This window comes from Sprattus sprattus (genome assembly GCF_963457725.1).
Source record: "Sprattus sprattus genome assembly, chromosome: 5".
NCBI classification, from domain to species: domain Eukaryota; kingdom Metazoa; phylum Chordata; class Actinopteri; order Clupeiformes; family Clupeidae; genus Sprattus; species Sprattus sprattus.
The window spans coordinates 25,123,019-25,267,197 of NC_137924.1; the positions used below are offsets into that span (position 1 = coordinate 25,123,019).

Below are 144,179 nucleotides of genomic sequence, written 5' to 3' on the forward strand. Positions count from 1 at the left end.
ACAGGCTCTAATTGTCATCATAAGGCTGCGCTCCCCGTCACAACTGGAGAACAGACTGCAGACCGACAACACACAGCCTGCTCCCGTCAGCCCCGAGGGGCCCCGGGGCCCTGCTCACCTGTCCCAGAGGCTCGGGGTCCCAGAGCTGGCGGGAACCCCCCGAGATTACAGACTGATAGTGTAACTAACAAGGGCAGACTGGGAAGGAGAAAGGGAAAGAGAGAGAGTGACTGTTATGTGTGTTTGTGTGTGTGTGTGTGTGTGTGTGTGGGGGGGGGTCTAAAACTAACAAGGCCAAACTGGGAATTGTTATGGGTGCTCATGAGAACTTGGCATAACAGTCTACTTGCCTAACAAGGTAAATATGGAAAAATAGGAAGTACACTATTATGTGCTCTACATTCCTGTCCCTCATTCAAATACATCACATTTACTAATGTACTGGGGCAAAACACCTACAGTGTATCTATATGGTCAATACCAAAACTATCTGAGAATATATTCATTCACTCATTCACTCATTCACTCATTCATTCATTCGTCCCCAACAATCGGGAAAGTAGCACAGAAAGACATACTCAGTGGTGCACAGACTGGTGCATCATTGTCTGTAAGGTATCGAGTACAATATTTAATCAAAAGTGTAGATCCTAATAGATTATCCTTTAAATACTACATACACATTCATGAACTTTCCTAATGTTTAGTCCAAAAGCTTCGCTCTCATTTCAACAAACCTGATGTAAATCTATACCAAATTTTAATAAAATAAATAATATTAGTGAAATGCAAAGGAAAAGAGGATCGAAAAAATAAAGGGGAGAGGGCAATGGCTTGATGAGGTCTGTTCCTAGTTGGATAGCTGGGTTTGTTTCTGACACTTTCTCCTCAAGGCTGTTAAAAGAGGGGAAGGGAAGATGAGACAGTGACCACAGAGCTGAAGGTTTAGCCTATGAGTGTAGGTTTCATTTATATATGGATGAATAAATAGCTGAATGCAGGCAAAACGTTTCCATATGCATCCGCTCCTGTTTTGTGTCTGTGGATACATCTGTGTGAACTGTGTGTGTGCACGTGTGTGTGTGTAAGTGCATGCACACGCTTGTGCACGGAGGGCACCAGTTTCTCGGGGCATGTGGCGGCCCCAGCGTGAGGCCGGGCTGGGCCTGCGCTCGGACAGCTGGAGGGCCAATCTGTCATGGCGTTTGGGGGCAGGCGGCAGAGGGAGCCCAGGCGAGTCGGCGGCGGAGCCCGCCGTTAGCCCTCTGCCCCGCAGCCTGGGACCAGGCGCTTGGCAGGCCGCAGCCGGAGGCTGACAGCTCGACACAGCCTGCACCGCATGGGGTCCGGCGCTGAGAGAGGGCGGGCGGGGGAGAGGAGGGGCAGGAGGTCTGGAGGTGGCGGTTACAGTAGTGTGCAAACTGACAGCCAGCCAGTAACCAGCTCACGAGCAGCCAGGCAGACTGCCAACAAATACATGGGAGAGACAGACAGAGGGTACAAGAGAGAGAGATAGAGAGAGAAGGGGGAGCACAGAGAGGGGGGTGGAGGGAGGGAGAGGTAATGAAAGAGCTGGAGAGAAACATAAGAACACAAGCCAAGTGTTAAAAAGTCACTAAATGCCACTTTGATGTGTCTGGCTGGAAACTGCTAAGGGTAAATGGCACACCCACCACTTCAGAGCAGGCAGTATTTACACATGCACTATTTACACATATGCTGCGTGTTTCTGACAGAAGTGACTTTAGGATGGCTTTCTTCCAATTATCATGCAATCGATAAATTACAAAACCCTTACTGTTGAGTGACGCCAGGGATGTAGGTGCTAACAATCACTGTGAATGATGGTCTCCATATATCTGTATGACTACAGTTATGGAACTAGGACAAATCTAGTTGTTATGTCTGCAGTAAAGTTAAGAGTCAAACTATGATATTCAGACACCAATGTAATTGACTGGTGAGTGACTGATCTGGTCTATCCTCGTACAGAAAAGGTGGAGTGCTCTGATTGATCGGACTTCTGTCTGAATAAGCAGCGGGGGCGTGACCCCACAAACCCTCCAAACTCTCTCGCTGTGTGTCCTTGTCGCAACCTTGTCTCTACGGCAACCGCATACGACCTGGGATGCTGATGTAAATGAGTAACCATTCCTTGAAATTTCTCATGGGGTGTGTGTGTGTGTGACCTACACGTCTACCATACACCCCACAGATGTTCTAATGCTGGGTGGCTAAATGCTTGTTAAAAAGTGTGAATGACTCATTTCCCAGTCTGGCCAAGAGCAACAGCTCAACAGAAAAGGCCATTTCAGTTCACTCAACCGTTGGATTGAGACCCATTTCTGTGTGGATCTCAAAGTGTTGGTGCATCTTCATATATGTTTTAGCCTCAGCCAGTATCTTCTCATCCAGTTTGTGTCATCGGTAGCCTGTCCCCTCCTCTCTGACAAGATGCGACAGTAAACTGACAAGTGCTGGGGTGATGCCAGGGCGTGTGATTTTTTGGCTGGCACAAACGTGCCTTCGGAGCGAGCTGGCACCATCTGTCTGTGGCACAGGGGAGGAGAGGGCACGGGACGGGGTGAGGAGGCGCCCTCTGCATCCCTGTCCCATACAGCGCCTCCGTGGCCCCCCGCCGGGTCACACACCCAGCGCACAGCCTTCAAGCAGATGTCCCTCAGACCCGCCGCCTCTTAATTAAACGGCCAACAGATACTGAGACGCTGACAGGGACCAGCAAGCCCACTCGGCCTAACACACACACACCTGCGCTTTGTTGGCTGCAGACGTACGTATGCACACACGGAAGCAGAGGGGGAGCATGTGTGTGTGTGAGAGAGAGAGCTAAAATGAAAATGCCCAAAAGAGTCTCCAGTGTGCCATGAAAACTGGAATACTTTGAAGGAATCAAAAAGCTAAGGCTACCTCAAAAACACGTGTAGATAAAAAATAGATCCCAAAGGGTGTGCTCTCCAAGGCCACCGGAGCTTGTAACCTTCATCTTTTCTTATCAGTTCTCCCTAAGCATAGGGCCGTGTGCATGGGAGATGGGTGACCTAACTATGGCTACACAATGATCGGCCCAAAGATTGCAAAGTGTGGTTTACACAGTCATTATGTGTGTGTGTGTGGTTCACAGTGTCATTGTGTGTGTGTGTGGTTTTATTATTAAAAGTGTGGATCCTAATACATTTTTTTGGCTGGCCTTTATGCATATAAAATACATATACCCTTTGTTGGGTAAAATTGCATACTGTCTGCTGTGTTTGTGTTCCTACGCAAAGCCATTGGCCCAATGGTTTTTCATACAAATTGACATGGCTGAGTCTGGACCAGCAACTGCCAGCCTTGCCAAATTGCAGGTGTTTTTAAACATTTTATGCCTTTCAATTTTATGAGCAAACAGATGCAATACAATTTCTGAAATGGACAGTGCTGGCGTATTACTATCGTAAGCATAGTAATAATATATATATATATTTTTATCATATCCTTTCAAAAACATTGTGGAGAGTTTTGGTGTTTTTACTTTAAACTAGTAAAAAGTACATGACCTACTGCATCTATAATGTCCAACAGGACTGACATTTTACTGCTCCAGTAACGTTATGTCTTGAGGCTCCACGGCTCATTATCCCTCAGCAAAGGTTACACAGCGTAGACCAGGCCTTCATTAAGCGGGTGAAGGAGAGCTGTGAGGCCTATGGAGTCAAGATTGGATTTGTTTTCATAGTGTTATGTCTGACCCTCACTGATGCACTGGTTGGCCGCTAGAAACAAATATAAAATGGTCACATAAGTCAGCATGGCAACCTTTGGGTCAGCCTCCCCATACTGATCCATGACGTGATTAGTTTAGAACGCAGAACACATAGCTAGGCTACGGTAGTCTGGCATGGCATCATGGTATCTCCTTGACGTAAGGTTATTAAGCCCATTACTGAATGTTTGATGGTAACCTGCTAAAAAAATGGGTTTGTGTTAATGGCAGCGAACGTTAAGATATTCATTACATTCCGTCTAGAAATGATACTACATTTATATTTAACACTTAGTAGCCTAGGTAATGATGACTCCCCCAAACCCATGAATGAAACAGAGGAAAATAATCTGGAATGAAAATAACATGAAAATAAATCCTACACGATGCTCGTGTAACTGACAGAAACAATAGGGACAAGCTAATTATTTAAAATAATTTCAAATTAAAGGGTAGGGAACTAGCATTTGAGTCAAAAGTGACTTTTAAAACTTCTTTCTTAGAATTATTCTAGTTGTGAAGGGAAGCAGACTAGCCAGCCAAGGAGAGTCCCAACAAAGTCCATCAGTGCCCCCTCTTGGCAATAAAAGAAAATACAACTAGTCATGTTTCTTTTTCATCATGGAAAAAGGGAATAATGAAAAATGTGCTGTGTCTTCAGTAACCGTATTCTTGGCAATTTCAGCCTCTCATGCCAGAGCGCAATTGCAATTTCCACTGGACCTTGGCTTTGGGTGAGGTCATTAAACACCTTGTGAAATTGAAACCAAGTGCATCACTACCATAAAATTATAATTTTTTAATGAGGAAAATATGTCAGATGGGGAAATCCTAGTCACGGCAAGCCTCTAAGTGAAGCTGAAATCTTGATTTCCATAGTCTCAATAGTTTCATAGTCTCTATAGTCTCACAGTCGCTTTCCCTCCAGCATCTGCAGCCAAGGTATTTTCATGCCAGCCACCTCCATGGCTGGTCTGGCACTTCAGTTATTTAAATCACAGGTCACACTAACGTGACCCTGATCAAGGAAGGACTGGCATGACAATATTTTGGCCACAGCAGACGCCTCAGGTGTGGGACACTGGTTGTCTCGGTGTTGCCATCACTTTCCGCTGAGCTTCAGGACGTCCTTCACCATGGCTCCGATTCCATCAAAGATCAGGTGCAGCTTTGTCTCACACATGAAGGCTGGTGAAGTCACCACCTTGTTCTTCAGGTCAACATGGGTCTCGTAAAACACTGAGGTTAAGGGTGAATCCGACAGCGTCAACTCAAGTCAGGTCCAACACATGCACTCACAAGATCATGTAAAATACACCTGCAAAAAGCTTACTGTTCTTATTCAATTTTGTTAAGGAGTTGTTTTGCATGCAATATGAGGAGAGGAGAATGCCCCAAAAGAATAACTCTGCTCATACAAAGCTCTTTGCCTCTATAAACTAATTTAACAACTACTGGGGTAGTCGGTTTGGTAATGCAGGTTTAGCATGTTGAAAAACTCAGAAGCAGCCAAGCCTATGCTCAGGACACATAAATCTCAAGGCAGGATATGGTGACGTCTTTGACGCAGTGCTTGGCACCAAGGGCTTTAATGGCCTGAGCCGTGCCAGCATAGGGCCATTTCCCGCCCTCCTCTTCCTCGTGGCCCACAGTCACTTCCACGCCAGGGAGAACCTTGGCTGCCAACACGGGGGAGATGCAGCACAACCTGGCAACCACAGACATCAACAATTCAATGAGAAAGGACTGAATAAGAAAGATATCAAAAGAGAATACACAAAGTACATTTTCCACACAACTTATTTGGAAGAAAAGTTAAAGGGTGAACATGCAATACCATGGTTACAAAAGTGCCGACCGAGTAGACCACTTCACCCATACACTCACCCAATAGGTTTTCCAGCTTTGTGGAAGTCTTTCAAAACACGTTCCACGTCAGCATTCACTTTGCAGTCCTTCCCATCCACAGCAAATGTGGACCTGCAAATCAAGGTGAAGTACTATACTCAGACAGAAAGAAGAACAATAAGGATGAACTCGGCATCGCCGTATTACACTTTCAATTTGAGCAATTTCAAGTCTTAACAAGTCTTTATTACCTCCGCCAAGGTTGTTATGTTTTCATCCCTGTTTGAATATACAAAAACTACTTTACGACCCTACTAATCCGGCCTGGGGCTCCGCCCATCTGTGCTACGCTGTTGCCTGTTTTGTCTCTCCAGCAGGGGTGGTGCCTAGGAGATAATGGGCCGGACTATATAAGAGCTGGGGTTTGCAATGGACGGTCTCCTCTCTTGTCTCTCGTCTGGCTGTCTGACACTTTGTTGCGTGTGTTGCTGCTCCGTCTCAGTCTGGTTTGTTCCAGTGGTGAGAGCCTGGGGAGAGCCTTCCTGACCGTCAAACTCCACTCTTCGCCGCGTTTTACACTTTTGTTTAATACCTTACTGACTCTTGGACACATTGCACGAAACGTTCCTTCTAATTCATTATACTGATTGGTTCTATTTATGTAAATAAACCTTTTATTACTAAATCACTACGGTGTGGTCTACCCATTCTATGTCCGGGCTGCCTTGAGCAAGGCAATCGTGACACATGAAACTTGGTGGAAAGATATAACAAGTAAACACTTATTACATTTTGGAGGCCATCCGACTCACAGGGTGCCTGCAAGAATGAAGTTTCGCTTTCGGTAATGTTGGAAGATAGGCTATTAGCGAGATACGGCAAGAAAGGGGGCTGTTGAACCTTGGCAGAGGTATGCGCTGTTTGAGAGCCATTCTAGTATTAACGGAGCATTGAAGTAGACACATTACAGGGTACTCTACTGTCAGTACAGTACTTACAAATTCTTGGCTGCACCGAAGCCCCCAGGGAAGATGATTGCGTCGTAGTTACTGGCACTCAGTTTGGCTACATCAACTATATTGCCACGGGCAATCCGTGCCGACTCCGATAACACATTCCTTATTTCCCAACACACACAAAAATGGAAGAGAAGTCACACACCCCACGGAGTTTGATGCAGTCTCATCTGACACGGTAATGTTCTTGACTACAAGTGCAGCCAACGTCAATAAGAGATGCCAACAGACCACCTGAATCAACTCTGTCAATTAAAGATCCAATTCCTACTCCTACCTAGACTCCTTCTCCATGGGCTGGCCTTTACCATGGTCAATGACATGCATCTGGGCGACATCTGGGGCATACATCTGCACTTCAGCCCCTCCTCTGCTAAGGTGCACCAGGATTCTGCACATCACACACCACACACATGTGCAGTAGTCAAAACATCAGTGTAACTCTCAAAGACCTAAGGAGGAAGAGTTTTACTGCAACGTTTGTGTTTGGCAGACAACCAGTACAGTAGAACAGGCCTGAAGGGCAACTCACGCTGACGCCTCATGGACCTCCGTGCCGTCGTACACGCCACATCCTGAGAGCACCTGCCAAATATTAAACTAATTATGTAACTTAACGTTGAACTCTAGGCATCTTCATTGAATATACCATTCCCAGATGTAAGCAATAGCTTCAGAAGACACACAACATTTGGGACTACATGAAATTTGACGCCCCCACTACGTTGGTCACAACAGCTACAAAATGCTGCAAGAATATGCTAATACGTAGCAGGCCAATGTCTGCGTTTTCTGTGTAACGTAAAGAACTTGGAGAAAGCAACATGACATTCACAAGAAAGTTAGCTAGCTGGCCAGCTAACGTTAATTTATCCGTGTGGTCGACAGTTGATGTTTAGCTAGATGTACTTACAACAGCAACTTTAGCTCCAGACAAGTTGGTGGTCGTGTGGATAAACCCTGCACCTGCAACTTGCGGTTTTAGCCAGAAGGGATATGATTTGCAGACAAAAGATCGTATGGCAAACATTTTGGGGTGAGAGCTGAAACCGCAGCTGTCCTCGCCGAAGTTTAGTGTCAGTGTGCTAAAGCAAGCGTGTTAGCGGCTGTCTTGGCAATAACAGCTTATCCACCAGCATGTAACTTGCAAGGTCAAGTCTTAAGTTCTGTTCATGCTCACAACAGAAATATATAGCAATATTGTATTATGTAAGCTATAACTTATGATGGTCACGTCTGATAATATCAATAACAATACATGGAAATAAATTCGCCAGAAGGAGGTTAATATAACCTGGAAGATATTTAAGGAGTCAGTGGCTTAACGTTACCGTAAGTATTAGTGAATATGGCGCAGAAAACAACATGATATTCATGTAGTTTCAAGGCGTTAGATATTCACTTTCTACATTATGTTGAATTATACAAAATTTCAAAATGTTTTCACATCATGTTTCTTGTTTCATTAAAAGCACACTTGTCTGCATTCCCTCTAGTGGTGTTCTTTAGCTGTTATGGTACAACAGGGTCACCTTGTGGCGAAATAATAAATCACACTCTTTTATTCACAATCACTCTTATTCACTGGCTACAAAACCTTCTGTCAGTTATAGATGTCGTAAAGCCCCTTTATCCTGGATTGACAGAGAAAGGCAAAAGACACTGGGTAAAGTTGTTTTCTGCGGTGTAAGAGAGGACTTTTTTAACCTAGATTGGTGAAATGTGTCCTTACTGGCAATATTACAGTATGAGATGTATGAATAATATATTAAACTATAGAACGGTATCTGTAGACATGATTTGCCTACATGATGGGAAACATGTTTTATTATGGCGATTGATTTAACTAATTAATTTAACTTGTACTAGTACGATGAATGTGTTCCGTCCGAGACAATTTCTCTTCAAATTATATTGTAATGTGTAGAATATTATGTGGGCAGAAGTTACCTAGAAATAGGTAAACTGAATATTGAGAGCAAAATTAGAATACCCGAATGAAAATGACTACCGAAAGTTATCTGATGTTTTAGGATATTTACGCAACTTGCTTTATTATCATTTTACCCAAATACATAATATGAAATTTCAAAATGTACATATCAGCATATATTTCAACATGATATAGGCATAATTAAGTAATTGTAATACAACTGCTCTTAATATTATGTAATCTACCAGTAGTACTCAATACCTCTTTCAATCATTTCAAAATTAAAATACATTTTCAACTATCACATTTGATCACGTTAAAACTTTCTTTATAGAACTTACATTATTAACCTTGACTTTTCTCTGCTGCATGAATATTCAGTAACTTATCAATGCTGCTTTTAACAACAGACCCCTGTCACTACAGAGAAAATGTAAAGTGAAATTGCAATAAATACAGAGTGTAACATCAACACTAATACTCCTCCTACTTCTAATACTTAACAAATATGCTCCTTTGCCGGCTTTCTAAGCAGAGGGCACAGACTTTGCCAGAACTTGTCGGGCCTTCCTCAGGCGTTCCATTCTCTTCAAAAGATACACTCTCTTCTTGGCTATATCAGACTTCTCTTGTATGAAGCTGCCTGCATCCTTGTGTCTTATCATGCCTAACATGGCTGTCTTCACATTAACAAGGTACTGCTCCAACATGTGATACAGCAAAATCAGGGGCACCTGATTGGCTAGGCGATCGGAGGTGATCTGAGGACACATAACCAAATTAGATGTAAATAATCACGAACGGGCAAAAGGAAAGTATAGGCAAGTACGCAATAAGACAAGGAAACTGGCACGTACTCTGAAATAGGCATTTAAATGATGTGTCATCTCACAAATGTCTGCGTTGATAATGTCCGGTCTCTTGGCAGCTCTTTTGGCAGCTTTTAACTGCCGCCTATAGATGCTATCTTGAGAGTAGACGATTTTCTCCATCTTAAACTGTGACCTCAGTCTCTCCTCAGCCCTCTCATACTCCTGCTCTCTTAAGTCCTCCAGTGGATCCTTAGCTGCCCTCATCAGGTTGGGATAAGCTTCAAAAAAGCTGCTGGTGGTTTTGTTCACATCAAAGCTAATAATTTCTATTTAAGATAAAAGAAGAAGATGAATGTAAGCTTAAGTCTGAGTCTTCCTGTTGGAATTAAAAGCAAGTAACCGACATGCCATAAAAGTAATCTAGTTCAGTGTTAATGTTGGGAACAATGAGTTCAAATTAAATGAAACTGACATTAAACTAGCCACACTCCTCCATCAATTGGAAGTCAGTGGAAAGTTACCAGTCCATAATGAAAGCAGTGAGTGAATAAGAACTTGAGTAATGAGGTTAGTTTCGTAAATGTAACACTGAACAATCATGACCTTTGTGAGATAAAGAAACAGACGGAGAATAGACACTTTTTAATGTATTTCTTTAACCTGTGGTAGTTTGTAGGAGGTTTATTGCCGGTTCTTCTAAATCCTCCACATGTCTTTTGACTATGTTTTGGAATGTCTTGTAGTTCACAAAGCCGGGTAGCTCTTTGCCTCTGTGAATTCTAGTGTATTCCTCCACCTCATCACGTAAATGCTCCTGTACTAAAGACAAAAGTATTTGAAAATCACGTATATAATCCGGTTGGTAAAAAGACAACAGTCCAATTTGAGAGATTTTGTTTCCTCATAGTTACACTTTACATTTACAGTTACATTTCTCAATTCTCCACCACATAGAAGAATGGACCAATTATGAATCAGGTTTGCAACGAACAAATGGTATGACACGAACTTACACTGGAAGGCTTTGTTTTCAAGTTCTGTCTTCCAATTACTGAATTCTCTTCGAATTTTTGTAAAAACTCGTGTGTCCGTGTCTCCTACATCCTCCTCTGCACTGACAATGTCTGTGAGAACCTGGTTGAATCTGCTTATTTTCTGTAACATACAACATTACAGTTTTCAAAAAAAATTCACTTGAAGAACTGCAGATTTTATTAACACACAACTTTCAATTTACCTCAATGAGGAAGTTGTCCCTTTCAGTTTCATCTTGAGGGACTCCATCTCCCAGCATTCCTAGCTCTGTAGAAGTCTTCTCCAGCTTTTCTTTAATCTGTTTTTCCAACTGGGGAAGGGATCTCTGACGTAATTTACAGAAACACACAATACTTGTTATTAAAACAAAACAGTACTATGCTATGAATGCTTTACAGACTAAATCTACTTTGCAAGAGTAAGTTATATTTATTATTATTATACTGTAATTATGCGCTATATTTTTTTTATTTTCTACAATGCTTTAAGTTCTGATTTCAAGATTTAAATTATTGATTCAAATCACTTGGGTGTGGTTGTAATCCTACCTTAAAAAATCATTTATTTTTAGACATCATTCCCAGACCTGTTTCAGTAGCCTATTATAACCAGAGCCAAACTGAGGTGGTAGCAATAGGTAGACGGAGCCATCCTGGTGTTTTAAAACTTGTATTACAAAACATTAAATGTGAACTAAACAGTTCGGAAAAGTTATTCGGTCGATTATTCCTCCCTTTTATAACACCGATTGGTATAGTATTTTATATATCGTTGGAAAGCCTGAGTAGTCACCTTTACAACAAGGTACATCTTGTAAGAATCGTGCATTCGTGGAATGAGCAACACAGCTAACCGTGTGGGTAGTGGCCTAAGAAAATGTGCCAAAATCACCTGCAATATTCTTCTGTTGGTGTGCACTCTCATTTTAAGTTGCTTGGTGGATCTGATGATTGCACTCTCCCACAGTAATAAGGTAAAAACAACACATATTGGCCATTTTTACACTTTATTTATTTAACACTGTTAAGGACCTCAGTAGCGTGTGGAAGACAACAGCCACAACAGCTTGGCATCTCCTCCTCATGCTGGTCACCAGCCTGGTCACACACTGTTGTGGGATGGCATCCCTTACCTCAACCAGGACTTGTCGCAAGACAGTTAACATGGTTAAGTTGGTCACTCTGGCACGTACAGCACGTCCAAGCTGATCCCACAAGTATTCAATTGGGTTGAGGTCTGAACTCACAGCAGGCCATTCCATCATCTCCACTCCCAAATTCTGGAGGTACTGATCCTACCTCTGTGGGGGCGAGCTTTGTCATCCTGGAGGCTGGAGTTAGGTCTCAGATTCTGGAGATATGGGATCGCCACTGGCTCCAGAATCTCATTCCGCTATCTCACTGCATTGAGATTGCCTTCAATGATGACAAGTTCCGTTTTGCCTGTGACAGAGATAGCGCCCCACACCATGACACTGCCCCCATTGAAAGGTGTCACGCGATCTATGCAGCAATCTGCATAGCGTTCTCCACGCCGTCTCCATACTTTGACCCTGCCATCAAGGTTCTGCAGACAGAACATTGATTCATCACTGAACATGATGTTGCCCCACATTCTAAAGTTCCATTGTCGGTGCTGTTGACACCACCGCAAACGGGCCTGACGGTGAAGGGCAGTCAATGCAGGCTTCCTGGCAGCCTTATGACCCACCTGTGATTGGCATACACCTGCCAGCACTTGAAGCTCAAAACGAGAGAGAATATTTCAGGGGATTTTGGCAAAAAAAATGTGGGCCGCTACCTACACGGTTAGCTGTGATGATCATTCCATGAATGCATGATCCTTACAAATTGTACCTCGTTGTAAAGTTGACTAATCAGGCTTTCCAACGACATAAAATACAATACCAATTAGTATTATTAAAGGGGAGGAATAATCGCTGAAAATACGAAATATTGAAATAACGCTTCCAAACTTTTTTTGAGGAGTTTATTAATGTTCCGTATTTACAAAAAACTGACTTATTGATTTCAGTGCAAACAACCAAAATGTACCCATGATTAGTGTCATAAGAACTCACGTTAATGTGGGATACCAGTTCTTTGGTTAGCCTTTCAGATAGGTGGGGAATAGAAGCTTTCCCTTCATCCAGAAAAATGCTACGGATGAGAAATGAAAACACAGGAAGAGATTCATGGTTATACTGATTTGTCCATTTAAGTCAGTCATTACCGGTAATGGCTTTACTGTCCTTACCGGAAGTGGGTGTGGTCTTTAAAAAACATCCTCTCCTTCTCCAGAGCTTTGGTCAGAGACAAGTTGTCATTGATGTCTAGCTGGCCTCGGCACTTCACCACCATGTAGCCTTTCTTGAGTGGGATGACCAGATTGTTGAGAGTACTGACAACATTGTCCTCCGCCCCTTTGTCCACTAGGTCAGGTTTCGTCAGGATGCCTGAAGGTGAGACAATGTGACCTGTGCATTGTGAGCTTGGACCATCAACAAGAGCATGGAAAATGCATTTGGTAAAGTAACTTATTAGACACCACTTTCTGGGTGGACGGTGAAGAGTCCAACCATGTGCTATCACTTCAAAGTCACTTTACAATATGAACAAGAACGTTCTGCAAAGGCATGCCAAACCACAAATGGCAAAATCGACACCTTCCTTTCTCTCTATATGAATGAAAAACCCTTACAAAATGTTTATAACTACATTACCCAGAGTCCTCTGCCCATCAGGATCCACTGTTTTAGCCATCTTCAGAGCCTCTGTGGTAGCTATGTCAACATTTGCAGGTACCACAACCAAATTGATGGTCTCTTGTTTTTTAATGAATGTCTCTATCAGTTTCTTAATCTGTAACACAAGGGTGTGTGCAGGATGAGGGCTGTGTCATGTACAAACTTAGTACAGCAACATTTTTTGTTGTTATTTACGAGTTATTATTATATGTTGCATAAAACATTGTTAAATATATGTGTCTTTCAGACATACTGTAATCAATCTATTTCCTGTCACCTGTTCTTCAATATCCTGGGACTGGTTGCCTGTGGCAACTCTAGCAATGCCTGGCAGATCAATAAGAGTAAGATCAGGTACATTGGTGGAACGGATCTCCAGGTTAATCATCTCGTGGCTGATGCCTTTCCCTTGACCAGCAAGAGCATTCTGAGCTGTAAGACAAGAAACTCATCAAGAAATGATCCGAATAGGTACAGTTAGGAAAACATTGATCACAGAACATTATGAAAGAAAATAAAGTCTATGGATGCTTTTAGTTCACAAAATAGTAAGCAGTTACAGACACTTCAGCCAGTGATTATTGCTGGGGCAAAACAAATCTGACACATTTCAAATGTAGGCCCATGTGTTAACCAAGAACTACACATATCTACTATAACAAACGGGCACAGAGACCTTTGGCAACAGCATCTCCCACTTCTGCTGGGTTTTTGAGCTCCACTTTGATGTGGCTCTGGTACGAAAGAATCGCATACCAGGGAGTGCCTTTTTTCACTCTCTTCAACTTGAGTACCAGTGGGCAGCGTGTAACAATGCCTGGACATTCAAAATGAACAAAAGGCAAACATCTTCATCAAGAGCGGAGCAGTATTCAAATACTAATAGGCAGCACAACTCAATATGACATTGTATGCACACACATCACATGGACACACTGCTGTCTAGACCTGAACTTCAAACTCTGTTCTTTATCTAGGACACAAACCGCAAAAAGCAGTCATGCCAAAGGTTTGACTAGACCAGGATATGCATACTCAGTTTTGTATGAAAGGTGCTATACAAATAAAGTGTATTGTTATTATTATTGTTATTATCTTACCAGTGCCTCTGGGCAGTGCCACTCCTGAGAGGGCTTCAAGCACAGAGCTCTTTCCTGAACTCTGGTCCCCGATGACAGCGATGGCAGGTAGGGCCAGGTCCTGCTCTACTCCCAGGGACCTCAGGGAGTCCACCAAGTCAATGCAGGGGCGCACTTTTTCTTCATAATGCTGGGAAAGATGGCTGATCTCTTCAAGCATTGTAGGCTTATTTGGCATCTTAGTTATTACAGATAATCACAGTCCTTCAAGATAGTATCTATCCCACGATTAACTGTAAAAATACTGAAAAGAAAAACCAGCTTCAAATCAGCCTAACACTAAATCACTCATCACTGTTGACGTACCCCATCCGTTATGCTTACATTCCAGTTGGTTTCAACACCATAGTTGAATCCAAGAGGAAAAATATGTTATAAAATAAAACTAAAACCAAATCGCACCAAAATCTAACATATTGAAAATATAAATACTTAACCTCCCCACTAACGCTTTCTGTCCACAAAGCACTTCTGCACTGAAAGGTGTGACTAGTTTCATATTAGAGAAAACGAAACTCTTCTTCATGTGGCGGATACAACCGTTTTCTCAAGGGTGGAGCACTTGCGCCCACTAGTGGAAGTAGTGCAAAACAGATGTTGGACATACAGCCGCGGAAAAAATTAAGAGACCACTTCAAAATGATCAGTTTCTCTGGTTTTACTATTTATTGGTATGTGTTAAAGTAAAATGTACATTTTAGTTTTATTCTATAACCTACTGGCAACATTCCTACCAAATTTCAAATAAAAATATTGTCATTTAGATCATTTATTTGCAGAAAAATGACAATTGGTCAAAATAGCAAAATTGATGCAGTGTCTTCAGATCTCGAATAATGCAAAGAAAACAAGCTCATATTCATTTTTAAACTACACAATACTAATGCTTACACTTAGGAAGAGTTCAGAAATCAATATTTGGTGGAAAAACCTTGATTTAAAATCACAACTTTCATGTGTCTTGGCATGCTCTCCACCAGTCTTTCACATTGCCGTTGGGTGACTTTATGCTACTCCTGGCGCAAGAATTCAAGCAGCTCGGCTTCTTTTCATGGCTTGTGACCATCCATCTTCCTCTTGATCACATTTCAGAGGTTTTTGATGGGATTCAGGTCTCGAAATTGGGCTGGCCATGACAGGGTCCTGATCTGGTGGTACTCCATCCACACCTTTACTGGCCTGGCTGTGTGGCATGGAGCATTGCCCTGCTGGAAAAAACACTTCTCAGAGTTGGGGAACATTGTCAGAGCAAAAGGAAGCAAGTTTTTCTTCCGGGACAACGTTGTACTTTGCCTGGCTGAGGTTTGTAAAAGACCATAAGGATTGAAAAAGCGGACTGGAGGTTCTTCTAAGTTCGTCTTCTCTGATGAGTCCGATTTCACAGTAGGTGCAAGACTCTCTGGCTTGTAGGCCTCTCCAGGTCTCCGTCTAACCATCAGACGACCATGTGTTGGGCAAAGCTGAAAATTGGACTCATCAGAGAAGACGAACTAGAAGACCCTCCAGTCCGCTTTTTTCAATCCTTATGGTCTTTTACAAACCTCAGCCAGGCAAAGTACAACGTTGTCCCGGAAGAAAAACTTGCTTCCTTTAGCTCTGACAATGTTTCCCAACTCTGAGAAATGTTTTTTCCAGCAGGGCAATGCTCCATGCCACACAGCCAGGCCAGTAAAGGTGTGGATGGAGTACCACCAGATCAGGACCCTGTCATGGCCAGCCCAATTTCGAGACCTGAATCCCATCAAAAACCTCTGAAATGTGATCAAGAGGAAGATGGATGGTCACAAGCCATGAAAAGAAGCCGAGCTGCTTGAATTCTTGCGCCAGGAGTAGCATAAAGTTACCCAACGGCAATGTGAAAGACTGGTGGAGAGCATGCCAAGACACATGAAAGTTGTGATTTTAAATCAAGGTTTTTCCACCAAATATTGATTTCTGAACTCTTCCTAAGTGTAAGCATTAGTATTGTGTAGTTTAAAAATGAATATGAACTTGTTTTCTTTGCATTATTCGAGATCTGAAGACACTGCATCTTTTTTGCTATTTTGACCAATTGTCATTTTTCTGCAAATAAATGATCTAAATGACAATATTTTTATTTGAAATTTGGTAGGAATGTTGCCAGTAGGTTATAGAATAAAACAAAAATATACATTTTATTTTAACACATACCAATAAATAGTAAAACCAGAGAAACTGATCATTTTTAAGTGGTCTCTTAATTTTTTCCGCGGCTGTATTTTGTCATCATGGACAGATTAAGAAACCACGGGCCCCTGGGCCTGGACATGTTAACGGCGCCCTCCTACCCACCTCGCGCACACGCACGCACACACAAACACCATAAGGCGTATATATATTTTACCAACAATTTGTTGGATTAACGGACAAATTAGATACTTTGTCTATTGTATTGGGAAAGTAAACAGGTAAAAGTTTCCACCTTCGGTGCACTGCTCTGCTATTGTTTTTGACATTACATGTGACAGGGCAACAGCCGAGTGATTATTTTCCAAATTGAAACTGATTAAGACCTACCTGAGCAGCATGGGGCAGGAGAGGATGAATGGGCTGGCTATCCAGATTCTGCGCTTAAACTAGCTATAGCGTACCGCCTCGTCACATGATCAAATAGAGACTTGCCATTGGCCAACAAGATACATATTACCCAGCAATCATCATTGCATATCTGTATATGGCAAAAATAACAAATTAAATTAGAAATTATTAATTTAATTGAATCGGCTTTGTAATAGTTTGTATAATGGAAAACCATGACAGAGACAGGTTTGCCATTTTAAGGGAATATATTTCATAAGGTATCTCGGTCATGAAAAAAAAATCACTGCCGCATTCAACTGGCGACACTTTTACAACCATATGTTCGAAGAAAAAAAATAGAAAGTACGGTCTGCTTTGCCTACGAACCTTCCGGGCTGGCTGCATTGTCTAGTTGCGCCCCTGGTGCACGTGCACATCTTCTAACACAGCACATGTACACTCAATTAAAGCCATTAGTGAATGAATAAAATGCACCTTTTTCAACCACAAATAAGAGGAACATAACAGCGACTTCTCACAGAGGCTCTGGCTTGGGGCCCCCCTGGGGCCCCCCGTTCGTTAATCCATCCTTGTGTGACATCACCATTGGGGAAGGTACAATAAAAGCATAGCTCTGCAAGCTTTCAATGACCTCACACTAGAAGAAGTTGAACCTCAGAAAGGCTACCCTAAAAAGAAATTAAATGTGTTGATTCCTAAAGTTGCAAGCGTTAAATATTTAGTAGTTGCTTGAGTTCAGACATATATGAGGCTGTACATTTTGTATTACTTTTTACTTGATGTTGAATTTGACCAAATTTCGAAATGATTTCAGCTAATTATTCATTTAAAGCACATTTGTCTGCAGTCCTCTTGAGGGGTGTTCTAGAGCTGTTATGTTTCAACAGGGCCACGTTGTGGCGAAATAATACATCACACTCTTTTATTCACACTCACTATAATTCACTGGGTCACTGCTGTTATGTAAAAATTCACTCAAGTTACCTCAGGACTCTCAGAGAGAGAGGGAGCCCGGGCTTAGCTCCAAATTTGTCAGCAGGGATAACCACGTGGTGGGTCTCTGACGTCCAAAGATATTTTTACTAAACATGCTCTTCTATCTGAAATGTGTCCTCGCTGGCAATATTACAGTATGAAATGTATGAATATATTAAATTATAGTACGGTATCTGTAGACATGATTTGCCTACAAGATGGGAAACGCTTTTGATAATGGCGATTGATTTAACTAATTGATTTAACTTGTACTAGTGAAATGAATGTGCTCATTGCAAGACAATTTCTCTTAAAATTATATTCTAATGTATAGAATATTATGTCGGCAGAAGTAGGTTAACTGAATATTAAAAGTAAAATAAGAATACCTATATGAAAATCAGGATATTTACGCAAATTTAAATTACGCTTTATTATCATTTTACCCAAATACATAATATGAAACATAAAAATGAAAACATCAGCATATAGTTCAACATGATTAAGGCCTAATTAAGTAACTGTAATAGAACTATTCTAAATATTATGTAATTTACAAGGAGGGCTGAACAAATCTTTCAATCATTTCATATCACATTTGAACATGTGTCTTCGTGTTTGTGACTTACATTATTGCCCTTGACTTTTCTCTGCTGTATGAATATTCAGTAACTTATCAATGCTGCTTTTTACAACAGACCCCTGTCACTTCACAAAAAATGTAAAGTGAAATTGCAATAAATACAGAGTGAAACATCAACACTAATACTCCTCCTACTCCTAATACTTAACAAATATTCTCCTTTGCCGGCTTTCTAAGCAGAGGGCACAGACTTGGCCAGAACTTGGCGGGCCTTCCTCAGGCGTTCCATTCTCTTCAAAAGATACTCTCTCTTCTTGGCTATATCAGACTTCTCTTGTATGAAGCTGCCTGCATCCTTGTGTCTTATCATGCCTAACATGGCTGTCTTCACATTTACAAGGTACTGCTCCATCATGTGATACAGCAAAATCAGGGGCACCTGATTGGCTAGGCGATCAGAGGTGATCTGAGGACACATAACCAAATCAGATGTAAATAAACACAAACAGGCATAGGGAAAATATAGACAAGCACTCAAGAAGACAAGTACTAACGCGACATACTGTGAAGTAGGCATTAAGATGATGAGCCGTCTCACGAACGTCTGCGTTGATAACCTTTGAGCTCCTCTTCCAGAATGTGTCAGAATATTCAGGTCTCGATTTGGCAGCTTCTAACTGGCGGCTATAGATGCCATCTTGAGAGTAGACGATTTTCTCCATCTTAAACTGTGACCTCAGTCTCTCCTCAGCCCTCTCATACTCCTGCTCTCTTAAGTCCTCCAGTGGATCCTTAGCTGCCCTCATCAGGTTGGGATAAGCTTCAAAAAAGCTGCTGGTGGTTTTGTTCACAGCAATGCGAATGATGTCTATTTAAGATAAAAGAAGAAAATGAATGTAAGCTTAGGTCTGAGTCTTCCTGTTGGACTTAAAAGCAAGTAACCGTCATGTCATAAAAGTAATATATATCAGTATTAATGTTGGGAACAATGAGTTCAAATCTGATTAAACTGACAATAAACTAGCCACACTCCTCCATCAATTGGAAGGCAGTGGAAAGTTACCAGACCATAATGAAAGCAGTGAGTGAATAAGAACTTGAGTAATGAGGTTAGTTTCGTAAATATAACACTGAACAATCATAAACTCTGTGAGATAAAGAGACAGAAGGAGAATAGACACTTTTTAATTTCTTTCTTCAACCTGTGGTAGTTTGTAGGAGGTTCATTGCTGGTTCTTCTAAATCCTCCACATGTCTTCTGACTATGTTTTGAAATGTCTTGTAGTTCACAAAGCCAGGTAGCTCTTTGCCTCTGTGAATTCTAGTGTATTCCTCCACCTCATCACGTAAATGCTCCTGTACTAAAGACAAAAGTATTTTTTCCTCAAAGTTACACTTTACATTTACATTTCCCAGATCTCCACCACATAGAAGAATGGACCAATTATGAATCAGGTTTGCATCAGCAAACCAACGGTATGACAAGAACTTACACTGGGTGGCTTTGTTGTTAAGTTCTGTCTTCCAATTACTGAATTCTCTACGAATTTTTGTAAAAACTCGTGTGTCGGTGTCTCCTACATCCTCCTCTGCACTGACAATGTCTGTGAGAACCTGGTTGAAGCTGCTTATTTTCTGTAACATACAACATTACAGTTTAAAAAAAAAATTCACTTGAAGAACAGCAGATTTTATTAACACACAACTTTCAATTTACCTCAATGAGGAAGTTGTCCCTTTCAGTTACATCTTGAGGGACTCCATCTCCCAGCATTCTCAGCTCTGTAGAAGTCTTCTCCAGCTTTTCTTTAATCTGTTTTTCCAACTGGGGAAGGGATCTCTGACGTAATGTACAGAAACACAGAATACTTGTTATTATAACAAAACAGTACAATACAATGAAGCGATGCTTTACAGACTAAATCTACTTTGCAACAGAAAGTAATATTATTAATTATTCTACTGTAATTATGTGCTAGTTTGAGAGTCAATTAGTCTTTTTTTTAATCTACAATGCAACTGCTTTAAATTCAGATTTTTTCGCGATTTAAATTATTGATTCAAATCACTTGGGTCTATTGTGTTGTTGTAATCCTGCCTTAAAAAAACATTAACATCATCCCAGACCTGTTTTAGTAGCCTAGTTTATCCAGAGACAAACTGAGGTGGAAGCAGTAGGTAGATGGAGCCATCTTGGTGTTTTAAAACTTGTATTACAAAATATTCAATTCAAATTCTGTACAAAACACGACTTAAATGTGAACTATTAATATTACAATATGTACAAAAAACTGACGTATTGATTTCAGTGCAAACAACCAAAATGTACCCATCATTAGAGTCATAAGAACTCACGTTAATGTGGGATACCAGTTCTTTGGTTAGCCTTTCAGATAGGTGGGGAATAGAAGCTTTCCCTTCATCCAGAAAAATGCTACGAACAAGAAATGAAAAGACAGGAAGAGATTCATGGTTATACTGATTTGTCCATTTTAGTCAGTCATTACCGGTAATGGCTTTACTGTCCTTACCGGAAGTGGGTGTGGTTTCCAAAAAACCTCCTCTCCTTCTCCAGAGCTTTGGTCAGAGACAAGTTGTCATTGATGTCTAGCTGGCCTCTGCACTTCACCATCATATAGCCTTTCTTGAGTGGGATGACCAGATTGTTGAGAGTACTGACAACATTGTCCTCCGCCCCTTTGTCCACTAGGTCAGGTTTCGTCAGGATGCCTGAAGGTGAGACAATGTGATCTGTTTATTGTGCACTTGGACCATCAACAAGAGCATGGAAAATGCATTTGGTAAAGTAACTAATTAGACACCACTTTCTGGGTGGACGGTGAAGAGTCCAACCATGTGCTATCACTTCAAAGTCACGTTACAAAATTAACAAGAACGTTCTGCAAAGGCATGCCAAACCACAAATGGCAAAATCGACACCTTCCTTTCTCTCTATATGAATGAAGAACCCTTAGAAAATGTTAATAACTACATTACCCAGAGTCCTCTGCCCGTTAGGATCCACGGTTTTAGCCATCTTCAGAGCCTCTGTGGTGGCTATGTCAACATTTGCAGGTACCACTACCAAATTGATGGTCTCTTGTTTTTTAATAAATGTCTCTATCAGTTTCTTAATCTGTAACACAAGGGTGTGAGCAGGATGAGGGCTGTGTCATGTACAAAGTACAACCACATTTATTGTTGTAGGAGTTATCATATGTTGCATAAAACATCTTTAACTATATGTGTCTTTCAGACATACTGTAATCAATCTATTTCCTGTCACCTGTTCTTCAATATCCTGGGACTGGTTGCCTGTGGCAACTCTAGCAATGCCTGGCAGATCAATAAGAGTAAGATCAGGTACATTGGTGGAACGGATCTCCAGGTTAATCATCTCGTGGCTGATGCCTTTCCCTTGACCAGCGAGAGCATTTTGAGCTGTAAGACAAGAAACTCATTAAAGAAATGATCCGAATATGTACAGTTGATCAGAGAACATTGTGAAAGAAAAGCAAGTGTTGGGATGCTTTTAGTTCGCGAAATAGTAAGCAATTACACCTCAGCCACAGATTATTATTGGGGCAAAACAAATCTGACACATTTCAAATTCAGGCCCATGTGTTAACCAAGAACTACACATATCTACTATAACAAACAGGCACAGAAACCTTTAGCAACAGCATCTCCCACTTCTGCTGGGTTTTTGAGCTCCACTTTGATGTGGCTCTGGTACGAAATAATCCCATACCAGGGAGTGCCTTTTTTCACTCTCTTCAACTTGAGTACCAGTGGGCAGCGTGTAACAATGCCTGGACATTCAAAATGAACAAAAGGCAAACATCTTCATTCAGAGCGGAGCAGTATTCAAATACTGGTTTAGGCAGCACAACTCAATATGACATCGTATGCACACACATCACATGGACACACTGCTGCCCAGACCTGAACTTCAAGTTTATTATATAAACTCTGTTCTTTATCCTCTATGGCACAAACTGCAAAAAGCATTCATGCCGAAGGTATGACTAGACCAGAAAGCATACACATACGCTGAGATTCAATGCAATGATGGTGTCAATTCTCTCCACGTAATTTCTTTGCTGTTAAGCACTTTGAGCTACTATGATTTGTATGAAAGGTGCTATACAATTAAACTTTATTATTATTATTATTATTATTATTTGTATTATCTTACCAGTGCCTCTGGGCAATGCCACTCCTGAAAGGGCTTCAAGCACGGAGCTCTTTCCTGAACTCTGGTCCCCGATGACAGCGATGGCAGGTAGGGCCAGGTCCTGCTCTACTCCCAGGGACCTCAGGGAGTCCACCAAGTCAATGCAGGGGCGCACTTTTTCTTCATAATGCTGGGAAAGATGGCTGATATCTTCAAGCATTGTAGGCTTCTTTGTCAACTTAGTTTTTACCGATTATCACAGTTTTCTCCAAAGTCCTTCAAGATAGTATCCCTGGATGAAGTATTTTCTGTGAAACTGAAAACAACAGCTTCAAATCAGCCTAACACTAAATCACTCATCACTGTTGTCTTACCCCATCCGTTATGGTTACATTCCAGTTGGTTTCAACACCATATTAGAATCCAAGAGGAAAATATGTTATAAGGAAATGTTATGTGCCATAATTTACAAACATAAATAAACAAAACTAAATTAATCCCAAATCTAAAACATTGAAAAGATAAAAACGTAACCTCCCCACTTACTCTTTCTGTCCACACTGCAGTCCTGCACTGAAAGGTGTGGCTAGATTCATATTACAGAAAACGAAACTTATCTCCTGCATGTTGCGGATACAACGGTTTTCTCAAGGGTGGAGCACTTGCGCCAGCTAGTGGAGGTAGTGCAAAACAGATGTTGGACATAGGCAGTGTTGGGGAAGTTACCATGAAAGAATAGCTTTGCAAGCTACCAATTACTTCACACTGGGAGAAGTTGAACTACAGCATAGCTACCCTTAACTAAAGCTGCTTAGAAAAAACTTAAACTACTTTTTAAAAAATGATCAAATTGACAATGTACACATGATACGAAATTATAAAAAAAGTCACATGCCAGCTAAATATTCCTCTCAAATTTGAGTATTGCAATCACCTACTAGGTCATACATAAACAAACAAACAAACAAAAAAAACTGTATTCATGGGCAAGAAGTGCAAGAAATGTCAGCTTTGGTTTTGTATAAAATGTCCTTGAGTCAGACACCAGTCTTCCAGAAACTAGAGAGGGCATATTGCACTGTATATGAGTTTTAGTCAAGTTCACTTGTTTTAACTCAAAAATGTATCTGTTTTTTTAATCTTATTCTTTCATTTTATTGCTTTTTCATGTCTTATCTGTTTTTATTATTTCTTTTAATCATTATTAATCGCTTGTATCCTTGTTTCTTTTTGATTTACTATGAACTGATACTCCTCGAATGGACGACACCTCGCTAGATCAGGCCAAAGGGACTTCTGAAAAATTGTAAGAGAACTTGACAGTTGAATCTATGAAGAGGTTTTCAACCCTGCTTTCACAATTTCCCAGGAAAATGCTTTGTGAATCCCCCCCCCCCCCCCCCCTGAAAACGAGGCTTTTACCATGCCCATCAACCTGTTTCAATCAAGTAAACATGGTCATCATTAGTAGAGATTTCTCTCTCTCTCTCTCTATGAATGATGCAACTTTAGCTAATGTATTCTGTGAGTCACAGGACACTAAGTGCAACCAGTGTTTACCCACATATGATCTGATCAAATAGAGGTATACCAATTGATCAGTGATCAAATAGAGTTATACCAATTGATCATTGATCAAATAGAGTTGTGCCACTAGGTCACATACGTAAGGCAGCAGTTTGGAGGTAGGCTTTTACTTTGTTATAGCACATATAATATATGATGTTTAAGACAATATAAGAAGATATGATGTTTATAACAACATAAACCACGATTTATGACGGTCACGTCTGATAATCTATATAACAAAAATAAATTCACCAGAAGGAGATTAAAATAACCTGGAAGATATTTTAAGGAGTGATAAATCACACTCTTTTATTCACAACCACATTTATTCACTGAGTCACTGTACAAAACCTTCTGTCAGCTATAGATGCCTTTAGCCTGGATTGACAGAGACTTAAAAATTGCTTTATTATCATTTTACCCAAATACATAATATGAAACATAAAGAATTACATATCAGAATACATTTCAACAGGATTTAGGCCTAATAAAGTAACTGTAATAAAAATCTATTCTAAATACACATAGAAACTGTGTCTTTATAGAACTTACATTATTTCCCTTGATTTTTTTCTGCTATATGAATATTCAGTAACTTATCAATGCTGCTTTTTACAACAGATCCCTGTCAATACACAGAAAATGTAAAGTGAAATTGCAATAAATACAGAGTGTAACAGCAAAACTAAAACTCCTCCTACTCGTAATACTAAACAAATATGCTCCTTTGCCGTCTTTCTAAGCAGAGGGCACAGACTTGGCCAGAACTTGGCGGGCCTTCCTCAGGCGTTCCATTCTCTTCAAAAGATACTCTCTCTTCTTGGCTATATCAGACTTCTCTTGTATGAAGCTGCCTGCATCCTTGTGTCTTATCATGCCTAACATGGCTGTCTTCACATTAACAAGGTACTGCTCCATCATGTGATACAGCAAAATCAGGGGCACCTGATTGGCTAGGCGATCAGAGGTAATCTGAGGACACATCACCAAATCAGATGTAAATCAACACAAACAGGCACAGGGAAAGTATATGCAAGTACACAAGAAGGCAAGGAAACGGGCACATACTGTGAAATAGGCTTTTAGATGATGAGTCATCTCACGAATGTCTGCGTTGATAGCCTTTCCAAACGGGTTGGCGTTAGGTGTCAATTTGGCAGCTTCTAACTGGCGGCTATAGAGGCCACCTTGAGAGTAGATTATTTTCTCCATCTTAAACTGTGACCTGAGTCTCTCCTCAGCCCTCTCATACTCCAGCTCTCTTAGGTCCTCCAGTGGATCCTTAGCTGCCCTCATCAGGTTGGGATAAGCTTCAAAAAAGCTGCTAGTGGTTTTGTTCACAGCAATGCTAATGATGTCTATTTAAGATAACAGAAGAAGATGAATGTAAGGTTAAGTCTGAGTCTTTCTGTTGGACTTAAAAGCAAGTAAAGGACATGTCATAAAAGCAGGGCCGGACCTAGCACATTTCCTGCCCTAGGCAAGTTTCGTAAATATAACACCGAGCAATCATGACCTTTGTGACAAAAAAATGAAACAGAGAAAAATACACTTCTCTTCAACCTGTGGTAGTTTGTAGGAGGTTCATTGCCGGTTCTTCTAAATCCTCCACATGTTTTCTGACAATGCTTTGAAATGTCCTGTAGCTCACAAAGCCAGGTAGCTCTTTGCCTCTGTGAATTCTAGTGTATTCCTCCACCTCATCACGCAAATGCTCCTGTACTAATAACAAAAGAATAACCACCAAGTCAATGCAGGGGCGCACTTTTTCTTCATAATGCTGGGAAAGATGGCTGATCTCTTCAAGCATTGTAGGCTTCTTTGGCATCTTAGTTTTTACTGATTATCACAGTTTTCTTCAAAGTCCTTCAAGATAGTATCCCTGGATGAAGTATTGTCTGTGAAACTGAAAACACTAAATCACTCATCACTGTTGTCTTACCCATATGTTATGGTTACATTCCAGTTGGCTTCAACACCATATTAGAATGCAAGAAGAAAATATGTTATAAGGAAATGTTATGTGCCATCATTTACAAACATAAAATAACCAAAACTAAATCAATCCAAAATCTAAAACATTGAAAAGATACAAACTTAACCTCCCAACTCACTCTTTCTGTCCACACTGCAGTCCTGCACTGAAAGGTGTGACTAGATTCATATTACAGAAAACGAAACTTATCACCTGCATGTTGCGGATACAACGGTTTTCTCAAGGGTGGAGCACTTGCGCCTACTAGTGGAGAAGTAGTGCAAAACAGATGTTTTGCATAGTAAGTCATCTTAGGCAGTGTTGGGGAAGTAACTACGAAATCATAGCTTTGCAAGCGACCAACTGCTTCACACTGGAAGAAGTTGAACTTAAGCAAAGCTACCCTTAACTCAAGCTGCTTAGAACAAAATATCTTAAAATTCTTTAATAATTTGATCAAATTGGCAATGTACACGGAATTTCATATTACAGAAAACGAAACTCATCTCCTGCATGCTGCGGACACAACGAATTTCTCAAGGCTGGAGCACTTGCGCCCCCTAGTGATATTAGTGCAAAACAGATATTGGACATAATTATTGGTCATCATAGGCAGTACAGTGTTACTAGGGAAGTTACCATAAAAGCATAGCTTTACAAGCAAGGAATTCTACACTGAAAAAGTTGAACTACAGCAAAGTTACCCTTAACTAAAGCTGCTTAGAAAAAAAAATTAAACTACTTTAGTAGTACAAATGTACACGTGATAAAAAAAAAGTCTCATGCACCTTCATGTTTACAGGTCATACATAAACAAACAAACAAAAAGACTGTATTCATGGGCAAGAAGTGCAAGAAATGTCAGCTTTGGTTTTGTATAAAATGTCTTTCAGTCAGACACCAGCCTTCCTGAAACTAGAGTTTAGTCAAGTTCACTTTTAACTCTAATTTGTTTGTTCTTTTACTGTATTGTGTTTTATTCTTTTGGTTTTATTCTGTTATTGTATTCTTATGTATCTGTTTATTTTTATATCTGTTTGCTTTTACACGTCTTATCTGTTTTTATTATATATTTTTATCATTTTGAATCTCTTAATCTCTAATTATTGAACTCTAAGGTTAAGCAACTGATCTTTGGTACCTAGCCTGCGTTGTTTTTACATTTGGGGAGAATTGACCCTCTCTTTTAAAAAAGACACGTTGATTTTCTAAAAATAAAATTAAAAAAACAATGAGTTACATCCAGAGACATTGTGCATAGCAAGTCATTATTCTGCACTTCCCTCAGCAGGTTTACAAAACCAAGAGGATACCAGTTTGACAGAGAAATCTGTGAGAAATACATTGGTTTAAACTATAGTGAGGATTAGGGTAAGGTTATTTGGTTGGTAAATGTTACATACCTAATTTGGTAGATGTCAACAACTGGACAAGCTGACAGACTTCCTTGTAAGTTAGTGTGAAATCTGATTGTTCTACTCAATGAAAACAGTTTGTGGCAAGGCAAATTAAATTGGGTCATTCAGGTTTAAAGGCATTGATAGTTTATTTTATTTTCAACCAGTTAACAAAATCAATAATTGTTGGAATGTTCAAAACTCAGTGAGCACAAACCACAATGACACGGAAAACATCTAATACTATCTCTGTGGTTGTGTAAGCATGTGTGTTGGTGGGAAGGTAGGGCCAGAGTAGTATAATCGGAGGTAGAAGTATACACATAAAGTTAAAGAGGGCATTAAGAGGAAACAGGAAATGCCACTATGTTAGACTGACTGGGGTCATGCATTTGGTCTGGGAGGCAGTGGATGGAGTTAGTTTCACATGTGCCACATGTTTTGTCTCTAGCTCCACAGCTCAGCCTCAGCCCACTCCAGATAACTCTTGGGCTCCCTCTAGTGGTCGCAGCCAAAGAGCTCCGTGGACACCCTCTTGGCTTCAGGGATGGATTTGGCAGCTTTCATGAGCATGAGGCTCTCAAAGTGGTAAAAATGGTTGCCAACAACAATCTTGACTCCATCAGGACCGCACATGGCAGCATCCACATACTTGAAGAGGGTGAAGAGGCCTTCCTTAGTAGGCACTCGAGGTGTTGCCTTTAGGTCGACTTCATAGAGGGTTTGATCTGGATGTACACAATTGAAAAGAGTTGAAAACATCTGTCATTGCAACATCCGCCATAAGAGAAAAGTCTCAGTCATGAGGTATAAGAGGTACCTTTAATAACATGAGCAATATGGTGATCTTGGCAAACAAATGCTGCGTCCACAGGTCCATCAATTCCAAGCTCCTCTTTCAGAGGTTTTGGGTAGCCTTCCAGGTGTGTGTGTGGCTCCCCAACCTTGTAGACATACACTTCACTGTCCTGCAAAAAATGATATTCATACATGTCAAAATCTGGCTGTTGTCCTTGTTTTATGCCTTATACTTTTCGTTTTTTTTTTTTTAAATGTTATTCTACTGTCAATCGGTCAAAATACTGAAGGGTAGTGTGAAGAAGTAGTGGCACCTTGATCATGTGCATGTGGCCTTCATAGGAGAAGACAGCATCCACCTCACTGTGCAGTTCCTTGAAGGCACTCTCAATGGTGTCTGAGTGCATTTTCTCTCCGTCCATACGCAGGAAGTGGTGGGCTTAGAGGGAGGAAAATTTTTTAAAAAAAGAGAGTCGTGTGTTGGACTAGAGGGTATTGGGCAGACAAAAAAATTAAAAGGTCACACCCCAAGTCGAGATTACATTTGGTGCACAGCTGGATCAAGCACACATACTTATCATACTTACCCCTGAATGCATAAACACTTCCAGCATCATCAGATGTGACTGCATCAAGGTGCACATGGCTGCACTGTTCTCTCTCCACGTGGCTACTGGCATCACCTGAGGAGGAGACAGAAAGTTAGAAGGAGCACTGACATGTTGCCTAAATGCTAATGTCACCTTGGACCCACTATTTGCTCGTCACATGACTCTATTGCATGAATACTTTCTGTAAGACCTGTTGTCTCACATTCTGTAATTTATTTACTTCTCAACAGTATAATTTGTTAAGCTCCATGAAATTCATGTGCAAACATTGAAACCCCAAAATCGTAATTTCTTTATTCTCCAAAATAAAGATTGGTCAAATCTTTTCACTCACCAAACTTTGGGCACCTCATGAAGTATTCACGGGCATCCTTGGGGTATCTGCCATGTACCTCTCCTGTCATTGGGTCAAACTTGGAGAACTGGTGACCATGGAAACAGTAATAGTGGCCAAGCCAGCGGAAGGCTGAAGTGCAGTTAGGCATACTCTTGAACTCCTCCTTCTCTACCATCTTCTGGGTTTTGACATCGTAGTGGTAGATATCATCACCTGGAGGAAAAATAAGATCACAAATGCAGAAGCTTCAAAAAGTTACAAAGAAATTATTTTTGACTGCTTGGTATACTCTGTTTTGAGTGATTGACTTTATCCCATTTACCTTTGAAGAAGAGAACCAGGTTGGACTTGCAGTCCTCCTCTGGACACTCCACAGCAGCATCTAGATGGTCGGGAACCCCAGGGAAGACTTCCTTGATGTCCTTAGGATAGCCTGGCTCCAGGGAATGGTTGAAGTAGCTGAACACTTTGGTGTCCTTTAAACAGCGGGTTAAACGAGTAAGTGGAGTATTTAGGGCATTATAGACACACCAGAAATATTTGATTGCCTTTTATAAGCTATACTCAAACCCTCAGATCAGATATGATACTGATGACTATGTTCCAATGAACAACAGTTCCAGGAAAAAGAAAATGTGATCAGATATGATACTGATGAGCAGGTTCCAATGAACAACAGTACCAGGAAGAAGAACATGTGATCGTGATGCTCAGGAGCATCGGGGATGTGCATGCGGAAAGCAGCGTCCACGTGCCCTAGGTGGTGATGGTCATCCAGCTCAGAAAAAGATTGATTGGAGAGTTCCGCCTTTCCGTGGAAGCCCTTGAAGAGGTGATCACCTAGCAGGAACATAATATGAATAACCTCCTGATATGACTAAGGCCTGAACATCTGTATCTTGCCACATTTACAGTGCAGTGTTAAGGTTTTAGCCATTTCTCTTTACACAGTTATTATTTTCTTCTGCATTAGCGTGTCAGCCATTTTTTTGTAGGCATTTTTGTATGTTGTTGATTGATAAATAAAAAAAACTATTTTGATTCAAACATGCCTTAAACTTTTTGCACACGACTTTATGTTCCTGATTGTTTGGGGATTGAGTACTTTTCCATAATCAAAGTTCATTCACCTTCGAAGAAGTATGGCACTCCTGTCTCTGTGACAGCCACAGCGTCCATCTCCATTCCAGCACAGCGGTCAAGCACAGCAGCGTGGTGCAGAGAGTGGTCATGCTTTGGCGCATCACCTGCTGGCTCATCTGCATTAAAAGAAGGTAAAATCGTGTGGTCACCTTGTTGTTATATAAGTGGAACCTCAGAATTCTCTCTCGATGCCTTACAGAAAGACCATTTTCAAAAGAAGCAGAGCTTTTATGATGAAATACGGCGTATGTCAAACAATTCTAATTAAATATTAAACAAATAAAGCACATAATATAAAAGCTGTTGATGGAGGACAATATTTTGGGCCAAAGCCAGATGTTTCATGGCCTTTGTAATGTATGAATAATCATAAAAAGAGCATTCCAAACCAGAAATCTTTTAAACTGAAACTTTCACTTACCCCCCTGTAAATGCCCCTCATGATGTCTGGAGAGAAAGGGAAAAAATGGACAATAGTGAAAACATTCAAACCACAAAGGCTGTCTTAAAAATAATAAGAAAAATGTGCTGGAGAAGATAAGTAAAAGATCATGCCAAATCGGACAGTCTGGCTGTTGGCGAGAAAACGATCAGGATCTTGCAATGCAATGCAATGCAAGGCAAGGCAAGGCAAGGCAAGGCAAGGCAAGGCAAGGCAAGGCAAGGCAAGGCAAGGCAAGGCAAGGCAAGGCAAGGCAAAAAGATGAAATTGCACAAAGGTTTGAAAATATTTTACTCACGAGGGTGTGGCAAGGCCCAGGGCCAGGCAGAGACACAGCGTCTGGAAGAGCAGCTTCATGGTGAGCAGGACCTCTGGTGCAACCTCTGGAGAGAGATCAGCTGGACAAGGTGCCCAACGTGCAAGTGAACTCGAACTTTTATAGCCCCATCAGGAGAGGGGGGAGGGGGGGGGGGGGATGAGAGAGCCTGGCACAAACTTACTAAGCGTAGGCAGGGGTGGACACATATCTGCCCCCACTCCCCAGGCCCCGTCCAAAACATGGCCAAGGGGCATGCGTTTCCAAGAAACAGACCAAAATCTTCCTCCCTCCCTCCCCAGGGATGAGGACAAATCAATACTTAATCAGAGTTACATAAGGCCTCAGGACACTCTAGGTATTATTAGCAATGTAGGTGGCCCACAAGAAGTGAAGAGAAAGAGACAGAACAATATTTTTAAATGAGAGAGAAGTTTGTGTCTATGACACTTCAGTGGCTGTGGTTTAGGCACCAGGTCATGTGAATCGCTGTGAGACCATGTTCATTTTTGATAGCTCCTGTGTTTTAAATAAACACAATTGAAATTAAAATGGAAAATGTAATGCAATACGATGATCTGTGAGTGAACAGATGTCCTTGATAAATTGTCAAGCATGGAGCAAAGAGTGGTTTCAGAAAGTGCCTTCTATGGCAATTACAGGATAGGGATTATGACCAGGAGAAATAAGTCAGGATGTAATGGGCATGGGCTGGGGTTCAGAATTAACCTCAGGGTAGAAGAAGTCATGTTCCTGTAATTCAACTGGTAGATGAGAACTGAGAACTGTAATTAAGATATGGGTATACTAAAGGAATGTTGGAATGCTGCAAATTGCCTTTTTGTCATGGGTCAGGGAGGTCTGTACTGGCCTACTGACAGATATATCCAGTCTATAATAAGACAAATGTCAAATAAGTTTCCAACAATAACTCAAATCAACACATGAACTGCATTACACATTCGCAAACAGAAAAATGCCCAGTCATCATGTTGCCACTCGTACTCAAAGGAATGGGATTGTGTGATGTTACCTAACAGGTCCTATGCACCTGGGATTATGTTCACAATTATGTTTACAACTATGAATATATAGACTGTCCTAAATCCAGAATAGTCTAGGAAGACTAGGAAATACTTTCTTGTTTTTACTACCACACTCTAAAATAACACACAGTAGCCACAAAAATAAACAACACACAGTATCCACAAAAATAAACCCAGGTCACCTCTGTCAGTCTGTCTCAAGGTAAATTTGGTGATCATTAACCAAACTCTCTCTCCCTCTCTCTCTCTCCCTATCTCTCTCTTTCTCTCATTTACACGTTAAATAAAGACAAATCTTTCTAAATGCAGCAGGAAAAAATTACTGTAAGCCAAGTTCATGAACTTAAATGAAAATGTAGGACAACAGTTTGCATCAAACCAGTTGGTTGTGGCTCCTGGCATAGAAGAGCATAGTGGGATTGAGCGCGTGGCTAGTGTTTACCAAAACACCAACATCTACAGAGGTCAAATGCAAGTTAAACACATTAGTTAGATAAGCAGTTTGCATGTTAAATAGTAAGTGAACTATGCAATGTTATTTGCTATCATTATTCAATCAACCACCCATGTGTACAATGCCTCATCTCTCTACACAGAAGGCAGACAGATTGACGCCTGAACAGACATGGGCCTCAGGATCTGTGTTATGATACGTTTAAATAATGCTCTCTTTCTGCTCTCAACACACCTCTGACTAGGGATGGGTATCGTTTGGGTTTTTTCCGATACCGGTACATAACCGATACTTTTAAAACGATACCGGTGCCTAAACGGTGCCAGAACCGATACTTTTTTTTTTTTTTTAATTAAAGACATTAGGCTTATTTTTTGCCAAGGCAAATAGTTTTCTTCAAATTTAACAATATATTAACTGTTTAAGGTATACTATAAATAAAAATAAATACAAAACACTTGGCTTCAAACCTTTTAACTTCAACTATGAACAATATATTAACTTATAACAACTGTTTACAGTATACTTAAATAAATATAAATAAATACATAACACACTCTGTACACACACTTCAGTAATACTTTTGCAGAAATATGAGCATGTTTGCCTTCAGAGTAAAAAAAATATTAATTAGTTTGCATTTATTTAAACCCACTGGTTTCGTGAATGTGTACTGCCCCTTTAAAAGTTTAGCTTCAGAGCCTCTTGAGTTTTACACGCAATTTTGTTGTTGCATATGCTGCACGTCGCGTTGTTTGAATCTTTTTGTGCGAAATACAGCCACACTTTTGATCGTTTACCTTTCGACATTTTCTCCGTTATATTGATGGCTAGCTCTGTTTGTGCTTGCTCTGTGCAAGGCTGCCTGCTCTTCGCTGTCAGACTGTTGCAATGTTATTGTAGCGTCCGAGTGCTCTCTTAAGAACTCACATTGAGAAGGAATATCTTTGGATGAGACGGTAGCTCTCCGTTTAATAAAGCGTATCCAACTTCTGCTTAGAACAACCACACTTATCTTGAAACCGAAACCACTCGCAAGTCAACCCATTACCATGGCAACTACTCAACACAAATCTCGTTTCCACTAGTCCCATACGGAATGCAGCGTGAGCGACACAGGCGAGAGTCTACATTGGGAGATGGAGCAGTTTTATATGTGCCCCACGAAATCTGTTAGCAACACAAAAAAGTATACAGATCGTACCCAGAAAGATCTACGCCATTAACGTTACATCTCGTTAGCTATCGCTAGTTTTGTTAAATTATAAAAATTTAAATTAAAAAAAAAAAAAAAAAAAAAATCTGCTCAGGCACCGAAAGGAAGCACCGAAATCTGCGTTGCATTTCGGTCCGGGTAGGTATCGGTTGTATGGAACCGGTGCCGTATTGGTACCGGTTCTCGGTACCCAACCCTACCTCTGACACTGAAGCTATGGTGGCTAATTATTTTGCCAGAGTGAAAAAAGGCTACACAACCTTAAAAAAAAGCATTAACGTATACAGTGGTGGCCAAAATTGTTAGAACACTAGGCATATTTAAGAAGTGTCAGTTGTTTTTGTTGAATTGGCCATTAAAATACCCTTAAAACTAATTAAATACTACAAAGTCATCATTATGCTCTATAAACCGTAGAATAGAGCCATCATAAGTAGATTCAGGTCAATTTACGTACAAAAACAAGCTAGGCCTATTTCACTGTCAATGTCACATAATCATGTTCCTTCACAGAAGAAGCCAAATGACTTGTGTAATCATTGTCAGGTGTGATCGTGGTTAAATTGATGGTGATGCAAGAGTCTTAGGACACAGCTCGGTGATTCTTTTGAATGTACAAGGCCTATCTTCCGCATTAAGTGATTGGTAGCATCAGTGTTTTGTCACTGAGGCCACACCACCAATTGATATAGATTCAAAGCCTCTAGAGGCAGTCTTGAAGCATATGTTGCTCTTTGAACATGGCTAAGGTGAAGAATGAGCTAATTTGTGAGCAACAGGTTCGAATAAAGGCCCTTTTTGATGCTGGCTGTAGTTACCAATGCATAGCCAAGGACTTGACATGCAGTCCAAGCACTGTAAAGTACACTTTAGACCGCCATGCCACCAGAACCGAGAGGGGAGAGGCTGAAAAAATTAACTTTTCAGACAGACAAGTGAAGCATCTCAGAATTCTCAGTCTTAAGGACCGAAGAAAGACTTTACGAGAACTGTGTGACGAGATTAACACCACAATAACTAATGGTTCAATAGTGTCCTCAAGAACTGTGCGTCGGAAGCTGTGAGAAAAAGGACTTTTTGGCAGAATAGCAGCACAGAAACATTACTGAAAGAGAAAAATAGAGTGAAACGCCTGATATTTGCAAAAGAACACAAGAAATGGACAAAGAAAGATTGGTATAAGTGTTGTGGACTGATGAGTCCAGGTTTGAATAGTTTGGCAACAAGCAAAGAGTGTATGTTCAACAAAGTGAGGGGGAGAGATATAAAATTGAGTGTCTCTTGCCAACAGTTAGACAAGGAGGGGGTAGTATTAGGTGTGGGGTACTTAATCCTCAGGAACAGGTGAATTTGGCGAAATTGATGGAATCATGAATAAGAAAGTATACCATAACATTCTGGTGAGGCACAGGGTACCTTCTGCGAGTCGTGTTAATGGGCCTGGATTTATTTTCCAAGAGGGCAATGACCCTAAACATTCTTCTAACTATTGCCGGTACGACCTGTGACATAAAGGAATCTGCTGGAATATTGAAAATGATGGACCGGCCCTCTCAAAGTCTGGACCTCAAACCCATCAAGCAAATTTGGGGCGAGTTTAAAATAAACTGGACAGATCTATTGTACATTCAAAGGAAAGCCTTTGGCTTGAGTTGCAGAAGGCATGGGATAACATTAGTGTTGAAGTTCTCAAGAAATATATTGACTCTATGCCAGAGAGATGTGCTGCTGTAATTGCTGCAAAAGGTGGGCGTACCAAATATTAAAGTTAAAAGTGGTTAAAAACACTAGGACTCACTTCATCTGTTATTTGTTGTGCTCAGAACAACCATCTGCATGTTTCATTTACATTATGAAATTAAATCATGTTTTGGAGTAAAAAAAAAGGTCAATATTCCCAGATCTGTCAGGTGTTCTAATAATTTTGGCCACCACTGTATATCAAACATAACATTGACAATATATCAAAAATTAAAAAAAATCCCAATATACAAGCTCCACTTAGTCCTTAACCATGGGTAGAAGGGAAAGAACAATGTGTATACAAACAAGTTGTAAACAAAAATAATTCTACTGCTTACCCACTAATGATCACATTTTTGGTTAAATTTGATTGAACATTTAACACTTGGATTACTAGCCAGTGGGTCAGCTGAAAAAAGAGCCGGAATTAAGGATCAGGATTTTCAGACATAAAAGCAAGAATCAAAGTTTATTACAAAGTCCTTGCTGAAGCTATATGCTTGCTGTATCCTAACAAAACCGTAAACTCATACCATTAGGCTTATAGCTTTGTAAAATGCTTTATTTTACATGGTCAGCACATGTATACATGTGTCTCGCTTTTTCAATATGACAACATCTGGGGTGTAGATGTTTACAGTTTGGGGTTGAAGGTCATCATTCACAGTATCCAAATTCAGCATCCAAAACAGATGCAATAATTCCTTCAGATAAAACCTAAATTAGCCATGAATCGACTCCCCCTGTTTCCTTAATGTTCACTAGCCATTCACTTACAACAGTATCATTCACCTGTAGCAATCAATGCTAATAATTAACACTGACCGTATAGACCGTATAGGACTGTACACGAAAGTCATCTCAACAAAGTCATCTGAGGCTAAGCCAACAGGCATTCGACATCTATGGCCCAGGACATGCTCACATCCAAGAAACATCCATCGATCACTACCATGGAATTGTAATAATATTTACATTACTTCTGTTTTTGCAAATGAGTAGCAATGAGATTGAGATCCCCCAAAGGGCACATGGTATAGATGTTATGTATAAAATATCAGACAAGTTACTATGATGGAGTTAACGCAAAAAAAAATTATAGGATAAAAAGATGGATAAATTAATTTGAAGTTTTTTGCAGTAGATCAGAGTGAAACATGATTAATTCCCACAATTCACATTTTCATAGTTAGCTGAATTTGATGCAGATGTAAAAGCAGATGATGTGCTCTGGTTGTGTTGTGTCTTGAAGCAGCTCAACCGGGGAGCCTGCAGCAGTCCTGGGGTGATTGTGTTCGCTAGCTCTCTGACGGTTCTAGCTCTCGGACAGCTCTAGCTCTCCCTGCTGAAGCCCTCTGGGTTAAAGTGGAGAGGATCCAGACAGACCTGCTAATACCTAACATGGTCTGACCAGACCCCTCACGTCCCTGGGTCACTGACCAGCTGGCCTTTTACACCCCAAGGCCACGCTGACTCTGCCCACAAAGGGTGTGATGCCAACATCAATGACCTCTGTACTCAGCACAGACCATGGTGCTGATGCCCACTTTGCTTAGAATGCTTTGCACTATAAAGACTTTTAGTCAGATTGATGTGCCTTCGCAAGTGTTTATTTTTTTTTTACGTACCTAATATCAAGACATGCAGTGGCCTAGTCAACACATTGCCTTATCCAAAAGTGACACTCAAAACACAAAGCATTTACCTCATAACCTATACCTGTGTATACCAGAACCAACCCGAACCAACCCGAACCTGTACGTAGCCTATATCTTTCACTGGCTTTCCTACCAATTCCAAACACATAAATCTTAAGAATGTGTTCTACAGGCTGATTGAAATACGTGCTGCATTGGATGGGCAGCAGAGTAGCTGTGTGCACTGGAAAAAATGCAGGCTAATGGAGAGGTAAGCAAGGACGGAGGGTTTAAAATGGAGCAATAACAACAGAAAACTCAAGATGGCGTGTTTTCAATCTATTTCACAATTTTTTAATTAGTTATGGCCAACACGGCTGCCTTTCTACTCATATATGGTCTCTATACTCAATTCTGACACGTTGTGACTTTCCTTGACATACTACCAGCTGGCTGAAAGATGCAGAAATTCCTGGCTAAACAGAAGTAATTAAGGCTTGGATAGAATTTGTTTTTAAAACATAGGCAAATCAGTGCCAGTTTCATTTACTGCTGCTGTGGAACTCAATTCGTAGAAAAGAAGCCTATTAATCAGGTACATCCATTGTCTGTAAAGCTCATTGAGACCATAGTTTATGACCACATTTAAATAAAGTATAGGCTATGTATTTACTGTTTCATATCTTTAACGTTGCAGTTTTAACCTTGTGTATGCAGGTTTTCATTTTTAAGTGTCAGTGATGTGTTTCAAGTAACACTATCTAATACTGAAATGTAAAAACATTTACTTAAAATATAAAATAAAACATTACCTCTACCTCTACCAATTGGGGGTAATTCACCCTAATTCATTTACAATGGAAAGCAATCAGGTACAAAACTCCTTATTGCTTTATTCATTTTTAAAATTCTCTTTATTGAAACCAGTGGGAGAACCATGTTTAATATTGTTTGAAACCAGTCTCATACAGTTTGGATTAAGACTCAAACAATGACTACTGCAGACTGCAGTGTCCTGAAAAGACAATGTAGAGACATAGCAGGTAGCAAAGTCGCATAATCATCAATACTAATGTGAAGACACATTGCAGTGCGTTTTTTCTTCTCACCCTTACAAATTAATTGAAATAAATGCCATTGGTCTGTTTGTATGCTCCCCACTTCCCCTCTATCTCTCACTCCCCCTCTCTATATATCACTCCCTCTCTCTATCTCTTACTCCCTCTCTCTATCTCTTGCTCTGGATATAACTGTCTGTGATTGCTGCTCCCCCTAGTGTTCACAGCCCAGAAATTCCCGAGAGATTTTGTGTGGCTCTGGGCGGATTCTGCTGAAGGCCAGGACTTGAGGCGTATCATAACGGTAGAAGTCCTCATCCACAAAGATCTTTACCCCATCTGTACCACACATGCCAGCATTCACCTTTTTAAAGGGTAGGGGTGCCTCTTTATCTATGACTCTGGGAGTCACTGTCAGATCGATATCATACATCTTATCATCTGTATGTGAAAGACAGAGAGACAGAGAGAGAGAGAGGGAGAGATAGAAAATAAACATGTCACTTAGTTTAGACTGAATGAGTCATTCAAGAGTGCTTAACTAGGGAGAAAAAAAGTCAGTTCATGGGGAACACCTGTCATGACCTAAAGATAGACTTAACACCTGTGCAGAACTGTGACAAATCAAAGTGAGAACAGCTTGTGTCTCCATGTATGTGTGTGTGTGTGTGTGTGTGTGTGTATGTGTACTGTGCAAATAACCTTTGATAACGTGTGCAATCTCATGCTCCCCACAGACGAAAGCTGCATCCACAGGTCCCTCGACCCCCAGCTCCTCTTGCAAGCTTTTGGGGTACCCTTCAATAAGTGCATAACCCGGACCCGATTTATAAATGTACACCTGATCTCCCTGTTGGGAAAATGCGAAAAACACAAAGGTTGGTCTCTCATGTGACATTCATTTCAATAGGCTCATCATTGCTGGATTCATGGGATTTAAAGCTCTTGACCAGAATAACTTAGTTCTTTACTTCAATGACAATTAGGTAGAGGTGTATTTTTGCATATACACCTCTGACCTCTGAACTCTGACCTCTGCCGATGACAGATGGACATGGCTGCTGTCCTGTCGGGAATGTAAACGGCCCGAGACATGGGTGAGAGCTGTTACCTTGATGATGTAGACTTTTCCAGTGTAGGTGAAAACAGCGTCCACATCCCCACTCACTTCCTTCCAAGTGTTGCTGATGGGGAAAGGATGCCAGCCATCCCGGTGTGTGTCCAGCCTCATGTAAAGATTACCTAAAGGGCAGAGAATGGGAGAGTTGTCTACCTCTTTATACTGTCCTATCTTTGCTCTGTATACTGTACAGAACAGGCCTACTGCACAGAGGCATACCCCCACGCACCTCTGAATGCATAAGCCTTGCCCAAGTCATCTGAGGTGATGGCATCCACTCGGGTGTTTTTGCAAAGATCTTGCGACGTGTCACCACTCCCGTGGCCTTCCAGATCAATAAAATAAACATTAATGAGGACCGTACTCAGACCACATAAAACAAACTTCACTGGGACAGAACACCATAAGGACAGTCATACCGTGATGTGCAGTAATGCCACTGTGGCGTGTGATTTTAAAGATATAAGTTAAAAGATATATTTATTTAGTACTCCATCCCACACACCAAAGTTGGGGCAGCGCATGAAGTACTTGCGGGCATCCTTTGGGTACTCGCCCACCACCGTGCCCGTGACCGGATGGAAGCGGGTGAACTCGTGCCCACTGAAACAGTAGTAATGCTCGAGCCAGCGGAGGGTGGAGGTGCAGTTGGGCAGGTGGGACCACACCTTGGTTTTCACTGTCTTGGTCCTGGTGTCGTAGTGGAACACCTGGTTTTCTGTACATCACGACCAAAAGATACATAGACACACACGAAGGAGGATAATGGAACAGTGTTAATGTTCATAACATCTTTTTTCTGTGCAGCTATTGGCTTCCGTTTTTTGTTATCTATTCACATCATCTCACCTTTAAAGAAGAGGACAGAGTCAGTCACGCATTCTCCTTTAGGGCACTCTGCTGCATCCAGATGACTCGGAACCCCAGGGAACACCTCTGAGATGTCTTTGGGAAAGCCCTTTTCCAGGGACTTCTGGTAATAACTGAAGACTTTGTCGTCCTAGAGGCAGAGTAGGGAGAGTGATAGTGGTCTATGAGTGTGAAAAAAGTTTATCATGACCACCGCTGCATACAGGAAGTCGGTCTTATAGTGTATGTAGCTTCTTCTTTTTCTTCTAGCTTTTTTCACAATTTTTTTGGATGGCAATACCATAAACTTAAACCTTGACAATTTGATATGGTTGTTGTTCCCCATGGCTGATACAGCATAGAAGGTTTGTGTCCCTAGGTGTGCATTTCCCTCGGTGCTAGCGCCCTCTGAAGTGGGGTTAGGGTCAAACCACTTGTTGGGCAATAGCTCAAAAACGTTTTGCCAGACATAATTAAATGTATATGCCAAGCTGGCCTCTAGGTGGCGTATTACCCTTGTTCATTAGGATTAATTTGTGGAGTGGCACCACCTAGTGAATAATGTTCAAATACATGTTTTAGCTCGTCACTAGTCAATATCTTATTATGTAAAGGTTCACACTTTACAAACTCTTTTGTAGACTCGTACATAATGGTGTTTAGAAGGTATTTACTCAATTTCAAACAAATCAGCCACAGGATGGCGCTACAACGTCTTTCTTCTATTCCTCTGACATGGTTTCATCTATCTATCTAATTTTGTCTTTAAATTCTTAGGTATCGTTAAAATAGTCCTCGTTCACCTGTTGAAGCATTCAAATCATTCAACCTTGGGGCAGTTCGCACATTCTTCATGGACCCTGATGATCGCTGCTTGCAGCTATATTTAAATGTGTTATTATTATTATATACAGTGTATATCGTTATTCTGTAATCAATGTTGTTTCTTGTAGGCCTATATGTGTCATTTCCCCAATATTAAGTATTGTTTTTAGGCATATTCACAGGTAGGCTACTGTTTCACACCCAATCAGCGTTCAACCGCAACATCCACAAACTACAGTTCCTTGATTTTTGACTAAGAACAAGATATACAGCAAACTTTCTATTGTTGCCATAAAAACGTAATCATTTGAGATAACATACTTTCCTTGGAACGGAAAGTATCTTGTTATTTCACCTAATTCTTTCTCATTCTCTCACTTTATGTTGTGGTCATACAGTATTCCACACCGCTAGGCGGTATGCCTAGTTATGGCTCTGTGCAACTAAGAATGGCTTCTTCTACTCAGGGAAAGGGTGGAGTTCTGTGCTGGACCTTACCAGAAAGAAGAACGTGTGATCGTGATGAACAGTGTCATCTGGATAGTGCATGCGGAAGGCAGCATCAACGTGGCCCAGGTGGTGATGGTCATCCAGCTCCTTAAACGAGGAGTTTATCAACTCAGGTTGCCCATGAAAGCCCTTCCACACATGGTCACCTGACAACCAGTAAGATTGGTTAAATGCAGCCCACCAGTCTAGGCAGGATTATTCTGATGTAGTGTGGTGTTTAACATCAGAAATAAAAGGTAAAATGACACTCTTTTCTCCAGTTTCGAGAGTCGATAGAGAAGATAGTTCTCAGTGGAAGCATGTTGTGTTGATTTACTTTCAGACTTGATACAGCCTGTCATCAACACAACTTCACAAGTCTGTCTTTCACCTACCCTTGAAGAAGAGCATGACTCCACTCTCATCTGGAGCAATGGCATCAAACTCCAGTCCCTCACAGCGATCCAGTTTAGCATCATGGTGGAGAGATCTAAAGAGAGACAGACAGAGAGAGAGAGAGAGAGAGAGAGAGAGAGAGAGAGAGAGATAGAGAGAGAGAGAGAGAGAGAGTCAGTCCAGTCAAACTAATTTTGACATCAGTGGCACTGTCCTTATTCTAGTTCTTTCTTTCATCTTTGTTTCATAATCTCTCATGAAACACTGCAAATTAAATCCCAAAAATATTAACACTTATTAAGAACTGAACCATGGACGGGAGCCAAACTCAGACACTTTTCAACATAATACAGCTGCTCTCCTGCAGTTAAAATGTGCTTCCCTGCAGCTAGATGCATTTCTCTTATTGCATGGCAAAATTGGTATTCCAAATTGGTGCACAGTAATGCTTTGTAAGCAAGGATCTCATACCAAAAAGGCCAAATCAATAGCCTTTCTAAACCACTGATATTGACTTAACTCCCAGGCAAACAGATCAGACAAAAGTCCACAGTTTTGCATAATCTTGCACTAAGTATGAACATGGCAAACAGTGAGTGACGGCCGGGAAGAGACGGAGAGAAAAAGAGAGAAGGAGAAAAAGGGAGAAGGGAGACAGAGAAATAAGAGGGAAGAAGACAAAATTCACAGAGGAAAGTAGAAATCAAACATATTTCACAAGGAGGTTACAGAGTCGAGGGGTGAAGCTCAGTGGAGACTGATTGCTGTAAGAATCTCTGGCTGGAACACTCACTCGGGTGGTGTATCAGGGACCCCTTGGCCGAGGCTCAGGCCCAGGGCCAGGCAGAGACACAGCGTCTGGAAGAGCAGCTTCATGGTGAGCAGGACCTCTGGTGCAACCTCTGGAGAGAGATCAGCTGGACAAGGTGCCCAACGTGCAAGTGGACTCAAACTTTTATAGCCCTATCGGGGGGGGGGGGGGGAGGGGTACACACACACATACACACACACACACACACACACACACACACACACACACACACACACACACACACACACACACACACACACAGACAACCTATGTCAAACTTGTGACCTCCCCTCTGCACACATGTGCAAACATACACAACATGCACATACATAGATATGGAACCAAGACCCCACTCCCCCACCAACCATAGTAAGCAACTTCACCACACAAGTACAGAAACTCAAATGTTTTTGATAAACACTGGGAGAGGAAGATTGTAAAATACAGCAATTTGAAATGGTATATTGAATACAGAGTTTAGTCATGATTACACAAAAATATGACTGGATGTTCAACATGATAATAAATAGGAAAAGAACAGGGAAAAAAGTACAGACAATGTGTACATGACATTCATTTGATTGCCTTGTGCTCTGGGATCTTTTTGAAGTTTGGATTTGGATTTGTGTATCGCATTACTTAGACACTGTATTAGGGAATGATACACTATGGAATTGTATGACATATAACCATGGTGATGGGGTCATTGTCTGGTGTGAATCTTAAAACAAAGGGAGAAGGGGGTCAAGGAAAACAGAGTTTCAACATCTACAAAGCAGAAATATGCTACAAAAAACGACACATACAACAGTGGTGTGTTACCTTATCTCACTATATTTATCCCTTTTAAGAAATTCAGTTTTCCCTGATATCGCTCGTTGTCATAGTTAGAATCATTAAATGTTTATTTTGTTTGTATAATTATTCATGTGGAGTCATTATTTATTCAAAGGTTTCACAAGTGTGCCCCCGCCTAAGGTGCCCTAGAAGAAATGCTTGGCAGAGTGCAGACATGTGATGCAATTGTATTCCTGGTAGGGCCTACGATTGCTGGATCTCACAATCTATCTGGTCCTGTCCTCACCTTTCGTTCTCTTAATGCCAGTGACTCACAACAAGACGGTCATCTTAATAACAAATAAATACTTGTGTTTGAATCAAGAATCCATCCCTCATCAGTCTCTGTTTACACTGTGGATCTGGCAGCATGGTGAAACAGCCAGTTGTTCCTGATCTACGGGAAAATGGCTGATGACGAGACAGATGTGTTTGTTTTGCTGAAAGAACCTCCTGTGCACAAAGAGACAAACATCGTCGTAAACAACTGAATTTCTTGTGTGTGTGGTCTTAACATAACGGCACTAAAAGCCAGATTTAGTTGTTGCGATTCAAACTCAACTAGAGTGGGACATTGATGTTTCGTCAAGTCTGTTTGTTTCTTTCCAGCATGCCAACGGTGATAGCGCCATCCTTTCATTACCAATCTATGCAATGTCTGTGGCATCATCTAGCTGCTCTACAGCTTTCCATCCACATGAAGGTCTTACCAGGACTTATGATTGTAAAACACAAAGCATTTGGCTTAGACAAACCAGAAGCAATCAATGAATATTGTCATAGTTGATAACCATTGGTACACAGATAGGGTTTTTCTCAGCTAACATGCTAACTAAGCTCACAGCTAGCTGGAAAGGATAGTGAGGGATTGCAACAAGGAGGGTAGTCTATAATTGCTTCATGCATCTGAATCACCTGTCTTATCTTTTCTACAACATTGAGTCATTCTGTTTGGACCCAGCTGTAGATTCCCAGTCAGCCAATTCAGAATGTACAATCTTCGCATGCTATATGACATATTGGTCAACATGATTTGATACTCAATCCCCTTTTTCTACTTGTTGTTTAAGTTTTTGTTTGATTGTTTTAGAAGGCAGTATCTCAGACTATATATACAATATTTGCCACCCAGACTTAGTGTTAAATTAATTTCCGTTATAATAGCTTCTTTCATCTTTGTAATGTGCTTTAAAAATGGCAACCAAGTCATGTGTTTTTATTCTATTTTATGAACCACACGAGAAAAAATAAACTGACTGTTCCACTTAACAATAATTAACTTTATGTGGTTGGTGGTATGTATTTGTCATGTGAATATCATGGCAAATACTAAATTATTACAAAGTCAACTTAATAACTTGTTTATTGATAACTTGACATCATGGCTGGAATAATACTCTGATCATTTAGGGGGTCTTATCTCCATCTTTGATGGTAACAGGATTATACAACGTAAAGAGGAGACCCCGTATCTTGTTGTGAGTCTGATATTTGAACCATGGATTGGTCTGATCAGCATTCGAGTCTTTTGCTTAAGACCTGTATAACAACCTTGACCTGATTGGTTAAAATCTGACATTCAGAAAGTGTAGTTGCACTTTATATAAATATTGTATGAAAATACTTTTGGATCATTGCATGTAAGATGTTATGATGTGGCTTCTCTGCTATAAATGCAGAGAAAGTAGCACATCGGCTTTGATCTATTACTATAGCAAAGAGGGATGAGGATTCAGGGGTTTGTGTGAAAGGATAGAAATGAAGATCTCTGTTTCTTCGCTAGTAAGCAAGGGCCGAAAGATACACATTTAAATAAGATGTGCAGAAACTGATTTGTGCCTTTATAACCAGACATTGTATTTTCTTGTGTTTCTGAAAGGAACACACAGCTACACCTCATCCAGACTGCTGGTGGTAGAATTCTAGCTAAGATTCTGAGAAAGATCAAAGAAATTGAGCACAAATCCTCCATTCTGTTATTTGCAGGTGCTGTTACAAATGTTATGCAGAATCTAAAAGAAGAAATACCCATTCCTTTTCAAGTATCTGACAGTACTTGCATGTTATATGCAATAATATGATGTAGACCACTCAGGTTGTGACATACCCATAATAGATAAGGATGGGAACAAGCAATTAGCTCTATCATACAAGTCTCAGCAAACACATGCCATCTCATAACTAATTCATTTGCCTCCTCTCTAAAGTGACCCAATAGGTAAGCGAGTCGATTGTGAAGTTTACAGTGTCAATGCAGGTGGCAGGAAGAGGGAGGCCGGATACTCCTCTTTTGATGACTTTCATCGCATTCAAGTTGGGGGCCCAGAATCCTGTTCTGTCAACAAGGCTGTTGGGAGAGGATTTCCTCAAATGACACAACCAACCCATTGTTAAACAACTTTGTGGAAGGAAATTGGTTTACCTACATGTGGCTACTTCAAAAGTCATTCAGAATTCCCCAAACGTGTGGACCAGCTTGGTCTCATACACACAGGACTGCTGCATAACTGAATTCTTACTCGCTATCCAAAGCACGTTAAACAGTACCATGTCGTTTTCCCGACAACTGTACATATGAGGGTCTAAATGTTTAAGCGAGTGTTTGTCAAATTTGCGACCTTCCGTGAATTGTCTTGACAACTTTAAAGACATGTTATATTTCCCCTGTATGTGTTAAATGGGGAGAGGTTTAACACTCACCATATCCACCGCTCATGTAAGATTTACACATTCTCTAGTGTAACATTGCGACGAATGCTATCTTACTTGCTTGTATTTGTAGGACAAACTTAATAGTCTAATGTATTGCGACTTATCTCCAATAGGAGGTGTTGTGCCTTTGCGTATCGGTGACGCGTGATGTAATATGAATGGGATTCATATTGACAGCAGGCAAAAGTATAGAGCCAGTAACTGTGCGTAATGGCTTGAGGATCTTTCTTGAGATGGAAAGGTCCGCTGTGCTGTGAAATAATATTACGTGCCATTTAAGCTGAATACACGTTGGTGAAAGATGTACTGTAGATGCCTTGAACTGTTTAGGTCTAATCGTCGGGGAAACAACATTTCACCGAGAAATCGGGCTTGTCGATGAAAAGGAGCAGCTTTATTCTCTACGCGGTAACGCCTGACGCAACCAAGGTTTGTGAGATCGGTATTATTTTCAGTAAATGTCTTTCAGATACGGGTATGTTGAATTTGGTCTTCGGAATGTGGACAGTGATTCCGATAACGAACATTGTTTAGCAGAAAGCGCTGTATGACCATCAGTCAGTGGCTTCCAGGTTGCAGGCAGCTAATGATGCGGCACCTGTAGCAACCTGGGGAAGTCAAGTTTCATTTAAAGCGCTTTCGTTGTGGCTGTTGTTACCCCGAAGCGGACTAACCCGCGAGGAAACGGCATGGAGTTTGGCCACACAGTGCACTCTCTGTGCCAAGTGGAAATGCCACCTTAAGTCTTTCCAATTGACTGATTGTGTACCTCCAATAGCCCTGTCAGCCTACTTCCCAATCTATACAGCAGAGCTCGTACTTTCTTTCCGCAAATGAGGGCACAGTATTGCTTTTGCAAGCAGCCGAGAGCGAGTGAGAGTTTCGTGTGACATGGTAGTTTTGTTGAATCATTGTCGACACCAATGTAATTGTAAACTGTAGATTGTGGATCATAATGTCAGGCGTAGGGAATAAAGTGCTGCGACAGTAATTGGAAAAATATCCATTTAAAGGGCGGGTTCACGCAAGGGTGAAGTATGGCTGTTGAGCTAATTGTATGGGAACACGCGAGTGTGTGTTTTTGTGCGTGTGTCTGTCAGGGATAAGATACACAGTCACGTTGCCGTTTGAAATGGTAACATTTGCAATTTTTCAGATGCTCGAATGGAAATATAGCTGCACAGGGCACAATGGAATTACAAGTTGGTTATGTTATGAATTTACGTACTCAGTTTCACTCAGACATACTTTCTGTTTTAGTTAGGATTAACAGGAAAAATTCCCTGTGGACTATCTGAAGTTTCTATATGATTTAGATTATCAGCAACAGTTTTTGGCATAACTCAAAGTGCCCAATCTGTTAAAAATATGTCACATTTTCTGAAGGAGAATAGTTTCATCATCCCGTTTTTCTGAACTGCAGAATGAGAAGGCTGGTAGTGTAGATGAGGCACAGCTGTTTTATTTCTCCTGATTAAGAACAACCATGTGAGCCATATTTAGATCAGAGATGAGGAACTGCTCCACCCCCCCTCCCATCCCTTCGGCCTCCACCCCCCCCCCCACCCCCCAAACGAGCTGTGAGACAGCTGAATTACGGCATGCTTCTGTGGGTGAACTCTGACCCCAAGCAGACCCTATCCTCTTTCCTCAAGTGTCTGCCGCTCTCTCGCTGTTTGCTGTTTCTCACTCCTCTTTTTTAGTTCCATTTCATGTGTGGACTCTTCCTTGGCAACATGTCCTGGCATGTCAGGAAACAGAGCAGGAGAAATGGGAGGACAAGTCAAACCGGTGAGCAGAGAGAGAGAGAGAGAGAGAGAGAGAGAGAGAGAGAAAGAGAAAGAGAGGTGAAAAGAGGAGGAGTTTTTATTTGCCAACCAAATGACTTATTTGGAAAGCAAGGCAGAGAAGTAGTCCAGCAGACAGGGACAAGACACACTTAGCAAAGGGCAACAGAAATTAAAGACACTGGGGAGCGTATAACCGGGCAGGGCGGGAGGAAAACAAAGGCATCAGTATGTGTCTGAGATCTCCTCTCTCTTTCTCTCTCTGTCTCTCTCTCTCTCTGTCTCTCGCTCTGTCTATCTGACAGGGAAGCTCAACACAGAGCTGTGTCTCCTGAGCTTTTTTTGTGTGTATTTGTATCTGTGTATGTGAGCGTGTGTGTGTGTGTGTGTGGAGAGCTGGTTTGTGGCAAGTGAGCCACCTGCTGAGAGCTGTGAATGTTTTCTGTAGATATTTGACCGACTTGTGCTCACCGCATGCTCTGTTGTGTGCGCGCACACACACACAAACAGCCTACACACGCGTACGGCATAGTAAAAGCATTCATCTTCTCTCTCCCAGTCACAGGGGAGCAGCTGTAAAGGATCACAGACTCGACAGTCATCCCAGGACGAGGAGTTGTGATAGGACTCGGGGGACCAAAAGAAGGAGGAAGAATTTTTCTGTTCAGCGAACAGGACCACCTCGTGGACTACAAAATCAGCAGCAGCAGGCCGACTCAATGCAACTCCTCTCTGAGTCACATAAGGACGTGGTGTAAAGTCATCTAAATATTTAACATTTGAATGTTAAACAAATCGGGGGCAAAGCTCTTTTTTTCTCTCAATAATACTGGAGTATTTTGAAGCACCGAAGGAGGACGCATCATCGGCATCATTAAATAGAGAGCCTTAGCAGCGCAGTAGAACATGGCCGTTGGGGCCCACACAGTGACTCTTGCCCCAGCTCTGAGGGCCCGATGAGGGGCCCCAGCCCAAGCCCTCTCAGGGGCCGGCACTTTCACTGCCGGGAATGGGCCCTGGAGAAGTTGCGACGATGCTTGGATGCCCGGGGAGACTGCGACGAGAGTCGTGCATCGGTGGGCGTGTTGATGACAGGGGGGCCCGGTGCGGGGAAGACGGCTCTGTGCACGGAGACGTTGTGGTCGCAGTCGGATGCGGGCAGAGCCTCGGGGCTGGCGCCACGCTGCCTGGCGTGGCACTTCTGCCAGCGGGAGGATGAGGGCAGCGTGGCGGTCTGGCGGTTCGTCCTGAGCCTGGTGGAGCAGATGAGGGCCAGCCCTCTCCTGCCCCCGGCGTATGGCCACATGCTGGGCAGCCCTGACATCGCACCCACGCTGGAACCTTTACACTGCCAGCGGGATCCAGATGACACTTTCAGAAGGTCTTCATATGTTCATTTTATGCTCCTCTCTTCTTAATCTTTTATAGCTCAGATTTATGGCATGCTCAAAAGGGTCTGGTGTCTTATCTGTAATACTCAAACACTAAGCATAACCTGCATGATCTGAATATTTCAATAGTGATGGAGGCTTTTGCACATACACAATTCCCGCTTCAGTGTCAAATCCGTTTTAAGTAAGCCAGCATAGAGTACATGCTACAGCATGATCAATGAGTTGATGTGTTAATCTTCACAGTGTACTTGGCAGTGGCAGCCAGGCCACCATTTTAAGTATTTTAATCCTCTTTACTCCTGGGTCAGTTTAAATGTGTGTGTGTGTGTGTGTGTGTGTGTGTGTGTGTGTGTGTGTGTGTGTGTGTGTGTGTGTGTGTGTGTAAGCTGAATATGCTCCGCTTGTCTTCTGTTTGTGTGGATTTGAGTCCTATTGCCAGTCACAGGGGAAGCTGTCTGCATATCTCTCTGTATGGAGGGGACAGGAAAGGCACAATTGTTCTTTTTCCCTAGCTTTTATATTTATGTATCCTCCCTCTGACCCAATAAAACACGCCATTCACTGCTTGCACAATAGGCCGCTAGTCTGAATGAATGAAAGAATGCTATTTACAACAGTTGAAAAGAGCAAGGGAGAGAAAGAAAAAAAAACTGAAAAAAATGTGGCAGGGAGTCGTAGCAGTCCGTGAGGTCTCCAGTCTCACGTGAGTGTGTCGCCCCTCCAGCCAATCACGATGACGTACACACACACACTCTCAAACACACACAAACACTCTCTCACACACTTACATGCCTTTTCTTCCTCCGTCTCCCTTCTTTTTCAGTGTTTTTAACTTCCACATTTTCTTCAGACTTTTGTTGGCATGGCTGGACATTTGCACTGGGCCTCCTGTATTTGCTCTGTGGATGGGGTGAACTATAGGCATACATTCCACATTGCCCTCACATACTGACAAACTGCTGAGAGAAGCTGTGTGTGTGTGTGTGTGTGTGTGTGTGTGTGTGTGTGTGTGTGTGTGTGTGTGTGTGTGTGTGTGTGTGTGTGTGTGTGTGTGTGTGTGTGTGTGTGTGTGTGTGTGTGTGTGTGTGTGTGTGTGTGTAACTGGAGGGTAAACATAAGGGAAAAGGTTTGACTCTCAGATGAAAACGTGGGTTACTAGCAGCTGTTCTCTCAGATGTCTGTTGTTTACAGACAGCATTAGTGGTTTGTTTAGCCCGTCATTAGCGCAGACTAACCACTGATTTGACCAAGGCAGGCAGGGACACTAACGTCAAATGGATTCACAGTCTGTCCAAGGCTAGTATAAAGCCCTGTACACACACACACACACACATTAGAACCCCTATGATTTGGTAAGAGAAGTGGCTCCAACAGTATGGTCAGCTGTTCGTTTGAACTGTGAGCGTGATATTTAACTGTCACTGTAAATCAGTTTGTCTGTCACTGACTAAGGTGATGAGCTGTGTGGTCTACAAGAGACTCAATCCTCAACCAGAAGGCTTAATCATAGGTCTGGTTCAGCCCAACCATGTCATCATCTCCCTTGGCTGGTCAGAGGGCTCAGGGTCAGTGTCTTTAAACATCCTCTTGACCACGACTCAATTATAGTGATCTGGGTGCTGCCTCGCTGGCATGCGTTCTCCATTGTTTTGGCCAGTTAGACCAGAGTGTCTTTGTTAACCACCAAAGCCACATTCTGCCCTCTGCACATGTGAGAGTGATAAGGCTGTTGCGTGTTGGACTACTAGGTGTAGAGGACAAGACAGGAAGTCAATTAAAAGATTGTTAACCTCACTTTGCTTTGCTGGAATGTGTGCCGAAAGGGTGTGTTCTCTGAAACCTCATTTCGAGATAAGGCCTTGGGGTTGATGTAAGTTTATGATTGATGTGCCTCTTCCTGGAATAATGTTGCTTTAGTTGGTGTAATTTGAAAGCGTAACAGTCTAATTTGTCAAAGCTACAAGTAAAGTTCGTTTCAGATAATTTCGGTTCTGCTTCAGGTCATGTTGTTTCGTCTGAATCATCTTATTTATTTATTTATTTTTTAGAAAACACCCAACTTTGTTGCTTACCAACACAGTATGAATGAATAGTTTAGCAAAACCAAGGAAACTGGAGGCTAATGTCCTGAATGGCTAAAGCAGAAATTGAATATAAAATGAACAGCCTGGGTGGAGAAAGGCTTTGGTTTGTCTGTGGGGATGTTTGCGGTTGAGGACTGCCAAGAGCAGAGGAATTTTAAAATGTTGGGATCACCAAAAAAGACATCTGACATAGGACACTCATTAGCCTTTGAAGTCATGCAGTCATTGCGATGATTCAAAATACTTCTGTGCCATTATTATGCTGATAAGACATGGTGGTTAGACCAGCCGTCTCAGGTTATATAGGTTTCACAGCTCGATGAAAATGAGGCTGATAAGAACGCAGCCACGCGTGCTGGAACAGTCCCCCCAGCAGTCCCCTCCTGTTCCAGTGTGCTCAGCCTGGGGAGGAACAGGAAATCCCACAGCTTCTTTAGGTCTGACTCACAGCATCACACCACACCAAGCTTCCCCCCGAGGGGGAGGGAGAGAGAAAATGCGGAGGAGTGGAAGGAAGGATGAGGAAGAATGCTAGCAGAGAGCAGCAGGTGGCTAAGAGGCTGAAGGGAAGGTTGCAACTGAATGGATATATAGAAGAAAAAAATCTTCATTCTCCATTCTGTATCATGGTCATAGGTACAGGCTGTGTCGTTAACCATGGCGGGTGGCTTTTGGTTTTGGTTTTCCAGTTCTTTCAGTTCTCTCATCTAGGTCATGCACATTTGTGAGCTTGCCTTCTGGTTTATTGTTCCTTATCACCAATAAAGACTTTGTAAGCACACTAGACACTTGCCAGGGAGCAATAATCTGATGTCTTGTAAGATAGTGAGATGTCAAGATGATAATGATTAACTGTTAAACTCAGTAGAGACAAACCTCCCTGCCACCCTTATCCCTTACCTCTCTCCATGTGTTTGTTAACTCTCTTTCTCTATACCCTCTCTCTTTCTCTGTTGCCTCTTTGTCACACTCTTCTTCTTAATGTAGGGCAGTCCTGGAGCCCCTGGCGGACCTACCCCATCCGGTTCAGAGTGTGTATGTGTTGGTCGACTCCCTGGACTCTGGGTTCGGGGCTGGGCTCAGGGACGGGGTGGCAGCTGCTCCCACGGCGGGTCAGAGTGGCTCCATCGCTGAGCTGCTCACCAGGCACCTCCACCTCCTGCCAAGCTGGCTCCTGCTGGTGTGCTCCGCACGGCGCCAGAACAAGACCATCTGCAAGATGTTCTCAGGTACGGTCCCAACACACAGTTACCCCGAAAAGCTTGCACGCACACATACCCGAACACACACTCACACACACAGATGAGGTGATGTATGAGAGAGTATGTACTGAAATAATTGGGGCTTACGGAAATAGAAAGTGGAGCAGACCTAGGCCTGGAGTAAATAAGATCATCAGTTTTCAAACTTTTCACTCACTTTTTTTTATAATAAAAAGAGGACATTTTCATTACATATTTGAAGGCATGTTGCAGAAAGCTTGATGTGCCACACAAATAAAGAATTTAAAACACAGAATCAGGGAAACCTACACAAGAACACAAGAAACACAGTGCCTCGCGTATGCAACTCTCCCTAAGAAGGGCTCTTTATCACTCTGGTAGAGGTACCTTTTCCAGAGGGCAGAATATCGCTATGCATACTGCTTCCTTAATTAGAAGCAGTGCAAATATTGAATGCCCTTTGATGTTAGACTCACAGGAATGTGAGGTTACCATCATCAAACCTAATTGGCCAGAGGTAGTCAGGCTTTTTGTAGTTGAGACTCAGGAAGACTGAGATGTTTGTAAGGACAATGTTGGCAAGCAAACTTGGGAAGTGATTACTGTTGGCTATGTCCCCCATACAGCCTTTGTGCTTCTCTGTCATCTCTTTTTTTTCTTTTCTTGTGAAGACGACACATCCCCCCAGTGTGGAAGCTGCTGTTGTCTTGCTGCCTACACTGGACCTAAATTAGTTCATCTGTATTTTTTCTTTGTTGGAAAATGAGAATCCTACCCACTCAGTGGGTGACGTCAGAAGACTAACTGGGTCCTGTTTTTTGAACCTTCCACCAGCCACTGGACTGTGTGTTATACTGGCACACTATGGGGTTTGTTCTCAGGAGAAACAAGCTGGATTTATTTTCTGTAATGCAGCTCTGCAGTGTCATTTCCCAGTTCACTATTCCTTCATTTTATATCCCTGTGTCCTTTCTCAAACCCCTCTTTTCTCTTTCCTACAGGGTTCAGAAGAATGTGCCTGGACGACCTTCGTAAGCCACTCATAGTCCGGGACATTCAGCAGTACATCCTGCGGCGCCTCGACCAGGAGGGGGCGCTGCGACGGCAGCTGACCCCTGACACAGCGGACATGCTGAACCTGCTGCACATCAAGAGCGGCGGCTGCTTCCTCTTCCTGCAACGTGTGTTGGATGGGGTGGCCGCCGGCCTGGTAGGGCTGCGTGAGATCCGGGACATTCCAGGGACCCTCAACGGGCTCTACCTGTGGCTCTGCCAGCGCCTCTTTCCAAGGAGGCTCTTTGCTCTCGTCCGGCCACTCCTCAATGCCCTGCTGGCCTCCCCCAGGCCCCTCACCCCGGCGCAACTCTATGCTGTGGTCTGGACTCACAACACCAGCCTCAGCCTGGTGGATTTCCAAACTCAGCTGAGTGCCCTTGACTCGCTCCTTATCGACGGACCTGGAGGAAGCAAGCTGTTGTTCCACAGCAGCTTTTCCGAATGGCTGACCGATGTCAAGTACTGCACACAGAAGTACCTGTGCAGTGTGCAGGAGGGCCATCTCATGCTGGCCATGGCCCTATCAGTCCAAGCTAAGAGACTGTCCACTGAGGAGACCTGCCTATTGGGTTACCACCTGGTTAGCTGTGGGATCCACTCCAATGAACCTGCTCTGCTGGCACTCTGGATGGTGTGGACTGAGGTACCATCCCTTGGCAGAACCATTGAGGACTGTTGTGATGGGAACACTGGAGGACACTTGCTTAACCCTCCATCGTCCGTGTCTCATACACCAGTTGTGATCCAACAGGATGTCTTTCAGCTTCTGATGAAAAGTGGGGTCTATCCCCCAACCTGTTCCCCTGACAACGGGCCCAGTGTTGGGGTGCACTGTGCCAACAGTGGTAGCGGGATCGTCCGGAGAGCACTCCAGAGAGAGGACTCTGTTCGGGTGCTGCTGGACACCGGGGTTAATGTGAACCGGACTGACCCATCTGACGGGCGCACTCTGCTTGCCACAGCAGCCCATGCTGGCTCAACTGACATAGCAGCTCTCCTGTTGTGTCGCGGGGCAGACCCACTCCTAAGAGACCACCAGGGCCAGACGCCACTCACTCTGGCTGCCAGGCAGGGACACGTGGGAGTCTTGCAGGTGCTGCTGGACTGGGCACAGGACCAGCACGGCCTGGAGGCAGCAGCGGTGCGGAACATGCTGGAGCACTCGGACACAGAGGGCTGGACCGCTCTCCGCTCCGCTGCGTGGGGGGGACACGTGGAGGCCGTGAGGCTCCTTCTGGAGGCCACGGTGGAGGTGGATGGCTACGATGCAGAAGGACGGACCGCCCTGCGAGCAGCAGCCTGGGGAGGCCACGAGGAGATTTTGCTTACTCTGCTTGACCACGGGGCGCAGGTGGACAAGGTTGACCGCGAGGGGCGCACACCTCTCATTGCTGCAACTTTCATGGGGCATAGGGAGGCTGTGGAGATCCTCCTGGACGCAGGGGCAGAGGTGGACCTTGCAGACGGGGATGGTCGGACGGCTCTGTCGGTGGCAGCACAATGCGTGCCGAGCGGAGGCAGGGGATATGGGGAGGTGGTGAGCCTCTTGCTGGAGCGAGGGAGCGACCCAGCACACAGGGACCGCGACGGGATGACACCGCTGCTTCTGGCTGCTTACGAGGGCCACGATGAGGTGCTGGAGCTTCTATTGGAGGCTGGAGCGGACGTGGATGAGACCGCCGGATCCCAGCCTTCTGCTGTTGCTGCCGTGACGCCTCTCCTGGCTGCCGCGTCCATGGGTCATGCCAGTGCAGTGAACCGTGTGTTGTTCTGGGGGGCTGCCGTGGACACGATCGATGGTGAGGGCCGCACCGCCCTGTGCCTGGCAGCTGCCCGCGGCAGTGTGGAAGTGGTTCGAGCCTTGCTGGACCGCGGTCTGGACGAGAACCACAAGGACGATCTCGGATGGACACCGCTGCACGCTGCTGCCTGCGAAGGCCACCGCACTGTGTGCGCTGCTCTCACTGAAAGAGGTAGCATGGCCCGCGTGGGAGAGCTGGACGTCGAAGGGCGGACGCCCCTCATCCTGGCTGCGCAGGAGGGCCACTGCAGCACCGTCAGGCTCCTGCTGGACCGCCGTTCCCCGATTGACCAGAGGGGCTACGATGGACACTCAGCCCTCAGCGCTGCCACCCTGCAGGGCCACGGGGAGGTGGTGGAGCTCCTGATGAGACGGGGGGCGGACACAGACGTCCGTGACGCAGAGGGGAGGCCCCTGCTTTATCTGCTGGTACTTGAGGGCCGTCTGGACATGGCTGCCCTGCTCATGGAGAAAGGGGGGGTGCCGCTGGAGTCACGGGACTCGGAGGGCCGCACGGCACTTCACGTGGCCGCTTGGCAGGGTAACGCTGGAGCCATGAACCTGCTGCTGGGACGCGGAGCTGACTCCAACGCTCAAGACTCAGAGGGACGACCGCCACTCCACTCAGTTGGGTGGAGGGGTCACGTAGAGGCTGGAAGGGTGCTTCTGGAGGCCAGAGGAATCATTGTGGACCTGGCCTGTCGCCAGCAGGGAGCCACAGCCCTGTCCATAGCAGCACAAGAGGGACACACTGAGGTTGTAGCCAAGCTACTGCAAAAGGGTGCCGACCCAGACCATGTAGATTCCTATGGACGCAGTCCAGTAAAAGTAGCAGGGAAAAGAGGTCACTTTGACATTGTCCGGCTGCTAGAAAGCTACGGGGCTAAGCCCTACCCCTGTCTTCTACCTGGAACAATCGGCAACCCTGGACTGTCCCAGACTTCCACAGTGAAGTCCTCTGCCAGCTCCGGGAGCACTGGGGAAGGGCGAGGTATGGCACACTCCTACCCAACAGCCTCCTCGGCCTCCTCAGCCTCAGCCTCGGCATCCTGCTCCCCCTCATCCACCACAGAACGCTTCCACTCCATCCAGAGCTCCCAGACGTCCTCGTCCACCGGCCACTCGCAGGCCACGGTGCAGACGGTGCCGGCGGACAGCCTGAGCTTCACACAGCAGATCCAGCAGCACTCGCTACCCCGCTGCCGCAGCCGCCACTCAACTCTGCCCCCACCAGGGTCGGCGGGCGCCAGTCTCCATGGCAGCACCAAGAGGAGCCAGATCAAGACCACTTGCAAGGCTGCTCCTGCTGGCACGCAGTACTTCCCCTCTGGGCTCTTTCTGGACTTGAATCAGCCTCTGAAGGGGCTCCTGGAGTCTCTGGGTGGTGACTTTTCGGCAAAGCCCAAAATGCAGACTCTTTTAGGGGAAGACTTGACCAAGGGCTCACCGAACTTTGTGGGAGGAGGGAAGTGGAATTCTGTCATGGCATCTCTAGGGGTGGCGCCAGGGCAGGATGGTGCCACCAGACCCGTGAAAAGCAGGGACAGCCCGCCCTTGGGGTATCCGCCGCCACATCAGAGGGAGGCATGGGATGTGTCCCAGAAGGCAGCATTCTCCCAAGACTTTAACTTTAACTCAGCAATTTCACCCAGTGCCTTAACTGACGATGCCATGGTCAACACTACGACAAATGACCCACATCTCAGTCGGAAACAGGCCATCAAACTCCAGTTTGAGGGGCCAACTAGCGCCGTGCTGTATAAGAGAGAGACCCCACTGTGAGGTAACTACCTATGTTTGAGCATGTGGGCTGGGGTGAAAAACATTACACAATAACATTCTTTTTCTAAGGGCTTACAAAACACATTTCCAGTTGGACTTGACTCGGCCAAGTTTCTTTTCCACAAGCTTAGAGTTGCTTTAAAGGAATACAGTTGTACTCAATGATGTACTCACAGATGTACTTATAATAGCACTGTACTTACAATTATATAATTTCCCCTCACAATGTATTATGACTATTGCCTTAGCAAATAACCTAACTCATGATTGTGATTGCAAAGTGAATTGTACTCAGAATAGCATACTCAGGGAGGTTGGAACCACATTTTTTAGGTGACGCAGAAGAAAATCCCAGGAATTTTAATGACAGTTGTCCTTCTCTCTCTCTCTCACACTCTCTGTCCTAGGTTGATGTGGCCAGCAAGTAGCTTGGAGCTTTGTGTAAACTGAAAGATGAGAGGAAAGTGTTTGTCACAACACCTTCTGACCTTCTTCCCGCTAGAGGAAAAGAGGGGGGAGCGAAAGCGTTTGAGTTGAAAGTCTACATTTAACCATTTCCCTTGTGCCTGGACAGTGTGGAAAGCAGCTGTCGCTGATATACACACACAAATGCAGGCTGTTGCCTTCAGACTCGCACATAACACCAACCCAACCCCCACCCATCCATGCAGACACTTGTAACATCACGTACCACTACAAGAACCTTTCTCCCCTCTCCACACATACACAGTTCCTCCAAAGTGGGTTCCCCCACTCAAGAACAATACCACTGTAAGTTGGTGTCGGGACTAAAGGGACAGGGATCTGCATGGGACTTCCGGAACATTCCCACTCCACCCACATGTTATGTCTAAAGCCAGCACAGTGAAATGGCTATAATCACCAGGGCTCTGACTAGACACATACCACAGAGACATCAGGCAAACAAAACAAGCTGTAACTGCCTAACTGGAGTTTTGGACTATAATTTGGGAGTTTGGGAATTTTTCCCTAAACCTTTTTCTCTTTATGTTCTGATTTCTTTCGTTTGAAATAATAACCCTGTCATAATTCACTGATGTCATATTTATAACGTATGTCCTGGGTGGGTGACTTTTTACCCAGAGGATTTGGTGCTTTCATCTTGAAAGGGTGGCACTGACCTCTCTAATTGCATCTGGAGTGCTGGCCGTCAGTGACTGACGGGGTTGAGGAGGACAGAACAAAGCACACAGCTGAGCGAGCAGACCTGCCAGCCGCAGGCCCTCGGGACCAAGAACTAGGACCAAGTCCAAACACAGATGGGGTTTATGACATGGAGCGAACAAGAAGGAAGGAGAGGATAAAGGATGAGGTCAACAGTGGTAAATTCCTCAGTTGCGTGCGCGCGAGAGAGAGGCTACATTCTACCTAATGTACTTATTTTTAATCTATATTCTAACTTACCAGGATGCTTAACTTAAAACATGACTGTGTTTAACATGACTGGTTTTGCACATTGTTACATAATTGTGTCTGAAATTCATAAAGGACGCTTTTGGTCAAGTGTGTCTGTATGTTCTTGTCTAAGAGGATGCATCAGTGTGACATTGAGCGTCAGACTTTGCAGTAAAATCACTGGAGCTGTTTATCAAGGCTCTGAGTTTGTGTTGAAGCCCAGGCCAGATTTGGTTAGCCCTGAAAGCATGTTAGCTTAGAAAAGACTATGTGTTAATTTCACAGTTTAGCTTAGAGAGACTATGTGTTACTCTCACAGTTTAGCTATGTGTTACTCTCACAGCTTAGCTTAGAGAGACAGCTTAGAGAGACTTAATATGTGTTACTCTCAGAGCTCTGTTTGGAAAACTGTTGTATGTACACACTAACCTCGGAGCAGTCAGGCATTGCACACTTGAGAAAGCGTAACAGTGGCTTTAGGATGAATTAGGAAGAAGGCCTATGAGTAAGTGGAGCGTAACAGTGGCTTTAAGATGATTTAGGAAGAAGGCCTATGAGCAAGTAGAGCGTAACAGTGGCTTTAAGATGATTTAGGAAGAAGGCCTACCAGCAAGTAGGGAGACATGTTGGCTGTGGGCCAGAGAATGCTGATGAGGAGTAATTTGAGTGAGAGTCTGAATGTCACGTAGTACTGAGCACTCTCACAGCTCCATGACAGCTGTGTACCACAGAGACACATCCAGCTGAGGTTCCCCATATGTGCCTTTTTCTCTTGCTTAGTTCAACCATAATATCCACCCCGTAGAACCCAAGCATATAAATAATCATTGAAAAAAATCATTTTGGCTTTTGTTGCATCTTTTTGGGTGGTAGTAAACCAATATTTTTGTAATTTTTGTAATCAGGCCATTTTTGAACATTTTAGGCAATGTTGCATATTTGCAACTGTGGGCTTTCCTGATTAATTTTGATCACAAAACCAAGTCATTCTCTGCAGATCTTTTGGCAAAAAGGTATAGTGAAAGCTCACCAGTAACTGCTGGTACCACAATAAAATGTATATAATAGACCTTTATTGAACATTCTGAACTGAATATAAAGTGCGGAACGCAACTATCGTAAACTTTGTTGTGAAAAAGAATATAAAATGCAAAAACGTACACATAAATTTACATAATATAATGTAAATAAAAAATGAAATAATGTAATGTAAATAAAAATGTAATGTAAATAAAACATGTGCACATGAAGCTAATAAAAAATGCAAGGTAATGTAAATAAAAATATAATGTAAATAAATAATGTAAATAAACACAAATGTATTGTAAAATAAATAATGTAAATAAATACAAATGTAATGTAAATGCAAAAAAACTGTGCAAACATGTTCAGGTTTACAGTATCACAATGAACTTGAAATGGTGTGACCCTTCACATTAGCTGTCCAAACAACTGTCCTATTCTATATTCTTTATCTAGATTACGATTACTGTACATGGTAGGCCCTGTAACAGTTACGCTTCTCATTGAAACATAATCGGACATCACACTTTTCGCAAGCTGTGTCAGTACACCCATCCTTGCAAAAGCTGCATCTGCCACGCTTCTGCAGTTTAGCCGGTAAGTGTCCAACACCATCATAGCGGACATCTCGTGGTGGACCAGCCCTTTGCATCCTAGGTGAATACACTCTGACAACTTCTCCGCTAGGCCTTCCTCTCTGCCGGACTGATGCATTTACCATGATTAAAGCACTGGCCAATTCAGCTTGGAATTTCCGGTGCGTCAGAATGTCCTTCTTGGGGACATCAAGTGCACTGCTGTGCTTGCGATACAGCAGCCATGCCTGTATGACAGCAATGGTGATGGTATGCCAAAAGAGGTAGGTGTACCATCGCCTGGCCTTCATTGGGAATCTGTACTTCGAAATCAGACTGTCCAAGAAGTCCACACCACCCATCAGATTGTTGTACACCTTCACCAGGCATGAGAATCACTCACCTTTCAGCGAAATTCGCCGTTTTGAAAACAAAATAGGTGACCTACGTGAATCGTGTAGATTCGATGAGTTTCTTTTTTTTTGGGGGGGGGGGGGGGGGTCATATTTAGTGAACTGCCAACAGCAGACCTGGCAACCTGCACGCATTTTGTCTACTGTCAGTGCTCGCACAAGAAGGCGGAACGTAAGTCTTAGATACCCTTTCCAAAACGTGTAAAGACATAATAACTAATTTGTGAAAGACCCAGAAACACTAATATCCGACGAGGCAAAATCCCGGACAATTTTGGAATCCCTGCTGGACGCATTTTTTTTCTTTGTGACCGTAATGTTAGCATATAAAATGTTAAAACATGTGTTCGGTAACTTAACGAGATGATTCATTTCAAGGGGTATAACCTTCAGATACATTTGTGTAAAAAAGTTAGCAAGCATATGATGTGATTAGCCTGGTTACGAGACGGCTACGGTGTGAATAACTGATGGAGTAAGATAATTTAGCTACATTAACTCAAACGCCACGGAGACTCCCTGTTCTAACTTTGAATCGCTCTGTTGGGGCAAAGTGAGCATGGCAAAGGTGTTTGACTACAGACTGTTAACGTAGCAAATAATTCCTACTAATGCAGCCAGTCAACCTACAAGCCTTGCAGGTATAAAACAAATCATGACGTCAGATGACCATTTTCAGTTCGTTACCATAAACAAGACCCAATACATCCATCTATCTACTTCCAGTGGCACTTGCTCTTGACTGCTTTGCCTCATAGCTTGGCCTTTTTGAGCAGAGGATCACTGAAGCCTTCCATGTGACAAGAGTCCCCTTTGCAGCCATGCTCACCTTTCTTGTCACCAAAGTGCTTATCATGTCAGCGCTCAGGGTTGCTCTCGAAGGGCCTTGCCAATAAAATGTATTGAAATCTGAATTACATAACATATTGGCTGTCAATCATGATGGAAGAGTAGACAAGTTAAGTTACGGCATCTCTCGTGGGGGCTATGCATTAAGCCATTTGTGGTGCCCTTACCACATTGTGCCTCATATACTGTAAATTATAGACCCAGTGACAGGCTGGCATGAAATGGCTTGCATAATTCTGTAAGGAGGCCAAAATAATTTTTGACTCATGGCTGAAGGTAAGTTTCTCCAGCTATCCCCAGTTTGGAAAAAAAGCATCTCAAACTGCATCAGATTGACGCTTTAAAATATGGAATATTTAAATTTTACTTACGGGCCCGTAAGCACGCCCCTGGACCCCCCTAGAGGGGTAATATCCTCCTCACCTTTTTCACCCCTGACCCGTTTTCATGCCTGCTTCACAACATGTGGTCGTGGAACGACAGTGTAGTCCTTCTTTGTCTTGTCCCAGCGACGAACATTCTCCACAGGCTCTGGACCGACATATGAAGAAGCAAGGAGTACAGCGCGGTTGTCGTACCACTTGACAGCGCTCACCCCATGCGTGGTTTCAACCCGGTAGTCAAAGCTTCCTCTACCATCCTTCTTGAGAACCTTCTCATCTGTCAACTGGCAACTCTTGAGTCTGTTCTCGCGTGCTGTCCCAAGGTACAGGATTCCTCGTTCTTTCAGAGCTAGGATTAGCGCCATACTCGTGAAGAAATTATCAGCAGTAGCTTTGTAGTTCTTCCCTGCTGGAAGTGTTTCACACAGTCGAACAACTACATCGCCAGAAAGACCAAGGCCCGCACCAGCCACATTACCACCACTACCCTGATAGACCTCAAAATCATAGAGTTGACCAGAAATACCACAGCGGCACCATATCTTGAAGCCCCACTTGTGCGGTTTATTTCGAAGATACTGCTTGATGCTGCTGAACCTTCCCTTGAAGGCAACCATCTGTTCATCAATTGAATTGTGCTCCTCAGGTACAAGCTTCAGACAATTTCCACGGAACATCTCGAGCCACGGCTTGATTTTCCACAATTTGTCCCTCTTGTCCTGCTCAGTCACAGCCATGTTGTCAACGAAGTGGAGACCAGCTAGGATGCTTTGAAACCTATTGCAGCTCATGACGTCAGCAACCGGTGGATATCTTGTGTCGGATTCCCAGTACATCCTGGTGGCAGGCATACGTACCAAGCCCATCTTGAAAAACATTCCAATGACCTGTTCAATCTCCTTTTGGTTAGTGTTCAGCTCCTTCCCATTTTTTTGCACTGTGTAAATATTCGTCTTACTGACCAGCAACTCAATCATATCATCATCAATGAACCTCTGGAAATATTCAAGAGGTGTACCAATCTGCAACGGAACATCCATTGGATCTCCAGTAAATTCAGAATCTGGGGCATCATACTGGCATTTCCTCCAAGTGTATTGTTTTGGACCCCCCCTCGCAGTTGCTGGAGCCTTTTTTTTCTGTTTGGCTGGCAACACATTGGCTTGAGGGGTGTCGTCCTCGGAATCCCCATCATCGGTGGCGCCATCATCTTGTTCGTTATCACTTTCCGACTCATCGTGCATGGTGCCAGGTTGGTAATCCTCATCATCATCATCATCATCATCGCTGTCTTCAGCAACAGCCTCTACTTCACTGTCATCACCATTATCAAGAAACTGGAGAACATCTTCAACGGTGAATTTCTTTCTTGACGATGCCATCGTGGCTGAAAAAAAGCTAATTATGAGCTATACTAGTATAGTTGAAATAAACAACAATAAGTCTAGGCCTTGCTTACTTGCCTTTTCTTACCAAGAAAATAAACTTTACGATCAACAGCAACTGCTAGGCGAACATGTAGCGCCTCTGCTTCAGTTGGGCCCAAAATCAATAAAATAAAAAATGTATGTTTTGATTTATTCTTCTAAATGATGAATGATAAGCAGAATCTTCAGCACAAACCGTACCCTATTATTTTGTGCAGTATGTACAGCATACACTATCTACATAATTGTATACCTGAAGTTGCATATTGTAATTGTGCTTCAGTTGGGCCCAAAATCAGTCAAAGAAATAAATATGTTTTGATTTATTCTTCTAAATCTAAATGATAAGCAGAATCTTCAGCACAAACCCATAAACACAGTGTAAGCTATCATTTTGTGCAGTAAGTACAGCATACACTATCTACGTAATTGTATACCTGAAAGGCCAGAGTTGCATATTTGCAACGCTATCAAAATAATAGTTCTAACGAAAATGTTGTTTCAGGAAAATTAAAACAAGTATAATGTATGATGTCTAGAGACATTGTTTTAACTAGATATATTCACTTTTACTTGATTACTTACCTTGAAGTATGTTTTTTTAAAGTCTCAAATGGTGAGCCAGGGCAAGCACATGCTTCTCAAGATGGAAGCCATGTTGAAATCTGTAGTTACAACATCATGTGACAAATGGAGGCAATTCCGTTGCGTATTCGCAACTACGGGATATACAGGTAATAAAGTATACCAAAAGAATTTGGAATGCCATTTTATTTATTTGGCCCTGCCCCTCAAAAAAGCGTGTTGCATATATGCGACAGTGGGTGCTACAGGGTTAAGTCTAAGAAATATCAATTATCTTTTAAGGACCACACTATAATGATTCAGATACATGCTGAAACGTCAAATGATATGTCTGAGTTTCATGGAAAGGTATAGATCATTTGACAACTGATTTCATTATAGATTATAGATTTAGTTATGATAAATTCCTTTTGCAATTGGTTGGGGACTTGCCACAGCTGCCAATCCTCTCACTGTCACATGCAAGTACTCATACCCTGGTCTAACTAATAGAACAACTGTCCATGCAACTGTCCTTGCAACTGTCCATGCACAGAATACAACAACGCACCACTAGCTGGTGACTTCCACAACAAGCACCACATGTAGCCAGGACCTGTAAAGGCCATCCCTCACAGTACAACACCCGCTGTCTGTAGCCCACAACTGCTTAACACAATGACATGACTGCCCAAACATAGAACCCAAGAAGCAGGATACAACAACAAATCTGTCTTCGTCAGCATTTCATTAATGTTTCCAAGCTGCTAGCTTCCATTAGTGTTTCGTTAAATTAGGCTCAACAGTGGTGTCTGGCATCTGCCACACATGCCACCACCAGAGACAACAACAGATACACCATAACAAGATTTTACAAATCTCAGTTTTAGTTGAGGTTATTTCCGAATCCAAAGTAGTCTGCGAGTGCCTCAGGCATAACCACTGGCTCGCTTTTTCAGCAGCCTCAGACAACTCCTTTAAAGCTCCTTTGAGTGTCAGCCCTCGAAAACCAAAATCCAACAGAAGCGTTGTGGATACTTTATCTACAAAGCTAAATAGCTAAGAATAAGACAATCTAAAACATTGGGCCTCATTTATAAAACGTACTTACGCACAGAATTGATCTTAGACTGTGCGTGCGATCAAATCCACGTCTAAGTACAGATTTATAAAAACCGTCTTAGACGTAGAAAAGGACGTATCTCTACGTCTGGTTTTAGTTCGTGTAAGTACATTTCCTTGTGGCAATACTGGAGTACTGCAGGAATTTAGAACTCAAAGCGCCGACACGCAGTTTCATTATCATCATCGTGCACCACCGTCACCATTAGGGCTAATGTTTCGCTCAATAAAATCAATTCAACTATTAGAACAATTCACACATGAATGAGATTCACGTCTAATAGGTATTCCGTTTTTATTTCACAAGTGTAAAACATTTCGCTCAATCTATAGCCTATAGAAAGTCTAATAGTGGCTTAGTTTTCATTAGGAGATATAGCTGCATTGGCGTTGTTAGAGGATATTGCCAACTGCGCAATAAGGAGAGAAAGGGTTTTTTCGTGATCGCGCACACTTTTTGACACAGGATGATGTATGGCTGATAAGCAGGTAGGCCTACAGCTTGTCGAGAGCGTTGTGCCCAAATAGCCTCTACAGAGGCGCACCAGATGCAACCAGGCCATACACGTTCAGGTTTTGTCTGTTCTTGGATTCCTGGCTACAGGAACGTTCCGATGAGAAATTGGAATTCATTTAGCAGAATTTCTTGTAGAACAGAATGTTCTTCGCAGTATTATCACTTTATATGCCCGTAATGTATTAGATTTCCATACAGTGCCCAGGAAAAGCTAAATGTGTAAGAGGATTTCCTGCGTAAAACAGGGTTCCCAATGTATTTTCATCCAGATTGCGCACACTCAAACAGCCTAGGAAGACCACTTTAATACAGCACATGCCCGTGCGCCAGGTAAGGCCAAGTCTGCGAATTGGTACATTTCGCATGTGCGAGAGTCGCCATTCGCTTCAGAATTGGTACAATTCGCATGTACAACTCGCATGTGCGAGAGTCGCCATTCGCTTCACGCGAATCAGGCACAATTCGAGTGGGCGAGAGTCGACACTTTGGGCGCATATGAGACATACAGTATGGCGCATATGAGACATACAGTATAGGCTACGTTGTTGACAATTCTCACAAAGACACGCGATCTGAATTGCACAGAGACGGGCGCATATGAGACATATACGTTGTTGACTCACAAAGACAAAACAAATAGCTACACGTAGCCTATAAACGTTGTTGAGACTCTTATTAAAGATTTTACTCATTCTCGTGGTTGAAAGTCGGTACAGAATTGCACAGAGACGGGCGCATATGAGACATATACGTTGTTGACTCACAAAGACAAAACTAATAGCTACACGTAGCCTATAAACGTTGTTGAGACTCTTATTAAAGATTTTACTCATTCTCGTGGTTGAAAGTCGGTAACAAAACAGAGACAAATAGCTACACAAAGACACGCGATCTGAATTGCACAGAGACGGGCGCATATGAGGCATATACGTTGTTGACTCACAAAGACAAAACAAATAGCTACACGTAGCCTATAAACGTTGTTGAGACTCTTATTAAAGATTTTACTCATTCTCGTGGTTGAAAGTCGGTACAGAATTGCACAGAGACGGGCGCATATGAGACATATACGTTGTTGACTCACAAAGACAAAACTAATAGCTACACGTAGCCTATAAACGTTGTTGAGACTCTTATTAAAGATTTTACTCATTCTCGTGGTTGAAAGTCGGTAACAAAACAGAGACAAATAGCTACACGTTCAAGCAATGTCATTTCATGTCATTTATTTCAAAAACAAACAATCAGAGTGTAAGAGCTCTGGTTCCAAGACACAAAAAAGCCAGGAACCAGGTCTGATGGCCCATCAACCTAAACAATAGGCCAGGAGCCGCCTTGATGGTTGTAACCTGGTGCTGTGTAAACTAGCTTGTGGGTGTTGAATTGGTATTTTTTTTGTTCAGCCACTTAACATTTTATAGTGTATTCATATCTATTTATGTCATATCATGCCTCATGACTCTTACCTCATATTCATTGTACTTAGGCCTATATATCTTATCATGTCTTACCTCATTCATAACCTCTATTGCTACCTTCACCTGTACCTGTATCATATCTGCACTAATGACCAACTATTGCTGCCAATGTTACTACTGCTCATACCCCATATATCTTGTACTGTCATATCATACTGTATACATCCCATCTATTTATTTTTATATTACCACTATGCAGAATACTCTGCACTCTTCTGCTATGGTTCCTTTGGTTAGATTCCGTTGCATTGTACTTATATCATATCAACATCAGCAATGATCTCACCTGGTCTGCCCACACTGACAAGGTGGTCAAAGCTGCCCGAAAACGCCTCTTCTTCCTGAGGAGACTCAGGAAGTTTGGCATGAATCCAGACATCCTCACCAACTTCTATAGATGCACTATAGAAAGCATCTTGACTATTAGCATCTCAGTGTGGTTTGGAAGCTGCACAGCCATGGACCGTAAGGCCCTACGCAGTGTGGTCAGATCCGTTGAGTTCATCATCGGCAGGAAACTCCCATCCCTTCAGGACATCTACCTTAAAAGATGCCTCCGAAGAGCTGGCAGGATCCTAAAAGACTGTCAACACCCATCCTTCAGACTGTTCACCCTGCTGCCTTCTGGTAGGCGGTTCCGAAGTGTCCGGTCTCGCACCCGCAGACTGGAGAACAGTTTCTACCCTAAGGCCATCAGACTCCTAAATGAACAATAATGCACTCCTCACTTTACACTTGCCACTTTACTCTTCACTGGCTCACTTTTACTGCTGTTTGCACTACTTTCTCAGTCCAGCTCATGTTCAGTTTAGCTCATGTAGATTGTTTATCTGTTTAGTATCTGTTTAATATGTGTATTTATGTTTAGTATCTATGGTAGTGTGGTATGGTGTCCTGTCTTAAGCATTCCAGTGCCCAGTCCAACTCTGTTGTTCTGTGTATCTGACAATAAAAGAGTTGACTTGACTTGACTTGACTTGACTTGTACCTGTATCATATCTGCGCTAATGACCAACTATTGCTGCCAATGTTACAACTACTCATACCCCATATATCTTGCGCTGTCATATCATACTGAATACAAATGCTATACAATACATTATCTGTAAGGTTGTGAGTGTGCAGTGGTAATGTAAGTTGATATTGATTATGTTTTTATTCAGTCACACACAGTAACAACAAACAAGTTCAACACAAATAATAATACATTCAAAGTGACTGAAAAGGCACAAGCTGAAGCATAATGCTTGTATTTAAGCCTGTCCTGTTTGACCAATTTAAGCTACCCATCAACATATGCATTTTTATTTTATTTTTTACAAGTAATACATGTAATGGAAATAAAAAACAAACAAAAGAATTGCCTCCAAAAAGTTAGTCACAAGAAGAGCAATGAAGCAAGATCCCAAATAAACAGCACAAAATCCTGCATACATTATGGACACTTGTAGCCCTCAAAAATTGCTTTAGCTACCATCCCTTTGAAAACAAAGAATGTCTTACACTTTCTTAAGATTATGTTAGCATCATTCCATAATGAAATTCCAACAACAGATATACATCTCCTTTTAATTAATTTTTTGGCATTTGGTACACTAAATTTACAGACATCTCTGAGATTATATTTTGTCTCTTGAAATGAGAAAAACCTTTGTATGCTGACTGGGAGTTGGTTTGATTTAGCTCGATACATTATTTGCATTATTTTATAATATACCAGATCATTAAATTTCATAACAAATGATTTCATAAACAATGGGTTAGTGGGTGCATAATAATCAACCTTATTTATTATCCTTATGGCTCGTTTTTGTAAAATAATGATTTCATTGACAGTTGTTTTATATGTCAATCCCCAGACTTCCACACAATATGATATGTACTAGGGAAGTATAAGTGAACAGTAAATAATATGTAAGGCCTTATCGTTTAACATGCTTCTTGATTTGTACAAAATTGCTATCATCTAAGAGATCTTTCCTTTGATATAATAAACATGTGGTTTCCATGTTAATTTATGGTCAATGACCACTCCTAGAAATGTTATCTCGGTCACTCGTTAAGCATCACTTATTTTTAATTGAATGTCCTTACCTATTTCCTTTTTCGATTTCCAAAGACCATGAATTAGAATCTATTAACATCAAACCAGGTTTTGAGGATTTCAAAATCTCTTTCAATAGAAGTCAAGAGTTGCTGTAGATTACTACCCGAACAGTAGGCCTAGGCTACATGTTTGTATCAGTTGGATTCGTAGAACGTAATAAATTACATTGCTTGACCGTGTGGCTATTTGTCTCTGTTTTGTTATTGTTATCTTTAATAAAAGTCTCAACAACGTTTATAGGTTACGTGTAGCTATTTGTTTGTAGTTCGCGTCCTAAGTGAAGCGCGCTTCATTCACAAAGTGGCGACTCTCGCGTGAAGCGAATTGTGCCAAGCGAATGGCGACTCTCGCACATGCGAAATGTACCAATTCGCAGACAAGACCTTAGCTCCGTGCGCGGTTGGTAGTGGAGCACAGCAAAGGCATGCCTAACGCCCGACTCACATTGTTGCGTTGGAAGGCGTTGATGCGTCAGGGTTAACGCATCTCCATTCACTTTGCATGGGGTGACATCATCCTTTACCGAACTGAATTGTGGCTCCGTTTGGTTCGCGTGCGTTGCGTTTCATGCTTTGCTCGCGACAAGAGTTGAAGAAGGTTCAACTTTTCAACAGGCAATGCATGCATCAGCCAATCATATTGCCTTTCATGCATAACTGACAGCACAGGCACTAGCCAATCATATCCCGTATATGCTCACGTCTACAGAGCGGCAAACTCAAAAAAAAAAAACATGGCTGCCAAACTCCGTAGATTGTCGTATTTGTACCTACAAGTTGGTTGTTTGACTTTTTTTTGGTTAGATTTTTTAAAAGTTACCGAGAAATAGACACTGTACAATGTAAAAACCCCTTTATTGTAACTGAAAAATACGTATCATAGGATTTGCGAGGTCTCTGAGCACCCTGTCTAATGATAGCATGCAACTACTCAAAGGGGAAAAGCTTGCTAGTGACTTGATTGGTTTGATAACCTGTCAATCTCACTATAACGTCTCCGGTATCAACAGAACCCCATGCGCCAGACTCCTCCTCTGCCTTCCGTTGGATCAACGCATCAATGTGAGTCGGGCGTAAGGGAAGGTGGCGATGGCCAGCGAGACTCCGATGCTGGAGCAGCAGTGCGACAGGTGCGGCCGCTGGTGCTTCGGAGACGTGCCTTCTACATGTCAAATACTTTGCTTTTGCCATTACTCCACCAGACAGGCTTTTCTAACGATGTTTTGGCCCGCATCTGCTGTTCCATCAGCAGAACGTCGATGTCAGCCTCACTTTAATTCTTCTGTTTACATGTTTCTTTCTTGCTTGCCACTGTCACAGAGAGTTTGTGCATTGAGGATGCGCTCTGTTTGTGCATTGATAATATGCTGATTAGATTAAATAGGGGCGATTTGAGGGCGGAGATTCAGTTGCGCACAATTTCACGACAATTTGTGATTTATAACCGAAGGATTGGCGTACACGTTTTTTTTGTGTGTACGTCTGTTTACTGTGGATCTCACTTACGCTCATTTCAGGAAATGTCTTAGACAAAATGTAGGATGGTTTCTACGCAACGTTTTATAAATGAGGCCCATTGACTTGTTGCAGAAGATAGATAAACATAGATGACATAAAAACCCATTATTAGCCTACTGCATATTGGAATTTTTTCAAGCAAATATTTTTGTTTGTAGCATACTACTCATTGCTACACACATTTTCTTTACTTGATGAGAATAAAAACCCATGGTCTTAAAACATTTGGTCAGTACTATGAAAACCCCAGAATGAATAAATATGTTTTCTGTTTTGTTGTGGCTTGCCATGAGGCTAGACCAAAAGAACATCTTCACCAGAGAGATGTGAACCACAGTGACATGATGTTGAAGAGGGGGAAGCACTGGGAGGTAACATTTGTCCACATGTTAGCCTCGTCCTCCTTGTGAAAATGTCATACGTGTCAATAACAAAGAGCACGCGCGTACACAAACAAAGGTGCACGGAGACCTCTGAGACCGCAAAGGCCCCTCTCATAACACCGTTGGAAACGCACACCATGTAGGAATTAAGGTGCTGCAGTTGAAGTGTGTTGCATTGCCCTTTTACAGCCAAATAGTCCACTCCCACAAATTCCCCCACGGCACACATAAGAAGCTCTCAGAACCAAGCCTCTAACTCAGTGGCGGCTCGTCCATAAGGGCGATTGGGCGACGCACTGCCTATGGGAAAAAGAAGAAGGGAAAAAAAACAAAAAAACAAAAAAAATTATAATAAAAAAAAAATTCCTGATGTATAAATTCAATTGCACGACTACATGTAAATGTAAATTTCATATATTTTTTCTGTCGGATTCTACCACTAGACCGTCTTATCTGCCTCTGTATGTCAATTCAGTCAGCCTAGAGCAGGGGTACTCAAGTAGAAATGATGAGGGGCCACAATTTTTGTTTTCAGTGACTCAAGGGGCCATTTATTGGGACCGTGTACGTCCGATAACGTATCATAACATAACGTATGTATAACATTTACAACATTTTATAACCTTTTTCCTTTTTATTAAAAACTAAAATATTTCCTAAAATAAAAATATAATTTTAATTTGGGCATATATTAAAATAAATAACTAAATAAAACCAAACATAACCCTGTTCAAGATGAAAAACAAAAAAAACAAATAGCCTTCAGACAGCCCATTTTTGTGCTTTGTTTACCAAACTATTTCACATTTCTCACATGTCTCCTTTAATGGGAGAATTGGCCTCTGCTTTCTTTGGCCAATGTTTCAAACCTGGGCTGATATGGTGTGATTGCAGTGCTATCTGTTTATCGTTGCAACCCCCAGCCTCGTATTGAAATCGCGGCGCCCGGTTTCAAAATAAGAGCGCCCATGCGATTTTTTTTTTTTTTTTCAATAATTAAAAAAACTTTTCAAAACAGCTCGAGGGCCATTAATAGACACCCCGCGGGCCACAAAAGGCCCGCGGGCCGCTACTGGAGTATGACTGGCCTAGAGTCAAGATTCAAATGGCCCCGCCCCTTCAGGGCGATCTGGGACGAAATGAAAATCGCCCCAGACCTCTCCCATTGACTCCCATGTTAAATGCGTTTTTTTCACAAAACAGAGCTCTCACTACTCTCAATGCATTCTCTATGGCTTCCGGGAGGGCTCGCCCCTCCAAGTCTAGTCATAAGTAAGCGACGCAAAAGGCTATGGTAAAAGCCAATGAGGACGTCACACAGCTTCGACAAAGGCATGTCAAGATGGCACCTGTTCAGCACAACAATTCCATCCGCTCTTTGACAGAAACTTCTTTTTAGTCAGCGTAATAATGAAGATAAATTGACCAAAAAAACAATTAGGACTTCCTAGACCAAAAGTATCCATTCAACAGTTTTCTACAAAGGGAGGGAAATTGGAACAAAAGAAAATCGCGGTCGTGAAGTGGCTAACGCGGTCTGTATTTCTATTTACCACTGTCACTTTTCATAGGTTTCACAGTGTGAACTATCTTTGAATAATTTTTTATGTGATGACTTATTTTGCTTTTGTAAGCCAATACTTTCAGTCAATAAATATCGTTGGTTTTGACGTATGTTGCCCCCTTCTTTATGTTGTTAGTGGACATATCATGTGTCCTGTTCAGCTATGTTACAACATACAACATTTGAGACGTGTGGATAACGAAAAAGTGGGATAATTTAATGTGGAGCCACATCATGTTTGCTTATGAAGGCTCCTGAATGTAACTTTCTTCCATAGCGTTCCACTTGTATCTTGCTACTCTAGTGTAAGATTCATGATCAAGCAGCTGCTGTGACCACCAGCAGAATATCCAAAAGGGTTATCTTATCATGGTCACAAAGGAATAGTCCCCACACTGGTATTGCTCAGACACCTGGGGTCAGGAAGCAAACTGAGGTGTGAGTGACTGCAATTAATCAAAGTATGGGAATGGGGGAGGCCATTGAGAACCATCTCAGACAGAGAAACCAGATTATCATATACCACAACAAAAGGTTGCCAGACCTGTTTGCATTACAAGCCTAGCTCATTTACATTAGAGGCCTAGGAGTGGTCTTAAAACAGTATATATGCCTAGAATTGTGAATGCTTGTTATTCAGTCCTACACAGCTGAATCCGGAGTAAGGCTGCTTCGTCACTGCACATTATTGGAATAAAGATTGCTGCATCAGAAACAAAGAAACCTCCTTCATTTCCTACAATTGGCGAGCCAGCCCATCTTGCAATTTAAAAAAAAAAAAAAAAGAAGAGGGGAATTGGTAAGTATTCTACTAAAAAAACTTTTTTTTCAGGAAATTTGCACGTTTAAAACAACCTAGAAAGGAGGTTTAAGTATAGAAATAATCTGTTTCATGTCTTTATTCCATTAATAAGCAGGAGGTGTCTGGCTGTGGGTTAGCTCTGTGCAGTTTTTCTAAAGATTCTAAAGTAACTGAAACAGCCCGAAGTAGTGTGGTAATAGAATTGTATCAGAAAACCTAAAGTAATTGAAACAAAGGCCAGACTGTGAAAACGTTTTTTTTTTTTAAGTAACTGAAACAAGTAGCTGAAAAGTAGTGTGGTTTAGGCACTAAGTCCTGTTGCCTAAGGCAATTTCAAGAACACATACTGTTGTGCCTGACGGACAGAGGCATAATTATTAACCGGTGTATTGGTGAGTGTGAGAAACTAGTGTAGTAGTCAGCCCGACGAATTGTGGCATAAATTGTCTGGATAATAGCCAGTAGTTGAACATGAAGCATCATAGACATACATTCAGATTTTACGGCACAAATCCATAAGCTTGTGATAGGATCCGACTTAACGGGAAAGATAAATCATTTGAATTTCAATTGTGCGGTTGACTGTTGAAAGGCGCTATTTCATTGTTGAGGACGGAAACGTCATAGCCTAGCCAATACGTGACATAAGAAGCATAATATCAAGATTGATTGACATAAAACGGAGATTGTTGTTGTTAGTTTTTTTTGTTTTAACTTTAGAATGGAAGATATTATTGTTCAATACATCAGGAAACACGGTTCGCATGGAATATTTGACGGAATAGAGAACGCAGAGGATAAACCCTACGAGTGGGCAGGGTCCCGGTTCGAAGATTATTCCAAGATACCAAAACACAAAAAAGGGAAAGTTGCAAATGCCCTTCAAGGACTTCTTGCCACATACAAAGTGACCAAGAAAAGATTAGACGACGTAGAAGCAAAGAGAGACCTACTGAAAGAAGAGAATAATTCACTCTTATCACGTCTTAATGACGGCTTTGCACACATAGAAAATCTTCAGATTACTGAAACGCTTTTGAAAAGAGAAAATGGGCAGTTGCAGAAAGAAATGGAAACTCTCATGCGCAAAAACAACTTGTTGAAATCATCAGTGGAAGTGTTGTCAGGTGAGTTAGATTTGGTGGTACATAGGGTTAGCCAGTTCTCCATTAGCACATCTGATATTGGCAGCAGCAATGCCGTCAATGAGGAATGTTGCAAGAAACAGTCAGGTTCACAGGATAGTCAGTGCCAATATTCAGGTGTCACGGTAAAGTACCCAATGGCACCAATTAACTCCACCATTGTGCGGAATGGAGCAAGTGAGGAGGTTATGTCACACACCATAAAATGGCTTAGCCCCTCAGAGTTAGCAGTAGTGGTACAGAGTGTGGGAATATTTGAACCTGGGACACAGGATCCTGTAGAATTTCTATCCAGTCTGGAGAACTGCGTGGACATATACAGATTGACAGATTTTGATGCTTGTGTTGTGTTGAGCCTGTGCCTTCCATCTACATTATCAAGAGCCTTGACAGATAAAGTGAAGAATAGGATGGGAAATAATCAGGACCGAAAAAAAGCACTACTGGAGGTTTTGGGGATTGCATCTGTCAATCCAGGAAAGTTAGCAGAGGTGGCAATGACAAAAGGAGAACATCCCGCAGCTTTTGCACATAGGTTACTGGAAGCTTTCACGACGTACAGTGGTAACCCTGACATCATGACTGAGGATATTGGCTATAAATATGCTTTGATCAACAAGAGTGATCCCCAGACTCGCTCTGCCATAGAAATGTTTGTGACTCATCTCTCAGGCTATGACGAAATTATTGCTAAAATGACACAATTTTACAACAATCAAGCCACTTCTAAGAAATCACACCCCGCTACAGTTGTAGGATGTAAGCTTGCCCAGCAGAACAGGAGACAAAGAGGGCCAGAAACCAGTTCGTCTAGTTGGCAACACAGAGGTAATGGCTTCAGGAGAAGCAATCCAGTGGGTGTTATATGCTATTCATGTGGAGAAGATGGGCACATTGCAAGACACTGCCCTGGTAGTGGGGGAAGGTATGAACACTATGTTTGTTATGCATGTGGAGAACAGGGTCACATTGCAAGACATTGCCAAGACAGAGTGGGAAGACATCAAGGCATTGACTGTCATTCATGTGGAAAAGAGGGACACATAGCAAGGAACTGCAGAAATCAGAACAGATCAGAAAAACGGAATGTTGTTTGTTTTTCTTGTGGAAAGAGTGGACACATAGCCAGAAGTTGTAACTCTTCACAGACAACAAGGGACAACTATCAAGAACTATTTCACAAAGTACATAGTCTACAGAGTCAACTGACATTGCATCAAGACAATAGACCACAAGAGGAACCTATTAACACCTGGCCAGACAAATCACTGCTTGAAGAGAATGGCTGTAACTCAGACACAAGTAGCCAAAACATTGGGATTCCAAATGATGCTGATAGTAGCACACTTTGAAAATGTGTGCTGTATCAAAAAGGGGGGAGTTTATATTTGTAATCCTGTTTTAATGTTGTGTTTTGATTAAGTTTGTGTTGTAATGCGGTGTTTTGATTATGTTTGTGTTGTTGATACCTGTTGAATGTGTGGACATTCTTGTGGGGAAAGGGGGGGGGGGCAACGTTATTTCTTTTCTTTTATATAAAATTTCAGACACCAGATGACCAATCAAATGCAAAGGGATACCACATGTGGAAATGAAACCTGTGGGGCCGGAGTCCACTTGGGTGACCAGAGCGCCAAGGGTCAAGAGGCTTGAGGTGTGGAAAAGGGCCACCACAAAGCAGAACTGGGACCAACAAGAAAAATCCAGACGGCCACCACACAACAGATTTCTACAGACCAGGAATCCAAAGGACCTGAGACCATACATGGATCTGAGATCCACAAGCCCAGAGATTCACCTTAAGATATTGACTGATGGAACGAAATGGACCACAACTGATGAAGACAATAAAGAAAGCAACCCAATGAACAATCAAAGATCTCGACACTTTTCAGAGCTTCATCTGCTGAAAGGTGAAAGGCACACTCAATAGAGTGCATGGACAAGAAAGACAAGGAGAGAATCAGAGAGCGTCTTCTCTGAAATTTGATAAAGTGATTTCCCCAGGACAAATGTGCATATCCACCACTGGTGTGCATATCCTTACCCGAACGAACCCACAAAACACAGACACACACACACACACACACGAACAAACACGAAAAGATGAAAAGAAGATGTATGCTTTGATGTTTGATAACAATTGGGACCATTTACATTTATATTTACTTGTGTTTAGGATGTCAGATGCCTTTGTGTTTTGCTCAATTATCTTAGACTGTCTCCTTGGCTGTGGTGGTTCTCAAATGCTTCTCCAAACCCGATATTTATCTTATAGTATCAAATTACAGAATGACCCCCTGATAAGTTACCTATTGGGGCTGGGAGATGACCAGTGTATGCGAGGGTGATGAGTCCAATGACGGGTAAGACTCCCTAATGGCCACAGAGGGGGCAACCTAAGGCAGGACATCACCCGCCACTGGACAACTCTGTGAAAGATGTGACTCTGAGAAAGAAAGTTGATTTGATGCTATGTATGGCTTCATAGCATCAAGGGGTGGACTGTAAGATTCATGATCAAGCAGCTGCTGTGACCACCAGCAGAATATCCAAAAGGGTTATCTTATCATGGTCACAAAGGAATAGTCCCCACACTGGTATTGCTCAGACACCTGGGGTCAGGAAGCAAACTGAGGTGTGAGTGACTGCAATTAATCAAAGTATGGGAATGGGGGAGGCCATTGAGAACCATCTCAGACAGAGAAACCAGATTATCATATACCACAACAAAAGGTTGCCAGACCTGTTTGCATTACAAGCCTAGCTCATTTACATTAGAGGCCTAGGAGTGGTCTTAAAACAGTATATATGCCTAGAATTGTGAATGCTTGTTATTCAGTGCTACCATGCTGAATCCGGAGTAAGGCTGCTTCGTCACTGCACATTACTGGAATAAAGATTGCTGCATCGGAAACAAAGAAACCTCCTTCATTTCTTACACTAGCTATGTAGAAAGAGGGGAGATATTACTGTTGGTTGCTGCCAATAGTGGAAAAAAAGGTATTGCTGCATGAGTAAATCGGATAACTTAATGTACCTACTGAATAGGTCGCCTTAATCATAAAAAAAAAAAATTGCCCCCCCTGAGAATTTTTTCAGGAGCCGCCACTGCTCTAACTGCCACCCACACACTCACACACACATCATTTTCTCACAAAACATTTAAAAATGCAGATTCATGCATATGCCACGTCAATGCATTAAAACTCAATTATTACACACTTCACACATGCATTTCAGTACAATGCAATTCAGTGTAGCAATTGATGTTAACGCCAGCTTCATGCTGCAAACATTAATCCCTCCTCTCTCCTGTGTTGCATTAGAACTCTGTATGCCTTACATGGAGACAGGGCCCTCATCTGTAAACTCTCTCACCCCTAATCATGTATTTTTTATGAGCAGCATGGCAATGGAGAATTAGAGTGTGGGGTTGTTATTACAGGTTTAGACAAATCAGCAGTTCTACTGGAAGTGTTACGTGGGGGGGTGTAGTTTAACCATTGCTTCTCCATAACATACAGGCATATATTGTGATTTGAAGAAAATGGTACTTTTAAAAGGCACAAACTACCCTCAGTAAAAGGGTAAAAACTTAAAGTTTCCTAGAACTTAGGAATTCTCAGACTTATCCTGATTTATATTTTGTTTCTTGCTTCAATAATGTAAATGGGGTGCTCCTCAAGACCTGCATCAACAGAAACATGCATTCCGGTAACACAGATAATGGCCTCCTCTGCAATTTAATTTTTATGGGGGAGGGGGGAATTCCCACAGAGGGCTTGATTATACTAAATTTGATAGCTGTCTGGAATGTGTCGGTGCCATTTCCCCCATTATTTGGATTCCATCTAAACCAACACCATCCTCAGATATCAAGCAATTAAAGGGCATCAAAACAGCAAGCTCTATTATATACAGTATCATTAGAACAGTAAGGAGAGCATGGCTTGGCTGTGAGGAATTTAAATTGACCCTTTGGGCAAGTATGATCATAGAGCAGATGCTGACTCGTTTATGAGATAAAGATATGAGATTGCCATGTCATGGTTAATTCACACTGCAGGAAAACCTTTTTTTTTCAAAACGAGGCTTGGCATTCTGGATTATTCTTAAGACTTGATTGAGACCAAGTAAGGTGTGTTGGTCTTGTCATGTTCCATGCTAGACTGAAGTAGGGAGGAGCTGTTACAGGTGGAACCGGTTTGAGTGGTGTGGCTCCTGCATGATACGTGACTCATGGGGGAAAGTTCATTTGGATCCAGCTCGTAGTTTCTCACGCTTTCTTGCTTCTTGCTTGGAGAGGAACTGTGGGATCTGACCTTTACTTGCTGAATGGTGGGACTCAAGCTTAAAGTTTAAAGTCAGCTTAAAGTGGAAAGAGCACTGTTTTTCAAAAGGCCAATCCACTTGTGAAAACTTGTGTTGACTTGAGCTTAAAACTGTAGCTTTTTTTAAGATGGAGAGAGAGAGAGATATCAAACACATTTTAAAGATGCCAACACACGCGCACACAAATTCACACGTGCTCGCAAACAAACACACACACACACACACATACCAACAAAACCTTGGGTTACAATTGTAAAAACCTCCTGACAAACAGACATGTTCTCCTCCCATAAAACCAAAGGCTAAAAATTGCTCTGCCATCTGCAAGGCAAAATAAGACTGACAGTATGTAGTGAAAGCTTTCGCGGCTCTGATGGGAGTTTGTGTACTGTTTTTCTTTCAAGGTGATGCAAATTGTCATAAAAATTCTTTCCAGGTAATCCTTCTAAAAACAGGATTTGTACAATGACAACCAGATGCTTGTGTGTGTGTGTGTGTGTGTGTGTGTGTGTGTGTGTGTGTGTCAGCCCCTTTGTGATGGGTGGTCATGGGCGTTTTGGGATGGTGGCAAAGCAAGCAGGTGTCATTTTGATTATCTACCTCAGCCAACAGGAAACAGGGTCTAATCACACCAGGGCTCCACAGGAGGCAAGAATACGCTAAGTCATCACACCCAAGACACATTTTTTAATAGAAGCAGCCAAACATGGGAGCAGGCTACTGACTCATTCACCACTACACAGAGACGACAGACAGACAGTTATTTATTTAAATGAAAGTATGCCACAGCATTCCTGACAGGTTTAAGTAAACTATTTGGGACCATTCTTCACATTCTAAAACCCATCTGAACAACATTATCCGAAGATTTTATGTTTACCTTGTAAGGATTCCAAAAGCATAAAGGGAAAGCTGTGCTGTAACTGACAAAACAATAAAGGTCACAAAAAGTCAAGCTTAAAAGTGTCTTCTGTCCACACCACAAATCCATAATTCACATTGGGGAAGACCTACAAAACAAAAAAGGCTACCTCACCCTAATAGTTATATAGATAGATAAAAGGATATAAACTACAGAGGTTATTTCAAACATGTTTGTTACTTTATCTATATTAGCTATTCAGAAAAGATATTGCCGGTCTTACTGTTCCGACGTTGATAAATGATTAAGGTTATGATATAATCTTAAAGGTTATGACATATTGATGGTTTGTGTCAGTGTTGTGGCATAGTTCACCTAGTAAGGCCTATTCACAAGGTAGCTGCCTTACTTGAAGCCAACTAAATCACATACAGATACACTTAGACACATACAAGGTCACACTCAAGACCTAAAACATTTATTGATTTTCTATCTAATCTTTCGTTTAAAGGAAAATCCCACTTAAATTGATGAGTGATTTTGGTGGAAGTGTGAGTGCTGTTGTATTAATCCGTATATGACTTGTTTATGATGCATAATTGCTAATTGATTCTTCACGATTCCATAATGTCTTGTATTGCAATGAATGCATAAATAATCCATTCGAAGTTGAAAATGTAAATGTAAAATGTGCAAATTTAATCTTATGTTAATTTAAGAAAAGTAGTTATAGAATTATTTTCAATTTTTTTCTGCTTCCAATCATTACTTACTGTAGTCTGGAACAGGTTTTGGAGACACTATTCCTATTGCTACTGAAAATATAATGTACTCATATAGGAAGATTTAGAAGGGTTTCCATACAATCTATATCCTACATACATTGTTCTGCATGATTCTGCTCTCATCCTCCCATTGTTCTTTTAATTACGAAAACATTCTTATCTGCTGTGTAGTTACCATAATATACATGACTATTATCATTTTAGATTTTTTTTATATTATAACTTTTTCTCCCACCATAGCATCTCTGGTGACTTACTGCATTGCTTTACATTTCAGTCTCGCTTTTCTCTCCATTCCTCAGGTCATCTTTTATTAATGACAATTTTCACGATCTTAAATTCTTCCTCAAAGTGCTGTTTTTTTGATCAGTTGTGTAAGAGGCGCCAGATCCACACTATTTGGACAAATTGTTCTTATCACACGGACACAGCAGAGAGATCATTACTTCATGGGCTGTACATTGAAAAATACCCGCATTGTAACACAAGCAGACATCTCAGTATTTCACATATTACCCACACATTTCACCCTTGAATATCTCCTTCCTCTAGCTTCTCAGTTAATGTTATTCCTCTGAATATCAGGCTGGAAAGATTCACAAGGTTATTGTTCATTAGTATATGCACCAGTGTGCTTGATGTAATTGTGTCAGTGTAAACGATTTACAATTTACTGTAGATCTGCCTGAACTGAGATACACAAAGCTAGTAATATTATATAACATACTGATATTAACTTAGATGCATATCCTATACTGTATGTATTAATTGTGCTTTTTGCACAATCACTTCTTCTTGATAATATTATTGTTACATCAGTAACTTTAACACTACCTCTGTATTATGTATGTTAAATCGGTAGCTTGGTGTGAGTACTTAGTCACTTGTATTGATAGATCTTAATGCAGTGATGCATGCTGTCTGACACTACCAGGGAGCCATCTGGAAGCAAGGTTAGACCGCGTGGGCTGCTCAGTCCTCGGCTTACCACCGTCCTCCCAACACCCTGTGCCGGGTATAAAACCACGCGATGCTGCTCTGCCCAATCTGACACCAGCACTGCCCCGTCATGGTCAATACAGATGCCCCAGGGACAGGTCAGAACCGGCCCCATACCGGAGCACACGCCAAGCACTCTAATGGTCGTCCACCCCGAGTCCAGGACTTTCACACAGGGATCACGCCCAGTCTCGCTGCCTCTCTCTGACACGGCCAGCAGGCCTGAGTGCTGGGAGGCTGCCACAAGGTAAGGTCTGTGGAAACCAGTCACCACCGTTCGCTCCAGCCTGGAGCCTGTCTTGGGGTCCAGCTTCATGGCAGTCAGAGTGCCCTTGCGAATGTCCGCCACCAGGAACTCGTCCCGTTTGGTCACAGTGACGCCCCGGGGCGCCTCGAGCCCGTCTGAAGATGCCGTTGCCCCAGGGGCAGGATTCCCCCCGTAGGTCTGAAGGAGTCGCCCATGGCGGTTGAAGATGAGGAGAGCCCGCTCTGCGGCACAGCTGAGTGCAATCAGGCCTTTAGCATTAACGGCCACATCAAAATAGTTCCGACATCTACGTGTGGCTGAGCCACTGCTTGTTGATTTAACCTGCTGCATGACATTTCCCACCGCATCTGTCACCTGGACTCGCGCATTCCCGCAGTCAACCAGAAAGAGCTGTCCCTGAGGCGTGGCATGAATCCCACTGGGTAGAGTGAGGTCAGCACGGCCAGAACCTTGTTTTCCAAACTGCCGGACCAGACGTCCCTCGCCATGTGCTGTTGGCTCACCTTCCTCTTCAAGCTCCTCAACTAAGGCAGGTTCATTCTTACTCTCCTTACTCCAGCTCCTCTCCTTAGACTGGGAGTACCCTGTGCCGGTTGGAAAACCCACTCCATCCTGAGAAGACCCATCTATCACAGACATTGAGAGTGTTCGAGGTACCCGGCTCTGATGTCTATGTCCCTTGTGCAGCTGGGAATGCTGGGAATCTGCTTCCTTGGTAGATGTACAGGAAAATGCTCGTCCAACTGTTCGCCTTACCCCCCTACCCAAACTAGGGGAGGCAGAAGAGGAAGAGAAATGACTGCGATGTTGGGCTCCATTGATGAGTGGACGACTTCGTTGAGACAAGTCGACAGTGGACTTTGTCAGCCGTGAATCACGACGGACAAATCCGGCATAGTCCCGCGGGGAGCTAATGATAAAGGTGTAGCCAGAGTCCACACTGTCTGTTGGGGAAGAGGCTCGACCCCCCGTTTCTCCATGGGGGTGGTCATCAGAGCACACACTGAGACGGGAGCGAGGCCGGTCTCGGGGTGAGAGGTTCATACAGCTGTGGCTGGAGAGAGAGTCTCTTGGGCTTCCACGACGGGATGGTAATGTCCCATAGCCAAATCGGGAAAGGGTTCTCGGGGAGTCCTGTCTACCCTTTCGCCGGTCCCTATTTGAATCGCTGGCATCAAAACTTTGAAAGTACCAGCCTTCCTGTTCAACACTGCTCTGGTCAAGAAAGGGTGAAGGCTCACCATGGGATAGCTGACTCCTCTTGTCTCTTAAGTTATGCCGGTTCATCTTCCCCGTTCTACCAATGCCAAGATCCTCTCCCTCTGAATCCCCATTGCCGATCAAATTGGGAACAGCCAAAAAGAGACAATCCCCTCGTAAGTCAGATGTGGGGCTCTCTTGCTCCTCATCCTGGGACGAGTCACGCTCACTTGAGTCCCTCTTTGGGGGCCATCTTTGTGATCTAGAGGACAGCCGTTTGGTCTCTTCCCCAGACTCCTCGTCACTCCGCGCTGACAGACGTAACTTTCTGACGACCCTTAAGTTCCCATTGCCAGAGGATGTGGCCACCATATGGCTTTGGCCCTGTCCAGATCCAGCCCCTTCTGGTGTACTTCTGCCATCCTGTGTGATGATTTCTGCCTCCCCGTAGTGACCACAAGATGAATGAAGGGCACATAGCTGCCCCTGTGGACCACACCCTCCCACAGGAAAACTGATGTTGTGCTCCTGGATTTTAAGATCCCCAAAACTGATAGGCTTTGCTTGGGAGCTTGGCTTAAAGGTCACACGTTTGAGTGACAGCGTGATCTCCCATTGTTGAAGGAGCTCTGCCACGTTTTTCTGCAACTCATCCCGCCTCTGGTTCACCTCAAATCCATCCATCCTCATTGCCTCAGATCCGCTCTGCTGTACCTGCTGACGTAGCTGGGTAACTTTGTGAAGCCTCTGGTCCAGCAGGGCCTGGGCGACACGTGTGGCTGCTGCATTCTCGCGACCCAGTTGCTCCAGACGCTGCTGTGCATCTCGCTGGTCCTGCTCAACCCGCTCCAGGAGGCGGTGCTCTTCTCGACGCACACCCATCACTGCCCGCTCCAAACCCCGACTTACGGACTCCGTCTCAATGGTCTGTCGCTCCCTCAGGTGCCTCAGCTCCCTCTCGCTCCGGGCGAGGTCACACAGGGCCTGGGTGGCCCAGCAGGGTAATAGGGACGAGGAGTGCGGATTGAGGCCAGCATTAGTCTCCTCAGGGGGGTCCATCATGTCTGACTGTCCCAGAGGACTGTGTACAGTTATGGGGGAGGTGGTTGGGGAGGCCTTTCTGCTCATGGTAGATTCAATAGGTTTCAGGCAATTTGTTAAGGAGGGTGGGATGGAGTCTATTGATGAACAAAACCAGAGGATTGTCAGTTTTCTCAACGTCACAGGATCACTGTAAGAGGGAAAGAGATGGGAGACAGAAAAGAGAAATTTTCAAGCAAACATTACATAAAAAGGATTAATGAATTATTATTCATTTAATTTTATGTGGTTATCGTACTTGTTGATTGATTTACTGTTTAAGGACTGTTTTTCCAACAGCCACAAAACTGATCACTAAAAATAGAGCTTGTTGTTTTGCAGGAGCAGCACAGGAGCCATACTAAAAGCATTGAGATGTTCATAAAAAGTTCATGATATAATTACTGCCACTCGAAGCCCACATACATAAAAGAACGCCCTGGCATACTAATGTCTTTAAAGATGCAGTCGGTTTCGGATTCGCATTAGGTTGTTGATATTTGAGCTCAACAGCCAATCAGATTACACCTCCCCCTTCGGTGCTTCTGAAGCACTGTGTAAATCGGCAGGGATTGTTTATGGCTTGTTTGTTTGTTTCCCGTTTACAGAGCCAGGGCTGTGTACGAACACTGGCGTTTGAGCACAAACACTGCCCGGACAGCTTAAGGACTGTGAGGAGCAATTAGCTGATTTTGACAGAAAGTGTATAGGATTAGAATCCTTTTTAAATTATTTCTGTCTGGTTTAGAAGTCAGAGTGACAGAGGTGCAGCGAGTTTCTGAAAGTTCCTACATGTCCCCCTTAATATCCAAGATCAATCAGGGGTGTTTCATTTTTTATGGCTGCCCAGAATCCACTCAATCATACATCTGTAGACTTTTCCTGAGAGGCTGGCCAACTCTTAAGCTCCCACCAAAATGAGACTTGAGTGTAAAGGTAGGGTACATAATAAAGACAGTTTAAAGACTAGCGCAAACACACTGAACACGTCTAAGGTTAAATACTGTGAAGGTTTAATGACTCCAGCATGCGTTTCATCACGCTGGTTTATTAGGAGTGACCTCAGCTGTCAGAGTGATTCCTTTTTCACAATGGAGAAGGGATGTCACCAGCTCATTGAGTGGCAGTACTAATACAGCTGTCACATCCTGTTTTTCTGGCAAATCTCACTCCATATGGAAAGCAAATGCTCCCCTTACTGTGATATAAAGACATTTGTCGTAAATATCTCTTGGCTTGAAGGGATCAAACCAGTGCATGTAAAGCTTGTTATTTTTCATACCCCTTAACAGTTTCTCCATTCAATCTGCAGGTTGTGATATTTATAGTATGACCATTTTTAGCAGGAGAAGCTTTATCAGAAGCAAACGCAACACTGTTTCTATTACAGGGACTAATGTCATGCTATCACAAAGTGAGGAAGTCAGAACATTGAACATCATTTGGTACCTAAATATACATTTTTGTGACCAGTGACTCATACTGTATGTAGGAGTGAACAGTACATATCATTTTAGTGTTTTAATGTTGTTTTTATGATTTCCATCTTGGCAGGAAATGTCACCTACACTATAAATTCCTACCCCCTCCTGCTATCTGTGCTAGTGGTTGTGGTAGGTTAAGACTGAATCCTTGCAAAGATCAATCATCTGGTTGAAACATATTTCGACGTATTTGTAATTTGCAAAGGAAATGAAATGTACCATGGACTCTTTATACTTATTGTCTCTGTACTTCAAACAACCTCTATCTGAACTGTAGTCTGATATTGTTCGAAATCATGATTTTGTTAATCTCGAATGTAAACAATAGATATCAGGGGGGGAGAACAAAGAAATTGTCTGGTGTCAAAGAATTGGCAACATGACCCCCAGAGGAGCACAGTCAGTTGTTCATGAATCAGTTGTCCATTAGCTATCGAGGAGGAGCATATACAGCCGCGGAAAAAATTAAGAGACCACTTCAAAATTATCAGTTTCTCTGGTTTTACTATTTATTGGTATGTTTTAAAGTAAAATGTACATTTTAGTTTTATTCTATAACCTACTGGCAACATTCCTACCAAATTTCAAATAAAAATATTGTCATTTAGATCATTTATTTGCAGAAAAATGACAATTGGTCAAAATAGCAAAAAAGATGCAGTGTCTTCAGATCTCGAATAATGCAAAGAAAACAAGCTCATATTCATTTTTAAACTACACAATACTAATGCTTACACTTAGGAAGAGTTCAGAAATCAATATTTGGTGGAATAACCTTGATTTAAAATCACAACTTTCACTTGTCTTGGCATGCTCTCCACCAGTCTTTCACATTGCCGTTGGGTGACTTTATGCTACTCCTGGCGCAAGAATTCAAGCAGCTCGGCTTCTTTTCATGGCTTGTGACCATCCATCTTCCTCTTGATCACATTTCAGAGGTTTTTTATGGGATTCAGGTCTCGAAATTGGGCTGGCCATGACAGGGTCCTGATCTGGTGGTACTCCATCCACACCTTTACTGGCCTGGCTGTGTGGCATGGAGCATTGCCCTGCTGGAAAAAACACTTCTCAGAGTTGGGGAACATTGTCAGAGCAAAAGGAAGCAAGTTTTTCTTCCTGGACAACGTTGTACTTTGCCTGGCTGAGGTTTGCAAAAGACCATAAGGATTGAAAAAGCGGACTGGAGGTTCTTCTAAGTTCGTCTTCTCTGATGAGTCCAATTTTCAGCTTTGCCCAACACATGGTCGTCTGATGGTTAGACGGAGACCTGGAGAGGCCTACAAGCCAGAGAGTCTTGCACCTACTGTGAAATCGGACTCATCAGAGAAGACGAACTTAGAAGAACCTCCAGTCCGCTTTTTCAATCCTTATGGTCTTTTACAAACCTCAGCCAGGCAAAGTACAACGTTGTCCCGGAAGAAAAACTTGCTTCCTTTTGCTCTGACAATGTTCCCCAACTCTGAGAAGTGTTTTTTCCAGCAGGGCAATGCTCCATGCCACACAGCCAGGCCAGTAAAGGTGTGGATGGAGTACCACCAGATCAGGACCCTGTCATGGCCAGCCCAATTTCGAGACCTGAATCCCATAAAAAACCTCTGAAATGTGATCAAGAGGAAGATGGATGGTCACAAGCCATGAAAAGAAGCCGAGCTGCTTGAATTCTTGCGCCAGGAGTAGCATAAAGTCACCCAACGGCAATGTGAAAGACTGGTGGAGAGCATGCCAAGACACATGAAAGTTGTGATTTTAAATCAAGGTTATTCCACCAAATATTGATTTCTGAACTCTTCCTAAGTGTAAGCATTAGTATTGTGTAGTTTAAAAATGAATATGAGCTTGTTTTCTTTGCATTATTCGAGATCTGAAGACACTGCATCATTTTTGCTATTTTGACCAATTGTCATTTTTCTGCAAATAAATGATCTAAATGACAATATTTTTATTTGAAATTTGGTAGGAATGTTGCCAGTAGGTTATAGAATAAAACTAAAATGTACATTTTACTTTAACACATACCAATAAATAGTAAAACCAGAGAAACTGATAATTTTGAAGTGGTCTCTTAATTTTTTCCGCGGCTGTACAGCTCATTACCCTATAAACATCTCTTCTGCTGTCCTACACTTTAAAGCTATGGATTCTTCATGTTCGAGCCTATATTGGGGATACAGAGCTATACATTCGCTGTACATTTCAGGCAACATTGTTATAGGAAAACAAAGTTGTAACCACTGTTAAGATGGATGGCCAGTATGGAGAAGCAGAGAGAGGGAGAGACTTCTACTGTCTACTTTTGGCAGAGGACTTTATTAGCATTTCAAATGCAGAAAAGCAGGCAGAAGTCGATGGAATGGTGCGTGTGTGGGAGGTGAAGTCAGTCTTGAAAGCTGAGGTGTCATCAAGTTAGCAAACATGCACACACACGCCACACACAAACTGTAACACACACAGAAATATGAACCCACCATCTTTCTCTTCCTCTACACACAAACACATAAACACACACACACACACACCCCCCCACACACACACACACACACACACACAAATTCTGTTCCAATTCGAGTGCCTTTTCCCTCTTCCGAAAGTGTGACGTTTCCCATCAGTGTGGTGAAGCTCCAATATTTAATTCATGAAGAGGAACAAAGTGACTGAGAGAAGAGTCACAGTAGGCATGGCAAGTGTGTGTGTCAGAGAGAGAGAGAAAGAAAGACAGACATACAGAGGAAAAGGGAGTCTGAGAGAGATGTCGGTGCCTTAGGAACACCACACAGAATTAACTCTGACAATGGTAACCATGGGGACTGCCACATCGTACGAATAAAGTTCATTACAGGTTTTGTGTTAAATGCACCTGATACCGTTATATTGCTCATAGTGGCACACATTATATTTACATTTTTATATGTCTCTACTTTACATGTCTACTTCTAGTTTTTAACCAGAGTCGAACCTTTCACAGCTACAATGGAAAACCTATGCAATGAGGATGTTGCAGGTTCATCACTGATGTTATTCTTCTAAGATCAGCAGCGTCAGCGGAAAATTACGTAAACAACAAAGCACAGGACATATGTTGAGTAGGACCCAAAATGATGTTGTTTTTAATTATTCTACTGTGTTATTACACAGCTGCATTGAAACATGTTCTTGGTGCTAAATAGGTAACAAGTGTCTTTGTGTTTTTTTGTTATTCATTCATAACTTGTTTTAAATTTAAGTGGCTTTACCTTACAAAGTCTCTATTACTAATACAACTGTTCACTGGTGTAGGAGGATTTAGGTCACAGGTTGACTAGTGTGATTGAGTGATGGAAGTTCTCCAACAGTACATTTCATTAGCTTACTTTAGTTAAATTAGTTTTAAGTTAAATTAGTTTTAGGTAATTAAACATAATGATAATGAGATTAGGTGCATGAAGTATTTGCAACAGAACTGTATGAGTATAATTTGGTTTGGATCTTTTTTCATTGCTAAAAATCAGAATAACTGCTAAGCAGAATATAAGACCATCACCTGGTGTAACCATAAGATTCATAACCTGCACTGCTACTTTGACCTGATCTGAAATGTTTAATAAACCTGTTGGTTAGACAGCAGAGTAGAGGAAGGTTCTTCCTGGTGTCCTCTTTGCTGTGGCAGCTATCCAGGTAAGATAGGGAACAACAACCCGAACACCTGACACTCCTGGTGTTGTCTGACTGCTTTACTATGGATGGGTACCTGCGTGTCTCTGTGTCAGATAAAAAGGAGGCATGTGTACTTATGCCAGAGACAGTATTTTTTTGCTGAACAAAAAAAGATTATGTGATCGTGACTCATTATAAACAAGCATGCCTTGTGTGCCTTTATGTGTTTATCCAACATGACAGTAGGGCATGCATCTCTTGCACTCTCTCTCGCTCTGTCTCTCTCCTTTCTCCTTTCACAGCGGAAACCACTATCTCAAATTACCCACTGCATTATCAATGAGGAGACTGTTGAGCATGGTTGTATCAAATGAACATGCATGGGAGAGGTAAACTTTCCTCATAGATCTCTATGGTAACTGTTCTCCCATAGAAATACCAGTAAACAAACGCAAATTTGAAGTCATTATACAACATTATACATTTACCAGCAGAGTGTTGCAAAATAGTCTAGTTATTTACAGAAGTATACAATGGTCTTTTTCCAATTCAGCAGAACACACACACAAAAGTAGATTAGACTTGTCCTTGCAAAGTATTAAAACAGTATATCTTTTAAACATGTAAAATAGGCTAAATATGGCAACTCTGCAATGCATAATTGTTTCCAATCTCGATGTACGTTTTGCAAACTGTCAGAATATCTTCCACTTCAACATTTCTATGAATTAGAAAACAAAGCTTAAAAAGAGAATAAGGTCCATGCACAACCAATTGAAAATGTTGTATAACCATTTAAAAAAGGAGTGTGTTAATTGTCTTACCTGTGCAAAGGTATCGTGCACCTGTTTCACGTCTCTAGAATGCCCTCCTGTTCAACGTGATCTCTCTCTCTAACCCTCTCTCCCTGTCACTCAAACATGGGAGGGCTTTTTCTTTTTTCATCTATTAGCTTGCTGGTATTCTTCCTGTTGCTAGGACACAGTCAAACCAAGGTTGGTTTCCTTGGGACCCTGTTAACCCAAACAAATCATGACTTTGGTCCTCTAATTTGATTTAGAAGTGCAATGGATGTAAACCGATGTCTGGATCAATAAACCTGTAATGACTAGGGTAGCCAGCTAAAGCATTGTTTTAAAAACACATCTTGAATAAAGTCCTCTGATAGAGAAATGAATAAATCTATACTATCAATCAATATAATGAATGAATAACATTGGATGGGACGGTTAATGGGTTTATCCCATTTAAGATGAAAAAATAAGTGTGACACACAGTGAAGGAGTAGAAATGAACCATGCCGGCACAGCTGGAAGAGATATACAGCCGCGGAAAAAATTAAGAGACCACTTCAAAATTATCAGTTTCTCTGGTTTTACTATTTATTGGTATGTGTTAAAGTAAAATGTACATTTTTGTTTTATTCTACAACCTACTGGCAACATTCCTACCAAATTTCAAATAAAAATATTGTCATTTAGATCATTTATTTGCAGAAAAATGACAATTGGTCAAAATAGCAAAAAAGATGCAGTGTCTTCAGATCTCGAATAATGCAAAGAAAACAAGCTCATATTCATTTTTAAGCTACACAATACTAATGCTTTAACTTAGGAAGAGTTCAGAAATCAATATTTGGTGGAATAACCTTGATTTAAAATCACAACTTTCATGTGTCTTGGCATGCTCTCCACCAGTCTTTCACATTGCCGTTGGGTGACTTTATGCTACTCCTGGCGCAAGAATTCAAGCAGCTCGGCTTCTTTTCATGGCTTGTGACCTTCCATCTTCCTCTTGATCACATTTCAGAGTTTTTTTTATGGGATTCAGGTCTCGAAATTGGGCTGGCCATGACAGGGTCCTGATCTGGTGATACTCCATCCACACCTTTACTGGCCTGGCTGTGTGGCATGGAGCATTGCCCTGCTGGAAAAAACACTTCTCAGAGTTCCGGGACAACGTTGTACTTTGCCTGGCTGAGGTTTGTAAAAGACCATAAGGATTGAACCAAAGCGGACTGGAGGGTCTCCTAGTTCGTCTTCTCTGATGAGTCCAATTTTCAGCTTTGCCCAACACATGGTCGTCTGATGGTTAGACGGAGACCTGGAGAGGCCTACAAGCCACAGAGTCTTGCACCTACTGTGAAATTGGACTCATCAGAGAAGACGAACTAGGAGACCCTCCAGTCCGCTTTGGTTCAATCCTTATGGTCTTTTACAAACCTCAGCCAGGCAAAGTACAACGTTGTCCCGGAAGAAAAACTTACTTCCTTTTGCTCTGACAATGTTCCCCAACTCTGAGAAGTGTTTTTTCCAGCAGGGCAATGCTCCATGCCACACAGCCAGGCCAGTAAAGGTGTGGATGGAGTATCACCAGATCAGGACCCTGTCATGGCCAGCCCAATTTCGAGACCTGAATCCCATAAAAAAAACTCTGAAATGTGATCAAGAGGAAGATGGATGGTCACAAGCCATGAAAAGAAGCCGAGCTGCTTGAATTCTTGCGCCAGGAGTAGCATAAAGTCACCTAACGGCAATGTGAAAGACTGGTGGAGAGCATGCCAAGACACATGAAAGTTGTGATTTTAAATCAAGGTTATTCCACCAAATATTGATTTCTGAACTCTTCCTAAGTTAAAGCATTAGTATTGTGTAGCTTAAAAATGAATATGAGCTTGTTTTCTTTGCATTATTCGAGATCTGAAGACACTGCATCTTTTTTGCTATTTTGACCAATTGTCATTTTTCTGCAAATAAATGATCTAAATGACAATATTTTTATTTGAAATTTGGTAGGAATGTTGCCAGTAGGTTATAGAATAAAACAAAAATGTACATTTTGCTTTAACACATACCAATAAATAGTAAAACCAGAGAAACTGATAATTTTGAAGTGGTCTCTTAATTTTTTCCGCGGCTGTATATTGAATAATAATACTGAAAAATGTAGTTTAGTGACCAAACTGTTCACGGTCAACTGCAACAGGATTTCATTTTCGAAATTAATTTGTGATGAACATGTCAGCAAATTGTTGCTGTTCCTAGATTTCGAAGAATAGGTAAAAAAAAGTGAAGTGATATTCGGGAGATGCCCCAAAGAACCATCCAGAGGGCTACAATTACTGAATAGAGGAAAAACATAAACAGACAAACACCACAGACTGGGACAGTGGGGAACAGGGGGAGATATACGAAGAAGACAAAAGGACTGACAGATGAATGAATGACATCAGCCCAAAACATTTTGCAAACAAACTATGATATTTGTAGTGAACTTTGACAAAATACACAGGAATAGTGTTAAGGATGCCAAGTTGAATGCTAATGCCTCTACATTCCTGAACTATATCTTGGAATGGAATGGAATATAATGGAATGGAATACAGAGGATCTTTATGACATCAAAATGACCCATGATGACAGTAGCCCTCTACCAAGAGAAGAACATCCAGTGTCCTGAACTCTCATGATCACATCACACCCCTCCTACATTGATGGATAGATAGATAGTGGGGTCTGCTAGAACTGTTCCAACTCTGCTACCCCTAACTAAGGCCGCGCCATGGCAGAACCAAACTCTGCCAGCCCTGGCATGAGCCTGGAGGAGGCGAATGACATCTGGCAGTGCGTAAAGCACAAGGTGAGAATGATCCAAGGTATGCCGCTCTAACACATACGCAGCCACACCAAACCTCGCTTCGTCACTATCAGTAAAACTCACTTCACTATCTGTCTAAAAAATGTAAATCTCACTCGCTCACACAAATAATTTAACAAATTTAGTAAATAATGGACACATTAATTAGATCTATTTACCAAGTCAATAAATTTAACTTAGCATTGTATAGAGTTGTACTAATGATAGGTACATGTTATGGAACAATCTGCCCCTCCATCCATATAAAGGGGACTGTGCTGGCTGATATGCCTGACCTCATTTCAATATAGGTGTTTTCAGGTTCTCAGGTGACTTACAGACTTAGCAGTCTAGTGCCAGCCTGTTCAAGCCTGTTAGGCAGCCCAGTGTTTGACACACTAACCCATTTTTCAGGCTTACAAAAAGAACACAGGTCAGACACCCATCAACCTTTTTTTGTGGAAAGAGGCATCTCACATTCAGTCAGTCTAACACCCTAACGCTCATCGCCTTGCCCACAACGTAATTAACCGTGTTGAATATGTAAATGTAAAATGTATCAGCAATCTCTTATTTTCACACTTAAAGGCTAGTCATTTCTATCTCACATATCATACATCTAATTTACATACTAAAAATTAGCTTCTCGACACTATCTGTGTACAGGTGGTCACTAAGATGTGTGGCTCAGGCTGGACCCCAACTCCTCACCTGCATGACGCCCACATGTTCCACCCGCTGTCTGTGATCGGCAAGCGGGTTGAGCGATCGCTCCGCCTGAGAAAGGTGCGCAGCCTCTTCCCCCTCGGGTCCCTCTCTGACCTCATGGAGCAGCCCAGCGACTCCAACCCGAACCTGCAGACTCTGGACAGCGTCGAGCGAGAGGGCCCGGTGCACTGCGACCTGCTGTACGAGGAGTTTCTGGACGGGGTGGGCCGTGTGAGGATCCAGGTGATGGACTACTGGACGGAGTCTGGAGTGCAGTCAATGGCCCCCCACACGCAGCTGACCCTCAGGGAGAACTTGCCCTATCTGGACTCCGTGCACCGCCTCTACCTGGTCAGCCAGACGGTATGTTCCTCCAGCTGTCGGGTCCGACTGCTGGGCGGCGAGCATAACCACCAGCTGAGGCTGGGGCCCGACACCCCGCTTGGCTTCAGCTGTCTCAGGCTCTCGGTACTGCCCTCGGGCCTGGTGGAGGTAAGCAGCGGCTTGGAGAGCGGCTACCTCCACCCCAAGGTTCGCTGGACCCGCTACGGCTCACCTGAATATGAGAGGCTAACGGGAGGGATGGCCACCGAGCCCAGAGTGATGGGCATGTTCTCTCAGCTTGGTGAGACACTTGATGAGGGTGCTGCTGGAAGGTTCTCTAACCAGCACTCTACTTTCTAAAAGGAAGTAGTTAAACTTTGTATAGTACAGTAACATGAGACAGCTTGACATACACGGTACAGCTCCATTCATTGTAACTGTAGCTGCCAAATGTGAGGACCCTGCCTGATGTGAGTCCGCATGCGCAAACACAAACGGTTTACGGCAGAAGGCTCAGGAGCAAACTATCCAAGACGTGCATGCTCATACATGGTTTAATATCAACGTATCTGGCTTCTCTTAACGCATAATGTAGGTTTATTTAACGTAGTGTTTTATAATTTTGTCAACGGTTTACAGCATAAGGCTCAGTGTCAACATATGGGGCTATGTTGTATTACTGTTACTAGTAGGCTAATGAATGCACTGCTTAACTAATAATTCAATAAACATGAAGCTTAACATCATAAACCTTGGTGGATTTCAAACGTAAACAAATGCGCTTGTCATTCCCTAATAATTCAATAAACATGAAGCTTAACATCATAAACCTTGGTGGATTTCAAACGTAAACAAATGCGCTTGTAATTCCACTTCATGCTGTAGCCTACACCACCAGCATTACCTGGCTCGTTGTACTACAATAGTGTCGCAAAGTTTGCGCATGCGGACTCACATCAGGCAGGTCCTCACATTTGGCAGCTACAGTAACCACTGATTCATATAATGTTCTCAAATTAAGAGGCTGTCTTTTTTTACCCCCCTCAGCTTTCTCTATTGCACACCCTTCAACCATGAGCCTGCCTGGGCCGATCTCACTGAGCCAGGACCCCCGTAGACTAGGAGCCGAGCAGCCGGGAGACAACCCTGAAGAGGCCTTACTCCCTCTGGATGACGAGTGAGGGAGCCTAAGGTCCACGAAGAAGAGGAAGGGAAGGAGAAACCGAGTTTAAAGAAAGAAAACAAACAAACCTCTCGAAGAGGGGTTGAGCAATGATGAAAGAAGAGGAGAAAACGGCAGGATGGGAGAGAATCGTGGCAAGGGGGAGGTTTCCTTCTTTCAACTGATTAAAGCTCAATCACATACAAGCAGAAACAACCTTCATCTTTGTGTACTATAACGTGCCCTCCTCTCTAGATAAAGAGGAGAAAAGAGTTTACATCCAGAGGTAACTTGTCAGAATAGATAAGTGATACCGGTCGCCTTTTAGTCAAGATAGGCGAGTCAAATGTTCGATAGGTCTCTGATGGTCCTCAAAACCCCGACCTTTCAGTAACCTGTGGAAAAACACTGATGTAGGCTACTCGCATCCATTTACGCTGCCTTGAATGCTGGGTAGGAAAATTAAGGCAAATGCTGAGCATTAGGCCTAAGCTTCGCCTCCCTTTCCATCCTCTCCATTTGGTCTATTTAGAGAGACAGGAAGCCATACAATGCTGGGCCCTGTGTGGATCCCTAGTCTAGCAGAACACACACACAGAGGCTCTCAGGTTTGTTGTCTATCTATACCTTGTGACTCATAAGTATGATTGGGTCCTTAGGCACCGGTCACTCACATGCAGATCACACGCTCCAAATCCTGAAGATCACACAGACACACACACACTCCAAATCCCGTAGGGTCACACACACAAACACTTCAAATCCCGAAGATCACACACACAAACACTCCAAATCCTGTATCAAGCCAACACTTGAGTCCCAAGGTACCTCTTGTTGAAGTGAAAAACAGCTTCTACATGTGCTGCTGCTCAACAACAAATATAAGCATCACAGTTATCTAAGCAGAGCTAAAGAGATTACAAAGTAGTGATGTAAGGAAAGCGGTAAAAGCAGATGGCTGTTGTGCCAAGGTGAAGCTCAGTAGCTAATGGATGAGGTCGCAAAGAGCAATCTCATTTTAGTTCAACACCACATCCCTTTGAGATCATCTCAAGGCCATTTCAAATCATTTTAAAGAAATATTCTTTACTTTTCTCATGCATCGAGATGTGTAAATTATACATACCTTTAAATGGCTTGCAGTTCACACTGAAATTTAAATAATTTTTAAACAAGCTTAAATTAAGATAATTCCCCCTTATTGGTTAAATTATACATACCTTTAAATGGCTTGCAGTTCACACTGAAATTTGAATATTTTTTTAAACAAGCTTATTTAAAGATAATTTCCCCTTATTGATTGACAATATGTTCTCACATCTGAAACTTGAAAAAAGGCAGTGTACCAACCGTATTCATTTAACTCGTAAATTGCCATAAATATCTCTATGTAGTGACGCCACATTCAGCGTTTTACCAAGGAAATCAGCAAGCAGACAGAAAGACCAGGACACAACAACTATTGCCAGTTAAAACATTTATAAATTAATAAAAACATTCCCTTTGTAGTGTTTCTTACAGATTTCCCAAAAAATGTTGTATCAACTTTTTTTGCTGTGTAGTTTTTCCTCTTGATTTTTTTTTTTAATATAGAAAAATAATTCTGACAACATTCATTATTTTGCATGTGTTCCATTCAGTCCTATCGATTACTTAATTTGTCTCTGGTTTCAGATGTTCCCCAACTGCTGTGTCACTTTATACATTATTTACAGAGGGCCCAGGCCTTCTCAGATCGCAGTGATGTTGGAGAAAACCAAAGGGATGTTTTGCATAGATTTTGAGAGACATACACCCCTTATTTTCTTAAACCCCCAACCATATTAAAATAAACAAAAACATAAACAAACAATAAAAGGAAAAACAGAAATTCAATACTGTGAAATTAAAAGACTGAAATGATCAATATTTCTGTTGGCATATTCCCATACATGCTTACAAATTTCAAAATAATTGCTATGATCAGTCAATTGATCAAACAAAAACCAATCAAAAGAAGCTGGTTACAATTAAAAGCACCCAAATAAGATTCAAAGATAGGATCCACTTTGGACTGAAAAGAGAACATGTTGTTTATTGAGAGATGAAATCCCTTTTTCTCTTTGGGGCAGCTTTAGTGCACAGAAGTATATCAAAATATTTGCATGAGCTCTGAATCAATTCACGAATGTCCATGCAAACACATATAGACACTAACAAGAACACCCTCTCAGACACACACACACACACACACACACACCCTCTCAGACACCCACACACCCTCTCAGACACACACACACACACACACACACACACCCTCTCAGTCAGACACACACACACACACACACACACACACACACACACACACACCACTTGTACCGCTTCAGAGCGTTGGCAATCACAGTCGAGCAAACCCTGGGAATATGGCTTAAGACCATTTTTGTTCATCAATGGACTGATTAATTAAAAAACAAAGCATAAAATACAACTCTCTACACTTCTGTTCCTTATTGTATCATACACTTCATATCTGTCAAAAAATATTAAACCATGTTTTCATACAGACTGCAATCATCAACTGAAAATGTATACTAAAGCATCAAAAATGTAAAAGCCCAGAGTCTAAGTCTGAGCGAATCAATCAAGCCTGGTTCCCCTGAGCAGACTTCCATCATGGTTTCAAAGACAGTGCGGACGGATCAGTGGATGGATGTTTGCCCTCCTCCCTCCCCTCCAGCAGCTAGGCGCTTCTCTGGCTCGCTCTCCTGCTCTCTGCCAAAAACACTGAAACCACTCAAAGGAGAATGAGGAGTTTCGCAGAGTGCCAATTCCGGTAAAAAAAAAAAAAAAAAAACTACAAAATAACCCAACGAAACTAGTTCTCTGGATAATCAGAAACGCGGCTCTCCTCCACCCAACTCTTGAATCTTCCTTGGCATCTGGCTCCAAAGACTGACATTCAGAATAAGGACACACAAAAAAACTAAAGTTGAAAGAGAATCAATGGCTTGGGTTGACTTGTTGGAAGGAGTTATTTTTTTTCTTTTTAACAACATATTCTAAAACTTGACAGTTGCCACCAGCAACATCACAACAAAAATCAAACCTGCTGACGGTCACAAGCTTGCTCCACACACACACCCAAACACACACACACGCAAGCACACACGCAAACACAAAAGTGACAAGAGCATTGGCAAACCAAATGAATACAAAAACACACTGCAGTGGAAGCAGAACACAGCTGTGGAAGTTGGATGCAGCTAAAAACCCAGCTCAAAACTGGAGACAGGCTTTCACACTGTCCCAAGGCCTTGTCCCTTACACTCAAAAGCCTGGACAGAACAAGGGGTGTTTGTTCACAGACACAAACTTCAAAAGCTATGGGATAAGAACAAACGGAGACATGAGTGGAGAGAGGAGACAGCTAAACGCTGCCCGCAGGAGCTAAATGCATTGTAGCGTCATCATTTGAAGACAGATAAATACGTGATGGATAATTAGGGACGGAGAAGATAAGTGAAGTAACGGAAAAAATGCTAACAAAAATGCCACGACCGGAACACTGCTTTGAAAATATAATGCACATGTCCCAATGACACAGAAAGATGACCTGTCTACTGAGCCGATGCCCTTCAGTGGGCGAAATACACTGGATGGGAACAGCTTACGCTCCTTCACACTCTTCAGGCTTCTGTTGCTGGCAGACCAGCAGAACATTAAAAATACAACAGCACACCGACACATTTCCATTATGGCGTTGTGGAATGGAAGATGCGCACTACTGTGAGTATGCATGTCATAAAGGTGTGTGTGACGTGTGTCCTCTTTCACTCTCTCCATCACTCGCTTACACACATGCGTACACACATACAAACACTTAGCACCAATGCAGAAGCTTTTCATTCAAGTGCCTTGCTCCCACACATGGCTGATATGTTTTGAAATATTAAGAGACATCTATGATCATTCAAACCATTAAAAAAAAAACACAAACACACATAGTGTTTGCTTTTCTCCAGTACTACAGATCACAGAAGATGGAGAGACAAAAAGGAGGAGGAAGTAACACACAATTTCCTACTCATCATTAGTAGTCTCTCCATCCTCCCTGCAGCCTGCCAAGCTGAAGTGATGTTTTCATTTAAAAGCATGTTAATTTAAAAAAAGAAAACTAAAAGAAAAGGAGGCGTGTCCTCGAGATGGTCTGAGACGATTGGCCTGTGAGCTCCTTACTCCCCACCAGCTCCACAGAGTGGCAGGAGCAGGGGTCAGAGGTCGAGTCTGAGATGCTGACAGCAGGGTTGGTCTCCTCTCTTGATGTGCAGCTGTGAGGATCCAAAAAAAAGAGGCGCAGTGTTGTCGTTTTTTTTTCTTCCTTTTTTTTGTTATTGTTTTTTTTTTTCCCAGACGGTAAGAGGTGACCGGTTATTCCTTTTCCAAACAAAACAAAACAATTCCACCAATGCATTGCTTGAAACATGTCCGACACACAAAGACAAATAGGCTGTTAAAAACATGTAGAAAACGAATGAGGATCGGTATTGTGTACTTTCCTGTGTGCCGGCTCCTGTCCTATAGCAGACTACAGGGGGCATCAGTCACAGACTTGAGAGGAGAGCGCTGTGCAACTTCTTCATTCAGCTGTGCCTCTACAATACAGCCCTACAGTGATGGAGCTCTGCACAGTGTATGTGTATATGTATATGTATATGTATATGTATATGTATATGTATATGTATATGTGGTGTGTGTGTGTGTGCGTACACGTGTAAAGGCTGTTTCCAGGAAATAGCCATCTAGCGATTACAGTCGCTGTGTATATAAAACCCGTCATACACATAAATATTCTATATATCTTATATATTTATACTCTGTCTATGTATAGGTATGTACACAGCTATGCACAGATGTGTGGTGCCCTTTACACGAACACCACAAACGTCTTTAAAAAATAAAACAAACTGAAAAGTCCTTTTCCAGCAGCCATCTCTCTCTCTCTCTCTCTCTCTCTCAGAGGGTTTTCACCTTATACTGCCCTCATGTGGCTGGAAAAAAAAAAAAAAACTAAAATTGTGGGGTCACTGTGGTGTGTGGGCGTCTGCATGTTCTGGGTCACTCTTCAGCGCCTGGGCTGCTGCGGGGGAAGGGCAAGGAGACGGCGTGTTCCTGGGCCAGCGCCGCCAGCTCCTTGAGGAACTCGGAGAAGACCACGGCGCAGTAGACCGCGTTCTTGACGCGCAGCGCCTCTGCCTGCCGCTCCAGACTGGAGGCGGACGAGGAGGGCGTGGTGCCGCGGAACAGCGCGCTGTGCAGCGACTGGCTGCCGTCGCGAACGTGTGCTAAGGCCAGCTGGGCCGCGTGTCGCGCGCGGGTCGGGCTGTTGGTGTGGCGCAGGATCAGGTCGCCTAGAGACGGCTTACGGCTCTTCACTGGAGGGGGGAGAGAGAGAGAGAGTCAATGTGTGTGTTCAAAGAGAGATTAAAATGGAGACTCAAAGATCGATTCACAGAAAGATTTAAAGAGTAATTTAAAAAAAGATTTTTTTCTTCAAGCTGTAAGAAAATCTAAATAAATAAATAAGAAAAAAGCTGCATTTGGATGGAAGAAAACGTACTGGCTAACCAAGCAGAGCTATAAAACAAAACCACAACAATCTAGAACAAAAGCCCCAGTGTCTCCTCACAGACACCTCGCTGCTGCGACCAGAGAAATGAGGACACAGGGGGAGCGGCTCTGGCGTCCCAGTTGTCCAAAAGTCAAACATCTGTGGCTCAACCCCACAGTCCGCACTGAGCTCTGCCAGCACACATTACTGCCCAAAAAACACAGGCCTCAGATGACTGTAATTACAGACAGCTGAACTGGGGCATCTCACTGAAGCAGGCCACCCTCCCCCTCCTATTCCTCCCCCCCCCCCCCCCCCCACCTCCTCCCAACCCATTATTTTTCTCCTTTTCTCCATTTCTACCATTCCAACCCCTCGCCCCCTCCCCCTGCTCCTGCTCTAGTTCTGGTGTGCTCACCCTCACCCATGGAGTCGGAGCGGCGCAGTTGGGGCAAACCGGTGGGCGAGTCGCTCCAGTCCAGCTTGCCGCGGGCCAGAAGGTAGCGCCGGGCTTTTCTCAGCATGGCCGGGAAGTCTTCGTGCATGGCGGCGAACACCTCGATGCGGTTCTTTACTGTGCCCAGCACCTGAGGAGACAGAGGAGGAGGAGGAGGAGGAGGAGGAAGACCAAAATGGCAGCAAAATAACAAGGAATTAATAAATATTTCTTTTTAATAAAATGCCAACAGTGACATAGGAGATGACCTGGCCTTGTACTGCATACATATACACAACAGAGGGCAGTAGAGAGCAACAGGGATCATTACCCATTTCTACTGATCCCTTGGACTCACTGATGTCCTCAAAATATCAAGGTCCCGGGTGGTTCTCCTCACAAAAAAGCCCTTCAAGTCATGAGCGAAAAGAATAACCTTCATTGCTTCATTGCGTTTTCAGAAGGTCACATGTGTTTCTCATGTGTGGATATTTGGACAGGCCCAATTTCAACACTTCTGATGACTCAGATGTTTGTGGTTCAGTCTGCTCCTTTGTGCAGGCTAGCATATTTTAAACTGGTCACCCGGGGCCAGTTACAGACTCATACTGTGGGTTTAGGAGTAAACAGTGCCTCCAACGTTCAAATAATACTCATAACTTATCAAATGCAAATCAGTTTCAATGTTTGTAACGCAAAGCAAAAAGATTGCTGGCTTAAGGCTGTATCTGATAAAGAAACATCAGTGAATAATATTGATTTGGTCTGAGCATTGTTGCCATTGCCAGTGTTATTTTAAAACGATCATTTAATTTACGTCATGAACTTTAGCTGTTGCCATCTGCTCCTCTCCTTCGACGTCCATCCAAACCCACACACTGATTTCTCTGAAGCTGCAGTAACCAAGCAACAAACTTCTAATCGGCATCTTTCAATTAACCTCAGCTGACGTGGCATGCTTTCGGTACTAAGATAATCAGGTGATGTGGCACACATTCGGTTTAACTCTATTAGTCTTGCACATGATCCCTCCATGGTCTGGAGGAATCTGATAAAATGCCTAGGCCAACTAATTAGTTGCAGTTGGTCTGGAGCAAAAACATTCTGAATGCCTGCACCATTCACCAGGTCAGTGGTTCCTCACCTCTTCTGGGTTGTGACCCTACAGAACTCATATGTCCTCAGTCATTCACAAAATAGACTATTTTTGTTTGTTTTTCAGTTTCAACGCTGTTATCGGTGGCAGCAATGTAGTTTCACTTCACTTTTTATGAGGGAGAGTGAAAATGGTGGTTGAGTTGGTCTAAACTGTATGTGGGTTTTATTTAGAAATCTAGACATTTCCAGGAACCATACTGGGGCCCTGCCCCCAAAAGTGGGAAACCCTGTTGTATGCACATGTGGTCATGAGCTCCAGGCCAATTGAAGTGGAGTGTGTTGGGAGTGAGAGACAGCCGTCAGAGAGTGCCAAGTACCTGGATGAGAGACTTGACGCTCGGCTGGAAGACCATGTTGGCGTTGAGGAGGAAGGAGCGGATGAGAGGCTGAGGGTAGCAGGCCAGCTGGAACACCATGCCCGTCAGCAGGATGTTCACATACAGAGAGTTCTGCAGCATGTTCTCCAGCTTGGTAAACAACACCATAATAAACGGCCCTGTGATGGAGAGAGAGAGAAAGGCAGAACCGAAGAGAGAGAGAGAGAGAGAGAGTTAAAGAAATGGATTGACAGGCAGACAGAAAGAAAAAGGTGACGGAGAGAATGTGAGAATAGTTTTTGATTTGAACTAGATTGGCAGAGAGGTCTAGGAATGGTAACCAAAGCTACTTCAGTAGAGTTTACATCAAAGACTTTAGGAGATGAGGTTTACCAGTGTATGGCGGAGCAGCAGGCTGTCCCAGGGGCCTGGCAGGACTGAACAAGCCTCCTGCTGCGATCTCTGTCTTGGCTTCTCCCACTCCCGACTCGGTCTCCAGCGGCGTGGGCGGTGGCTGTGGCTCGTCCTCCGTCTGCTCCAGGATGGGCACGTCTCTGTTGAACTCCTCCAGGGCCTGGCCGGCTGCCCTGCGCCCCCGCAGACGCTCTTCCAGCTCCCTCAGCTCCTGGTGGAACGCCTCGATGCTGATCCCCTGGCCGTTGGAGTCCCCGGCCAGTGGCACCGCCACCGGTGCCCGCTCCAGGAGCTCCTCGATCAGGCTCTCCACCGATTGCAGCCCCCGGTTTGAGGCAGAGGAGGTCGAGGAGGCCTCCGAGGCTGGGGCAGGAGATAGAGTCGGCTTCGAGCCCTCAACGGGCTGGCTCTCAGGGACCGGGCAGGACAGCGGGTGACCAGCAGGCTGGGGTTGACGGGAGACTTGAGGAAGGGTCTGCTGGAGGGTGCCCGCCCCACCACAGGCGTCGCTGCCGCAGCCCCCCTGCAATGGTAGGCAGGCTTCGGGGGTGCACATGCCCACCGTGCCGTTCTGGCCTAGATCCCCACCGGAGCTATTTGGGTCCACATCCCTCTTCACCTTCTTTACCTCCATCCCTCCGTCCGAGGCGTCAGGACAGCTGTCCCCCCGTCCCGTCCCGTTAAAGAGGGCCTGGTGAGGGGCTGCAGGATCGGAGGTGGGCAGAGTGGAGGTTGGCATTGTTGTTGCTGATGATGATGACGAAGACGATGATGATGAAGAGGGAAGGTGGAGCGGGGCCGCGTTGAGAGGCATCTGGTCTCGCTGCAGGCTGCGCTTCTTGCTGCGTGGCGTCAGGCTGATGCAGTTCTTGCTGATGGTCACGTCCCACTCGCCGCTGTCCCGCTCCGAGCTCGTCCACTCCGACCGTGCCGCCTCCACCACCGCCGCCCGCTCCTTCTGCCCAGCTTCGCCCGAGCCCGGCCCCGGGCCTGTGCTTGCACCCGTACCCACACTAGCACCGGGGGTCGAGCCACCCTGTAGGGAGAAGTGCTCGGGCACCAGGTTCAGACTGGGATGGCTAGTTGGAGGGGGCGGGGGCAGCGGTGCCAGGTTCGGGGAGGGGTCTTCGCCGTCGTAGGGGGCCGACCAATCGCGGCAGGCCCACGAACAGAGCTCTATGCTGCGCCGTGCGTCCCGCAGGTAGTCCAGGTAGTCCATCTCCCCGTCCGGCACGTCAGCGGTGCCCGAGCCCTGGTGCAGGGGGCTGTCAGGAGAGAGGGGGGCAGACGGACCCCCACGGGGGGAGGAGGGTGTGGGGTCGGCGCTGGAGGGGGAGCTGGCTGAGCCACCGCCCGTGCTCTGTTGGCGCATGAAGAGGGCCAGACGGGACGGGGTGCTGGGTCTAGGGTGGACAGGGGACTCAGAGCTAGGGCTGCCCAGAACTAAGAAAAATAAAAGGGTCAAAAGGAGGAGAGAAGATACAAATATTAAGGAATTAAACATTTCCCTACTGCATGTATTCTGAAAACGATCATGAAAGGCAGTAATCAGAATAAGGTCTTCTGAGAAAAACTCCCTTTATGGAGGAAAGGGTGAGCTTGTATGCTAAACATACAGTGACCAGAAATCCATGTACACAGGCGAGTGTGTGAATGTTTATGCATATGTACGACTATTTAGCATGCAACCTCACCTTTCCCCCAGAAAGCAGGCTCCTCTTCCCGATCACTAGATGGTGCTGTGCTGACGTGGCAGCATTCAGGGATGAGGGAGAGGAACTTGTCTGCTGACTTGCCGTAGATGTCAGTCTCTCTGACCGCACGCCTCTGACTCAGCATCACGTGTGTGCACGGCAGCAGATACCTATAATAACAACGACACACACACACACGGTCATGCCATCTGAAAATTAGGTAAATGTGGGTCAGTACAGGGTTATATCCTCTTTTTAAGGACTGCTTGTTTTACAGGAGGTATTTACAGGGAATGTGAGGTCTAGGACAGCAAATGCTTTGGTTGTGAAGTTTCCAAAGTCCAAAACATTGCATGAGGACTTTGACATCACAACTATGTAATACCTTTCAGAGCCATATCTTTCCAAATATTCAGTTAGAAATGTAAAGAGTAATGAATCCTCAAATCAATGGACAATTTATAAGCCTCATTCTCCTTAAATGTTAAATGGCGTGAGAAATGAGCACACACACACACACACACACACACACACACAAACAGATTACCTGAGAACGAGCTGTAGCATGAGGTCCTCACAGTTGAGGGAGAGCAGTGTCTTGAAGAGGCTGAGAGAAACCATGCACAGCTGCAGATACACAAACAACATACACATTTAGATTTCCATTGAAGATTATACACCCTCGTATACTACTTTGTGTGTGCGTTTGTGCGTGTGTGTGCACGTGTGTCTGTGTGTGTGTATGTGTGTATGTGTGTCTGTGTGTGTGTGTGTGTGTGTGTGTGTGTGTGTGTGTGTGTGAACTCATGACTGACCCGTGAGTTGCTGGAGATGCGCGTGAGCAGTGTGTCCAGGATGGTGTCGTTGTCGTGGCAATGTACCAGGATGAACCTCAGGAAGGTTTTGAGGAGGGACGTTTCCGTGACGCTGCGCAGGAAGAGGTCAAGGTAGGCCGTGCTGGCAATCATCTCATCAACAGATGACTTGGACCAGGAAAACATTGATAGAAAGTGTGAGATAAAACAGTCCTCGTTTTTATTTTGTTTTAAACAGGAACAAGAAGAGAGAAACAACACTAAAAAGACACAGACCTGAAAGCATTGAACAAACCCGGAAGTGAACAGATCTGACAGAATACAAAACACACAACTTTTGAAGATGCCACGTCGGGACTGGCTGTACCTTGTGAAGGGCAGGGCCCATGACTGGCACCAGGAAGCCATTGTGGACGTAGTCAAGCAGCTGAGAGCGCACTAGTGGGTGAGACACCTGTATGGGACAGGGGACACAAAAACACACATCAAAACAGGGTATAGTGCAGTTAAATAGACCTCGCAGGACATAAGCAGGAGACAGCACAGAGTCTGACCATGTCTTCACACAACACTGTTGAGCCTACTTGAGTTATCTTTTCAGTTATCAGGCATGCTTCAGTAATGGACAAGTTGTATGTACAAACATTTACAAACAGAGAACTAGATGCTGAGGGATGTGTCCATTCTGTCTGAGTTCTCGTGTCTGAATAAAGGGCTGCTGCTCACCTGCACCACGGCGTTGCAGAACTCCAGCGAGTTCATGAAGAGGACCAGCGAGGACACGCCCATCCAGTCCTCGCGCCGCAGAGCGTGCCAGTCGTCCCCCCGCACCTCGATCTTCCGTGGCAGAGACGAGTAGAGAGCGCTCAGGCCTGTGGCCAGCACCTGTGGAGAGGACAGAGGGGATGAGTGAGACAGGGCAGCCAACTGTGTGTCTGTGTCTGCGTCTGTGCGTCTGTGTGAGAGTGGGTGTGTGTTGGTGGCAGCAGACGAGAGGAACTGTGATAATTTACTGGCCACCACTTGACACCATCCTGCTCCGATCATCCATTCATTAAATGCTTTAGGCAAACAGCTTATACTTAAACTCCTAGCAGGAATGAAAACCTCACACATGCAGTCATCTCAAAAAGTAACAAAAAAAACTAAAATCAATCAAAACATTTAATTTAAGATTTCTTCCTCCAAAGGTTGTGCCTTAAAGCTGCTGGGCCCTCGAACTATTGTCCAATCGCCAGGTGTCTACACAGCCAACAGCAGCGGAGGAAAGCCCTGCTATGAAGATATTTCTGTCCAGACTCTGATACAGACATGGCAACAAATGAGGAGGTTGAAGAGGAGGCGTGGGGGTGGGTGCAGTGGAACAGGGGTGGGGGTGGGAGATTCCTCCCCTGTGCGGTGTGATCTGGCAGCGGTAATGAGACGCCTTGGTGGTAGCGCCATGGAGCTTCTGAGAGGCAGAGGAAAGGCCTGGGCGCTGCAGGCTACCACAGACACGCAGACAGACAGGCAGGCAGATAGACAGACACCCCCTCTGGAGACGAGAGGCGCAATTACGCTAGATCCTGGGCTAGCTCTGGAGGGGGGGGGGGGGGGGGGGGGGGGGTCAAGCGAACACACAAACACGCCTCTGATTCCACCACACACCCCCCCATCCAACTCTTCCATCTCATGAGTGGGGAGCAGTCAAACGTGCACAGTAAATGCAGAGAGGCAGGCCAGAGATCAAAGTGTGAGACAGCAGCGTAGATGTGAACAGTCACGGCTGGAAAACAAAGAAACGGCGGAACTGGTGGGGGAGGAGAAAAGAACAGAGCAAAAAAAAAAACTAAAAATCAAAGGATATACTCTTGAGAGAGGAGAAGGGGAGAGAGAGAGAGAGAGAGAGAGAGAGAGAGAGAGAGAGAGAGAGATTTTATGCATTCATCCTAGACGGCACCTTGGCTGGTCGGTGGCCTAAGTAGGTCAGACACGTCCTTATCTAATATTTCATGGGTGAGGAGAGGAGAGGAGAGGAGAGAAGAGGAGAGAGGAGGATTGAAGGCGAGGCAGAGGACATGGAAGCTGAGGGGGAAGAGCAACAGCAACAGAGAGGGCTAGGAAAGAAGGGGAAAAGGCAAGGAGAAGAGGAGAGAGGGAAAGGAACAGAGAATGAGGAGGGTTTCTATAAAACAAAAATGTTAACATTAAGCCCCTCATGCCAAATGTCTTAGTGGTGGAAACATTATGCCTGTACCAACCGCTGCTGCTCATGTGGGACTGGCAAAGACACGACGACACTACACCAGCAGTCACCCAGAGTACAATGCGTGTCTGTCCCGTCAGTAGAGTGCCAGCTCATGCCACCTCTCTCTCCCATGCGCACCCACGCCCACACACACAGTGGCATCAGTGCTGGAGACAAGCTCGCTCTGTCCACAGGCCCTGCACAGAAACACAGCACGGCCCAGACAGACAGTGAGCCAGTGTTCCCACCCCACATTACAACTGCCATGACACACGCAGCAAATGATGCTTATTGTGTGTCAACATTACCAGCATACAAGGAAACAGCCCCAGCAACAGTGGCTAAATTGCCAAACTCTTAGCATAAAGCTCGCTGACAGATTCAAAGAAACGTAATCTTCTAAATCACAATAATTTTTATCCATCTACTGGGTCGTATTCTCTATTTCAGTGCCCAGCCGGTTCGGATGCGAGTCCACCGGTACAAGTAACATTTAAAGACCCTCTCAACTGAAGGTTAACCTTTGTATAGTAAAGTGTTCTAGGGGGTCGTTGAACTTGGCACATATCTTTAGATTGCTGGATATTGGAGTTAGACAAGTGAACCTGCCATCACGATATATACTATATGTCAGAAAATGTTCACAGACATGGCCGCACCCAGGACCTGCACTGCATTTAGCCAAGCGCTTCAATCTGCAGAACGCAAAAAATAAACAGCCCTGTGGCCAGGCTGACACTTGAGGACAGTAGGGCTGGCCAAATATGTTAAGCTATGATTATGCAACTCTATGGTGGGCCAACAGTATTGTTATACATGGCTGAGAGCAAACCATATCTCAAGACATCGGTATCCAAAATCAAGTGGTTAGAGTCCAAAGTCTATTTTGCTAGCTTACAATCCATAAGCCTATACAGCAACATTCCATGTAATAGTGAACAGCAAGCTAATAGTGACCGGTATCAGTTCATGCAAGCTGAAAACAATCTGCCGCACCCTCCACTCCTGTTTAGTTAAACCACAGGCTCAACTTTAAAGAAAATTAACAGAAAAGCAAATCCACATAATGGTAGCAAAAATGACTAAATCATGATTCATCAGTGCAGGTGGTGTTTGAGAGAGAGAGAGAGAGAGAGAGAGAGAGAGAGAGAGAAAGAGAGAGAGAGAGTCCTGGCGAAAGCTCGTACCGGGCAGAAGTAGGAGTTCTCAGTGATGTACTGAGCCACTGCCTGGTTGCTGGCAGAAGTAGCCATGACGAGCAGCAGGGCGTCGCGCGCCTGCTGGCCGATGGCGCCGTGGCGATGGATGAAGGGCACCAAAAGGGAGAAGATGAGCAGGTTGGTGGGGCCCTGAGGGGCCGGGGCCGCCTGGAACAACAACTCCAACACCCTCGGCTCCCGCGCCATGCCCACACACACCTGAGGAGGAGGAGGAGGAGACAAGGAGGTGGTCAGGATGGAGTTCAGAAGAAAGAGGAACAAAAATAAAAAGAGGTTGATGGAGGTAAAGGTAAAAAAGGAGGGGGGAGGGGTAGAAGTTGTGACAAGAAGAGAGAGAGAAAAATGTATATGCTATGAAAGCAGGAGATACAGTCTGTAAACATTCATTGCACATTCATTCAGAATGACAGCACAGTCACATCAGCTACACTGACCTGCTCTTCTGCACAGAGTCGACATAACCAACAGAATATAACCACACACGCAAACCTGGCCCCTTGAGACTCTTCTCACCTGGTTGAGCAGGAGCACCAGACTGGCCTCTTGGGCGGGGGGGCAGCCCAGCTGGGGGTCTGCACAGGTGGCCAGCAGGCAGAACAGAGGCTGCAGCACGGCCGTGTGCTGGAGCAGCGGCTGCTGGGACTGGCCGATCAGCATCTCAAACAGCTTGAGCAGCGCCCCCTGGCTGTCGGGGTCCAGGCCGCGGCGAACGTGCCACTCCACCAAACGCTCCAGGACCCTCTCCGACACCACGAAGTCCAGGATGGGCCCCATGGAGGCAGAGGTGGAGGAAGAGAGGCCCTCGGAGTCGAGCTCCTGGGGCCGCTCCTCGGCTAGCAGGCACAGCATCTGGTCTGTGTGGTTCCTCACGGCGGTCAGGTCGTCAGCACCTCCGGACACGGAGTCCTTCTGCTCCAGCACCCACGACACCTGACAGACACACACACAGAAACAGACAGATGGAGACAGAAAGCGAGTCCTTTTCATTTCAAACTTTATGGTAACTCCATATTCTATGTTCCAGTATCTGTTAATTTAAATAAATTGCAATTACAATTTTCCAATGTGTATGGATTGTGCTATACAAATAAAATTGCCTTGCCATGCATCTATGAAAATCTACCAAAACTGTTATAAACACTGATCATTAGCAGCACGTATGCTCTACTAGGATAGCCAAGAAAAGAAAGAAAGGATCAGAGAGAGCGCGAGAGGAGATGGGTAGTTGGAGGGAGGTATAGGACATGAATTCTAAACCTGATTGTTGAAGAGGGCACCAGAATATGCTCTGCTTTCGTCAGAGGAAAACCCATTCACACACTCCTGGGAACAAGTATCTGTTTGAATGTGTGTGAAAGCTAGAGCTAGCTAATGATCACCCTGAGGGGTTCAGATCCCACACGTGTCCTACAACACTGGGGACTACACATACACACACAGATCAATAATATCTGACAGTGGCTAAATCTGTGTGTACAGATAAACAACTGAAACAGCAAGTTGACTCATATTTACATCATCCCCGAACAACTGTAACTGCCCATACACATAAGGATCAATGGCCTCCAAAGTGGTGTAATTAGTTCAGCACAAAACATAGCATACATGTACAGTATGTGCACATAAAGAGAGAGAGAGCGAGAGAGAGCGCGCGCGAGAGAGAGAGAGAGAGAGAGAGAGAGAGAGAGACATAAATAAAAACCTTGGAAAACAAACACAGCGATTTCAGTTGGGCGTTCTCACCTGTCTCCAGTGGTTCTGGAAGACCATAAGGCAGGTCTCCGGGTCGGCGGTGCAGGGGCTGGCGGGAGCAGCGTTTCGGCCCGATCGAGAGCCAGTGCCCCTCGGGGTCAGACGACTTAACCAGCTCATTCTGCCCTCACACAGAAGGAGAGAGGAGAGGAACAGAGGAGAGGAGAAATGCGGAAAAGGGGGAGAGGGGGAAGGAGAGACCTGGGAGGAGGGGAGGGAGGGAGGGAAGGAGGGAGGGGGGCTTGGAAAGGTGCAGAAGGAACCTCCAAAAACAAGAGGGGTGGCGAGTCCTTATATGCAGGCTGGGGGGTGAGAGGAGAGGAAGGGGAGGGCCGATTGCCCTAGAGTACGCAATGCTGTGGCCGTGGGGAGAGAGGGGGGGGAGGAGGAGGAGGGGGGTGGCCGTCTCTCCAGATCACCGTCAGCACAGAGATGGTGTAGCGTTCAGACAGGGAGGCGGTCTGGTGCGGGGGTGAGGGTGGTCAGAGCTCCCTGCAGACCCGGTCATCCAGCCTGCAACCTGCACCACTCCATTCTCAGACAGATACACTCCTGCAGTGGGAGAGGGGGAGAGAGAGAGAAAGAGAAACGAACATTAATTCAGTATGCATGGAGAACAGAAACAGCCTTTTAAAGCACTGATTTAATTACTCCAGGGTCAATATATTATTCATGTCACAGTAAACCATACTGATTATAAGCACTACTGCAGGGCACAGTCATCAGTCGAGGCATCTAAACGCATGTCCACATAGCAACAGCTTACACAAACACACTAACCCTTTACAGCAATAGACTGTGCAGAAACTATGACTAACATCTTGGCAGAAAAGTGAACCCACCACAACCAACGGAATAATAAAAAGGTCAGCTAGGTCCGGCGAAAATGCACTGTTTTTATCAACATCCACGCTTGCAATGATCCCATCAGAGGAAGAGCTCAAGAGTTTCACCTCAAACTTCCTGTGATGTCATAACACTTCCTGAACATGAGCACATTCAATAGCCTTCCACCCTGTAATATGTAACTGAGGTACTCAAGCAGACGGAGAGAAGAGACAGCGCTCAAGGAACATGAGACAATCGATCCACAACACACTATGAGCAGGCAATTAAAAACAGATGACAGCAACAAAACCACTGGGCCCCATTCTCAAGTTTTACTTCTTGAGATTTCTTTGTAAATACTGGGAATGACCAAGGTTTCTTTTTGCTGAACCGTCTGTTGACTTTCTGAGTAAAAACGCAGCCCCTAAATACCTCCACAACTTCACATAGCAAAAGGAACAGATTCAAATTAACAACAGAGTTCAAATGAAGGTTCAGGAACAATAAAAGGCCTAACTCGGCCACCTGAGAACTGCTCTTGAGAAGGAGCAGGCCTGTTTGGATTTCCTGGGAAGCCTGGAACAGCAGACATGGAATCCAAACACCAGAATGGCATGTGGACGACTCCACCCTGCCATCCCCCAAAAACTTCCTGGAATCTCACATGACTGCAGATTTCCTTCCCTTGGAGAAGCCGTACTGGCATAATGTCCAAGAAGCACAGGCGGACCGGCACGGGCGGAGCCCGGTCTGCGGAAACTGACGAGCCCAAATAGAGCTTCCCACCAAAGTATTTCACGGATAAACAGTTAAGTACATTATAAACATGCAAACTAACCTATGTGCAACCACAAGGATAGATCACAGACAACAATATACATAAAAATGTAACCCAAACAGATACATCACAATCAATTAATCTCTGCTGGAGGCATGACTTACGTTTGAACTGTGAAACACTGCCCACTCAGGGCAAACAAACAAATCGACAAAGCCGACCGTATGAAGAATGTAGGTAAATAGATCCGGCGAGGCAGTTTCTTCCCCGCTAGACTGCTACACAGCATGGTCAAGTTTCCCATATTGGCCGTTTGTATTACTTGTGTGTGTGTGTGTGTGTGTGTAACATATTTATAGCAAGGGCTCTTTGGGTCAGACAGTATAACACATAATGGAACCCTGTCAGGCAAGTGTATACACACACACACACACACACACACACACGAGTAATGCAGCTTGTTGAACTCTGACTACACATAGCTTTACACTGATCTTTCAACTTTCACCTCACTTTGAGTTAATCAGCTGTGTCAGGTCATAATCAGCTGACTCCTACCACTACCACTGTGTGTGTCAAAAGGAGAAACCTATTGTGTAACCAGACTAAGCACGGAGGCGAGTAAGAAAAGCACCTTAATCATGCTGTTTCACCATCGTGGCTGCTTCAAGACAACAGGGGATGAGATTTAGCGGTTAGCATCCACAGTAGGCAAAAAGACACAGCCGGGACTAACAGAATTAACCCATATCAGCACTCGAAGAAATCATAAATTCATTTCCCATAACTGAATTTTCTTGAAAGAGACAGGCTGATGACTCATAAGGGGGGAGGTAGCCGAGAGAAACATTAGAAGAGTAGATTTATGGTTTCAGGAGAGTGTTTGACTGCCGTCAACAAAGGATTTAACAAGGTCATGTCTAGCAGAAAGCTTGTCATTCAAATAGCTAACCGTCTTAGTATACTTGACTGTGTGCACTGTGATCCAGATCGCTTCCTCATGACCATCGCTTCCAGTAAAAACACACACACACAAGTAAAAACACACACACACACACACACACACACACACACACACACACACACACACACACACACACACACACACACACACACACACACACACACACACACACAGCAATATAACCTTCTCCATTCTCACCCTGCTCTCTGGAGAACAGGACACATTTTAGCGCAGAGAACTGTAGGGCACCTTCAGTGTCCTCACTGCTTTTGTATAGTGTGTGTGTGTGTGTGTGTGTGTGCGTGTGCGTGTGTGTGTGTGTAAGAGGGAGAGGAACAGAGAGGAAAAAGTGTGTCTGTGATCCGGCAAGAGAGAGGACATGCTCTTACTTGAGCTGAGGTTTGGTGTGGCAAGCTAGAGCCCCATGTCGTCCTCAAGGGCTCTGAGTCATATCTCCTCCAGAACTTTCAATAACGTGCTTCCCACTGCTGCTGCTGCTGCTGCTGCTGCTGCTGCTACTGCCTGTGCTGTGGTCACTTGCTGTTGCCAACGTCCTGTACAGGGAAAATCAATAAAGTCCAATCTGAATAGAATGTAGGATGATAGCTGGTCGCCTTAGGTAAGCTGAGTTGTGAGTTGTGTATCTATTCTAATAGCAACAAAGATGTTCCACAAATTTCTGAACGAACACAAATACAAATCAATGCTTTATGTTTACGCTGAAGGAAGCCCTCAGTACATTGTGTTCATTAATGAGATAGATCGGCTCTGGCTCCTAGTCTTTCAAACCTAATAACTAACCGTGTGTCTGGCTTTCTGAACGCCCCCCCCCCCCCCCACTTGTTTTGCTAAATCTGCGTCGCCCTACAAGAGTCCATTCCCATTTACTTTAGTGTTTTTGTGACAGCCATTGCCTTTTTAACAAGTGTGGACAGAAGAGAAGGTCTTTTTTTCCATTGCGGGATCCCTGAAGCAGTGGAACACATTCGTTTTTCCAGCTCAGTGACCAGAGGCCATGAAGAAACAGGCACTTCCTTGTCTTGCGTTAGGATTTGTTTATTCAACTGTGATCATGCTGAGACCGCGCTCACACTCACCACTAGAAAGCAAGACTGAATACGGACAGAAAAGGAACAAGGTGGTGGGGTACGGCTTGGTTAAGATGCACTCAACGACCCTTACAATATATAAAAATACTGGCCTGCCAGGACAGAGAATCAAAGTAGACCTTGGTCAGCACACGGACTCTTTACCATGCAACCTGAAAACCACAGAGGAGCAGTCCATCAAACCACACACAAAACAATAGCACACCTGGAGATAAAGAAGCACTAGCCATGCAAAGCTGACTTGGTAGTAACAGTTTTCCCAGCAGGCCCAGTTTGAATTTAGAGAAAGCTTTACGCAACACCACCACTCAAGTCTGTGTGAGGTGAAACCATGACTAATACAAAGCTAATAATAAATGAAACTAATGTCAATAAAATTCATGTGACAGCACTGACCTCTAAATGACCTCGCTGGATGATGACTAAATTGACCATTACTTTAGCTGACGTTGTGGTTTTACTTAGGACAAATGTATAAACCCTACACAGGAAAACTCTCAATTGCTCTCCCTCAGTGTGTGAGAGAGGCAAGCTTGCTGGACCAGACAGAAAGTCACTTCTATTCCCAGCTATAATTAAGCATTAGCCAGGTGTGCGGCTCACCTGGTCAATGACGCAAACGGACAATGAATTTCACACTACTGCAACAGAACAGTCAAGATACCAAAGCATCTTCAAACGAATTATAGAGACAGTGGTCGCACTGAAAAGAGAAATCTCATATAATATATTTGTGATTGTTGATGTCCTGAGAGCTGGATTGTATGGTTACTCAGCAGCAGTTACAAGTGATGTTCAAACAACAGACTTGAAAGGGAAAGAGGGCCTAACAAAACTATTTAAGCCTTAATGCTTAAGTACACATTACATCTTAGCTGACTGATTTTCAAAGGAACACATGCTTTAAAAAATACCCTGACAACACCTTTCTATGTTTCACAATCGAAATGGGAAAAAAAACTCAGTAGGTAGTCATGGGATTGCACGAAAAGGGCAGAGCAAACAATCTTGTGAAGGTGAGCCGATTTCAGAAGGGAGGAGATGAAATTGCCAAGCTCTTTTTAGGCAGCCATCACCATACCTAAAGGCTATGGGTTGATGTAACCCACAGTGACAAAGTAACCTCGAAATTGGCCACTTTTAAGGTCCTGTGTTCTGGGTTGGAATTTGTTAAATAAATAAATAAATAAAACACTTTCACAGCAGGACATTGCCAACTATATAACCATTTGCAACAATTTACAACACTGGTGCCAACACTAGTTAGCATTTTACCAGGCAATCATTGCCAATTGGGCTGTGTGAGGCGTTTTCAAAGTTTATGCATGGCTTTTAGGCAGTTAGCTCACTAAGAGAAAAAATAAGAGAGAAGGGGGAGAAGGAAAAGAACACAGTGATGCTTGCAAGAGAAATAAATCCCCATCACTAAGGGAAAAAAGAAAAGAGAAGGGGAAAAAGAAAAAGAAAAACACAGTGATGCTTGCAAGAGAAATAAGTCCCCTCAACGCTGACAACTGGACAATCTGTGAAAACCCTGGGTGAATAAATTACAGGTTTTGAGAGACAAAGGCTTCTGTTGGCAGGTCGCATTCTTTCCACTCCCTTATGCTGTTGGACAGGTGCAAAGTTCAGTCCGACAAGCACTAAATTACAGGGTGTCTCGCGATCGCAAACAAAGATGTGACCAGACAAAATGCAATAAAAAAAATACCGGTATCATTAAGGTCTCATGAACAGTGAATACCTTTCTTCTCGGAATACACTCTAGTTAATGTACAAGATCACACTGATCAGCATATCCTAAGGAAAGCAACCGCATTCGATTGAGTGAGCAGGGACAGTAGGCTAACGTAAAGGCAAAATCTTTTTAGTGACGTGAACAGAATTGCAGGATGAAGTGTCTGGGTCCTATAAATGCCTGGTACCCTCTACCATAACACTACTGTATCATATGTCCTAAAAACACAATGGGGAATTCAATATAGCAACTACCTAAATGATCCTCACCCTACTACATAAAGTATGATAGCTCTCCAACTAGTTATTTGCTTCTCTACAGTGATTAGCCAAAACTGCAGAAATCAGTTGAACATTAAGTAACTTCATGCAAGGTTTAACTTGTCAGTCACAGAATCGAATGTATTTCAGATGTACGTGTCATCATGAGAACATAAAGCATAGGTCGTCGGCTATCTAGCTAGCTGGATATGACACCAAGGCATTGCTACAAAGCTAAGTAGCAGTGATTTTCTCTAACCGTTATATTTAACTGTTATTCGACTAGGCAACATCGTTATCTGACGAACCCTATAGTAGTATTAATCAACGAGCCCACAAGTATCCAATTACTGAAATATTATAAACAATAGTTGGTGCATTCAAGTTATTCAATATGTAAGTAACGTCTTGTGCGAAATTTCAGCACTGGCTTAATTGCTCAGTGGTGAACTGATTTCAATTAGCTCGCTAGCTAAAAAGCTAACGTAATCCATCATGCATTAACGTAGTGAGATATTCACATTAGCCTACCAAAAGATCATTCACATATCGATGCACAAATTTAACTACTTCACACACTGCAACTAGCTAAGATTACCTAGCTAACTCCATAGCCAGCTAGCCACCTATAGCTACATAAACAGCTATATAGACCTAATTGGATGAATTTGATGCATGCCCCCCGCCACACTTGCCTGACAATAACAAACGGTAGAAGTATTTAGCAAACCATTTTAGCGTACCTAATCTAATCTAGGTTATCTGATACACTTAACGTTATAATGGCTAAAACTTATCTGGGTGGTAATGATGTGTTCCAGAATGATACACCAGCTAACTGAGAGGTAAACATGCTATCGCTAGCTGGCTAAAGTTACCAATAAATCATATAGAAGTAACGTTGAGGATGAATGGGAATTACTATTTTGATCAAGCTTGTATCTGTAACAGCGTGCCATTAACTGCCGTTGGTTGTCGCCAAGGTCCCTTTTGCAGAGTAAAATGCAGCTGGTCCAACAAAATTACATTGTAACACGCCACGCAACACATCCCAGTACCGGGTGCAGGGCTCACTGCGATCAGATTGAACTGGCATTATAACCGTTAACGAATCTGTCGCAGTGGACCAGACAGGTAACTCAATGTTTTAAGCTCAAATGTAACAGTCTACTACTTGAAATGCAACAAATATCAGCGTTGGTAATACTTGAAGCCACCCACCTGCTTTATTTCCAGTATTTCACAACGTTAAATGTAGGGTTGCCAAGCAGAGATTTTTACGGAGTAAACTGCCCGAGAAGGGCAACTAGCAAATGAATTCCAATCACGTCCACTGGTGCCTTTTCTTGAAAAAAAGGTAAACATAAACCATTGGCAGCAGGTGACACTCATTCATATCATTAATCTTCCGGGCCAGTTGTACACCGCAGTATTCTGCCAGTCATAAACAAACGTTGGTTAGATTTCTCAATCACTCTCCCTTTTCGCAGCCATCTTCCTCGAATCGCTCAGTCACACCCACACGCAAGGGACGTTATGACGTCTTGTGAGCCGTGCTAGTTCACACTCAGCAACACGATCTCCCAAAAACGAAAACTTTTTTTTCTCAGAAATGAATGATGCATTCGTATGGAAGCCAGTTTCCGCCACGCAAAAAAAAAAATGCAGGTCACAACTCTATTTTGAGATAGTATCTCGTTATTTTGAGATAGTATCTCGTTATTTTGACATAGTATCTCATTATTTTGACATAGTGTCTCATTATATAAGGACCAGCTGCATTCACACACTGTATTATTACTCAAAATAATGAGTTGTGACCTGCATTTTTTTTCCTTTTAAGTGGCGGAAACGGGCTTCCATCGGGATTGCCTCTGTGTATGCAATGTATAAATAAACTTGCCTTGCCTATTATGTCTTAATGATTGTAATGCAGCTGTTAAGACAAACGAATGTGCATTTACAAACCGCTTGCTACTTGTGAACAGCCCTGATTTATTTGTGGATTTTTGAGACTTTTGAGACCTGACAGGCTTGATTCACAAATGCATTTTTTTCAAAAGGATATTCTCTTCAGCCCTACCAGATGTCTCTTACAATTTCAGCCAATCACATGAATGTAAATTGGAGGGTATGATTTAATTGAATGTGACCATTGCATTACATCTGCGAAGTGTCCAGACTGCTACAACATTGTCGCTGCCCGATGTGAGTCGCTGCCCGATGTGAGTCGCGCATGCTCAAACACAAACGGTTTACGGCAGAAGGCTCAGGAGCAAACTATCCAAGACACGCATGCTCAAACATGGTTCAATATCAACGTATCTGGCTTCTCTTAATGCATAATGTAGGTTTATTTAACGTAGTGTTTTATAATTTTGTCAACAGTTTACAGCATAAGGCTAAACGTCGACATATGGGGCTAGTCTTCACGCATAATGTGGGTATATTTACTGGTATATTTAATTGTGTTGTAAATGGTGAACAGCTAAGGCTCAACGTCAACATATGGGGCTGGTTTTAATGCATAATACCGGTACATTTAATGTTATATTTAATTGTGTTGTAAACGGTTAACAGCATAAGGTTCAACGTCAACATATGGGGCTATGTTGTATTACTGTTACTAGTAATGAATGCACTGCTTAACTAATAATTCAATAAACATGAAGCTTAACATCATAAACCTTGGTGGATTTCAAACGTAAACAAATGCGCTTGTCATTCCACTTCATGCTGTACACCACTAGCATTACCTGGCTCGTTGTACTACAAAAGTGTCGCAAAGTGACGCATGCGCGACTCACATAGGGCAGCGACTCACATAGGGCAGCGACAAACATAATGGACATCTCACATCTGCATACAACTGATTAGACAAAGAGGAATGGCGTCTGTCTCTGCCCATCAAATGGGAATATAGCGTGTTTAGCTTGTCATACCTGATTGAACATGCTTGAACTATGAATATTTGAAATTATGGCCAATTATCTAATCCGCCATGCAGTGGCGGACCTAGTCATTTGGGGGCCTAAGGCGAACATAGCCAGGGGCCCTCTTCATCCGTCCTTTTAATGCAAAAAAAAAGGGCCACCTCAAAGCAGGGGCGGACTGGGGAAAAAAAGTGGCCCGGGAGTTGTCTGTCAGAGCGGCCCACTTAATAAACGGCGCGTTGCTCACTCAATGTATGCAAAATACCCATACACTTAACATAATTTTGGATGATTACAAAGAAATAACATTATATATGTTTTTTAATAACATTTGGATCCACAAATTTGCCTGGATGGACACATGGAATAAAATGATACTGGCTATTGTAACACTTCAAGGTAGGTATAGTTTGCTAGATGAATATGCTTAACTCTGGGCTAGTATCCTACATTAAGCAATATAAATTTTTTTGTAGGCTGATTAACTCATACAGCAATACCTTTTTGTATAGTAGATGGCAGCACACAATCAAAATATTTCCCCTCTACCTACATAGCTACAGTAGCTAGTTATATGGAAGAAAGTTGCATTCAGGAGCCTTCATAAGCAAACATGATTTGGCTCCACATTAAATTATCCCACTTTTTCATTATCCACATGTCTCAAATGTTGTATGATAAAACATAGCTTTACAGGACACATAAAATATGTCCAGTAACAACGTAAAGAAGGGGGCAACATATAAATCAAAACCAACTATATTTATTGACTGATCTCGAAAGTATTGGCTAACAAAAGCTAAATAAGTCTTCACAAAGAAAATAACTCAGTGTTAGGGCAAAAAGCGAACATTCACACTGTACAACCTAATGAAAAGTGACAGTGGTAGCCTACAAATAAAGGAATACAGACTGCGTTAGCCACTTCACAGCGTGCTAGCCATGATTTTCTTTCGTTCCAATTCTTGGATGTAGGATTCCACCCTTTATAGAAACCTGTTGAATTGATACATTTGGTGTAGGAAGTCCTAATTGTTTTGTTGTCAATTTATCTTAATTAGTACGCCGACTAAAAATGAGTTTCTTTAAAGGAGTGACTCCAGTTGTTGCACTGAATGTTAGACATCTTGACAGAATATGCCTTGACCGTTTTTTTTAAACACATACGTCCTTATACCTATGACGAAAGAATGGAGCATGGCGAGCCCTCCCGGAAGCCATGGGAAATGCATTGAGAGCATTCTTTTATGAAAGAGAATCGATTTAACATTAGAGTGAGAGAGATCTGGGGCGATTTCCATTTAGCCCCAAATAGGGACGCCGCCTTCTGAAGCACAACTGTTGCGACTGTTGCCTGATTCGACATTTGGTAATTTCCGACAGAGAAAAAAAATCTCCTTTTCCTGAAGGCAAAAATCTCCTTTTCCTGAAGGCAGTTCGTCGCCACAATCGCCCTTAAGGTCCGCCGCCACTGGTTTGAACTTTATTGTAGAAATGAACAGAACAGAACATACGATGGGGTGTAAACCATAGACATGTATAGGGTGTAAACATCAGTGGTAATGGTAGTGTTGCATGCTGGGTATGTGATTATGTGTGTGTGTGTAGGGTTGTTAAAGGTGCCTACGAGCGAGACACGCAAGTATTAGGCTAGAGTGATTGACATTTAATAACAAATAAACATAGTAAGACTGACGGAGGAGATTAGATTAATAAAGAAAATAGTAACCATGAGTGTGAATACAGGTCACTAGGAGTAGTATAAATTGCAGACAGTGATTCCTATTATTTACCATTAGAGGTATGTAATGTATTCTGTGAAGCAAGGAAAACTGTCGGGACTGCCTACATCTCCGGGAGAGCCGGTTGGTAATAGACTTGGCCCGGCCCATCGGTGTCTGTGGGGGTAACTCGTCGAGGGCTTTCTGCTGGGTGGGGGCCTAAGGCAGTTGCCTAGTTAATGGTAGGTCCACCACTGCCGCCATGTTAAACATATGGTTTTCCTGAAAAAGAGCAGCTGCAGAGGGCACTCTAAACTGCTGGGTAACCATAGGACTAACCCAGCAAAATTGGTTGCCATTTTAAGTCAGTTGGGTTGGGTAATTAGGACCAACCCAATGCTTGGTCAATCTAGCTTATCGTGATGGGTAAACTATTTTACAAACACATACAAACTTAACAGGGACATACATAGAACATCCATTTAAAGGGGAAAATGGAGAGAGCGCTAAACTTACCTGTCCTTTTACAAAAAACTGATAAAATAAGGCACATCTTTCTAACCCCAGGTGACAGTAAAGCAACCTGCACCCAACATCTAACCCCAGGTGTGCGCTGACAGATTGCACGCCTCACTTGGGAACCGTAAAGGACATCCTACTAGCGCAATGCAAGCACTGCTCGCTGACCACACCTATGAGACTGTGATGAAATAAGGCACATCTTTCTAACCCCAGGTGTCCACTGACTGACCACACACCTGTAAAGCTTAATTTTAACGCAAACCTACACAATTGTGCTACATTGTACAACCTGAGATGGGAGAGCTGTGGTTCCGTTAATTCTACAGTCTCCATCTGGATACCCCTGACTATAGCCTCTACTGCTGTGCAGACAAAAACACCACAGTTAGTGATGTCTGTCTGTTTCCACTATGGTGGGAACACAACGTCCCAAAGGGACAGATCAGCAAACACATCCCTAAATGCGTTGGCCAAGACTAATCTGTCCTGTGTCTTTATTGTGTTGTAGCTTCCTAGTGAATAAAAAATGTGAATATTTTTCTGGGTACCATTAATTACCCACAAAATAAAATGGTTAGTACGTTCAGGAGAGCCAAGACCAACAAATCGGGTTAGTAGCACCACGCCATCTGGCTTAATGCCATTGATACAGGTTAAAACTCTATCAGTTACACAACTATGTGCTGTCCAGTCACGACACCACAACGTGTATGCGTCTGTGGTAAGGGTGTGAAACACTGCTTTGTCCTGTGAAGACAAAAAAAAAAACAGTGTTAACTTCTAAAACAATAAGGTACAGGTTGTCAGACTAGAGAGAAAATAGAAACTACTTACAGTGGAACGTTGTTTGTGATCTGCAACAATCACTGCAATGTGCGTATTCACAATCTACAGGAAAGAAGAAGAAATTTGATGACAACATGATAGGAAAAAAGTATAACAAAAATGTATTTCTAAGTTTTACTTACATCATCGGTCAGCCAGTTTGAACTCTTGGCATGCCAGACTGTCTAAGTCGCGAAACGTGGCACGACAACTTCCAATGCTGATCAAGAGCGTGTCTTTGTCCACATCATTGCGTATCTGTTGCGTCAGTACCTGATGGATTGGAAGCATGTGTACGGAAGTGAGAACACATAATGGCCACCCCAAACTTCTACTTAATGGGAAAGATGGTTCACATGATTGACCATAGATCATTTTACCTTTGCAGCAAAAGGCACAGGGCACTTCTCCTCCAAAGTCAGAGACTACATACAGAAAAAACAGTAAATGAGTTAAATAACCAACAGATCAAATGAAGAAAGCAGAAAAAAACGAATACATCGAGACGAACACTTATACATTTTAGAAAATATACCTCGTACTATAACTAGGAAAATTGATAAGGGACACCTTCAATACTTTACTCTTATCTCTGTATCTCTCCATTTTTCTATCTATCCCTCTCAGTCTACTCACTCACACTCCATCTCTGTGCTTAAATCCATTTTCTCTCCTTCTTTCAATATTTTCCCGTTTCACTCTCTTTTTCTCATTATCCATAGCCACTCTTGTTCATTTTTCTTTCTTCTTTCAATTGCGCTGTCCATCAATTCTCACTTTTGTTTCACCTTTTTAATGGCAGTTTACATAATGCCTTTACAGTCCTCTATCCTTCCTGCCATTCTATTTCCTTTTTTCTTCCATGCCATGTCTGTCTTCCACTCTATCCATCCATCATTCTAAAATGTTCCTCCCCTATGTCCATTATCTTTCCTACATTCACTCATTCTCTCCCTCTGTAGAACCTCCATCCACATTTTCTCTTCTTTTTTTCTGCACTCTTTTTTGTCTGTCTGTCTTTATCCATAGCCACTCTTGTTCACTCTTCTTCTAAATTGGAGAAACACTGAACAGCCTGAGGCCCCAGCCTCTTATGTCCTGTGTTCTCAGTGGGTTGTCAGAGATATCCTTTTGTTGACTCCAGGTTTGGATCTGTTCCACGGGGTTCCGTTAGTGCTGGATTAACCATCAGGCATACAAGGCATGTGCCTTAGGGCAAACCAAAAGTCCGGACCACAAAAATGGACAAGCAGTTTTCGTCAATTTGTATTATTTTAAACAAATTATTTCTAATTTCTGTCCCTGCCAGGGTAATATATGTAAACCAGTGGAGTTCCTGCAGCCTTTCTAAACACTGCAGTGGCTCTCAGAATATACTTAGCACTGATGCCCACCAATTTCTCAGGAGAACGCTCATTTTCACAGCTAAAGAGAATCAAAGATGGGGAGAATTCTACCATGCATCAACAGCGTCTTGGTGTGTAAGCCCTTTTGCGCATTGAAAGTGATTTGCTCCAAGAACTGGACTTTAGTTCCATAATTGAAGGGTTGGCAGTTATAAAAGGTCACATTCTAAGGTCTAGTAAACTGTAAAGCAAAGTGCTAATTCTGTGCGTGTTTTGTCATGCATATATTCATACACTGCAAATTCTATAGACATTACTATTTTGAAAGTAGCTTATTTTCACATTAAATATTGTTCATGAATCAGTTAATCTTTTGTCTGGAGTCCATTTCCATGAGCCCGAGATCTAATTTGAAATTGTTCAGGCCATTCTCTAAAATTTCAACACGTGCCTTAGGGCCAGCAAAGGCTTAATCCGGCACTGGGTTCAGTACTATCTAATCAGTCAAGCCAAACAAGAACACGTTTAAACCATTCTGATAGTCCTGTGTCTCCTATTCTACTAGTGGAGTGTGCCAGATTTCGATCTCAATACACTTTGTCCCAAACTGTGACCAGGTCTTTCATCTGTAGAATCTGAAGGTAATCCATGACATGTTAAGCACTGATAGAGGAAGGTACATGTGAAAAGTCAGAATGTTTGTTGTGGAAGGAAATGAGTCAACCTAGAGTGACCGCTAGTAGATGTTATGAGGTTTGCCCTGTGCGAGGGGAGTCATCTGGTCAAGCATTCTTAAAGGGGTGCAGCAGAGTGGTCCAATGAAAAGAGGGCTTGAGCGGGAGCTGGTGCAGAACTCTAAACTTTTTAGTGTAAAAGTTTTACCCTGTGGCTTTGTTGTACATCCTGATGTTACCTTGGTGCCAGTCCTGATGTTAAGGTTTTTGACCCTAACTTACACTAGTCCTAACTTTGCAGAAGTTATGTTTCTGTACCTGTCCCTGCCATTAACATTAACATGAAAACCCAGCTATATACTTCCTATATTACACTCATCCCCAAGCCAAATTACGACCCCACTCAATGGCCCATATCAAGATCTAACAGACGCAAAAACTTAAGCAAGGCTTTATCCTTTATCAGTCAGACTGGAATCTGTAATTTCATCATTAATACTCATAGATCATACCTTGTTTATTAAAGGGTTTCCTCATAAATCACACAAAGATTCTTTACCCTGATCAATTTCTATAAAAATAGCACCTCTCCTCCACCATTCATCATAGCAACCCATTTGGCAGGGTAGATTGCTCTCTTCTCGCCACCTTCCTCAATCACTTTGGATCCCGGCCATATTTAGCTTATAACCATTTTATTTACAAAGAGGCACTCGACAAGGATGTCCATTATCCCCAAAACTTCTTGCTGTATGTGTTTGTGTCAAAATGCATGCATCTCCTCTGCATAAATGTGTATATCTTTATTTGTAGGGTGCTTGGTTCATCTGTTGGTGTTTGACATGCCTGGAGCCGCCCAGTAATTTACTTTTCTTGTGTAAAAATAACAAAAATATCACCGGCTAAATCTATTCATTCTCAGTGCACAGACACACGATTTCAGAGAAGATCTGGGGCAAGGGAGATGGCAGGAAGACAAGATTAAATGTTACAAGACACAGTATAAAAAAAACAGGCCTCCATGCATGCTTGTACAAAGTTTACATTGCATTTATGTGTAATCTTTTTACCTGAACTTGAAACAACCAGATGGATCTACATGTCTGCTATTTGTATTTACAAGCTTCTGACAACCAACAAATTCCGAATGTTTCCAGATCACTGTCAAGAAAGTTGGATCAATATCTGTACTAGTTGGATGAACTGTTCAGACACAACCTGTTACCTTTTCTGACGTTCTTTGCTTGTCTCTCTCGCCCCGTGTTCTTTCTTTGCTTGTCACTCTGCCTCTTGTGTTCTTTCCTCCTGAGGGTTGTACGTCTCAACCTCAACTTCCTGTGCTGAGATGGTTCTGCATTCAGTCCACCTAAAATGCCACATTGCTGCTGCTTACACCCCAGTATACAGTACAGACCAGTCCCATATTAGACACAAGTTGACATCCACACATGGGGCCAATGTGTAAGATGCTAAGCGAATTTGCTGGAGCCCAATTAAGCTGCCTATATATTTAACTCATTTCCCATGCTCTTGCTCATGTGAATCTGTATGCATGGTCATCCTGTAATCCAGGGATCCATTATGGACAGTTGCTACTAGAGGCATATTGTAGAGAGGTGAAACCATAAAAGCTTTAACTCAGTAAAAGGGATAGCACTGACACGCATGTCCAAAATATTTTTAAACTTAATAATTGAATCAAACCAAAGCTTAAAACGCTTATTGAAACAGAATGGCCCTAAGTTTGAGAATTGTTCTGCTAGACAGCTCTTTAAGACACTGTTAAAGTCAGCCACTAGGGGTTAGGCCTACAATGCTTAGTAATAAAAAGGCAGTTTACATTTCTACTTCAAACGGTGCAACCTACCATTTGGTGTCAGTCTCAATCTAGTACAGAAATGGGTGTACAAAATGTTCAGCACATTGTATTATTGGACTAAAAATCAGTGGTTATTTTTAGTCTACATTGTTAGCCAATAGCTCCATCTAATGGATGAAGGCTCAGACTGTGGAGATAGTGATTTAAAAAAACGGTAGCGTTTTCATATTTTGTTGCTTCGTGATAACAATGTATACAACGAAGCCCCATGAACATAATAATAAAAAAAACTAGGGCTGTCAAGCTTTTTGATTTTTTTTTTGTCTACTTATTACATGCTTTGTAATAAATCCATCTAAATGAATCCAGTATGTCTCTTTCCTATTGGTCATCCTGTAATCCAGGAACGAGCCTTTACTCAATGACAGTGAAGATCAGCAATTGAGTAGTAGAAGTGCTTGAGAAATAACCACAGGCCAAACCCAAATCTGGGTCCCACTGCGAACTGGTGGTATGGGATATCAAGGCCACTGTCCCCCCCCCCTCCCCCCCCCAAAAAAACCACACATCAACTAAAGAAAACATTGAGGACACCAGTGGTTTTAGTGGTTTCATTTAATAATCAACATGGCATTATGTACAAAGCAAGCAAATTAATGATCTAGTCTATCTGCAAAACTGAAATGTGGTTTTAAAATGCCAAGGGGCTATGGGTGAATAACTGAGGTTTTCAGAGCAATTCTTTTTAACTCTACAATGCAATATAGATTTAGTACATTGGGCATACAGTCCAATATTCTGAATATCACCACCATTGTTGTCCCTAGTCTCAAGCCAGCAATGTGAATTAATAATAACTATAAAAAACTGCCCAAAATAAAATTCCCTGCTCTGTTATCAAAACATACCTGGTTGATTAATTTACTTCAATTGTGTACATGGTAACTTCTGCCACCAAGCAGTCAACGACTTGAAGTCTGTGTAGGTGTATATATGCTGTGTAAGGGGAAAATAGCGGGCTTCTCTTCTTTATTCTGTATAAACACCATAGATAGACCTCACTGCAATACATTAACCTCATCTATGTATAGATTTGTGTGGGGAGATGTAGTGTAGGGTGCAGTTAAACAGGGTGAAAATGGCAACTACATTCTGAGGATGTCACTCATTTACAAAGGAAAAGAAAAAAAAGTATCCCTTTGAAACGGGCACTGTTCATGAGCCTTTGCCAATTGTTCTTTTTCTACGCATTAAGACGACAAAACACAAAACGCACAGAAATGAACACCAGCACAGCACAAATTACAGTTCAGGTGTCAATAACATCAGTTTCATCTTTCTTAGCTTCAGCCCTCTTTGGCCATATTTACAACATGGCAGTCTGATTGTCACTTCTCACCAAAATGCCAAACCTGCAATTTCATACTTGGATGATACTATGCCTTGGTGGATAGTTTTCCATCATGTCACTCTCTTGAAACTTAAAAGTATAATTTTGTCAACCACAGAAAAAAGCAGAATCTGAATCATTCAAAAAGGTCCCACTGCATGTCCAGGATAAAAAGAAAAAAGTGAAATATCCTCCAACTCCAACACCACCAACCACTTGTGAAACTGCCTTTTAATTAAACTGCCTGCACGAAAAAGGACTCAAAAGATGCTAGTAGAGCAAGCACAGTTCCCCAGTAACACTAGAGCAAGTTCTGCAACCAAGCAAATTCAATTAAATACAAGATATCTGTAAATTAGAAAGGGAAAAAATTAGGTTCCATCTTCCGCCTACTTGTCTTTAAACCAGTACAACCAAACATGGCAGAATATTACAGTAGAGAAAGTTTAATGAGCTAAGGGCCGTATTAACCAGGACCACAATTTACTATCCATGAGAAATGAACACAAAATTTAAAAAAGGTCAAAACCTTACAAGTTTACAACATTTGTATCACGTATCCCCAGTCTTAAAGACAGGTTTGCACTACAATCAAAGGGGCAGTTAATATATGTGTAAAATGTCATGTAGGGGAATATGTGATAAGTTCCTTCAAGTAAAATCTCGTAATTATACAAAATTGGAGATCCTGAAAGGGCAATGTTTTGCATCACAAAGTGTCTCCTGACAACAGCATGACAGGACATGTTCAGACATTTTTCCTATTCATGTTAAGATGTACTCTCTTGCAGAAATATTTCCATTTTCCCCAGAGGCATTATGAAAACCTGTCGTTTTAGATCTGTCGATCACTGCTGGCCCCAAAAATTGTGGTCAGTCAGGATCCACTTTCTGAAGATCCACTGTAATTATTTCATCTGAGCATTGTCTGCAAAGGCAATCACCAAATCCATCAAACGGAGTTGCATCAAGGGGCAGAAAGGGGGTTTGGAGGTATGGCAAAAGGTGGATGGGACTGGAGAAATGGTTACTGCAAAAAAAGGAACATACAATACAATATTTAAAAATACAGCAGACACAGTTTACCTAAACTTTAAAAGAAATAGTTTAAAACCAACACAGTCCAAAATGCTTAATGGCTATGGCTTTGAAACAAAGTGAATATTAAACGCCTTTCCACTGCAGGAACTCAAGTGGCTCGAACGTTGTTCACTGCCTTTTTTTTTTTTCCACCACTGGTACAGGAACTACCAGATGTTGTTGATGTAACCTAATACTTTTGCTCTTTGATAACGTAATTTCTGAGCACAAAAAAGTAGAGATATACTTCTCCAGCATCAGCACCAACATTAGACCGTTCAATCCATGAATTTGTAGGATTACTCCAAGGTAAAGTCAGTTGAATTTTGTCTTCAACTCATTTTGCTTTTACCAATAAGAGTCATCCATCATTGCAAGCCCCATCCAGCAGTTTCAAGGCTACCCCATAGTAGGTACTAATGTCTCCCTCGAAAATGGCCCTGAAAGGGATCCTACAGTGGTGGTTCCGGCAGTCACACACAAATAGCCTGCTAGTTCCTACAGTGGAATGGTGCCTACTGACTTTACCTGTTTCCCATCACTCATCATCAGACACGTGGGGCTCGGCTATGGCCATCTCCTCCTTGCATGCTGCTATTTGCTTGCATTTCTGAAATAACATGAAAGCAAGGTACTTCACACCCAACTACAATTCAAGTATTTATGCGAAAGGGATAAAGAACTAGGATTTTTTTCTTAAGCAATAATATACTGACCTCTGTGAGTTCCTTGATGCTGAAGCTGTTGGCCTGCTGTGTCACCTTTCTCTTCACTTCCGCAATATTGGCTAGATTTGGTGTCGGCACCGGAGGTGGTTTGTTGGTAATGGTGGGAAGTGGTGGCATGGGGGCCATAGCTGCCAATGCACCCATGTTGGAAAGGGCTGCCGTCATGGTAGCTGCAGTCATACTGGCCATGGCAGCATTCATGGGCATGTTGGGCATCCCTGGCATACCCATGGGCAAACTCATTGGCAGATTCATGGGTAGAGGCAAGGGTAATGACAGAGGTTGAGGAGTTGGGGTTGGAAGAGGCAGTTGAAGAATAGCTTTAGGTTTCAAACTCTCAGGGATGGGCACTCCTGCCTTAGCACACATAGCAGCAGCATTAGCTTTTGCTATCTCCAGCAACTGGTCCTTGTCTGTCAAATGAACAAATTTAAATGCATTAATAAGTAACAAATGCCACAAACACAGACATTATATATCAATTTTTAAATGTAATACTATCTATTAATTTAAAGGTGAGTGAATGAGACCATACCAAGATCAGTGAGGCGAGGTGGTGTTTTGCTGGTGCTCCGGCGAGCTCGAGAGGTGGATCTCCTTTTGCGAAGTATTAGGATGGGAGAGTGGCTTGGTTCACGTTTCCATCTGTCTCGCCGATCAAAGGATCGACTTCGGAAAGCTGGCCTTCGGTGACGAGAACCGGAACGAGACCTCCTTGAGCGAGATCGGCGGTTCCGTGTTATGGATCGGGAGCGAGACCTCCTCTTCCTGCCAAGGGAACGAGACTTGGAGCGCTTACTGTCATTTCTGGATTTTGAGCTCTTCCTTCTAGCTGGTGATCGTGACTTTGAACGTCTCTTTCTGACCGGAGATCGTGATTTTGATCGTCTTCTTTTTGGTGATCTAGACTTAGACCGCTTTGCACGAGTACGAGACTTGGACCACGATTTTCTCCTTCGTGCAGGTGATCTTGATCTTCTCCTTCTCACAGGAGACTTTGTTTTGGATCTTTTTCTTCTTCCTCGAGATGGGGACCTTGACTTTCTTTTCTGTGCTAGGGACCTAGACCTTGATCTTCTTCGTCTAATTGGAGATTTCGATTTTGAATGTCTTCTTCGGCTGGTTGATCTCGATCTGGAGCGTTTTTTCCGTGCAGGGGACTTTGATTTTGAGATTTTTCTTCTTGTGGAGGGAGACCTAGATTCTGAATGCTTCTTCCTTGCAGGCGATAGTGATGTTGACAACCGTCTTAATTTCAACAAGCTTGTTCTTATTTTGCTGGATGATTTAGTTTCTTCATGTTTGGTGTTACCCGGTGAAGACGCTCTTGAATGGTCGGATCCATCACGGTCAAGGTCTTCCCTCCTGTTTGACTTAGAGAGATCATGGTGTCCCTTGGAAGCGGCCAGAGATGATGCCTTTTCAGGTGAAGATAAATATGAGGTAGATTGTTTGTCTCCATCACATGGTACAGCAGTTAGGTCTTTAGAGTCATCTCGCTTCTGCCCAACTTCAGATGCTGCCATTTCCTGCTCATCTGATGAACCCCCCGAGAGGCTCCTCCTAGAAGTCTTTTGAGACGTACCTTCAGTACCTGACTTGAATGGACTCTTTTCAGCCAACGGAACCTTTTTACATGGTCCTGCAGGAGATACTACTATGTCTTCATTATCAGAGCTACTATCTGAAGTTCCATGTGAGGGGGATGCATCATCTTTCTTCAGTATATGCTTCAGCTTTTGAGTTTTAGTTGATTTCTCATCTTTAGAGAGGGAGCGTGATTTCAAGTGCCCTTCAGTTGGAGAAAGACTCCTTGATGTCGACCTCCTGCCATCTGAGACAGATCTAGATATTGATTTGTCTCTGTTTGGAGAATTTGATCTTGAATGCTCTCTTCTTTTGGCAGTTTTAAGTCGTCTGCTGCTTGCCACAGGTGATCTGGAACTTGAATGCATATGACGTGACATGGATCTGGATTTTGATCGTTTGTTGTGTTTTGGAGATTTAGACTCAGAACGAGTCCTCTGTGGGGACCTAGATTTTGATATCCTTCGTCTTGCTGGGGACTTAGAGCGAGATTTAGTTAGTCGCCTTGGTGTTCTGGATCTCGACCTGTTTTTACGGGTGGACCGTGACGTAGATCTCTTGGCTTTCCTTAAGTCAGACTTAGACCGCCGCAGAACCACAACAGATCTTGATCGTGTCCGCCTGTTTCTCCGAACGGACCTAGAACGTGACCTCCTAGACCGGGACACTGGTGTCCTCTTGCGTGTGCGCGAAGGAGATCTTGAGATTCTACCTCTCCTTACAGAGCGTGACCTTGTCCTGGATCTGGGATTCCTTCTACGTGACAGAGATTGCCTGGATCTTGACCGACGCATTCGCCCAATGGACTTTGATCTTGTTCGCCTGCCATGCCGTGGTGACCTGGTTCTAGACTTTCTCTTTCTGATGCCTGATCTGGAGACAGAGTGGCGGTTTATCTTAGTAGAACGGGACCTAGACCTCCGTCCTGACCGCTTGACTGATTTGGACCTCGACCTACGTTTTGCTGATGGGGACCTTGAAGGCTTCCTTTTCTGACTAGCTCTCCTTCTGGGGCCTGATGTAGACCTAGCCCTGGAGGAAGATCGTTGCTTTCGAGCAGCTAACTTAGCAAGAGGACGCTGAGGGCTTGGTGAGCAGCTTGGGCTCGTTTTCACCCTTTTGGTGTCCGAGAAGGATCTTGACCGAGATCGCGAGGGAGAGGGACTTTCCGCTGGACACAGACCACTCTTTCCTGTATGATCTCCATTTGTTTCCTTTGAACATGACGTAGCATCCTCCTTTTGAAGATTTTCTTGTTTGGGAATTATATCAGGCAGGTCCTGCACTTTGCGCAAGTTCCCATTTTCACCGAAGCGTTGCACCTCCATCGCAGTGGTTTCACAGTGGTCCACTCCTTTTGCCAAATTATCATGCAATCCATCAGCATCACACTGGACCACTTTTTCAACAGAAGGTTCTTCTGAGTTAATAGTTTTAGCATCAACTGTTTCTTCAAGATGAGGCTTAATTCGGCCTTTCGAAAGTACCTCAGAAGAATCCAGGGCCGTCTTTTGGTCTGTGTTGTCAGTAGCCAACAACTGTTTAGATTCTGATTCCGATTCAGACCCTGAAGCAGCACTGCTTTCTGACTGTGAATGAGAGAGGGATTTTTTGTCTTGTTTTTCATCTTCTTTTTTCTTACCCCTCTTCTTTTTTCTCCCAGTATGACGTTTGGGTTTTTTGGCCTTCCCATTGCCATCACCCCCATGCAGGTCTGTAAAAACAGATACATATTAGTATACTACTATACGCTTTAAATACTTTTCACCTTACCTTAAAAAGTCACATTTTTAAATGTCATAATGGTCACAAGATATGTTATACATGATGACTGCTGACTATGATAGCACTGCATTCAAAGCACTGGAACACATTGCCTTTGTTATCATAACTTTAGGGCCCTTGATTTTGAGTAATCATGTTAAGGAAACAGTCTTCTTCTGTGCTTACATGACTGAGAAAAACTAGCCATGAGTTACAATCTATACTATTAGTTACTAAAGCTCATATATCTATTAGCCCTGTAAACGCAACTGGGACAGAGAAGACCCGCTAAAGAATATGTGCATTATGATGGTAAATTACATGTAAATATAAGGATGGCAATTTTCTTTTCAGCATGAGTTAACCATTTCAGGAAAAATAATGTAATGGCACCTGAGAACGAAGAGGGTATGCAAAATACATAGCTACATACACAGAGACAATTAAAACCACAAAATTGTATGAGTACATTTGGGATCCTGACTGATATACACTTGCCTGCTATGGAGTTTCCTGTTGTTTCATCTTTTATTTTAATTTGCTCTCCTCCCTTCGATGTGAAGACACTTTCAACTTTCTTTGCACTATGGAGAAATCAAGACAAGAATCATCAGCTGAGGACACATTTATGATTAGGCCAAGAAAAGCAAAAATCTTGAACATTTTCTACATCAGGCCACCTCACCTGGCTCTCGTTTGCATTCCACTGTCAGATTCCCCAGATTCAGAGCTGCTCTCCTTCTCATTCTTGCGCTTCTTCCTCTTCTTCTTACTTTTGTGCTTTTTTGGCTTTTTCATCTTCTTCCGGGGAGTTTCACTTTCTTCCTTGGTCACAGACACCTCCACAGTAGCACTATTATCAGAGGCTTCTTCATCATCTGTGAAAAACACCACATTACCATAATCTTATGTGTGACCTTTAACATTTTCATAAATATTCAACTAGCGGGTAAGCTTTACATAAGAGCAAGACAATTGCTGAAGATGAATTCTCGAGTTTGGGATGTAAATGTTGAAATGTGTGTTCCCTATTTGACAGTTTCATCAATTATGTCACATAAAAGTCTCCAATTTGTATAAAAGCATCTGACTTGCAAGGCAGACTGATAGTCCAAATATTTGAGTTTCATATTTTCTCCATGGATTTATGGATTACCTAGTGCAGTCTTCAAAGCACACTCCATTGCTTCAGTTGACATAGTGTCCTTTTCGATCTCCGCTGACCACAGAATTGGCTGGACCCTCTCCACCACAGTTCACTGGGACCTGCAAGATTCAGTGAAAATGTTACACAGAAACTAGAAGCTTATGCACCACAATTTAAATGGCCTTAATTTATGTGTTGATTAAGAGCAATTATTTTGACACCTGTCCAAAAGTAAGGATCAATCTGGGTTGTAAAACAAAATATGTGGATTACATTGTCATCGTCCAGGTTCAGTCAAAGTGTGTGTGTGTGATGTGTACACACATTTACCAAATCAATAATAGTTACGTAATAAGGCACAGTTACATCATAGATTAGCCACAGAGTTACATATATATTTCCAACCGATAAGTTGTAATTGTAGGAGCAGTTTGAAAGCAGAATACTTTTCACTCTCTCTCGATTACATAATTTAAATTCAAACACGTGCACAGCTTCTGGCCTACAATGTCGGCCGCCTCGGCTTCACAGAGGCATTGGCCTCTGGTTCATGAGCAGTGGGGCAGCTATATTGAACCAGGGCACTTGACACTGGAAATCAATGGAAGTCGACCACAAAAAACTCTGAGTGGAAATATGGACTGCATGGGGGTGTGCCTTCCGTATCACTCATACTTAATATTAATACATTTTACACATTAAGCTGCCGTCTATTTTTTTAATGTTGTATTTGGTACCCTAATATAACATTATGTTGAGGGCTAGCAGGTCATTAGCCTGAGATATGGCAACATTAAAGTTAAAGTCTTAAGAGTTAAAGTTACTTTAACCTAAGTACAGCTTTTGCTTATTCTACCCACCTCTGAAAAACTCGTTATGGCATAATAATTTTGGCTGTTGGAGTGCAGTACTGTAACATATAATAAGGGACTTGGCTACTTCCACCTTCAATAAATGGCTTACTAAGATTAAGACATAATATTAAGTATAATTTCAAAATCTTATTAAGACATAATTGTAAGCATCATTTCAAAATCGTATTAGTGTGATACATGCACCGAAAACCTTGATATAAACAATATTAGATGCCTAACCTCTACTGTAACATGTATGTAATGCACAAGTCACAACATTAAACATTAATAGACCGCATTTAAGACATGGAAAGAAACAGTTGGTGACTTCCGGATCATCAGCCGGCAGTTAAAGCAAGTAGACGAGCGGGAAACGGGTACAGCGTCAGCTGCTTAAGAACAGGAGTATGACAAATGAGAGGGACTGGCTGGAGCCTACATTCGGACTTGGCGCGAATGATTGACATTCAAAGTTGCACATTTTCTAAGGCATCAATCAAATATCAAACAATGCACATGGGAAACAAAGAATGAAAAATGTACTTAAGTCAACAGGACTGATTACGTGCTGAACCATTAAATGATAGCTACATGCAGTGGAAAAACGCCACTCCAACGAATTAGCCCAGTTAGCATCATTAGCGTATTGAATTCCACATTTTAGTAGAGCCATCGGATACCAGAACAAATCTGTTGCACTAACCTGCTATTTATTAGCTACCAATGCTACAAACTCTTAGGATACCCACTGCAACTTAAGTTGCTTGAATGAACCTGCAAGGCTGCTTACATGCTAGATTTAACCCAGCTAACGTTACAGACAGCTGGACACAACCACAAGCTTCACAGACATTTATCTTACTAATTCCTTGCATAGCTATTTTAAAAAGCTAACTAAATGTCTTTTCTGACTACGATTACGCCACGCTAATGTTAAATAACGTTTATAGTCACTGTGACGAACACCGTGTAAGCTCTAAATAGTTGGCTACGGGAACTAGCTGGCATGTTCAAGTTAATAACGTTTAGTAAACAGTATACATAATCACTTGTCAGTTAGAGCACACAGAAACAACCACGCAAGTTATCTGCTTGCGAATTTCATTTAGATAACATCATTCGGTAAAAGTATGTGACAAAGGCATTGATTTAAACTGTTTAACCAGCTAACAAATGTGAACGTTTGAATTTCATGCGGCTCACACTATCACACTTTACTTAGCAGCTAAGTCATCTGGGTAGCAGTATCGAGCGAGCTAGCCTTAAAAAATATTCAGGCCTACAGCGACTGCAGCTAAGCACATGAGCTAAGGCTTCGTAGAGCAAACAATAACATAACGATTTCCCGTCGGACATCACAATTCACATATCATGCAACTCAAAGATATTGCCTAGAACTTTCTGTTTTTATAGTGTTATAAAACATTACCAATCAATACTTGCAAAATAACAAATGTTATCAACCAATCCAGTCGAAATGGCCTCCTAACGTGCTAACAAAGAAGCTATCGCTAATTGACGGTCCCTATGTGTGCGCATCACATCCACACCGGCCTCCTCGCGTTTGCGTTGAGCTAATAGCTAGCTAGCTATCTTAGCATCACAAGCGGATCAAGGTTTGGCTAACTAACATTAGCAACACTCCGTTCTTCCAAGACACATACGACTAATATGCAAATATTTCACTGATAAAAATCACAAGACATGCACAACGTTTAGGGTTCTCACCTAGTTCTCCGATTTATTGAATTATATTGATTGCGATATCCTGGAAACTTGCTGAAAATTAGTCGCCATGACAGTCAGGTCGAACAGTAGTGTAGCTGCCAAATGTGAGGACCCTGCCTGATGTGAGTCCGCCAATAGGATGTCTAGAGTCCGCCGCTGCCTGATGTGAGTCCGCATGCGCAAACACAAACGGTTTACGGCAGAAGGCTCAGGAGCAAACTATCCAAGACGTGCATTCTCATACATGGTTTAATATCAACGTATCTGGCTTCTCTTAACGCATAATGTAGGTTTATTTAACGTAGTGTTTTATAATTTTGTCAACGGTTTACAGCATAAGGCTCAGTGTCAACATATGGGGCTATGTTGTATTACTGTTACTAGTAGGCTAATGAATGCACTGCTTAACTAATAATTCAATAAACATGAAGCTTAACATCATAAACCTTGGTGGATTTCAAACGTAAACAAATGCGCTTGTCATTCCACTTCATGCTGTAGCCTACACCACCAGCATTACCTGACTCGTTGTACTACAATAGTGTCGCAAAGTTTGCGCATGCGGCCTCACATCAGGCAGGTCCTCACATTTGGCAGCTACAAGTAGTCCACCAATATCCCAGCAACCCGCGAGCGAAGAAAGTTTCCCAGAAGTCTGTCTATGCTTGCAACCATGGAGACGAATTGATCCCACCCCCACCAAACAAAAGTCAGATGTGTCCATAGTTGCTTGTAACTACAAATTGTTGTGTTTTCTTGATCTTACAGTGCATTCACACGTACATGTTAGAGGCTTCAACGGAGAAGCTTCCCATTCACTCAGTGACTTGTGGTTCTGTTGCTTTGCTTTGCTTTGCTTGTGGTAGGAAGTTAAGACAAGTTCAACCAGATAATTTCTAATAGGGGGAGAACTTCCGGGTACCCTAGGAGGCTCTCGCAAGATCATAGACTTAAATAGTTTTAGTCATTTTAGGCTCCTTGGCATAATGTCTCTAATGTCTTTGGAGTACACTGAGGATCTATCATTAGCTTGCTGTTGTTTATAGAAATGCCAGAGGCTCAGGCAGCGAAACCTATTGCTTAGTTATAGAACCTTGTTATAACATAGGTTTTGTGTAGATCACTTGATTTGTTATTGGATACGTAGCATTGACTGGTTGGTGTGTCCATCATGCCATGTAATCCCTGAACTAGGTAGGCTATACTCACTGTCTACGTAAAGCACAGTCTTATTTACGAATTGCTAGATTACTATTGCTATTGATAATATTAGCGCCCTTGCCTATGGTGAGTACCATTACATTGCTATCTCTAGGTTGGCATTTAGGCTAGCTACTTTATATCCGTGTGGGAAAACTATATCTGGCAGACCAAGCATTCAGCAGTGGTAGTGCTTAGGTCAGGCATCGTGTACACCTCCAGCCACTCCGTGAAGTAGTATATGGCCACGAGAACATAGCAGTTCCCCTATTTGGTGGTAGGAAACGGGCCCAGGACGTCCACAGGACGTTATGGCCACTGCAATCGAGCACCTTGGTCTTAGGATCCAGTGCTGAAAGGGTCCCTCTGTGGCGACTACGGCGGGAAGACCATTCTATGTCTATGGGAAGACCTCCCTGGAGTGGGCGTTGTCTCAGCTGACGATGATGATGCACTACACAACAGATATAACAGCACTAAAAAGGCCTAACTGATTCCACCACCAAGATACCATGAACGACAAGAGCCTTGAAGAAATATTAAAATTCTGCAACTGTAAGCTTTGTGTAAGTAATTTATTGCATCGAACTGCCAGCATTAACCACCTTTTCCACATAGACCAGCGGCCTGGTATTGCCCATGGAAGACCATCTACAAAGAGCATCCATCTCAGACTCAGCAGACTAAACATTTCATTTGGCCTGAAATAGGTGTTCACAGAACATTAAGTTATGAAAATAGCTTATGCCCTTGTTTATAGAGTTAGCTAATTTCCTGATTTAAAAAAAATAAACTTCTCTGCATGTATTGGCCTATGTTATGAGGAAGAAACTTTGTTGCAGTGCAAAAACATGGAGTGGCCTGTAGAGAGAGACCTTGGGCCATAGTGGATAAATGCTCCTGGATTAGGCTAATTAGTATCCTAATACCAATCAGGGCTGTGTTCAAACAGTGAGCAAAACATAAAAGCAATGACACCCCTCAGTCTGCACACTGCATAGTGTGATTTCACCTACATGGAAGGGGATCTCCATTGGGCTAGCTATATAATAATATGCAGTTGCAGTGAGTTCATAAGTCAGGTAGGTCTCTTAACGCCATGCAGTCAGTCACAAAGAACAGAGACAGCCACTAGTATTTACATGTAGAGGCATAAGGCATGCCTTCTCCAGATGTTTCACCTGTATAATTGTCGTTGTTGTTCGTATAGCCCATGTTGTCTAGTCAGGAAATAAGCTAAGGAGTAGGCCTACAGTCAGTAATGACCCACATGTGAGATTAACATATGACAGTGCAGAGTATTAGGGGTGGACAGAGACAGAAGAGCCATTACTCATCCCCTCATTTCAAAGAACCGGCCATGTACACTGAACCTGACCTCTGACCTTGCCTTCTGCCGACCACTCGACAAGGAGAAAGAACAGACTCTGTTCTTCCAGGTAATCTGTGTGAGCCCACCTGGTGAATATGGATTACTCTCAAATGACCACTAGAGACTTCTCTGTAGGCACCTTAGCCTTGACCCTGCACATCTTAAGTGATGGCTGGTCTTTGAACTGATGCATTACACTCAGAGTAACTTTGATCTGATCTGAGGGGAAGACTGTAATGAAACGGCATTCATCCATTCATGGGATACTCCTGACCAATCACCAGCCCCACCTGTCTTTAATATGACTCGACCTGCCCTGCTGCTTTCAGTTGCCGACATTTCGTTGACCCCCCCCCCCCCCACCCCCCCCCCCCCCACAGTTTTGTCCCGAACCGGTTGTCCAGGGGGTAGGCTCCACCCCTCTGTCAAGATCCAGCTGGACCTGCAAGGGTCTCTGCGCAAAAAAGACCTGGACCCAGGAAGGAACCTACGCCTAAGAATTTGTATTGAATTACTATCTTTCAATTTGTAAAATCCCATTGATGATTTGAAATGTTAACTTTCACTCCGGCTTCCTAAATCTTTCTGATAAAACCAATGCTAATTTATAATATGGCTTTTTCCTTCCTGAAATGAATGTTCACACTACAGAGAACCTGTGTGCTGTAATGGTTCTGGTAAGCATAAGCAAATTAGAAAGGAACTTCTGGATGAGGCAATCCCGACAATAAGAAGGAACTCTGCAAAAACCCTGTAAAAAGTAATACATTATCTTGTATAATCATTCCATTCACAAACCCAAACGAAATTGACCTTTGTGTAATTATGATTTTGCAGCGATACCTAGAGAAAGAAAACATTTTCAGAAAACAGAGAAAATAACTTCCATACATAAAAACAGAATATGTGAAAATTGTATACGAAACAAGCAAATCTAAATTGAATTGGTTGAATATAAGAAGCCCAAAACAATCAATGTGGTTCCTTTTGGAAATGCATTGATAAAGACAAACGGCATTTTGACATCTTGAATGCATAATGTGATCATAATTCTGAAAACAATTTAACAATTAAACTAAAAAAGCAAAACAATATTTACTTCAAGTGTTTGTGACTACCCTGTGTTTCATAATTGTAACCTTTATTACTCTGATTTTGGCAGCTATAAATTATAAGAAACTATACATCCAGATTAGTTAATCACTGTTACTGTTTTTGAATCCACCTCTCCTCTCTTTCTAGTAACAACAGCAAAGGTTTGCTATCAAGTTATTGGTTATTTTATTTAAACTAATAGTACATTTAGCCTACAGCTTTTTCCAAAATGGTTATACAATAATTATTGATAATCAGTATTGCAGTATTATTCACTATCATTCATTATTATAATTGATGATTAAGTGTTAAAATATGATTTTAAAAACATCGATCAAAGGTTTTGGGAGAATGAATAAACCTTTTAAAAGGTGCTGTTTAGAACCCTTTTAAAAAAAGAAAAGAACCCCCAAGGGTTCTTTTAATTGAACCCTCTGAAATGGTTCTATATTTAACCTTATGAGGGTGCCATAATGAACCCTCTGAAATGGTTCTATATAGAACCTTTTGAGGGTGCCATATACGTACCAAGCTATAGAACCCTTTAAGGTTCTATATAGAACCTTTTGTTTTTAGAGTGTACTTCAGTCTTTCAGTGCTCTTCTGATAAGCTATTTTGCTTGGATCAGTCCATTACCTTACTGGAGCGAGGGGATTATTTGCTGTTATTATCAAATTGTTCCCTGATATATGAAGAGAAAGGGAAGCAAAGGGATTTATAGAGCTATACGTCAGGGACCTATTCTCCCAGATGGCTTACAGAGGATGTTCGTTTGTGTTGCAGAGCATGTCAGGCCAGCAATCTCCTTTTGGCTTGCCTTCCGTTCCTATGCCCTTGCCTTTATGGTGTTAACCAATGATGGCCTGGCAAACAGCAAGACGACCTCACTGTCACTGGGGATTAGAGATCCTGATCATTAGATTCTCTTCTTTCTCCAACCAATGACCCTTAGCTTTCATGCTACTCTCTCATGGTTTGGTCCCTTAGACATTCATTGCGTATTTTGTGAAGGTAATATTTCTCACCATTTAAAGTTGGCTGATATTAAATGTTTGGTCGAACATGAATGACCTCTTGTCTGCTATAGATGACAGTACCCTTCCAAGTAGCCGGTTTTTAGGTTGGAGGAGGATTAAATTGTGGAGGCTATACAAATGAACAAGACGTCCAGTGAAGTTCAAGATGTTCAATTGGAGTATAGATATTTAATGTTTCCAGTGAGAAATGATACAGTATAAAACTAGACATTTCAAAGTGCTTCATCACTTGATACAATCTCCATAATGATGTTGACAAATGCACACATAAAAAACTTTGACTTTAGAAACTATTCAAGTAGTTGGGATATAACATTCTGCATAAAATCTGGTTCTTTTGATACACTTGCTCCATGTGATAACCCTTTCTGTAAAAATACATGGAGAGTCTAACATTCCCTCTGCCTATGGCACAGACTATTTGGACCGCTTCAGTTGTACAAAATTGTGGACTAATAATCTCAATATTTGTGCGCTTTTGATGGCATCCATCCCTGAAATGGAATGACTTCCATGGGATTATTTCAAAATCGCTGTACCAGTATAATATAATCCCAAGTGTCACTAGTGGATGGTTTTATTCTTTCGTGATTTTTTTTACTAGCCCATAGACAAAAATGTAAACCATTATAAAACAAAAATGTGTTTTAAAAACAACAGTTACCCTCTTCTTTTTAGTCAAACAAGAACATGCTTATAATAGAGTGAGAGAGAGAGAGAGAGAGAGAGTAAAATGACAAGGAAATATGGCAGTTCTGTAAAATGCTTATCAAATATTTGATGGCCCAAGTGAAATAGAATGAGAATCAGGGGAATGTTTCTATTTTATACTGACTGTGAGGAAGCTTAGTAGGGTGGGTACCTTGCTATATCCCATAACTATCAAGTCCACATATTTATTACCCACAATATTTGCAAAACCTTTTGTTGACCTGAGGAACAGATGCAAGCAGTTTATCAACCAGGCGTCAGTATGGTGAGGTAGGTGGTGCAAAAATCATCTTATTGAAATGTCAATCTTTTCCAGAGAAATGTCATACAGATCAAAATAGTACTTGAAATGGTGAACACTCATAGAATTGTTTTTCATATACCAAGACTACTCCACAGAGCTTACAAAGAAGTATTCCAGGAGGAAGAGCAATTAAGCAACTTCTGTAAGGTATCTCAGTCTCTTCAAGCAAGATTGAATACGGGGCTGGGAATTAACTAGATAAGTCTCTGCAATGTTGCACTTCCAACTGCTCTATATTAAAGTGTCTGGTATCTACTGCCTGGTAGCTAATTTCCTTCAAAAAGGGCCATGAAGAAAGCTCTTAGTTGGAAACAGTAGAGTAGAATATGTTTCTTGTAATATGGAGTCTAGTGCATGAACACTGACCAGAGTTAAATCTGACCAGAATTTATACGGCACACACACTCACCCACACAAAGACACTCATGTTCCTCTGCTGTTCATCATTAGCCACAAAGGCTTAAGCTGCCTCTGGGTCTTTAACGCTTTTGCAAAATGAAATACCCTTAGCCTTCCCATAGTATCCCAGTAACATGAATACAATTCCAACCACAGGTAAGGCTGCCAACTTCCAGGCCTCAGAGGGCACTGCAAGGAAAGAGGAAGAAAAAATGTCAACATTATTTTCAGATGTCAGGACCAGTTTATACTTATTGATGTTATTCATTAGTTTATTGTCAAAGCCTATTACAATTTGCCATTGACAATATATGACATACCACCTAAATATAAAAAATGTATGATTGAAGTCAAAGACAACAAAATAATGACAAATTGAACTCACTTATGATTTCCACTTCAACAGTGGTAGCCAAGTTCCCTTGGGGGTCATGTACATGGTAAGATCCCATATCAGCAATCTGGAATTCCTCTAACACAATCTGGTTGTTGGACATCTTTAGCCTCTTCTCATAGGTCTGCTTCTCTTCTAAAACCAGCACCCCGTCCCGCACCAGGACCCTTGGCCTGACATGGTGATTCACATTACACTTAGCACGTTCAGGATGGAAGAGGAGGGTCACTTTGGAGAGACTGAAGGGTAGGTCAATGATCAAATCCTCGTCAATTTCCAAATAATCATAGGTATGGATCTCTGGGGGATGGTGAGAGGAAACAAGAGGGTTATGAGAAAGATCTGAGGAGAATCACTTCAAACACAGAAAACTTCTTAATCCTCTTTCTTTCAAATCCTCACTTACAAGTCAAAGTCAAAGGGCCCTATCTTGCACCCAGCGCAATTGACATTGTCACCGACGCATGTATCATTCCTATTTTGCACCCGGCGCGCTTCGAAATGAACTTGGTATGAAATGGTATTTTGCAGTTTCAAAACAACAGTGCGCCGTAGACCAGAAAAAACCTAGTCTAATGTCAGAGGCGCATTGTGTAGAGTCTGTGGCGCTATTCAGACGCTATTTTAAGGGTGCGTGCTACCAAACGTGAAGAAAAATTGCGATTGTGAACTCACTTTGACCTTTCATTATTTGATTCGCTTTGGTAAAAAGGAACGAGAGGTTTTTCTTAATGTAATGGAGTAAAAAGTATGAAGTTTCACTTTGAAATGTAGTGGAGTGAAAGTAAAGTCTCACCAAATAGAAATACTTGAGTAAAGTACAGATACATAGATATGTTACTTAGGTACAGGAACGAATTACATTTACTTCGGTACTGTCCACCACTGAGTATAGGACTGTCTATATATAGAACAGGATGGAACAGTAGTGTAGAACTGAATCAAATGGTTCCATGTCAATGTTCCGAAAGCCCATTATTCCGACAGCCCGCTGTT

At 42.8% G+C, this 144,179-nt stretch overlaps 8 protein-coding genes across 9 annotated transcripts; 1 reads left to right on the top strand and 7 right to left on the bottom strand.

Moving 5' to 3' along the window:
* Window positions 1-4,547: 4,547 nt before the first annotated feature.
* gatd3 (glutamine amidotransferase class 1 domain containing 3) lies at window positions 4,548-7,906 on the bottom strand. Its single transcript, XM_080838738.1, has 7 exons — window positions 7,541-7,906; window positions 7,160-7,212; window positions 6,905-7,018; window positions 6,610-6,729; window positions 5,651-5,743; window positions 5,315-5,471; window positions 4,548-4,994 (listed from the first exon to the last, which is right to left on the bottom strand). Exons 1-7 carry the CDS (start codon window positions 7,655-7,657, stop codon window positions 4,866-4,868), a joined length of 783 nt encoding a protein of 260 aa, XP_080694864.1. The 5' UTR covers window positions 7,658-7,906; the 3' UTR covers window positions 4,548-4,865.
* A 1,053-nt stretch (window positions 7,907-8,959) lies between these two features.
* LOC308365677 (interferon-induced GTP-binding protein Mx-like) lies at window positions 8,960-14,470 on the bottom strand (the record flags this gene model as incomplete). The annotated part of the gene is made up of 11 exons (XM_080839181.1): window positions 8,960-9,321; window positions 9,418-9,698; window positions 10,033-10,191; window positions 10,386-10,527; window positions 10,610-10,732; window positions 12,488-12,566; window positions 12,664-12,862; window positions 13,130-13,268; window positions 13,431-13,585; window positions 13,830-13,970; window positions 14,254-14,470. 11 exons carry the CDS (start codon window positions 14,468-14,470, stop codon window positions 9,088-9,090), a joined length of 1,869 nt encoding a protein of 622 aa, XP_080695307.1. The 3' UTR covers window positions 8,960-9,087.
* Window positions 14,471-18,243: 3,773 nt separating this feature from the next.
* Window positions 18,244-25,370, bottom strand: LOC308366094 (interferon-induced GTP-binding protein Mx-like; the record flags this gene model as incomplete). Its single annotated transcript, XM_080839730.1, has 13 exons — window positions 18,244-18,878; window positions 18,976-19,280; window positions 19,615-19,773; window positions 19,906-20,047; window positions 20,130-20,252; window positions 20,768-20,846; window positions 20,944-21,142; window positions 21,410-21,548; window positions 21,699-21,853; window positions 22,084-22,224; window positions 22,611-22,815; window positions 24,912-25,130; window positions 25,227-25,370. 13 exons carry the CDS (start codon window positions 25,368-25,370, stop codon window positions 18,645-18,647), a joined length of 2,244 nt encoding a protein of 747 aa, XP_080695856.1. The 3' UTR covers window positions 18,244-18,644.
* A 2,658-nt stretch (window positions 25,371-28,028) lies between these two features.
* Window positions 28,029-31,218, bottom strand: LOC308365870 (hemopexin-like; the record flags this gene model as incomplete). The annotated part of the gene is made up of 10 exons (XM_080839486.1): window positions 28,029-28,258; window positions 28,351-28,498; window positions 28,643-28,767; window positions 28,916-29,011; window positions 29,274-29,489; window positions 29,599-29,752; window positions 29,959-30,116; window positions 30,407-30,535; window positions 30,841-30,866; window positions 31,160-31,218. 10 exons carry the CDS (start codon window positions 31,216-31,218, stop codon window positions 28,029-28,031), a joined length of 1,341 nt encoding a protein of 446 aa, XP_080695612.1.
* Window positions 31,219-38,545: 7,327 nt separating this feature from the next.
* LOC308366095 (hemopexin-like) lies at window positions 38,546-42,886 on the bottom strand (the record flags this gene model as incomplete). Its single annotated transcript, XM_080839731.1, has 9 exons — window positions 38,546-38,772; window positions 39,034-39,181; window positions 39,443-39,573; window positions 39,681-39,776; window positions 39,957-40,169; window positions 40,301-40,451; window positions 41,624-41,781; window positions 42,010-42,104; window positions 42,804-42,886. The coding sequence occupies 9 exons, from the start codon at window positions 42,884-42,886 to the stop codon at window positions 38,546-38,548; spliced, it is 1,302 nt and encodes a 433-aa protein (XP_080695857.1).
* Window positions 42,887-49,113: 6,227 nt separating this feature from the next.
* On the top strand, window positions 49,114-58,009 carry ankrd50l (ankyrin repeat domain 50-like; the record flags this gene model as incomplete). Its single annotated transcript, XM_080838252.1, has 4 exons — window positions 49,114-49,538; window positions 52,623-52,864; window positions 53,860-57,498; window positions 57,905-58,009. The coding sequence occupies 3 exons, from the start codon at window positions 49,114-49,116 to the stop codon at window positions 57,495-57,497; spliced, it is 4,305 nt and encodes a 1,434-aa protein (XP_080694378.1). The 3' UTR covers window position 57,498; window positions 57,905-58,009.
* Window positions 58,010-100,238: 42,229 nt separating this feature from the next.
* fhip1b (FHF complex subunit HOOK interacting protein 1B) lies at window positions 100,239-117,902 on the bottom strand. 2 transcript variants are annotated; one of them, XM_080839353.1, is made up of 14 exons: window positions 117,774-117,902; window positions 113,835-113,999; window positions 110,867-111,427; window positions 109,637-110,053; window positions 109,091-109,321; window positions 106,403-106,561; window positions 106,044-106,130; window positions 105,677-105,844; window positions 105,409-105,488; window positions 104,862-105,031; window positions 103,147-104,610; window positions 102,754-102,932; window positions 101,267-101,429; window positions 100,239-100,666 (listed from the first exon to the last, which is right to left on the bottom strand). In XM_080839353.1, exons 3-14 carry the CDS (start codon window positions 110,993-110,995, stop codon window positions 100,350-100,352), a joined length of 3,564 nt encoding a protein of 1,187 aa, XP_080695479.1. In that variant the 5' UTR covers window positions 110,996-111,427; window positions 113,835-113,999; window positions 117,774-117,902; the 3' UTR covers window positions 100,239-100,349. The 2 variants fall into 2 exon arrangements, with proteins under 2 accessions (XP_080695479.1, XP_080695478.1); XM_080839352.1 differs by having other exon boundaries at window positions 101,261-101,429.
* Window positions 117,903-127,028: 9,126 nt separating this feature from the next.
* sona (SON DNA and RNA binding protein a) lies at window positions 127,029-136,802 on the bottom strand. Its single transcript, XM_080840019.1, has 8 exons — window positions 136,671-136,802; window positions 134,098-134,207; window positions 133,627-133,819; window positions 133,440-133,525; window positions 130,126-132,891; window positions 129,579-130,003; window positions 129,391-129,472; window positions 127,029-128,812 (listed from the first exon to the last, which is right to left on the bottom strand). Exons 2-7 carry the CDS (start codon window positions 134,138-134,140, stop codon window positions 129,401-129,403), a joined length of 3,585 nt encoding a protein of 1,194 aa, XP_080696145.1. The 5' UTR covers window positions 134,141-134,207; window positions 136,671-136,802; the 3' UTR covers window positions 127,029-128,812; window positions 129,391-129,400.
* Window positions 136,803-144,179: the final 7,377 nt, after the last annotated feature.

What these genes read in the sequence shown, in the direction of transcription:
- gatd3 (XM_080838738.1), bottom strand. Translation starts at nt 7,657, where the DNA reads ATGTTTGCCATACGATCTTTTGTCTGCAAATCATATCCCTTCTGGCTA. An exon ending in CCCATGGAGAAGGAGTCTAG is followed by an intron (nt 6,730 to 6,904) that starts GTAGGAGTAGGA and finishes TTGGGAAATAAG; the next exon opens with GAATGTGTTATCGGAGTCGG. An exon ending in TTCGGTGCAGCCAAGAATTT is followed by an intron (nt 5,744 to 6,609) that starts GTAAGTACTGTA and finishes CTTGATTTGCAG; the next exon opens with GTCCACATTTGCTGTGGATG.
- sona (XM_080840019.1), bottom strand. Translation starts at nt 134,140, where the DNA reads ATGTCAACTGAAGCAATGGAGTGTGCTTTGAAGACTGCACTAG. An exon ending in TGCTTTGAAGACTGCACTAG is followed by an intron (nt 133,820 to 134,097) that starts GTAATCCATAAA and finishes TGTTTTTCACAG; the next exon opens with ATGATGAAGAAGCCTCTGAT. An exon ending in GGAATGCAAACGAGAGCCAG is followed by an intron (nt 133,526 to 133,626) that starts GTGAGGTGGCCT and finishes ATTTCTCCATAG; the next exon opens with TGCAAAGAAAGTTGAAAGTG.
- fhip1b (XM_080839352.1), bottom strand. Translation starts at nt 110,995, where the DNA reads ATGAGCTGGTTAAGTCGTCTGACCCCGAGGGGCACTGGCTCTCGATCG. An exon ending in GCATCTCCAGCAACTCACGG is followed by an intron (nt 105,489 to 105,676) that starts GTCAGTCATGAG and finishes GTGTATCTGCAG; the next exon opens with CTGTGCATGGTTTCTCTCAG. An exon ending in GCGTCAAGTCTCTCATCCAG is followed by an intron (nt 101,430 to 102,753) that starts GTACTTGGCACT and finishes CTGTCTCCTCAG; the next exon opens with GTGCTGGGCACAGTAAAGAA.